This window comes from Ziziphus jujuba, chromosome 10, assembly GCF_031755915.1.
Source record: "Ziziphus jujuba cultivar Dongzao chromosome 10, ASM3175591v1".
Classification (NCBI taxonomy): Eukaryota; Viridiplantae; Streptophyta; class Magnoliopsida; order Rosales; family Rhamnaceae; genus Ziziphus; species Ziziphus jujuba.
Genome location: NC_083388.1, coordinates 3,221,348 through 3,362,378, shown reverse-complemented (window position 1 = coordinate 3,362,378; position 141,031 = coordinate 3,221,348). Strand labels below are relative to the sequence as shown.

Genomic DNA, 141,031 nt, shown 5'->3' with positions numbered 1-141,031 from the left:
AACTTTTTTCTTCTATATTTTTAAATTTATCAAATCTAACTTTTTTGATTTAACTCCAAAAAGGGTGAGACATGGCCATGAGCCAGCCATGGTAACATCAAGATGCTAGTTCTTGGCTGCTTGGCATCCATGGATCTCTTTTGGATTTTTTGCACTTCAAAAATCGCCTAGTTACTCAAGAGACTGAATATACTGGACAAAGAAATGAAGAAAGAAAGCAATATTTCTCAATCAGATAAAAAAGTGAAGAAAGCAAGAAATATTAATCCTATATTTATTTTCTTTAGGTTAAGAAGAATCTCGAGCTGGGGATGAAGAAAAAAGCACCATACAAAATAGTTTTCCCTGTCTTATTTTTAGTTATTATTATTATTATTATCATTTAGCATTCCAACAGTTCTGCTCTGAAGATTGACCAAAGCGCTTACTACTGCATTTAAATAAAAAAAATTTAGCCGCTTTGTTTGAAAGGTGCAACGGAGCGCCAGTAATAAATTAAATCTACAGATATAGCAATAATAATCCAACTGAAACTTCAGTTTTGTGAGGCAGATTTGTTCTATTTCAATTCCAATCTTTTAATTTTTCAATATTTTAACCATAGTTTTTATTTTAAACAGATATTTATTTATGGTCAAAGAAGATTCTATCTGACAATTTCAATTATATTTATATATTTTGATTTAAATATTAATTTTAAAAAAATTACTTTTCACTTTATTAAATATTAATTTTATATAATTAAATTAATAAAATCTAAGATAAAATCAATAAAACCCAAAAATAAAGCAACAAAAGTTTAAATTTAAAATATGAATTTTACAAGAAAATTAATAATATTTGCATCTATTCTATAAATTATAAATAAAATTAATAAAGGAGACAGAAAAAATTATATGATAAAATTTATAAATAAGCTTATTCAGTTTTTAAAATTTATAAATTTATAAATAAACTTATCTAGTGTCTATCATGATCTTTTATAGAGCTTCTTAGATCTCATTGTAGAAATTTTTAAATCTGCTTCTCCATCCTCAAGGGTTTTACATAGAATTAACTTTTTAAACCACTAATTTAGCATTTGAAGACCACAATATATATCCACTAGTTTATAATTAACTTTTTAAATAACAATATATATCCATGTTTCCAACGAAAACCACTAAAAATGGGAAAAAAAAAATACATATATGTATGTATATATATATATATATATATATGGGATAGCCATAATAGAGAAAGGGAAGAAGAGAAGAAAAAAATTGCATATTTTTCAAAAAAATAATTTGTGTATATATATATTTTTTAAATGTGCAATTATATATTTTTAACCTTCTTCATAAACTTTTTTATGTTTTATATACTGTTATTTATTGTTTTATTTGTTTAATGTGTTTTTTTCTTTTTTTAAGATCAAAAAATAAAGAAAAAAAGATTTTAAATAATCTTGTAATTATCAAATTAGGCTTGAGGGAAGAGAAAATATTTTTAAATATTTCATTTTATTATATGATTTTCAAAAATTATATTTTTGTATTAAAAATGTAAAATGATTGATTTACCTTTGATAATTAACTTTAATAGAAAAAAATAAACGATAGAGGTTATAATTGAAGTACCTAAAAGCTAGATTATAGTTAAAATTATCTTAAAAAGAAAAAATGAAAAAACTCACTTCTAATAGTTTACTTCATTTTATTTGAACAGCTGGCCAAAAACTGGAAGGATGAGAATTGAGATGCAATGTATGTATTCTTGGCTTTCTTGCTTTTATTCACTTCTTAACAATATGTAAAGGATTTTTTTTTTGTTTTTCCTGAAAATGAAATAGCAAAAGAATTAGGAATTTGCAGTGGTTCAAATACTGGACTAGATATATATATATAATAGATATATATATATATATATATATACAGTCCATCTATAATGCGGATGGTTCTCATGCAGACCATAGTATTGGTGACGATTTTCATATTATTGGTGACGATTTTCTAAGAAACCGTCGTTAATACTATGAAAAACCGTCACTAATACTGCAGTCCTCATGCGGACCGTTCTCAGCATAGAATTTCCGTAATATATATATATATATATATATAGAGGAGTTCTACGATGTTAACCGCATAAAAAATTGATATTTTTTTTAAAAAAAAAATTATCTATTTTGCTGTGTACGCTGGGTACACATACACAGCAAAACCGATGTTTTTTTTTTTAAAAAAAACATCAATTTTTTATAGGACCGCATACGGTTCACATCCTAGAATATTCCTATATATATATATATATATATGTATATAATACAAAACCACAACGAGGCCATACAGACAAGAAGATAAAACATAATTAAAGAAGTAGGATTTCTTGAACATAATTTGGAGTTTAGACCCTGTTTTGGTTGGCCAGATTTCAAACTCCAATTGCTCTTCTTACGTTAATCAAGGCCCTAAGGCACAAAGCTACAAAATAATCCACACTACATTTCCAATCTTAAAACTATATATAGAAATAAAAAAGGTAACATGATGCTAGTTACTCTAATTAAGGAAAATAGATCTTTACTTCACCCAAAAAAAAAAACAGAAAAAAAAAATCTAAAAGCATCTCCAATGGTTATTTCTATTGGAGTTTATGTGGCATTGATTTTGGAAAGTGTTCATGCTTATATGGCATTCTTTCTATTTCATAGATAATGTTTTAAGCAATTTCTCTCCAATGGGTTCTGTTTAAAATGTCGTTAAATGCTAATGTGTAATTTTTTATTTTAAAATTATATCTAATTAAAAAAATCAAAAACTCACGCAGGAGTTTTTTTCTTTTAACAAAAATCAATAAAAATAAATAAAATACTAACTCAGCATGTCTAACAGAACTTCTAGAAATAGACAGTATCCTTCAGAGCATCTCCAATGGTTCTCTATCTATTTAAAAATCGTTTGCCACATCAGATAAATAGATAAGATTTTAAAAAAATCTTCTCTAATGGTTCTGTGCATTAGTTCTGTTAAGCTGATGTGGCAACAAAATAAATAGAAACTGTGAAGGACACTGTCTACTTCTGGAAGTTCTGTTAGACATGCTGAATCAGTATTTTATTTATTTTTATTGATTTTTGTTAAAAAAAAAAAAAAACTCCTGCGTGAGTTTTTGATTTTTTTAATTAGATATACTTTTAAAATAAAAAAAATTACACATTAGCATTTAACAGAACCCATTGGAAAGAAATTGCCTAAAACATTATTTATTAAATAGAAAGAATGCCATATAAGCATGAACACTTTACAAAATTAATGTCACATTCCATTAGAAATAACCATTGGAGATTCTCTCACAGTTTCTATTTTTTTTGTTGCCACATCAGCTTAACAGAACTAATGCACAGAACCATTGGAGAAGATTTTTTTAAAATCTTATCTATTTATCTAATGTGGCAAACGATTTTTAACTATACAGAGAACCATTGGAAATCCTCTAATCTTGTCTTGTTCCTTAATGGATTCTTATGGGCATGAAGAATAGTAAAACAGGAAGCATAACCATTGCAAGTAAAGAACAATTCATTTTGATAACTTTGATATCTAATTTATCATTTTATTAACTTTGAATCTTAAATAGTTTGCACAATAATACAAGAAAAATGCGGCACTGCAAAACAAACTTTATAAGTTTTAAACATAATATCCGGAATTCAATTTTTCTCTCTTTTTTTTTTTTTTAATTCAAATTTTCTAATCTTTTTGGATTTTAAAAAGTCAAAAGTCAATCAGTGCCAAAAGTGAAAAATTCGCCATGTCATCACTACCAAAGTTTGTTTTTCATAGTCCAGTGTTCTTTTTTATCCAGTAAATCTTGTCGTCTTCTCTGTGTACTGGATGTTAGGCTTTCATTCTGGAGAAAGCGTGAAAAAAAAAATTAAAAATTAAAAATTTTAATCCTCTGGTATTTTCAAACTATATCGTGAGAAGGTACGGGAATCTGGGTGAGAAACTGAAGGCTATTCGGTGGAAGAAAAATGAATAAGGGTTATTGGAAAGCTAATAGAAATGGGCAAAAACTGAAGATAAAATTAGGTGATCCAAAAGCCATATATTTCTGTATGATCCTTCAATAAATTTGTTCATACGTGATCAAAATAAAATATTAAATTACATTAATCATTTTAAAACTATATCAATCATTTTTTTTGTTTTCACATATCAAGAATTTGTGGAAAAATCATCAATAAATATATGGTCCAATGATCACATGATTTGGAAATTGAGAGAAAAAAGAGGAAGTGTGAGTCTCTTTATTGACCGAAGAAACAATGTGAGTCTCTTGTAAAGAAGAACAACTAACAGAAAAATTCTCGGCCCTTGAAAGAGTTTCAGATTTTTTATTTTATTTTATTTTTAGAAAATGAGAAATTCATTACTCAAACAGAATGAGTTAGCCAAAGTGGCCTCGCTTAGCTAACAGATGAGCCACTTTACTTGCAGCTCTACAAGCATAAGAACAACAAAAACCAGAATACATGGATAACAAAGACTTGATTCCCTCCACTAAATAGCAATTGATGACATCCAGTGAAGAAATTGGATCAGAACCAAGAAGCAATCTAAGTGCAACCTGCGAATCTGAAACAATTTCTCCATTGGAGAATCCACTTGGATCGAAAATTTAGTAGCTTCTCTAATGGCCAAAAGGTCAACAGTAAGTGAATCCCTCTAATTGAAGCTAGACTTGCAAGGGCAGCCATTAAATCACTATTAGAGAAAGAGCTTCAGATATTGAAAACTATTAATTTTTCCCACTATAAGTAAAGGATATATAAATAAATAAACTGAAAAATGAAATAGTTTGAAAAAAATAAATATGGATATTTTGATGATTCAAATGATTATGGAAATATAGAGTTGTTTTTATAAACAGAAACACTTATTATAGAAATGATTCAAATGTTTATAGAAATGTAGAATCATTTTTACATTGCGAAAAAAAACATACATTTTATAAATATAGTTGCAGATTCTTATTCATAATAAAATAAATATATATCTTTTAACATTTATTTTTAAAATATCATTTATTTTGACCTTTTAAAATTAACAAGAAATGTACTAAAAAATATAATTTTATTCACTCTCCATGAAAAAATAGAAAAATTATAATGACCCAACATGTCTTTCACATTCTTCATTTTTATCTTTTATTACAAAATTACATCCATTCAATCACTAAAGACCAGGTAGCTTATTTGAGCTTGAAATTCCTTCCATGGCCCTTTTCTATAAAGGATGAGCTAATTCTTCTCTAACAAATTTAGGTTTAGCAGATTTGCAATATGTGAGAAAAGCTTTTGGCTTTAGAGTACCTACTCTTTGCATTATTTAAAAGAGAAAAAAAATGAGAATCAGTAACATAGGATGTGAATCATGTGAATCAGTAACAATTGAAGCTGAAGAAGCAGCATTATCAATTACCAAATGTATATGAGACAACGACAGACTGAAAACTTGCTTTGGTGATTCAAAGACATAGTAGTAGAACATGCTGAAATTAATAAATAGGTTGTGCTGATGAACCAGATACCAAAACAGGGATGTTATACTCATTACTAAAACAGTGTATTATGAGAACAAGGCTGAAGTGACATTGTAGCCCAAAAGAAGAAGTAGAAGCAAAGGGAAATAAAAATTCATCAAATTCCACATTCCACAGGAGAAAGAATACAAGGATGTCCTGGCCTGAGGCTTTTTCAACGAAAAGAATAGAAAAAAACATAGTTAATTACCAAGTTATAATTCTCATGATGACTCTATCTTTCATGCCGCACATTAAATTCTGAATCACTGATAGAGTCCTACAAAGAAATATTAGGATTTTTATTGATGCAAAGCTACAACTATGATACTATTTACTTGCAGAAACAAAAGTTGTCTACTTTTGAAACTGTCCTCATTACTAACAAGCTATCTTCGAAGACAAAATTCCTTGAAGCTGAATATAAAATGAGTGAAATCCATGTTTAAGTCTTCCTTGAAGGACTACCATCACCTTAGCTCGTTCCTTTATGCATGTGACATTTATACATGATACACTGGGGTGATATTCAAAGTAAGCATATATGCTATGTTTCAATCCCTCTTAATTTTTTTATCAGGACCATCATCGAACATTTTGCTTTACACATTTCAAGAATAGTGTTAATGTCTCACATGAGCTTGTTAGACAATAAGAACTACCATCATGAAAAACAAATCATAAACTGGACTTTCTAGCATTCCATTCATGGGCCATTAAAGGCTTGACAGGGGTATTCACTCAATTATGAATTGAATTAGAACTATAGATAGATAGTGAAAAAAACTAGTAAAGGCTCTGACGCATCAAATATTGAGAGCATAACATAACACACACAAACATAGTTACTACAGAAATTACGCTAGTATAACACCCAAGCAAGTATCCCCCACCCCAACCCACCCACAAAAAAAAAAAAAAAAAAAAGATGGAAAATTCAAATTGCAATACATATCAAACAGTTAACTTACTATTAATTTTCCCTTTTTCCCATGAGTCTGACCATTTATTCCATCACGAGCATTCTTTCAATGGTTGTTATCCTTCATAGAAGCCGAGCTCTGTATTATCTTCCTCTGTGCAACAAAAAGTATCCCATAACCATACCAGACACAATCCCTCATGCGTATCCCACCGATATGGCTTTCCAGTTTAACAAACTTTCATGCTCCATTTCATCATCTTGGTGAGAGCTTGTCGATGGAGGTGGTTGTGATCCCTCTTCATCACTGCATTTTTTCATCAATGGAACTCCACATAGTCTCAAATTACCTTTGTACGAATCATTTCCAAAATTACCTTTGTATGCATCCAATAAGATTATTCCATGAAAGGTTAAAAAAGGAAATAAATGTTAAATTTGCCATTTCTTCAGGAATTTGTCAGTAAAATTGTTTGAAGAAAGATCCAACCCTTCAAGATTAGTCAATAGACCAATAGATGCTAGGATTCGACCTGTCAAGTTGTTGTGAGATAAATTCAAGCTCTTGAGCGATTTAAGCTCTCCAATTACCTTCGGTATCTCCCCTTCAAACTTGTTTTCGGATAAATCAATGAGGAACAACATGGATAACACTTTCACCAGTTCCATTTCTTGTCCTTTGATTGTCAACTCCAAAGTGTCATCATAAATGGAGCCTCCAATATATAGTTTGTCACTTTTTGATTCATTGACATCCATCATGGCTTTGAAAATTTTCAAATACCCAGTTGGGAGAGGACCACTGAAATTGTTCCTCGAGATGTCAAAAATTTTCAACTTGGGGAAGAGGTTGTTAGCCTTGGAACCTGATCTAACAAGACCATGGAAACTATTTGACCCCAAAACAAGAACCTGCAATTCTGGAAGAGTTTCCAACCAATTAGGAAATATGTCATGTAACTTGTTATTGTCAACATCTAAGACTTCCAACTTAGAACAGTTGAGCAAAGACCTTGGCAATAATCCTCCAAACTGATTTCCATTCAATTTGAAGCTGGTCAAGTTGGTTCCCAATGCTTCAGGTATTGTTCCTTGAAAGCTATTCATCCTTATATTAAGTTCTAATAAGTTGTTGCTAAAATTTCCAAGACAATGTGGAACCTTACCAACTAGACTGTTGTAGGACAAGTCAAGAACTATAAGTTGTTCTAGATGGCAAATTGCTTCAGGTATTGTTCCTTGAAAGCTATTCATCCTTATATTCAGTTCTATCAAGTTGTTGCTAAAATTTCCAAGACAACGTGGAACCTTACCAGCTAGACTGTTGTAGGACAAGTTAAGAACTATAAGTTGTTCTAGATTACAAATTGCATCAGGTAATGTTCCTTGAAAGCTATTCATCCTTATATTCTGTAACAGCCCAGACCACCTGCATATAATATTATCCTCTTTGGACTCAGCCCGCACGGTTTTGTTAAAACGTATTACAATGGTTAGGGATTCCACCCCTTCACCTGCCAGTCCCATTAGCCCGGGCCTCCCAGGCCCAATCACGATATTGTCCGCTTTCCCTTGCGAGACCTTTTAAAACCATGCAGGCTGGGCCCCAAGGGGGTTGAATTGTGAAGTCCCACATTGGTCGAAAAGGGGAACGAAGCACGCCTTATAAGGTGGTGTGGATACCTTTTCCGTGTGATGTATTTTGACAAAACCATGCGAGCTGGGCCCAAAGAGGACAATATCGCATGTGGGTGGTCTAGGCTATTACAGTTGGTATCAAAGCCAGACCCGGATCGATGTGCCAGCGAGGACGCTAGGCCCCAAATGGGTGGATTGTGAAGTCCTACATCGGTTGGAAAGGGGAATGAAGCATGTCTTATAAGAAGGTGTGGATACCCGTGTGACACATTTTGATAAAAGCGTATGGGCTGGACCCAAAGCAGACAATATCACATGCAAGTGATCTGGGCTGTTACAGTTGGTATCAAAACCAGTACCCAGATAGGTGTGGCTCCAAGGGGGGTGGATTGTAAAGTCCCACATCAGTTGGAAAGGGGAACAAAGCATGCCTTATAAGAGGGTGTGGATACCTTTCCCTTGTGAGGCGTTTTGACAAAACCGTGCGGGCTGGACCTAAAGCGGACAATATCGCATGCGGGTGGTCTGGGCTATTACGGTTGGTATCAGAGCCAGTACCCGGATCGGTATGCCAGCGAGGACTCTGGGTCCCAAGGGGGGTGGATTGTGAGATCTCACATCGGTTGAAAAGGGGAACGAAGCACGCCTTATGAGGTGGTGTGGATACCTTTCCCTTGAGACGCATTTTGACAAAACCGTGCGAGCTGGACCCAAAGTGGACAATATCTCATGCGGATAAACTGGGCTGTTACATATTTAGTTTTGACAAGTTGCTAAAATTTCCTGTTGGGGAAGAAAATAAATTAATTCTATTATATTAATAATTTATACAAGACAAATACATAACTACAATATAAAATATTTATACATTCAGTAGGACCCACAGACATAGTAGCATTTGAGACTCTTTTAGCACTTAAAACACCTAGCGTACGTTATTGACTCTTACATACTTTACTAACACATGAGCGCTCTCTCTTTCTAGGAGCCTACTCTACTCAATTTAGTAGCTCAGCAATCATGGAAGCCAAAGCTTCCTCCTATACTTGCTATTGTCGGTTGCTTTAGCCGACTACCTTCTAGACTTCACTATGCCTTGCTATCATTCTCAATTTTAGATATTTTTTTTCACAAATTCCAACGCTTTACTTGCCAACCAAGTATATCAAATATATTAGTTAATTCTAGATCCTTCTAAGTCAACATTGATCCTTCATTTCCAAGACAACGTGGAACCTTACTAGCTAGACTGTTGTAGGACAAGTCAAGAACCACAAGTTGTACTAGATGACAAATTGATGATGAAACTTCTCCGGTAAACTTGTTTTTGGAGGCGGAGAAGAAAACTAAATCTTAGGGAGAATGGGGAGTTTACCCTCAAGCAAGTTTCCACAAAGATCTAGCGTGATTAAGTTTTTGAGCTTTGATGGTGTGTCCATCTCCACAACTTCACTTGGGTTATTTGAGGAAAGCACCAAAGTAGTCATATCCTCGAGTTTAAAGATAGATCCAGGAATAGGTACAGATAGACTATTATTTGACAAATCAACATTAAGTAATGAAGAGTTTTGATTTCGTTGATATTACCAGTGAGGAAGTTGTTTTGGAGAAACAAATATTCTAAAAATGGCAAACTGAGAAGCCAAGGAGGTATTATCCCATTTAGCATGTTATCAGACAAGTGAAGTTTTCTAAGCTTTGAAAGCTGAGTTGCATGTTTAGGGAACCGACCTTCTAGTTGATTGGACGAAAAATCAATATAGAGGAGTTGAGTTAGATTGAATATTGATGAGGGCAACTGACCCGTTAATCTATTTCTCCCAAGATATATATGATCTAGTTTACTCAGGTTGTCAAATGCATCAAGAATTTGACCTTGGAATTTGTTATCTTCAAGCATCAAATATTCAATCTGGACAATGTTTGAGATGGAAGCTGGAATCTCACCACTTAAATTGTTAGACGCGATGTCAATGAATGTAATCTATGTGCGTTCCCTATTGACATCGGAAGCAATCCTGTGAAATGGTAGTGCCTAAGGTCTAAGATTTTGAGAGAAATACTCCAGTTAGACTCTGACAGTGACCCTGTGAGATGGTTAGCATTTCTTCACTCTGTTTTCTGCGCTTTTTTTCCCTGTTTTTCAATTAATTTTAATCTTCCAAAAGCAAAATACCTTTAAAAAAAAAATCTATTTGAGAAGTAGAGACTAGAGAAGAAGACAGTGATAATCGGAGAAGACGGAGAAGAGAAGAAGATAATAATGATTTATTGAAAAAACCGAGAAGAATTAGAAGACCTTGAGAAGAAGACGATGCACAAAGGAGAAGAAGATGAAGATGGCAGAGATGAAGAAAAGTTATTATTATTTTATTTGTTTTCTTTTTAATTTTTATTGGTTAAAGTTTTTTTTTTTGGTCTTTTTGTGAATTTATTGGTTAAAGTGTAGAAAGTTGAAATTGATATGATCGTGATTCCTGCAAGTGATTAAATTGAATAAATAAAATAATAAATAAATATTATTATTATTATTATTATTTTTTGTTTATTGGTTAAAGAGATGATCATAAATTCATAAGATGGCCCGTGAATAAAAATCTTTAGTTTTTTTATTATTTATTAAGATGTAATGGTATAATATGGCCACGTCAAAATCCAAGGTTTTAATATTTTAAATAGATATCAATGTATTTGAATTTGAAAATTGACATAAGTTATAATTTATTACTTATAATTAATTAGATTTTTTTATTATTTTATTTTTAAAAAATAGTATTCATTAAAATTTTATTTTATAGATGTAGCTATCATTTTAAAAATTAAATGTTGAATTTAAAATTAATAATTATATTTGCATTGATGAATAATAGATTGATATTATTATAATTTATTATTATTTTTAAATGTATTTTACGATTCACATTCCGAATTACGATTTGACAATATTGCTCATATTTACAAAGTGAAGAAAAGGTTGCGTTAATTAATTGGGTTAGGTTCTTAACAAGGCCTTTGAAAACAGATGCATCAAATTCTAAACCTTCGTTGGCAGTCAAATCAAGTGAAACCAATCAAGATAGATGAGACACATCAAAAGGGACCTTCCCTGAAAGCATTGAAGATGATAGGTCAAGGTGTGTGAGACTAGAAAACTTACCAAAATTGGGAGAAATTGAGACTGCATAAAGTCATTAAAAGCAAGGTTGAGCCTCCGAAGGTGAAAAAGATTGAAAAGGGAACTATTTGAATGGATGACACCTTGAAGCCAACTGCAACTGAGATCAAGTTCAATGACGTTGCCTGTGTCACCATCACAAGCGACACCGTCCCACAAGCAGTAATCCACACTCTCATTCCAATAATCTGTCTTCGGATATGACACGTCGTCACAGTATGAAGACGCAGAATGATTAGTAGAGAAAGTGTTCTTGAACCGAAGCAGAGCAAGGCTCTGATCAGGAGGGCAAAATACTACGTTTGAAGAAGACCAAGGATATGAGGAACACATAAGTTGAGGTTTTAAAAAGAAGAAGATGATAACGAATAAGCATAAGAATTTCATTGCATGCATTAAGAATCCCATCTTCACTAACATACACAGTGGTACGCTAGTGCTCATATTTTATATACTTGAACAGTTGAGGAAGATAAGGATATTTGATTAATATTTGTACAGGAATCTGCTGCTGCCCTATTTGTGATCAACCAACCCCTAACTCCTTTGAAATGTGTATTGAGATAATTGGTTAGTATCCTCCTTAAAACACGTAAGTAAAAATACACTGGAATTCTTACACATCCTGGATAAAAATTTGTTCAAAATTTTAGGTGCTTTTTGCACTTGGTATTATCTCACTTTTTTATGGATTCCTTCTTGGTAACATGAGATGATATTTATGGATTCCTTCTTGGTAAAAGAAAGTCTGCTTCGTGCTCCAAGAACAAAAGTCTGCTACTTGAATGAAATAGCCAAGAAATTTCATTTCCAATTAAACAAAGAAAAAGGAATAGCCAAGTGATTCCACCACAATACAGTTGGATGCAATTCTTAATGACTAAAAAGCTTACGTGGGACATTAACAAGTTTATAATTGGTTGAGATGAGTCCCTCCCATGTGGAGGACTAAGAATCCATGTGGTCCCAAACAAAGACTTAGACCAAAGTTAGTTTTAGTCCATTTTTTTTAGTGCATTTTTTCTTCTATAAATTGCACAGCCATGTCAAATAAGATTAGACTATTTATCAAATAAGCTCAAACTATTCAAGATTGTTTGAAATATCGGAGAAGTAGGTTGAAAGCCTTATTGATTAAAGGATTTTTAAAATTAAATTTCAATTAAGAACAATGATGAAATAAGTTAAAGTAAATTTTAAAGAAAATTTAATTAAACAATCTAATCGTTTAGTTGATATATTCATGTTCAATGAAACTTCAATTTACGCATGTATTTGAGAGTAGAAAACTCTCAACTGCTTCTGCGCTTCTGAGATGAGATTATCGCACTTTTTTTTAAAAAATTTCAATATATACATATGACAATCATGTACCTTTTTTTTATCTCTAATTAATATGAAACTAAAGTCATTTAATTAATCTTTCCAAAATGATATTTCAAAATATTAAAATATTAATTTGAAAATTTTAATGTATGACCTGACCCGAACAATTACAATATGCAAGTGAGAGTGTAGTGGAGCTTATCTCAACAATAAGAAAAAAGAGATTTGGGAGGTGAGAGTGGGTTATCTCAGTCCAACATAACAGATTTGATTTTCTCACAATCACAATTAGCTTCTCTTGGGGTCCATGGCTGCAGAAAATCATAGATGACTAGATTAGGTTTAAGGATCTTAAGAATTTCTCCGAAGGCAAGTTTTGCCCCATCGAATGCGGTTCTGAGGGGTTCATCATGAGATGGGAGGAAGGCCTTTGGTGGTGTGGTAGTGAGTAGGAAGTTGAAAGAAAAATGGGAAAATGCGATGATAGTTAATATATATGGAAATTTCCAATAACGTGTGGTCATGTCATCACTAATCTTACAACTATATAATATAGAAGAGATGATGTGATGCTAGTTAATTACCCTAATTAAGAAAAATGGATTACTCATGAAAATTGAAAATTATGTCTAAAAGAGCTTATACGCGAATTTTGTTAGTTAAAATTTTAAAAATAGTGAGAAACAAAATATCAAATATATTAATTGCCCATATTTTTATTGAAGAGAAAAAGAAATATTTTTTTAAACAAAAAATTTTTAATTAAAGAAAATACCGTCACATCACTTTGTATCCATATTCATAAAGATTTTCAAGAGAAATTATTATTATATTTCCACTCCACTGTTTTCTTATGACACAAGTTGATCAATATATACTGTTATCACATATCACGTATATGGAAGCTTGCATATCAGAGAGAGTAACTGTCATCGATGCTTAGTATTGCGTTGACTTTGGTGATTGCCTTGATGATCGGTTCCTTTACTATTAACAGCACATGTCTTGCCTTTACAGCACATGCCTTGTGTCACGATCCTACATTTTATGCAGCGGAAATAGACCGTGCAGCGCCAAGACTCTCTAGTCATGGCCAGCCTTTTCACTATCCGAGTTCATATATCGACCCATCTGATACCAATTATACGCTCTTGAGGTTCCCATAATCATCATGGCTCATGCCGCCCTGCAAGCTAGCCCGATGGCCTCACGCCCATTCGGTAGCTTGTTACTCAATCTGGTGCCAAGATCTAGCCAGCAACCCATCTCTTCACTCGGGCCTTGGTCCATGCACATCTCGAATAGCATCCGACCCTAGAGCATGCACACCAGCATCGTGCCAACATGCCCTCAGGGTAACAACACAAGATTGGAAGCCCACATACGAATGTCACCCGATGGCACGGTGTCGCCCCGTCCGTGCTTGTTTAGCTTCCGACCCTCGTGAGCGAGGCAGAACCCGAGCCCCCACTCACTGGCACATTTGCCACAACCTTGTAACAAAGGCCTACGTGTGTTCTTTGCATAGCTGATAGAAAATGGCATAGCGAATGCTACACTTAGCCTCTGGCACAGGAGTGACGCGCAATACCAGCTCGTAGCGCCTACCGGTACTGTCCTCGGGACTCCCTGTCCCTCGGAGACATAAGCCCACCTTCGTGGCACTATATGTCCGCCCCATGGCTTGCCGTCGCCCATGGGAGGCTCGCTTAGCCCAAGCTAGAAGCCGGAGCCGGGGGCCGTGGAGAGCCAAACACGGACCACCCCCCTAAAGAGCTTATTGAGCCATTTCCTTTCTGGCAGCCATAGATATCACTTTGTGCGAGGAATCATAATGGGGTTTTCTCTAGCAAACCTTCACATCTTGGCCTACCATTCGATATGTACCATCCTAGTGACATTCTTAAGAACTTCCCACGACCCGGGATCGAAGATCCCGACCTTCAAATATTTACGAAAATGCCACTAGGCCATTCTAAAGGTGCGGACCGTCACATCCTCCCCCACTTCATTATGTCGATGCCCTCATCGACGTGCCCGCTTGCTATCTTCAAGACCCCTGCACTCCGCGCAACACCTTTCATCCACATAAGCTCTTCAGGCTCAAACTCAAGATCCTGCATACTTCGTCCCTCTACCTCTGTAGAATCACCTCTGTGACGACCTTCGCGCGCCCACTCTTGGACTTGGCCAAGAACCTACTGCATGCGTTCACCCAAACTCAAGCTTTCCTCAAAACGTGCACCTCCTTGTGCATAAATTAGTGCTTCGCCCCGCACTTTTAGCTCCATATGTAGATGGTGTCCCCCTCAGACGAATTCTGCATTTTGTATATCTCGCTGGCACCCTAGCCAGACTCATGTCCCCCTTGGACAAATGCTCTCTTCACTTGTTGGCATCGCTCTAGTCAACTTCATGTCCTTTCTTGGACGATGTTCTCTTCCTTCATTGGCACCCAAGCCAATGCTTATTGTCCCTCTTGGACGAATGCTTTCTTCACTTGTTGGCATCACTCTTAGCCAACTTCATGTCCCTTCTTGGACAAATGCTTTCTTCACTTGTTGGCATCACTCTTAGCCAACTTCATGTCCCTTCTTGGATGAATAGTTTCCCGAGCTCTAAAGTAAGGCACTCTCTTGCCTTCAAGGTCCTCTCGTGGACCGAACTCTACCAAATAATCCGATGGTGACATTGACCCTCTCATCGAGCACCCCGTCTCCTCTCAGGTGGTGTCCCTACGTCAACTATCCTAACGGTACCCAAACTCGAGAGTTCTTCAGGTGGTAGTTCTTCTCTCTCTTGAACTCCACTTCATGCTTCCTCGGCACTCTGTTGCCGTGACGAGCTAAGTTTCCCTTCTTAGCTCTTGTTCCCACGCTCAAATTTCCATCCTCATGATGGTGATGTGCTAGCAATTCTCAAGCTAGCTTTGTCTTCTCCAATGGCAAATTTATGCACAACATCCCTCAAGTGTGCATTTATTCTTGTGGCTTCCAACGCCAACCCTTGCGCAAGTGGCATCCTCTTCTCGACGAGTTACCACATCTTGAATGGGGGTCCTCTCTTCTACGACCTCCTTATTTCGGCTGTTGACACCTAGTGTCACCTTGAACTAAGTCCTTTCCTTAGTTTTTTGCCTCAATCTTGCTCACTTTTGTATCTTGGCTCCTCCTCTGAGCCAGTTTTTGCCCTCTGGCAAATTTACAATGCTCCACGCATCCAAGGTTCCTTCTTGAACCCAAATCTTGCTCTCCGGCAATTTACCACACTCAAATTTGACCCTCTTGGTCATATAAGGACATTTTACTAGTCTCCGCTGAGACTTTTCCATCATAGTCCTTTCCCTTTCCATGCTTACATACGTCTTTTGGCATTTCGCTTTTGTGAGGTTCTGGGTTTCCCTGGACTCATCACTGTCTGGCCCTTATCCTTCCACAAATGGCTTTCAAACTCCACAAGGCTACTTGATCATGGGCCTACTTTTGGCTCCATCCAACTCTGGCTAAAAGATTCAAGGATAAGGTGTTGTCCCTCACGAACTTCTTCAACCAGACTTCTGCTTTAGAGCATGCTGCCTAACTCATATTTAGGCTTCCAAAACCGCCACTTCTTTATGCCCAAGGTGTAGGGTGTCAATGCAATGAACACTCCCCCACTTTATGCCTTCGACGCCTGCCTCCAATGCTCGTCTGAATTCCACCCAAGCAAACGTTTACTCTCTCACCGAACCGGCTCACTTGTGGCTTCCTTATGGACTCGTACTAGAGTCTCGTGCCCTCATGGCACTGACCACCATACCCTCAAGGCTGTTGCTTCTATTGAAGTCCTTTGCCTCCACAACCGACATTTTGTGCCCATGTGCACCAATATTTCTGAGGCTACCCAAGCTCTGTGGTCCAGTTATGCTTCCTCTGAAGCTCGTGCCTCCACGGCATTCCAACATTCGGCCTTCATGCCTTGTTGTCATCGTCTCTTGCTCTCTGCCTTTTCTTTGGCAGTCCCTTGGCCCTCTCGGCCTTATCTGCTATGTTGCTCACATTGGTGCCCTTGTGGCAACCATAATGTTGGCCCCATCGGCCTGATCTCTTGAGTTCACGCCCATCATCATGCCTTCATAGCATGCCCGATTCTTGGCCCTGTTGGCCTAATCTCCAATTCTCGCCTGTATTTGTGCCTTAGTGGCATCTAAACTTTGGCCCTGATGGCCCCATTATTCAATGATGTTCAACGGGAGTTTCACTTAGAACATACACCCCCGCACCCATTCATCTTGACTTTTCATTCGCTTCGACAAGGTTGTCTTTTCTCTTGGACAAATGTGGTCTCTACCACCCAGTCGCACTGGCTTGTTCTTTCTTCCCCACTCTTTGTGGCTGTCAAGACTCTTGGTCAAAATGGATCTATTTTTGGTATTTTCCTGTAATTCTTAAGACTAATACTCCAAAAGAAACACATGGCTAACAAGCCCTCGACTACCCAAGAGAACTGCACTACTCACGGCTTGTACTCCTCATTTAAAATTGCATGAATTCCTTTCTGAACACCAGTCACTTATTCCAAATGCTTGTCCCATTCATGAGCTTCACATTTGCCTCGCTGCTCGAGCATCCAGTTAAAGGTATTTGTATCGCACACTGGTACTCGTTTGGTGAACATCCCCACATCATAATCAAGTTGGGCATGCTGCCACAACTAACCACGCTCCATGCAAGAACGCCCCCTTCACAGTAGCATCGGGGTTCTACGGATCCAAGCATCACCAACCAATACCATCCGTTCCTCGGTTCGCCTATTGCAGGACAAACCGGGCTCTGATACCAACTGTCACGATCCTACATTTTATGCAGCGGAAATAGACCGTGCGGCGCCAAGACTCTCTAGTCATGGCCAGCCTTTTCACTATCCGAGTTCATATATCGACCCATCTGATACCAATTATACGCTCTTGAGGTTCCCATAATCATCATGGCTCATGCCGCCCTGCAAGCTAGCCCGATGGCCTCACGCCCATTCGGTAGCTTGTTACTCAATCTGGTGCCAAGATCTAGCCAGCAACCCATCTCTTCACTCGGGCCTTGGTCCATGCACATCTCGAATAGCATCCGACCCTAGAGCATGCACACCAGCATCGTGCCAACATGCCCTCAGGGCAGCAACACAAGATTGGAAGCCCACATACGAATGTCACCCGATGGCACGGTGTCGCCCCGTCCGTGCTTGTTTAGCTTCCGACCCTCGTGAGCGAGGCAGAACCCGAGCCCCCGCTCACTGGCACATTTGCCACAACCTTGTAACAAAGGCCTACGTGTGTTCTTGGCATAGCCGATAGAAAACGGCATAGCGAATGCTACACTTAGCCTCTGGCACAGGAGTGACGCGCAATACCAGCTCGTAGCGCCTACCGGTACTGTCCTCGGGACTCCCTGTCCCTCGGAGACATAAGCCCACCTTCGTGGCACTATATGCCCGCCCCATGGCTTGCCGTCGCCCATGGGAGGCTCGCTTAGCCCAAGCTAGAAGCCGGAGCCGGGGGCCGTGGAGAGCCAAACACGGACCACCCCCCTAAAGAGCTTATTGAGCCATTTCCTTTCTGGCAGCCATAGATATCACTTTGTGCGAGGAATCATAATGGGGTTTTCTCTAGCAAACCTTCACATCTTGGCCTGCCATTCGATATGCACCATCCTAGTGACATTCTTAAGAACTTCCCACGGCCCGGGATCGAAGATCTCGACCTTCAAATATTTACGAAAATGCCACTAGGCCATTCTAAATGTGCGGACCGTCACACCTTGTATGACATATGATCATCCATAAGCTTATTGCCATCTGTGCTTGATTCTTGACCATGTATAAATTTATTGCCATCTGTGCTTGACTCTGTATTACCATGTATAGACTTATTGCCATCTGTGCTTGATTCTGTATTACTAGTGCTTGATGCAATACCTTGAATATCCCCCCTCAAGCTGGTGGAGAGTGGAATAAAATGAACTCCCAGCTTGAATTTGAGGTGATTGAAACTATGTCGAGTAAGAGATTTAGTAAAAATATCAGCTGGTTGATCAGCAATAGGAACATAACGTGTAATAAGAGTACCCAAAGCAACTTTTTCACGCACAAAATGATAGTCAATTTCAAGATGCTTCATGTGGGCATGATACAGAAGATTAACTGTGAGATGTAAAGCACTGATATTATCACAAAAAAGTTGGGGAGGCTGAGATAATGGAATACCAACGTCATGAAGTAAATAAGTAATCCATGTCAGCTCAGCAGTGGCATAGGCCATAGACCGATACTCAGCTTCAGTACTAGATCGTGAGACAGTAGGCTGTTTCTTAGAGCACCAAGAAATACAATTGGCTCCAAGATAGATACAAAACCCAGTAGTGCTTCTTCTAGTGGTTGGACAGCCAGCCCAATCGGAATCAGAGAATATGGAGGAGAACTGTTTGACAAGAAACGAAGACCATGATCTTGAGTGCCTTAAGATAACATAAGATACGTTTAACAGCCTTGAGATGAAGTGTTGTAGGATTGTTGATGACTGACAAACCTTATTAACAGCAAATTGAATATCTGGCCTGGCAAAAGATAAATATTGGAGAGCTCCAACAATGCTACGGAATTGGTGGACATCGACAAGATCATTGGCAGACAAAGTATGGTTCTCTTTTTGAGTGATAGGAGTAGCAATAGAAGAACAAGAGGACATACCAACACGTTGAAGAAGATCCTTTGTGTATTTAGATTGAGACAAAATAGCTCCTCCCTGGAAGTATTTGACAGACACACCTAAAAAATAATGAAGGAGGCCGAGATCCTTGATAGCAAATTCCCGGCCAAGCTTTTGTAAAAGTGTATGAATGAGAGATGCATCATTACCAGCAACAATAATATCGTCTACATAGATGAGAAGTAATATGACAGCAGAATTATGATGATAAACAAATAAGGAGGTGTCGGCTTTGCTGCAAAAGAAGCCAAGATGAAGAAGGAATTGTGAAAGCCGATCAAACCAGGCCCGAGGTGCCTGCTTCAATCCATAGAGTGATTTTTGAAGCAAGCAAACATGATCAGGGAAACAAGAATCAGGGAATCCAGGAGGTTGCTCCATGTATACAGTTTCTATAAGATGACCATGAAGAAAAGCATTTTTCACATCCAATTGCTTTAAAATCCACTTATGAGTAAGAGCCAAAGATAGAATGAGCCGAATGGTGGTGGGTTTAACAACAGGACTGAAAGTTTCGTCACAATCATGACCAAGGACCTGGGTAAAGCCCTTCGCAACTAACCGTGCCTTAAACCTGTCAAGAGAACCATCATCCTTATATTTCAGCTTATAGACCCATTTGGAACCAACCACATTACCATGAGTCAGACGAGGAACTAGTTTCCACGTATGATTCTGCTCTAACGCATGAAGTTCTTCTTGCATTGTAGTAACCCATCGGTGGTCCTTTAAGGCTATTTTCAAAGTCTTCGGTTCAACACCATTAGAATCCTTAGTTGCCATGAGCAACATTTGAGAATTAAGAGATGGATGATCATGTGATGTTTGGGGGCTGAAGAAGAAGTCTGACTTGTGGAAATTGTTGAAGAGCTGATTGGAAACTGGACAGTTAACTGGTTTGAAATGTCATTTTGAGGAGCAGGGGAGACATGAATAGTAACTGGTGCAGTATGAATAGAAACGGGTGTAGCATCGACGGAAGAAGAGGGTGATGGACTGTCATAAGGGTCAGGAAATTGAGAGCTGCTGGATGTAGTTGTAGCAACAGTTGACTGTGAATGATTGTAGTTTTCGGGGTCCACATGAGCAGAACCAGTTGGTGTGGCACGGAGAGAAGCATTTAGACAGACTGCAGTAGAAGTAGGTGAGTGCACTTCTGGCCGAAGAAAAAGAGCTAAATCAGTGGGGCTGACTATTGAAGGAATAGTAGAATACCCTGTAGACATGTGAGAGAACTCTGAACAAGCTTTGACATGATTATCTAGATGTGACGAATTGTAATGCTGTGAAGCTTTTTCTGAAGAGTTCAGCTTTTGGAGTTGTGTGAACTGAAGGAACACACCATTCATCAAAACTCGAAAATTCAGTGAGCTCCAAACGATGTGACTGCTTATTAGGATTGGCAATGGAGGCATGTGAGGCATAAGGGAAATAAGTCTCATAAAAAACAACATGACGAGAAATGAAGACCCTGTTTGTAGGTGGATGCAAGCACCTGTAACCCTTGTGAAGAGAACTGTAGCCAATAAAAATACAAGGGTAAGTGTTTGGTTGAAATTTATTATGATTAAGATGACGAAGTGAGGGAAAACAACGACAACCGAAAACCTGCAAGCCATTATAATCTGGATGTCGTTAATATAATTTGAAAAATGGAGTGCTGTAGTTTACAGTGGTTAAAGGTAATCGGTTTATCAAGTAAACGGCAGTGAAGAATGCATCAACCCATAGTGAAAGAGAAAGATTAGCTTGAAACAATAGAGTCAAACCCATTTCCACAATATGGCGATGTTTACGCTCAGCTACTCCATTCTGTTCAGGAGTTCCAGGACAAGATACCTGTTGCTGAATACCACAGTTTTGGAGATGTAGAAGAAACTCATTCGAATTAAATTCAACTCCACCATCACATTGGAAAATTTTAATTATCCGATCAAATTGATTTTCAACAAATTTCTGAAATTTGATAAAGCACGCAAAAAATTCAGATTTCTTTCGAAGAGGATACAACCATGAGAACCTTGAATAGTCATCAATAAAGAGTGCATAAAAACGAAATTTTTGAGTAGAAGCCATTGGAGTAGGTCCCCAGAGATCACAATGAATTTTTTTCAATAGGAAATTGAGAGATTTTATTGGATGATCCAAATGGAAGTTTACAACTTTTTCCCAACTGGCAATGAACACAAACCGAAGGTTTAGAAATCCAATGAGTGACATTAATATTTTTCCTTTCCTTCAAAATGTGTAACAATTTTGAATTGGATGGCCCAATCGTTGATGCCAGAGAGTTGAAGATGCTGCACTTCCTTTTATTGCTGAGAAGACTTGATAAATTGGATAATCAAGGGCATACAGTCTGCCTTTCCTATGCCCCTTCGCTATTGTCCTTTGATTTTGATCCTTTATCAAAAAACCAGAAGCATTGAATTCAATAGTGTAAGGATTATCAGAGGTTAGTTTACTAACAGATTGCAAATTCTTGGTCAAGGCAGGAACAACAAGTACATCCTTCAACCTTACTTGGCCGTGGCTTGTGGGAACATTAACATCACCAGTATGAGAAATAGGTAAACTCTCACCATTACCAACATAAATAACATCCTTTCCATAGTAAATTTGAGGATTAGTGATTTTACCTGCATCATTGGTCATATGGGATGAAGCTCCTGAATCCACATAAAAGGTTTCATCATTTTGTTCATGTAAGGAGAGGGCAGCCAGAGCATGACTTGTTTCATCTGGTTGATATGAGTAATCATACCTCTTCCAACAAGTTGCAGCAGTGTGATAAAAGTTATGACAGATTTGACATTGAACCTTTGGACGTTCTTGCCTTTGGTTTTGCTGCGAGGAATTGTTCAAGAAGCTATAATTCCTGTTTTCCCTGAAATTATCTGAATCTCGGTTCTGTCGAGGTGAAAATGAATCTTTGAAATTTGTTCCAAGTCCAACAGCAGGTGCAAAACCTCTCCCACATGAGGTGAAACCTCTGCCACCTTTGTTGGTTCGTCCTCATCCTCTGTCCAAAAAATGCATGATGGTGATCAAGGATATGTTTTTCCTCTTCTTGTTGTGCTGATAAAGTTTGCTCATGTCCTTGGAGAGCAAGAACAAACTGGTTGAATGCGGGATATGGTGGTTTAGTGAGCATGGCAAGTCTGAAATCTTGGTATTTTGATCCTAAGCCTCTAGCCAACTGAAAAACTTGGTCTGTATCAGATACCGGCTGACCTATAGCAGCTAGATTGTCACAGATATTCTTAAACTTCCTGATGTAATCATCAAGGGTAAGAGATCCCTTTTTGAGCAGCATCAACATGTTCTTTAATTGTCCTTCCTTCTCCTTTGTGCACGGTAGAAGTTTCTCTTCTAATGATGTCGACATTTCCTTTGCTGAATCTGCTCCAACTACCAGGTTTAATACGTCTTCAGACATAACTCCACGTAGCCAAGTTGTCAACAAGTCATCATTTGTGATCCACACTTCATACAGGTTGGGATGAGCTTTAGTCTGGTTTTTCCCCATCCGTAACATGATGAAGTATTCCCAAGCTTCGAACCAAGGGAAGGACTTGAGAACGCCAGATGAGAAAGTTGGAAATAGTTAGGCGAATTGACATTAAGCTGGTACATTGGTGGAAGTTTTGAATATTGAGGACTGGTTCGGAAGAGGTTGAAGAAGACATTTTTAGGCTTGCAGGATGTGGCTCTGATACCATAAAGATTTTCAAGAGAAATTATTATTATATTTCCACTCCACTGTTTTCTTATGATACAAGTTGATCAATATATACTGTTATTACATATCACGTATATGGAAGCTTGCATATCAGAGAGAGTAACTGTCATCGATGCTTGGTATTGCGTTGACTTTGGTGATTGCCTTGATGATCGGTTCCTCTACTATTAACAGCACATGTCTTGCCTTTAACAGCACATGCCTTGTATGACATATGACCATGTATGAGCTTATTGCCATCTGTGCTTGATTCTTGACCATGTATAAGCTTATTGCCATCTGTGCTCGACTCTGTATTACCATGTATAGACTTATTGCCATCTGTGCTTGATTCTGTATTACCAGTGCTTGATGCGGTACCTTGAATAATTCATACTATTAATATTCTATTTTCAGACTTTCACAGAAAAAGAAAACAATATTCTATTTTCAGGCAAAAATTGTAAGAAAAAAATATTGAAAATATTGAGAATAACTCATGGTTGTCTTTTTAGTAGTTGAATTTTGAGAACATATGAATATATATATATATATATTTATATATATATCGCAATATTCTATTTTCACGTGATTCTCTCTTACTAGGCTAATGTAACTTGTGCGAGGTTAGAAAAGAAGGATAGAATCACGCCCCCTCGAATACTTATCTTGGAGGCTAATTTGAGTAATTTACTTAGGTTCCCCATATGCAACCCTCTGAAATAGCAGTTGCTAAGATCCAAGGATATGAGAGAATTAATTGATCCACTGATTGAATTAAAGCTATAAAAAGATTAAAAAAGCACTAAAAGCTGCTCCACATGTTAAGAACATAACAGATTTGATTTTCTGATAATCAGCTTCCTCTGGGGCCCATGGCTGCAGAAAATCATAGATGACTAGATTGGGTTTAAGGGTCCTAAGAATTTCTCCCAATGCAGGTTTTGCCCCATCGAATGCGGTTTTGAGGGTGTCCATGAGATGGGAAGGAAGGTCTTTGGTGGTGTGGCAGTGAGGAGGAAGTTCAGGGAAAAAGGGAAGATGAAGATCTACAAGTTCAATGGAATATACAACTTGGTTTCTAAGTGATTCTCTTACTTGTTTCAGATTGATGGGTGTGGAATAAATATATATATGGAATCTTCTGAGCGAGCGTTTCTTGGCCAACTCCAAAAAGGGTGAGACATGACCATGAGCCAGCCATGGTAGCATCAAGATGCTAGTTCTTGGCTGCTCGGCATCCATGAATCTCTTTTATATTTTTGCACTTGAAAGTCGCTTACTCAATAAACTAGATATATACTAGATAAGGAATACTTTAAATTTTCATAGAAAAAGAAAGCACCTGAGGAATCTGAATATCCAGTCGCTTTTGCGTTTGGTCAATCCTCAATATTCCTCAATCAGATAAAATGAAGAAAGCAAGAAATTTTAGTCTCAAATTTATTTTCTTAAGGGAGAAGAAGAATCTGGAGCCGGATTCAGGAAAGCACCATCGAAAATAGTTTTAAAAATATATAAATAAATATATAATTAAATTTGTTTTTTTTTTTTTTTTTGGATGAATGTTTTGTCTTATTCTATTTCTGTTTCCAGTAATCCAAGGACACCGTTATAGTTCTGCTCCCAAGGCTGACCAAAGCGCTTAATATAAAAAACACTCGCCTCTAATATTTTATTTCATAGAACAAATAACAAACAAGGAAAGCTGACACGCAAAGCATGCTTGTGATCTTTCTTTCTTTTCTTCATTTCCCAATAAAATATAAAAGATTTTCACTGAAAATGAAATGCGGGATTGTAAACTTCAATCACTCGTCTTCTTACGTTTACCAAGGCACAAACTACAAAAATATCCACCCTCCATTGCTAATCTTACAACTATATATATATATATATATATATGTATGTGTGTGTGTGTGTAGAAGAGATAACGTGATGCTAGTTACTCTAATTAAGAAAAAAAAAACACGATATCAAATATATTAATATACTCTGATACTGTCCATATTTTTGTGGAAATAGTTTTTAAGTAAAAAAATATTGTTACATCAGTGTATCCTTTTTCCCACTATTAGTATTCTATTTTCAGACAAAAATTGCACAGATAAATATTGACAACAATTCATGGTTGTCACTTTTAATAAGTCGAAGCTTGAGACCATGTATATATATCTATATATAGGCCGTGTTTATGGCGTGGATGGTCTATATCCATACTATAAGTATTGATGATGGTTTTTAAAAAATCTATTGTTAATATTCATCACTAATATTGATAACTATTGACGACGAACTGTCGTCAATATCCATAATTCACATCTAAACCGTCCGTATCATAATAATTTTTTATGTATATAGATATAGTGGGAAGTTTGCTACTATTTTTGTGTAATCTAAATTTTATAAAATCAGCTGATTTTGATCATGTTTGGTGCATGGAAAAAAATATAGGAGTAAAATTTCTCTCTATTCATAGGTTTAACTTTTTCTGCTATATTTTTAAATTTATCAAATCTAACTTTTTTGATTTTAACTCCAAAAAAGGTGAGATATGGCCATCAGCCATGGTAACATCAAGTTGCTAGTTCTTGGCTGCTTGGCATCCATGGATCTCTTTAGATTTTTTGCACTTCAAAAATCGCCTAATTACACAAAAGAATGAATATGCTAGACTAAGAAATGAAGAAAGCAATATTTCTCAATCAGATAAAAAATGAAGAAAGCAAGAAATATTAATCCTATATTTATTTTCTTTAGGTTAATGGGGTGTTTGGTAAGAGGGAAAGTATTAAAGAAATCTAATTCTTTGGAATCAGTTTTTTGGGATTCAGTTTCCTAAGAATGAGTTTTCTTGGGATTTTTTTTATAGTATTTGATTAATTATAAAGGAAAATAGGACTTATAGTAATTAAATAATTTATATATTAAAATTAAAAGATAAAATTGTATTTAAAAAAATACGTAATATCAGTTTTTCAGGAAATTTGAAAATGACACATTTTTAGTAGAATCCACTTTTCCTGTCAGTTTTCTATATTACAAGATTTATTTTCCACTAGGACCCACAAATTCCTTCTCTTAAAAATTATCCAAACAGGAGAAAATTTCACTTTCCTAGAGAATTTTAGATTCCCACTAACTTTACCACTACCCAAACAACCCATAAAAAAAATCTCGAGCTAGGGATGACGAGAAGTAAAGGTGGACAAAATCCAATCCAACCCGTTCAATCCGTCCGATCCAATCCATTTTTAACGGTTTGGATTGGATTTTTACATCAATTGGATTTGATTAGGTTCAAAATATTATAAATTATATGGATTAGAAATATAAATCCAATCCAATCCAATCCAATCCAAATAATATATTATATAATTAAAAAATTATATATTTTTTATTTTTTCATTTTTATATATTAATTTTAATATATTTTTTTTCATTTTTATATATCAATTTTTAACTTTTTTTTTCCCATTTTTATATATTAATTTTTACTATATATATATATATATTTTTTTTTTTTTAACCATCCCAAATCCCAAATCGAATTGTAAGTTGTAATACTAAACAAAATATTTACCTTCATTGCTGCCCACCACCAATCCATCACCATAACCATTAACCACGCCAAGCTTCGATTCAACCATTTGCTCCTTTGCTTCAACACTCATGGCTTCAAGACTCACAGCAGCTTCAGCATCTGTTCTTCTGCTTCAAGACTCACGGCAGCTTCAGCATCTATTCTTAAATTATATTTATATTTATTATTTATATTTTATATTTGGAAAATTTTTTATTTGTATTATATATTTATAAATTAGTAAGTTTCAAACCGATTAACCAATTTAAAAAAATCCGATCATAAATGGTTTGGTTTGGATTTAATGCTTTAATAATTTTGTTTGGATTTTATATTAGTAAAACCAATAAGTATGGATTGAATTGTGTTTTGGTTGAAAACCAAACCAACTCAATCCATATCCACCCCTAACAAGAAGGGACTATAGAGAATAGTTTTCCCTGTCTTGTTTTTATTTTATTTATTTATTATTATTTTTTTCAGCATTCCAACAGTGCTGAAGGTTGACCAAAGCGCCTAATAAAAAAGAAAGGGATAATTCTAACAGCATTTCAATAAAATTATCTCAGCCGCTTGGAAAGGTGCAACGGCGCGCCAGTAATAAATTAAATCTATAGATTTAGCAATAATAATCCAAATCAAACTTCAGTTTTTTGAGGTGAGATTTATTCTACTTCAATTTCAATATTTTAATGTTTCAATATTTTAACTGTATTTTTTATTTAAACAGATATTTATTTATGGTTAAAGAAGATTCATTGACAACTTCAATTACATTTATATTTTTTTATTGAAGATAAAATTAATAAAAATCAAAGATAAATCAATAAAATTTAAATTTCAAATATGAATTTTATAAGAAAATTAATAAAATTTGCGTCTATTTTATAAATTTATAAATAAAATTAATAGAGGAGATAAACAAAAAAAATTATATAATAAATTTATTCAGTTTTTAAAATTTATAAATTTATAAATAAACTTATTTAGTTTTTATCATAATTTTTGATGCAGCTTCTTAAATTTTATTGTAGAAAATCTTAAATCTGTTGCTCTATCATAGAAATCTTATATAAAATTTACTTTTTAAACCACTAATTTAACATTTGAAGACTGTAGTATATATCCACCAATTTAGAATTAACTTATTAAATAACAATAATATCCATGTTTATAGCGAAAACCAACAAGAATGGAAAGAGATGTGCAACTGCCGTAGTAGAGAAAGGGAAGAAGAAAGAAGGACTAAAGGAGAGAGGAAAAAAAATTCCATATTTTCCAAAAAAATAATATGTGTATATATATTTTTTAAAATTTGCAATTACATATTTTCAATCTTCTTCATAAACTTTTTTATGTTTTCTATTTGCTATTTATTGTTTTATTTTTTTAACGTGTTTTTAAGATCCAGAAATAAAGAAAAAAAATTAAATAATCTTGCAATTATCAAATTAAGCTTGAAGGAAAAGAAAATATTTTAAAACATTTTATTATATTATATATTTTTTAAAAATTATATTTTTATTTTAAATATATAAAATGATTCGTTTACCCTTTAACCATCAACTTTAATGGAAAAAATAAACCGTAGAAACTATAATTGAAATACCAAAAAGTTGAAAAATTAATTTCGAAGTAAAACAAATTTCAGATACTATAGTTAAAATTATCTATATAAAAAAAAAAAAAAAAAAAAAAAAACTCGCTTCCAAATTTTATTTCATTTGATTTGAACAGCTGGTCAAAAACAGGAAAGATGACAATTGAGATGCAATGCATGTATATTCTTGGCTTTCTTTCTTTTGTTCATTTCTTAACAATATATAAAGGATTTTTTTTTTTTTCTGAAAATGAAATAAACAGGTAGCAAAGGAATTAGGAATATGCAGTGGTTAAGATACTGGATGAGAAAGATACATACATATATATATATATATATATACGAAAATTCTATGGTGAGGATGGTCCGCATGAGGACCGCAATATTAGTGATGGTTTTTCATAGTATTAACGACGGTTTCTTAGAAAATCGTCACCAATACAATGAAAAACTATCACCAATACTGTGGTCCGCATGAGGACCGTTCGCACCATAGACGGACAGTATATATATATATATATATACAAAACGACAACAAGGGCATATATAGAAGAAGAGAAAGGACAGGCCACATGGCTGATGTTGATAATGACATAATTAAAGAAGTTGGATTTCTTGAACGTAGTTTGGAGTTTAGACCCCGTTTTGGTTGGCCGGATTTTGAACTCCAATTGCTCTTCTTCCGTTAATCAAGATTCAAGGCACAAAACCACAAAATAATCCACACTACATTACCAATCTTAAAACTATATACAGAAATAGAAAAGGTAACATGATGCTAGTTAATCTAATTAAGAAAAATAGATTATTACTTCACAAAAAAAAAAAAAAGGAAAAAAAATTCTGATCTTGTCTTGTTCCTTAATGGATTCTTATGGGCATGAAGAGTAGTAAAAAAGGAAAGTGCTTTTTGCTCTGCAAAACACACTTTGTAAGTTTAAAATTTTCAAAATATCTAAAATTCAATTTCTTTTTTTCTTTTTTTAATACAAATTTTCTAATCTTTTGATATTTTAAAAAGTCAAAAGTCAATCAATGCCATAAGTGAAAAATTCGCCTATCATCACCACAAAAGTTTGTTTTTCGCAGTCCAATGTTCATTTTTCTCCAGTAAATCTTCTCGTCTTCTCTGTCTACTGGGTGTTAGGCTTCTATTGTTGACCAAGCTTGAAAAACAAAAAAAAAATTAAAATTTTAACCCTCTGGTATTTTCAAACTACATGGTGAGAAAGTGTGGGAATCTGGGTGAGAAACTGAAGGTTAATCAGTGGAAGAAAATTGAACAAGGGTTATTGGAAAGCCAATAGAAATGGACAAAATCTGGAGATAAAATTAGGTGGTCCAAAGACCACATATTTCTACACGATCCTTCAATGAATTTTTTGACACCTCACAAAAATAAAATTAAAAAAATAAAATATTAAATCATATTAATTATTTTAAAATTATATCAATTATTCTTTTGTCACATATCAAGAATTTATGAAAAAATCATATATAAATAAATGATTCAATGATCACATAATTTGAAATTGAGAGAAAAGTGGGCAAAATGTGAGTCTCTCTATCGACCCAAAAAACAATGTGAGTTTCTTGTAAAGAAGAAAAATTAACAGAAAAATTCTCAGCCCTTGAAAGGGTTTCAGATTTTTTTATTTTATTTTTTTATTTTTTCTTTTCAGAAAATGAGAAATTCATTACTCAAAGAGAATGAGTTAGCCAAAGTGGCCACGCTTAGCTAACGGATGAGCCACTTTATTGGCAGCTCTACAAGCATAAGAACAACAAAAACCAGAATACATAGATAACAAAGACTTGATTTCCTCCACTAAATAGCAATCGACATGAAGTCACAACAAAAAAAAAAGGGGGCAACACTTACGCTGCATTTTTGTCACTATATGTTCATTTTTTGTCACAGTTTCATATATAGTTACAATGATCCGGTATCACAGCGTTGTTATAAAAATGTGACGCTAATGCATTTATCCATATAACTAATGTGGTTGTAACTGAAAGTATATGTATTTGTGACAGAAAATACATTGTCAGAGTTTTATATTTCATTAGCTACATTAAAAATGTCACTATATGGACCTTAAGAATTGTCACAGTAAATGGTATATTGTCACTAATTGTAATTTACAATCTTGTCAAACCTAATAATTTAGTTACATAGTGTCGTCACTATTGCTTTTGTGACCATTTTGATATTTGACACAACAAATTTATCTGTGACAACTAGTGTCTCGACGCAATTTATTCCTGTTACATAATGAAATTGACACTGTTGGATTTGTGACATTTACATGATATGCCACAATTTTCACATTGTTACTTTTATGATTGGCACTGTAAGATTTTCTTTTAAAAATCTGAAATAATGCAATTTACATACAAAAAATAATCTATTATTACCACCAAATATCTTTTACATTAAAATTGCACCACTAAGTACACCAAACAAAATGCCTGAGTAAAATAAGCTTAAACTAAAATGAGAAAAAAAGAAAAAAGAAAAAAAAAAAAAAGGAGATGGTGCTTGGTTAGCCTCTAAACCTTCTTGATGTTGCAATGCTGCAGCATTCTCCTTGAATGCCTTCTATCCTCTGAAAGTACCACATAAGCTTCTTTTAACACACAAAGAGCCCTACATCCCAAATATGCAGTAGATAAATACCTAAATGATTAGAATGAATAATAATAATAAACAAAAAAGACAATGCGAAATGGTTATGTGAAATTGGGCAACTACCATAAAGTGATATCTTATAGATTTCCAATGGATAGAAAAGGAAATGGGAGTATATATCATAGTCTCAGCCAAAAAGTTTAACCTGAAGTAAGGGAAAAAAAATTGAAAAATGTGCTCCAATAATATTATGTCCTAGAACTCATAAAAATTGTAGTATTAGTAGCACAACAAGCTAATCTTCACTCTATTAAGGATTGGAGGCTCCACATAAATATAGTGCTCATCAACAATGTAGTGTGTCATCTTTGGTGGTTGGACTAGTAGCAAAACTGTAAGATAACAAAGATACATAAGGACCCCAATAAAACAATCATTGTAAAGTAAAAGTCATCTAACAAGGATCAATGAAGTTAGAAAGTAACAAGAATAAACAAATATAGAAAATCTTTTATCTTACTAAAGTTAAGTGCATATCACTAGCAATCCTTAAAATATCCCCATCAATATAGTAATAGAGTTCCAGATTGTGATCCACAAAAGGGCATATAGATTTCCATGGAAAGAAGTATTAGAAAGCAAAGTAGTATAGGACCCATTAATCATCCAATAAAGCAAAATAAAAATTTAATTACAATTACATAACAAATGCAAACTGAAACTTTCTCATCTCTAATGACTATCATGTCAGGAATGATCTGCAGATTTGCATCACAAATGCAAATGTAAAACATGGAAATAATGAATATGCAAACAAAAAGTCTTCAAAATAATAGAAAATAGAAAGGAGACAAGTGTTGCCGAATTTATTCTTACCTACCAATATCCATGTTCACCTCTGCAAAGCATGCTATTAGATAAATCTGCATCATAGAATGATCTAGCATCCACATATGCATACATCGTGTGGTACTTTGAATATTAAAAGTGAAATAAGATAGAAGATAGCAGCGTGGTGGGTTGGCCAGCAGTACCACTACTGCCTTGTGTCTTTCATCCTTTGGCCTTCAATGCTCATGCAGTTTTTGGGGTTAACCTCATCACTTCCACACCTCACCTGCATTATTATATATTTTATGCTTATATACCTTGGCCAATACAACATTTCAATTTCAATTTCCTATTTATATATACATATTGTCAAATAAAACTGCTTCTGCAGCTAGACTATATATATAGATAGATAAATAAAATATATTAAATCAATTCAATCCTGGCTTACTCCTATTATTTCAGGAAGACCAAATGAATAAAAGTTTGAAAACTACAAGCTTGACAATGTTCTCCAGACGTACACACACACACACACACATACATATATATGTACATATTTTCCTTGCCAACAATGAAACAGTTCCACAATTCATACAAAAAATAAATAAATAAATAACAAAGCAATGCAAATTATATATTTGAAGATTTTGATCCCGCTAGGATGACAACTAGACTTTTCTTATAATTGAGGTAGGAACTCTATATGAATAAATGCACATCAATATAAATCAATTTCATTAATCTAATAAAGCTTATAAGAATTCAGAAAACCAGAAATAGCAGCAATATACAAATCCATTAACAAGTGGAATTTCAATTACTAGAAAATTTTCATCTACTAGCAATATGCAAATCAGAAAAAATTTGCATATATCAGGACTCGTCCAAGATCCCTCACCGGAACCCTAGACAAATCCTAATCCCAGGAAAACCCTACCTGACCCTCCAATGGAAAATCCGACAGAACCTCCCCTAAGGGTTGGACTTACCACAAATTTCCTGTACTGAAAGCACACTTCTATATACACCACCTTATTCTTCCTACCTTACTACAATTTAGTTCCACAAATTTGCAGCACTTCAAATGAATAACAGGGAATCAGTGCATATTCAATTAAATAATACATCCATCATAGTATACAGAGCATTAATAAAGTTCTAAGTATGATAATTAATACAACAGAATATAAAGAAAATTACATAATAAAAAATGAAGAAAAGAAGACTTTTTGGATTTCCAAGAACGATCAAACTGTCGAGCTCGCCCTGATCAAACAATGTCTACCATCTGAGCCTAAGGGAACGAAATTTAAAAATATGATATGCTAATTATCTCAGTGAGCGACCCAGTCTACTAACTACTAATAATTAAGTAATTTAATAATAAGTAAATAAACAAATAATAATTAAATAAATAAATACATAAATGGCTTAGTAATAATAGTTGAAAATTATTTTTCTCTCAAAACCCACACAGTCACTCAGTTGAAATGTTCCCTTTTTAAAACGATTTTACAAAACCCGATATTTTATGCCCCAAGATTCAGAAAATAATTAATCAAATAATTTACAAATAAAACACAAAAAATTAAGAATCCACAATCAGAATGGAAATAATAATAATAGAAATGAAAATAAACTTTTATAACAATTACTAAAAGATTAACAACATATCATAAACCAATAATACAAAGATATCAATGAAACTCGTATTAAGACAATTCAGGAAATAATCAAATAATTAGAATAAATCAATTAATTGAACAATTAAGTAAATGAATAATTTACTCAAAAGAAAACACCCATTTAAAATAAATGGTAAGAATAAAATAAAATGAAAGAAAATATAATATATTAGAATTGATTTCAAAATACCAAAACAATTTGAATAATAAATTTGTAAAAATATTTTCGTAAAAATTGTGTAATTTTTAAATTTAAATAATTAATAAAACACTGTTAAATACATTTTTATTAAAATAGATTTTAAAATATTTCATATTTGAAATCATGTCGTGAAACCAGCGTCCCGAGCACCGCCAGACAGGAGGTTAAAGAGAGAAACCGGCATACGGTCGCATGGCGTCCCACCGCGCCGCTGCAAACAGGCGTCCTAGCTATGGCGGGGGGTGGCTACGGCCGATATCAACTTGCCGACCCTCTGTCTGATGGCAACCACAGGACAACATAAATCACCTGCGCACTACTCACACCCACCTACGTGCTAATCATATCCATGTATGCACTAATCATATCCACATATATAGAACACCAGTACGTGTGTGGTGCATCTAAAAACTCGTAAATCATAAAATTAATGTTTGTATAAAGTACCACCGGATTTATTTTATCCATTTAAACCCATAATTTTTTCACATTCCTTTCTAAAACCATCATCATAAATCCATCGCTTTAAAATCCACAAATTTCAAATCCATCAACTCTCAATTCCATCAATTCAAATATACGAATTTTCCAATGGCATAAAGTCAAATCTTTAATATTCCAATGCATAAATATTTTTGAAACATAATAATTTAAACCCATATTTGTCTCAAATTCTCAAAAATCAATTTAAATCAACATATCCTTAAAACCACTTAAACATCATATATAATTAAATCTCATAATTCATCAATATATAATAAATTTAAATTAAATAATTTCCTTTAAATCCATACAATCAATCCATACCAAAATAATAGTAAATTACATAAATTCATAATTAAATTCAACAACAATTCAAATAAAATTAAATTCATAATTTCTTTAAAATTGAATTTCATAAAAATAAAACCTCTATAATTTAGCAAAATCAGAATATGCTTTAATGCACATATACATTTCAATTTATTCAAACTGTACCATCAAAATTTCAAATATAATTTTGCTAAATATTTAACACATAAAATATTAAATCCAAACATTTAATTATCACAAAATAAATATAATTTGACACCTAAAAATTAAGTTGAAGGTGAGTCATTCACCTCAAGCACGCGTATCAATCAAGATCCTCCATAGGATCAACTCCACTACCCACACATGCACCGAATCGAAGCTTGCGAAGTGAGGATTATGGATCTGGTCTTACTTTCCAGAGATCGGACCCGAGGTGGCCGGAATCTGCCGAAAAGCTCTTAGATTTTAGACCCTTGATTCTCACAATCTATTAAGAATTGGGGAAAGTGGACACCGGATTTGGATTCAAGGGGTCGGAATTAGTGGGAGAAGATGGGTGGTGCAATTGGGAACTCGCCGAAAATCAGTTTCCCGATGAGCCGCCATGGTCATTGGAAACCGTCACTTTCGGCGGCGCGTTCGATGGCCACTGACAATGATTTTTGGAGGAAATGTAGATCGGAGGGTGGCCAAACAGATGGGACCGACGGTGAGGCAAACAGAGGCCGAATCGGGGAGAAATCTGGGTTTGAAGTAATCGGTACCGCTGCAGGAAAAACCTCATATCCGGGCATGTCGGCGATCGGTTGGCCGTGATTTTTGGCTGGCCGGCCAGTTTTCAGGTGGATGTCAAGGTGGGGTGGCACGTGTAGGTGGAAATTGACCAGACGGCAATCAACGGTGGTGGTCGATGGGGGTGGTCTCTCTTCTCTCTCTCTCCTCCCCTCTTTCTCTCTCCTCCCCCCCCCCACGCGACCCACATGTGCTTTGGCCAAAATAAAAGCCACTCGTGGGTGACACTATTCACTCACAGGATTGGTTGAAAACACGACATGTGGCACACACTGTTCACTCAAGTAAAAATATATTAAAATATCACAATATTCGAAAAACGTTGCAGGTCCGTAACTTTCAAGCCACATGTCCAAATCGGGCGTGCCGCTAATCTATGAACCCGTATCGATAAGTACTTCACAACCATGCATGAGTCAAAGCTCAACTTTGCACGAACAAAAAGTCAACTCTGACACCCCTTAGACAGTTTGGTCCTCAACTTGTCTTACTTGTAACTTTCAAACGGTAGCTCCATTTTTGATGTGCTACTAGTCTACGAACTCGGGACGATACATACTTTGAAATGGTGCCTCAGTCAATGCAAAATTCCATCCATAACAAAAAGTCAAAATTTTGACCCTTTCGGTCAACAGTCAACCTCGATCAACGTGCATAAATTTTAACGTACTTTGGGATGGGGTGTTACAGTATAACACACAGAAAATTGAAACTCCATTTAGAAAATATCAAAAATGTGTGGAATTTCAATTACCCAATACCTCCCAGGTAGGGTTAGGCAATTCATCTTCTCACCCCGTACATCTTGTGAATTCGCACTACTAGTCAAAGAAATGATTCCATTAACGGGTTCCATTGAAAACCCATTAAAGTCTACTTTTCTATCCTTATTCTCCCCTAAAGAAGGCCCTACCCCAGATCAACGAATTTTTCCTCCTCTCCCAATTAAGCAAGCTTCGGGACATGAAGCATTACCCTTCTCTTTTGGTGTTTCACCAAGCTAGCTGGGTATCGAATTCATATCAATAAGGTTAGTACTGGCAATGGTTGTAAAGGTTGAAGAAAAGAAGGAGCAGATACAAGTGGAATGGTGAATTTGAAATCCTTCAGAGAGCTTCGAGTGTTTGGCATAAGCCATCAATGAGGAACGTTTGGTACTCCTTTGTATACACTGTGAAAGACTCGATTGAGGGCAGGGGCAAAGATTTTGAGAGACTGAAAAGAAAAAGATATTCCCTAGTTAGATTGACGTTCATGTCGGAGCGATAATGCTTAAGAGTTTGGAGATCTTCTTCAAGGTTCTGGACTTCCAATGTAGTTGCGAAGACGATTCTGCCGTTGTTTTTTATTGCACATCAGACTGAGGGGGTTAGCTACTTGAGTATGGAAGCTGATTTTGATCTTTGGCGTTTTATACAGAGGCTTTGGGGGAAGGAAATCAGAGAAGGTTTATGTTTGTGTGGGGGGGCCTTGTGCAGTGAACCCCCTATGGGCGGTCATCTGTCGCCGTAAAGCAGCACCCGCGAAGCTTTCGGGAAGAGGGGTAGTGTTGTGTGTAAGCATAGCATTTCTGGTCGAACCCGCCCAACCCAACTAAGAAGAAATGAACCTGACAGATACATCTTTTTCCTTTCGGGAGGTATTTCGAGTAGTGGGTACCTCGTAGGACCTTGACCCGCCTACTCGGGTCTTACATGGATATGCAGGAAGGGGTGCCCCTATGTGTGTGTATAAGTGAAGAGGGCAATGACACAAAAAAAATTCTTGGATCCTACATTACTCAAAAACACACTATTTTGGACTCAAATGATGTTATGGATGTGAAAATGCTGTGTTTTGGCGTTAATACACATACTGACAATTTTTTTCTTGTAACTAAAGTTGGTCAACTTTAGCATTTTAAGTGACAAAGTAAAAAATTTATCATAATTTTTTTGAAAATAAAGGAGGAAACTTGGCGCCATAATTTTTTAGGCCTACAGTGACAAGATGAAAATTGTCACTAAAGAGGAAAATATTGTGACAGAAAATATTTTTATCATACTGTGACAATAAACAAATTGTCACAATAATTGTCACAGTTGCTAGGCCTTCAGTGACAATTTTTTTAGTCACGTTAAGAAAATTGTAAGCATTGCTTGTTTTATTTGTAGTGAGTGCAGAAATTGAATCAGAACCAAAAAGCAATCTAATTGCAGCCTGCGAATCTGAAACAACTTCTCCACTAAAGAATCCGACTTGGATAAAAAATTACTGGCCTAAAGGTCAGCAGTAAGCGAATGCCTCTGATTGAAGCTAGACTTGCAAGGGCAGCCATTAAATCACTATTAGAGAAAGAGTTTCAGATATCGAAAACTATTAATTTTTCCCATTATAAGTAAAAGACATATAAATAAATAAACTGAAAAATGAAATAGTTTGAAAATTAATTATATTGGAAAAAATAAATATGGACATTTTGATGATTCAAATGTTTATGGAAATATAGAGTTATTTTTACATTGCAAAAAGAAACACTCATTGTATAAATATAGCTGTAGATTCTTATTCATAATAAAACAAGTATATACCTTTCAACATTTATTTTTAAAATACCCTTCATTTTGACCTTTTAAAATTAAAGAGGGATGTACTAAAATATAATTTTAATCACTCTCCATGAAAAAATAGAAAAATTATAATGACCCAACATGTCTTTAACGATATTCATTTTTATCTTTTATTACAAAATTACATCCATTCAATTTCTAAAATCTTATATTGCACACTAAAGACCAGGTAGCTTCTTTGAGCTTGAAATTCCTTTCCATGGCCCTTTTCTATAAAGGATGAGCTAATTCTTCTCTAACAAATTTAGGTTTAGAAGATTTGCAATCTATGAGAAAAGCTTTTGGCTTTAGAATACCTAGTCTTTGCATTATTTAAAAAAAAAAAAATGTGAATCAGTAACATAGGATGTGAATCATGTGAATCAGTAACTATTGAAGCTGAAGAAGCGGCATTATCAACTACCAATGTATATGAGACAAAGACAGACTGAAAACTTGCTTTGCTGATTCAAAGACATAGTAGTAGAACATGCTGAAATTAATAAATAAGTTGTGCTGATGAACCAGATACCAAAACAGAGACGTTATACTCATTACTAAAACAGTGTATTATGAGAACAAGGCTGGAGTAAAGTGACATTGTAGCCCAAAAGAAGAAGTAGAAGCATAGGGAAACAAAAACTCATCAAATTCCACATTCCACAGGAGAAAGAATACAAGGATGTCCTGGCCTGAGGCTTTTTCAACGAAAAGAATAGAAAAAAGCAGAGTTAATTACCAAGTTATAATTCTCATGATGACTCTATCTTTCATGCCACGCAATAAATTCTGAATCACTGATAGTCCTACAAAGAAATATTAGGTTTTTTATTCATGCAAAGCTACAACTATGATACTATTTACTTGCAGAAACAAAATTTGCCTTCCTTTAAAACTATCCTTATTCCTAACAAGCTATCTTCGAAGACAGATTTCCTTGAAGCTGAATATAAAATGAGTGAAATCCATTTTTAAGTCTTCCTTGAAGGACTGCCATCACCTTAGCTCGTTCCTTTATGCATGTGACATTTATACATGAGACACTGGGGTGATATTCAAAGTAAACCTAACAGAAAATCTATATGCTCTGTTTCAATCTCTCTCAATTTTTTGATCAGGACCATCATGGAACACTTTGCTTTATGCATTTCAAGAACAGTGTTAATGTCTCACATGAGCTTGTTAGACAAAAAGAACTACCATCATGAAAAACAACTCATGAACTGGACTTTCTAGCATTCCATTCATGTGACATTAGAGGCTTGACAAGGGTATTCACTCAATTATGAATTGAATTAGAACTACAGATATATAGTAAAAAAACCACTAAAGGCTCTGACGCATCAAATATTAAGAGCATAACATAACACACACAAACATATTTATTATTGAAATTAGGCTAGTATAACACCCAAAAAAGTACACCACCCCCCCCCCCCCCCCCCCCCCCCCCCAAAACACCAAAAAAAAAAAAAAAAAGGAAAATTCAAACTGCAATACATATCAAACAGTTAATTTACTATTAATTTTCCCTTTATCCCATAAGTCTGACCATTTATTCCATCACAATCATTCTTTCAATGGTTGTTATCCTTCAAAAATACAAACATACAAGCCGAGCTCTGTATCTTCCTCTGTGCAACAGAAAGTATCCCATAACCCCACCATACACAATCCCACATGCGTATCCCAACGATATGGCTCTCCAGTTTAACAAACTTTCATGCTCCATTTCATCATCTTGTTGAAGGCTTGTCGATGGAGGTGGTTGTGATCCCTCTTCATCACTACATTTTTTTGTCAATGGAACTCCACACAGTCTCAAATTACCTTTGTACGAATCATTTCCAAAAGTATCAAGTTGGTGGCCTTGGGGTATGCGTCCAATAAGATTATTCCGTGAAAGGTTTAAGAAGGAAAGAAATGTTAAATTTGCCATTTCTTCAGGAATTTGTCCAGTAAAATTGTTTGAAGAAAGATCCAACCCTTCAAGATTAGTCAATAGACAAATAGATGCTGGGATTCGACCTGTCAAGTTGTTGTGAGATAAATTCAAGCTCTTGAGCGATTTGAGCTCTCCAATTACCTTCGGTATCTCCCCTTCAAACCTGTTTTCGGATAAATCAATGACGACCAACATGGATAACACTTTCACCAGTTCCATTTCTTGTCATTTTATTGTCAACTCCAAAGAGTCGTTATAAAAGTCGCCTCCAATATATAGTTTGCCACTTTTTGATTCATTGACATCCATCATGGCTTTGAAATTTTTGAAATACCCAGTTGGGAGTGGACCACTAAAATTGTTCCTTGAGATGTCAAAAATTTTCAGCTTGGGGAAGAGGTTGTTAGCCTGGGAACCTGATGTAACAAGACCATGGAAACTATTTGACTGCAAAACAAGAACCTGCAATTCTGGAAGAGTTTCCAACCAATTACGAAATATGTCATGTAACTTGTTATTGCCAACGTCTAAGACTTCCAACTTAGAACAGTTGAGCAAAGACCTTGGCAATGATCCTCCAAACTGATTTCCATTCAATTTGAAGCTTCTCAAGTTGGTTCCCAATTCTTCAGGTATTGTTCCTTGAAAGCTATTCATCCTTATATTCAGTTCTAACAAGTTGTTGCTAAAATTTCCAAGACAACGTGGAACCTTACCAGCTAGACTGTTGTGGGACAAGTCAAGAACCCTAAGTTGTTCTAGATGACAAATCGATGATGAAACTCCTCCGGTAAAATTGTTTTTGGAGGCGAAGAAGAAAGCTAAAGTCTTAGGGGAAATAGGGAGTCTACCCTCAAGCAAGTTTTCTTCAAGACCTAGCATGATTAAGCTTTTGAGCTTTGATGGCGTGTCCATCTCCACAACTCCACTTAGGCTATTTGAGGAAAGCAGCAAAGTAGTCAATTTCTCGAGTTTGAAGATAGAACTAGGAATAGGTCCAGATAGATTATTATTTGACAAATCAATGTGAAGTAATGAAGAAGTTTTGATTTCGCTGATATTACCAGCGAGGAAGTTGTTTCGGAGAAACAAATATTCTAAAAATGGCAAACTGAGAAGCCAAGGAGGTATTACCCCATTTAGCATGTTATCAGACAGGTGAAGTCTACTTAGCTTTGAAAGCTGAGTTGCATATTCAGGGAACGGACCTTCAAGCTGATTGGAAGAAAAATCAATATAGAGGAGTTGAGTTAGATTGAATATTGATGAGGGCAACTTACCAGTTAATTTATTTCTGCCGAGATCTATATGATTTAGTTTACTCAGGTTGTCAAATGCATCAGGAATTTGGCCTTGGAATGTGTTATCTTCAAGCGTCAAATGCTCAAGCTGGACAAGGTTTGAGATGGAGGCTGGAATCTCACCACTTAAATTGTTAGACGGGATGTCAATGAATGTGATCTGTGTGAGGTTCCCTATTGACATCGGAAGCGACCCTGTGAAATGACAGTCTCTAAGCTGTAAGGTTTTGAGAGAAGTACTCCAGTTAGACTCTGGAAGTGACCCTGTGAGATGGTTAGCATTTAGTTCGAGATACTGGAGGTTTGGTAGACGGAAAACGTAACCAGCTGGGAAGTTCCCAAGCATTCCAGTAAAGCCGAGTTTGAGAGTTGTCAAAGAAGAGGAAATGTTCATCAACAAATTAGGAGGGACAGAACTCATGTTTACAGAGTTAAGACAAAGTTGTGTTAATTGGGTTAGGTTCTTAACAAGGCCTTTGAAAACAGATGTATCAAATTCTAAACCTTCGTTGGCAGTCAGATCAAGTGAAACCAATCGAGATAGATGAGACAAATCAAATGGGAGTTTCCCTGAAAGCATTGAAAATGATAGGTTAAGGTGTGTGAGACTAGAAAACCTACCAAAATCGGGAGAAACCTGAGACTGCACAAAGTCATTATAAGCAAGGTTGAGCCTCCGAAGGTGAAAAAGATTGAAAAGAGAGCTATTTGAATGGATGACACCTTGAAGCCAACTGCAACTGAGATCAAGTTCAATGACATTGCCTGTGTCACCATCACAAGCGACACCGTCCCACAAGCAGCAATCCACGCTCTCATTCCAATAATCTGTCTTCGGATATGACACGTCGTCACAGTATGAAGACGCAGAATGATTAGTAGAGAAAGTGTTCTTGAACCGAAGCAGAGCAAGGCTCTGATCAGGAGGGCAAAACACTACGTTTGAAGAAGACAAAGGATATGAGGAACACGTAAGTCGAGGTTTGAAAAAGAAGAAGATGATAAGGAATAAGCTCAAGAATTTCATTGCATGCATTAAGAACCCCATCTTCACTAACATACACAGTAGTACACTGGTAATGAGGATATTTGATTAGTATTTATACAAGAATCTGCTGCTGCCCTATTGTGATCAACCAATCCCTAACTCCTTTGAAATGTGTATTGAGGTAATTCGTTAGTATCCTCCTTAAAACACGTAAATAAAAATACACAGTAGTTCTTACACATCCTGGATAAAAATTTGTCCGAAATTATCGCGATGGAGAAAAATTATAACATGAGATGAAATTTATGGTATTACCTCGCTTTTTTATTTTTTTATTTTTTCTTTTCTTTTCTTTTTCTCCTAGAAGGCTTCTTTCTTGGTAAAAGAAAGTCTGCTTCGTGGTCCAAAAACAAAAGTCCGCTACTTGAATTAAATAGCCAAGAAATTTCATTTCCAATCAATCAAAGAAAAAGATTTAGCCAAGAAATTCCACCATAATATAAGACAAAATTTATGGCGTTACCTCACATTTTTCCTTTTTCCTTCTAAACGGATTCCTTCTTGCTACGAGAAAGTCTGCTCCGTGGTCCAAGAATAAAGTCTGCTTTTGAATAAAATAGCCTAGAAATTCCATTTCCAATCAAAAAAAGAGAAGAAATAGCCAAGTAATTCCACCATAATACAGTTGGATGCAATTCTTAATGACTAAAAAGCTTACGTGGGACATTAACAAGGTTATAATTGGTTGAGATGAGTCCCTCCCATGTGGAGGACTAAGAACCCACACAGGGCGTGTTTGTTACGCCGGACTGGGCAGGTCAGGACAGGACCCAGTCCCAGTCCGGTGTTTGGAAAGTGAAAATGGGAGGGGGACAGCTTTGTCCCGTAGATCATTTTATCCCAAATGAGGGGGATAAATCTGACCCATCCGGAGACTGGGTCACTTTTGTCCCACCGAGCTCTCTTCAAAGCATCTCTGGCCGCCCCCTTCGAAGCATCGTCGATCTCGCATCACCATCCCCTTCGAAGCATCTGGCCGGTGAGCATGTCTTCTTCTTCTATTTCGGCAATCTTCCATCATCATCATCTTGTTATTTTTCTTTGTTTTTTACCTTAATTTTTAGCTAAAAAATTATGAAATATTTTTAGGAAATGTCATTTGTTGATCTGCGAAATAAGCTTCGATCTATTTATGTTAGGGCTTGATTTGATATTCAGGAGGAAGAAGCTTCGGTGTGATGAGTGTATCCTTTCTGCAGAAGTGCAACAGATTGTGCAATTATTCTGGATGCTATTAGGGGAAAAGATCCAGATGATCTTTCATCAAAAGACATTTCCCTTGATGATCCATTCTCGATTGACATTACAAAACTTAGTGTTGGTTATCTTGATGATGCTGATATGGAGGTAATAATTCTATTTTTTTTTAAAATCCAAGATATATTATTTTTCTGTTACTCCACTATGTGGATCTCAAAAATATACTAATTCGGAAATACATTCCAGGTTGTACATGTTCTTGCATCAAAAGGTGTTAAGATGGTCCCTTTCGAGCTGAAGTATGCGGTTGACTCTGTTCAAGGCATTGTGAACTTTACTATGGACGTTGATATGTTGGCTCATTTTGATGAGTGGCAGCGGTTGGGACAGGATGATGATTATGAAAGCCAAGATCAATGGCCTACTGAACTGCGACGTGCCCGTGTATTCCCAGCAGTAGACTATGTGCAGGTTTTTTTAATGTCTACTTTTTAATCAGCTTTTAGTGTTTAGGAGCTTATTTTTTGAAAATTGCTTTCTAATTGATTCACGTAAGTCTCTTCTCATGTTTTATCATATAAACATGTTAAAAATATTGGATAACTTTCATGACAGTGGATTTTCTCTGCATATGCTTACAGTCACTGATCACCATAGGCAGCGACCACCTGTTGATGATCTTGGTCTGAATGATTCCATCCCGAACCCGCCCACAGTTACCTACCCTCCAAGGCTGTTGCATCTTTAAAGAAATGTATCTGCATGCTCAGCACTTCTTACAACAGCTCCACCATTGTTTTAACGAGTAATCAGTCATATGAATGTATTAGTACCACCATTAAAGAGATGTGTGTTGCAGCATAGGACAATTCATAATGCTTTATTAGCTTATTGTTGAAACTGATTTTGGTAGCTGATAGTGCAGAATGCTTTTATTTAATCACCTTAAATGTATGACTTTTATTATCACAACTGAATTTCAAGATTAAACTTTTCCTTTCTTGTAAGTTTGCCATGAAAAACAACAGAAAATATTGAGTCAGAGCAATGGTTTGTCCTTTAAGATTGTCTATGATATATATTTTTTTTGGGTAAATAGATTGTCTTTGATTTGGGGCATTAAAATTCTATGTTTTTCCAATGAAAATAAATTCATCACCATCTGCTCTTCTCTTTTACTCAATAAAATATCAATTCAACTCTTTTGAAGAAAACACTTGAATTAGTTAATGAATTTTCATATCTTTTAATCCAAAGGAACTGAAGAACTTGGTGCATCACCAAAAAACCTGAATTATTTTATTTAATTTTATGTTGTGCATGTATATGTCTGGCTAGAACCAATAATCAGTTTCATTGATCAATTCAGACCCAGAGAGATTAAAAAAAAAAAAAAAAAAGTTTTCCCCCAACAACTAATGTTGAATCAGTGTGATCAATCAGTATATATAACAAAATAAATACTATAATTATAAAATAATAACATGGGCCAACTAGTCCAACATTCAGTCCAGAACTATACCAAACACAGTACTGCACTATTCGATCCTGTCCGATCCTGTCCGATCCGAACTTATTCTGTCCGATCCCGTCCGATCCGGACCTATCCTGTGTACCAAACGCCCCCACAGATAATGTGTGGTCCCAAACAAAGACTTAGACAAAGTTAACACAGAACGAGCAAATTTGGGACCAAGTTTTAGTCCATTTTTTCTTCTATAAATTGCATAGCCATGTCAAATAAGATTAGACTATTTATCAAATAAGATCAAACTATTCATGATTGTTTGAATTATCGGAGAAATAGGTTCAAACCTTAATGATTAAAGGATTTTTAAAATTAAATTTTTAACTAAGAACAATAATAAACAATTAAAGAAAGTAAATTAAATTTTAAAGAAAATTTAATTAAATAATTTAATTATCTAGTTGATATGTTGATGTTTGAGGATCATCTTCAATGTCAATGAAGCTTTAATATATGCATGTGGAAAACTCTTAATTACTTTACGCTCTTTCGAAGTGAGATTATTGCATATTTTATTTTTAAATTTCAATTTATACATGTAACAATCACATACATTTTTCATCTCTAATTAATATAAGATTAAAGTCATTTAATTAATCTTTCAGAAATAACATTTCAAAAATTAAAATATTAATTTAAAAAACTTAATATATGGTCCAAACAATTACAATATGCAAGTGAGAGTGTAGCGGAGCTTGTCTCAACTGTGAGAAGAATGAGATTCAGGAGGAGAGAGAGTGGGTTTTCCCAGTCCAACATAACAGATTTGATTTTCTGACAATGAGCTTCTCTTGGGGCCCATGGCTGCAGAAAAAAATCATAGATGACTAAATTAGGTTTAAGGATTTAAGAATTTCTCCAAGGGCAGGGTTTTGCCCCATCGAATGCGGTTTTGAGGGTGTTCATCATGGGATGGGAGGAAGGTCTATGGTGGTGTGGTAGTGAGGAGGTGGTTGAACGAAAAATGGGATAATGTGATGCCAGTTAATATATATATATATATATATACATATGGAAATTTCCAATAATGTGTGGTCATGTCATTGCTAATCTTACAACTATATGATATAGAAGAGATAATGTGATGCTAGTTAATTACACTAATTAACAAAAATGGATTACTCATGAAAATTGAAAAATATGTCTAAAAGAGCTTATACGTGAATTTTGCTAGTTCAAATTTTAAAATAGTGAGAAACAAAATATTAAATATATTAATTGCCCATATTTTTATTGAAAGGAAAAAGAAATATTTTTTTAAAGCAAAAATTTTAATTAAAGAAAATGCTGTCATATCACTTTGCATCCATATTCATACTGTTAATATTTTATTTTCAGACTTTCACAGAAAAAAGAAAATAATATTCTATTTTCAGACCAAAATTGTAAGGAAAAATATTGAGAACAATTCACGGTTGAAGTTTGAGACCATATCTATATATATATATATATATATTGGGAACTTTACTATTATTTTTAAAAGGATAGATAGGCATGTAATCTGTATTTCATAAAATCAATTGGCTTAATTAAAAGTATATGTATATATATATATATATATATTTATACAGAGTTTATACGGTGCAAGCCGTCCGCATGTGGATTTGTATCAAAATTGATTTTTTTAAAAAAAGTATCGGCTTTGCTGTATAAAAAAAAATCGACTTTAATGCAAATCTACATGCGAACGGCCCACACCATAGAATTACTATATATATATATAAATATTTTTTTTATTAATCTTTAAATCACATTAAAATAAGAATTTTAAATTCAAAAAGTGATCAAATATAGGTTTTGTGCTGTACTAAAACCTTATATAGGGAAAATAAACCTTGTCAAATTCGGTGATTAATAAATATAATTTTAAATTTAAACTCTTAATATGATCTAATGATTAAAAAAAAAGTCATAACATTCATTCTAATATTGAAAACCTAATTTGAATTTGATTATTTACATATATATATATATATATATATATATATTCTCCTTATTAAGAATGATAATTCTAACCCAAATCTTTCTACTTAGAACCAAAGTTTGTGATATATATTTTATCATTTTATTATATTAAATGTTTTGTGCAATTATTCATAATAAATAAAATAAGCGCATACATTTTAATATTTATTTTTTTTAAAAAAATATTATTTATTATCATTGGTGACCATGACAAGTGGATCCAAATTTGACCATTTAAGTGGCTGCTCAAAATGTTCGTCTTCTCTAATTAGCTTCTTAAATAAAAAAAATATCAATCTATAATTAATTATTGTCAATTAGCAATTATTATGTTCCATTGATGATATCACCATTGATAACAATGACAAATAGCAAAACTTTTTTTAAATAGTCAAATACAAGAGACAATAATAATCTTTTATTTTGACCTTTTGAAATAAAAATTGTAGTAAAATTTATTTTTAATCTGTTAATTACTCTCTGAGTTAAACTAGGAAAATTACAATGACCCAAAATGTGTTTAACTTTCTTTCATTTTCTATCTTTTTATTACGTTATATTTAGTTCTACATAAAGCATGAAGAAGTGGTATCACTTTATATGAGGTAAAATTCCTCATTCTAGCCTCACTGTTATGGCCTTGTTATGTATCCTGAATACTGCTATGGCCTTGTTATGTATCCTGAATAAATTCTTTCCTTTTTTAGTCGTTTAAATTTTCTATTCATTGGCTGCCGCAGAAAGAATACAGGGATTCCGTGGCCGTGAGGCTGTCAATGAAAAGAACAGGGCAAAAGCAGAGTTGATTGCCAAGTTGGTGGATGTGAGTTTCGTTCTTGATGAAAAATACTGTAAGCAATTTATATTAACTCCATATATACGCTGTGAAATTCTATCCTAATCAAGATTTTATTCTTTTCCTTGTATGAAGTATCGGTCAGCTTGTTACTGCAAGAGAAAGATCGCGGAGGAAGAGGCTGGAGAACTTGGCAACGATAGAGAAATCCTTGCAATGAGATGTGCCAATAAGTAGACATAAGAAAATGCGTTGGTAATTTTGTTAATAAAGCGAATATAAACACATGTATGCATAATTCACCCTTTTTTTTTTTAAAAAAAAAAAAATTCAATTTTTAATATATATTTTTACAAAAATATTTTTTTGTTACCATAGATGATAATCACTATCCTATTTAACAATTTAAATCACAGTTTAAAAGGATTTACTTTTCTAAATTAAATTATTAGATAATTGAAAATAACCAATGAATAATAGTTATATTATAAAATATCCCACCAGTAACCATCGTTACCGGTAACAAATGGTAAAAATTATATTTTTAACATATACATACAAATTGGGTTTGCAATTGCGTATGCTATTTTTATCTCTAATATTGTATTAAATAATCTTCCTTTTGGTTTTCCCCATCCATTTCTCAAATTTAAGTCCTCACACACACTGTATATTGGGAAATATGGTGGGACTTGACCCTACGAGAAGATTTCTGGCTGTATAATTATCATAGTAGAATATTTATTGGCTAGTCAGAAGATTTAATTTCTTCGGTATTTCTCCACCTTTTTTTTTTTTTTTTTTTTTTTGTGTGTAATACTAGCATTAAAAAGTCTTGCTATAAATAAAGAACGACAAAGTAAGTGAACTTGTTGTAGACTTGGGCCAAGCAACTTTTCTTTCTGACCACAAGCCCAAGACTTATCTCTTCATCTGATCCAGCCCAGGCCATTTAGTTTATTTTTCCAGATTAAATAAATTGTATTTTCTTTGATTGTTTTTGTTTTGTAATTCCAAACGATGACGTCACCCTTGCAACGGTCATGAGAGAAACATGTTAAAAACTTTGCTGGCTGGCATACTGATATATTCCAGAAATTTCTTTCAAGTTTTTTCCTTTTCTATATTATATATATATATATATAGAATATATAGAAATCGTTGATTGAAGATCAGAATTTCTTCTAGCAAAGGGTTTCTACACCAGAACTAAAAATTGAACAAAAGCAGGACAATTTTCAAAGAAAATTATTAAAATTTTTCTATATATTAAATTATTAAAAAAAAGACGTAGATGACTTATAGAAATGTTGTTTCTAATGTTACTATTGAATTTGAGACCATATTGACAACTTTTATTATTTATCATTGATAATTGAAACTTCTTAACGTTCCCCCCAAAAAGAAAAAAAAAAAAATTTGATAATGGTACAAACAACACAAATGTACACATTAACCAACAGAAAAAATTTACCCACCAAAAAAAAAAAAAAAAAAAAAAAGAGAACAAAACACAACAAAATGCCCCAATAGAATTGAAGCAAGGTTATAAAACGAAAAAGGGCAAAAAAAAAAAAAAAAAAAAAGGATAATTATACAGCCCAATTTCCTCTTTTCCCATTGCAGGTAGGAGAATTAATTTTTCATCATAGATATATATATATATATATATATATATATATATATTTTTTACTTTTCAATGATTATTCTCCTTCAACGATACAAGCACAGAAGCCATCTCTGTCTTCTTCTATACAAAAGAAAGTATCCCATGACCACACCATACACAACCCCACATGCATAACCTGACGATATTGCAACCCAATTAAATACACTTTCATGCTTCATTTCATCTTCTTCTTGGAAACCCGTTAATGAAGGTGGTTGTGATCCCTCATCATCATCATCATCAGCGCATTTTCTTGTCAACGGAAATCCACATAATCCCAAGTTACCTTGGAACCAATCATTTTCAAATGTATTAAATTGTTTGCCCTGTGGTATTTCTCCAATAAGCCTATTCCATGAAAGGTTTAAGAAGGAGAGGAATGTTAAACTCGCCAATTCTCTCGGAATCTCTCCACTAAGATTGTTTGAAGAAAGATCCAATCCTTCAAGATTTTCCAGTAGACCTATAGATGCTGGGATTTGACCTGTCAAGTTGTTATGAGATAAATTCAAGCTCTTTAGAGATTTGAGCTCCCCGATTGCCTTCGGTATCTCCCCTTGGAACTTATTATCTGATAAATCAATGGTTGTCAATATAGTTAAGACTCTCACCAGTTCAATATCTTTTCCTTTGATTGCCAACACCAGAGAGTCATTATAAGAGAAGCCCGCCTGATCTCCAATGTATTGCCTGCCACCTTCTGATTCATCCATATTCATCATGGCCTTAAAATGTTGAATATAACCAGTTGGGAATGGACCACTGAAATTGTTCCTGGAGATGTCGAAAATTTTCAACTGGGGGAAAATATTGTTAGTCTTGAAGGAACCTCTAACAGGACCATGGAAACTATTTGAACGCAAAACAAAAACCTTTAAATCTGGAAGAGTTTCCACCCAATGAGGAAATATGCCATGTAACCTGTTATTGCCAACATCAAAGACTTCCAACCCAGAACAGTTGAGCAAAGACGTAGGCAATGATCCTTCCAACTGATTTCCATTCAAGTTGAGGCTTCTAAAGCCGGATTCGAAATCTGCAGGTATTGTGCAGCTTGTTCCCAAATCTGAAGGTATTGTGCCTTGAAATCTATTCATTCTCAGATCCAGTACAGATAGGCTTATATTTCCTAGACAAGGTGGAATCTTTCCAGCTAGGTTGTTATGAGACAAGTCGAGAATTTTGAGGTCTTTTAGACGACAAATTGATAATGAAACCTGTCCAGTAAGATTGTTTTTGGAGGCAGACAAGAATTGTGTACTGTTAGGTGGAATAGGAAGTTCCCCCTCAAGCAAGTTATCTTGAAGATCTAGTTGTAGTGTGTTCTTCCAAGGAATTTTCTCAATTTTCGTAAAAGAGTTTCTTGAAAGGCTCAAAAATAATAATGAATCATTGCCCATTTCATAAAACCATTGGGGTATTGGGCCATAAATTTGATTATTGGAAAGATCTAGACTATGAATCTTTTTGGAACCCTTTAAAAGAGGAGGGAATTCTTTTATGCTGCATGAAGAAAGAGACACGTCGGTAAGGTTGGGAAGTGTAAAGTTGACGTTGTTGATGGTGCTCAACGATAAAAATCTGTTAACAGAAAGGTCAAGGACTTGCAGATTTTTGAGCTTTGAAAACATGTCTGTGTCCACGACTCCACTTAGATTATTTGAATCAAGCAGCAAGTTATTCAGATTCTCAAGTTGGAAGATAGATTTTGGAACAGGTCCATATAGCTTATTATCACTCAAACCAATGGTTTTCAATGAAAACGATGAGATTTTGCCAATATTACCTGTGAATAAGTTGTTTTCGAGATTTAAAATCTCCAAAGATGGAAAACCGAAAATCCAAGGAGGTATTGTTCCATTGAGGGAGTTTCCAGACAAGTCAAGCCGTTGAAGGTGAGAAAGGAGGGATGCATTATAATTGGAATGAAGGGTACCTTGAAGGAAACTGCAACTGAGAAAAAGGCCATTGACGTTGCCTGTCTCATAATCACACGTGACACCACTCCAAGAGCAGCAATCCACCCCCTCCTTCCAATTCTCTGTGCTTGGAGATGGCCTAATGCGCCTTCCCTCACATTCAGGAGTCGTAGAATTAGAAATAGACAACATATTCTTGAATTGAAGCAAAGAAAGGCTCTGATCACGAGGGCACGGTTGGACACTTGGAGTAACAGAAGAAGATGAGGAAGGTTTGCACAAGAAGAAGAAGAAGATGAGGAAGCACAAGAGTTTCATTGCATGCATTACGAAAAATCCCATCTTCACTAATCTATCTAAAAATTAATGTTGCTTACTGTGTATATTATTATTCTTTATGAAATTGAGGAAGATGTGAGGAAGATGAGGATTTGGATTGGAAGAGATGAATCTTATATAATGTGGATCCTGCTGCTATTTGATTGAAAAGTAAAGGAATGCATATTCCTTGTAATTACATATAAGGTCAGTCAATTATAATTGGATGGATGGCTTCGAGACTTTGTAACAATTTGGTCATTTCAACGACTTAATAGTCGAAGGAAAAGTCTACAATACACGGTAAAGGAAAAAGAAGCCAAACGGGCAGCATGGAAACGGTCCAAGCAGCACCTGACACATGGCACTTATTTTGACTTTCAACAACTTGGGAGCCCTTCTAGATGACAAATCAGTGATGAAACCTGTCCTGTAAGATTGTTTTTGGAGACACAGAAGAAAGTTGTACCATAAGAGGTGAAACGTAACTGCATGCGTTCAAAGTAAATTAAACAGAAAGTCTATATGCCCTTTGCTCTCCTTCAATCTCTCTCAATGTCTTGGTTTTGTTATATTATGCATGAACTAACATGTCTAGGAAATTAAAGTCCTACATGTCAAGAACACAATAGATTTGATATTCTGATTATCAGCTTTTGCTGGGGCCCATATCTGCAGGGTTTAAGATTCTAAAGAATTTCTCCTAAGGCAGGCTTTTGCCCCATTGAATGAAGTTTTTAAGGGTGTTCATGAGATGGGGAGGAAGGCCTTTGGTGGTGCGGTTGGTAGGATGGTTTTCACGTGCTTCTCTTACTGGAAGATGTACAAGTTCAACAGAACGTACAGTTTGGTTTTCACGTGATTCTCTTACTGGTTTCAGATTGATGGATGTTGAACAATAATATATATGGCAATTTCCTCGAGAGTGTTTCTTGGCTAGTTCCAATACGAGTGAGAAATGTGTCAGTTTGCTAAAAAATCCAAACATATTTGGATTTTGACCTTCAAAATTATTTACTCCAAAGAAACAAAACCAAAAGCTGGGAAAGGTTAGAAAAAGAGGATGGAAGCTCACCTCTAAAAATGTTATATTCTGGGCTAATGTAACTTGTGCGAGGTCAGAAAAGAAGGATAGAATCTCACCCCCTCAAATAGTTATCTTAGAAGTTAATGTGAGTGATTTACTTAGGTTCCCCATAAGCAACCCTCTGAAATAGCAGTTGCTAAGATCCAAGAATCTGAGAGAATTAATTAATCCGGTTAGACTGTGGCAGATAACCTGTTAGATGAAGGTTAAACTCTAAGTCCATATGTAGAGATTTGCTAAGCGAACGTAAGCAAATTGGAAGTTGCCTATCATTTGAGGCCATAACCAAGTTGGAGAGAGGTCAAAGAAGAGGATAAGTTCATCAGCAAATTAGGAGGGGACTGTCAGCATATTTACATGGCCGCGACAAAGCGTCTCAATTAGTGTGAAGATATAATCCACAAATGCATCTTGCAAAGGTCTGGTGTATGCATGAAGTCAACATTTGGAGAAGACTCGAGTTGATTAAATTGATGAGTCTCAGAAGAGCAAAACGCATCGTTTATGAGTCTCAGAAGAGCAAAACGCATCGTTTCATTTACTTGGAAATAAAGAAGGGCAAAGCAGTCATTTCCAGCATATTGTAACAGAATAACGGTATAAGTTGGACGACGTCGTTTTGAAGCTGGGGTGTGTAATATATATGCACAGAACTCTTTCCTTTCAATAGAAGAAACTGAAATAACAGAAATCAGTCTTTCTTCAAGCTTGTGAACGAGAGAGGAGCTCCAAGATTCTTCATTACCTTTTCTTTAATTGTATTCTTTTCTGAGTGAGAAATAATCTCTAAGTGAGATTGAGTGATTGTTGAAAGGGTGTATACTGGGGCTTTAGATTTGGTGTGTATGTTTTCTATGTGAAAACCTGTGTGTATACCAAAGGTGTTAGTTTGTGTAACTACTGCAAGATCAATAAGAAACCAGAAGCTCTCACCGGAGCAACGAAGACGTAGATCATCTTGACCGAACCTCGATAAGTCCTGTTGTGTTTTTGTGTTCTGATTTTCTAACAATTAGGTTCTTAACAAGACCTTCGAAAATAGATGATTCAATTTCTATAAAACTGAAAGAGAGATCAAGGGAAACTTTTAAGGCTTGGCAGCATATTTACTGTGCTTATTCAATAGATGAAGACTAAGAATGAATGAGAAGCAGATAAGATGTTCTTGAAATATTGAAGCAGAGCAAGGCTCTGATCAGGAGGGCACAGTACCACATCTGAAGAAGAAGAAAAAGATGGTGATGAGGAACATGTAACTTGATCGAGTTTGAAGAAGAAGATGAGGAATAAGCACAACAATTTCAATGCATGCCTAGAGAATAATCTCGTCTTCACTAATACTGGTGCTTCGTATATTAGTATTGTAGAGAAGATGAGGATATTTGATTAGTATTTATACACGAATGCACTGCTGCCTCTCTGTCTTTGAAATATGCATCGAGTTATTGGTTTGGTGATTGGTCCTATAAGTTTAGACCCCCTTTGGTTTTTGAATGTTTAATTGTACAAGATCAGACCAATTTTTGATTGCGAAATACTATTGAATTCCAACTCTACTACATATTAATGAAGAGCCTACATATTGTGGAAAACAAAAAAAAAAAAAAAAAAAAAAAAAAAAAAAAAAAAAGAAGGTGAGATAAGGAGACCATAATATTTCCTTACCTATTAAAGTTGATGAATGGCGCGGAAAGTGCCACGAAATTTACGCCATTGGTAAATCTTAATCTGATTTACACTTTTAGTACAATTAAAAGGACAAACAGTTTGCATTTATTTACCAAATCATTTGCTTCTTAGTTCCTATTATCTTCTCGTGTCACAAGTCACTACTAATAGTACCTCCAACAGTAAATTAACTACGAAACTTTAACCTCTTAAATTTATAGTCCCCAAAGGGACATGCCAATGATTGAGTTTAGAATCACTCCAACCAAGAAAATATATTAAAAGATAATAAAAAGGAAAATGAAAACTAAAGAGCGTCTCTGATGTATTCCTCGGATGGTGATTGGTGAGCTGCGTGAGCAAAACCATTGCCTTTAGGTCTTAGGAAGCAAACATTTAAATCATCGCCCTTGCTGAGTTAATAGGAAGTTATGATGATGCCTCAGCGGAAGGAAAGCGAACCCGCCGGCCATCACCGATGAAATTAGCATTTGGTTCCAGTGCTGCCGTTGATACGCCGGCGGTAGTGGTGACTGGTAGGTAAGAGATGGCAATGGGAATGAAATGAATGCGCGTTTTCTCCTAATTCTTTTCGTTGCGAGGTTGCACCCCTAAATTTTACAACTTTTCTATATTTACCTTCCTATTTATCAAAAATTGCAGTTACACCCCTAGTTAGCTTCCCTCTCAGGCCTCAGCGTTTTTTCACTTTTTACTTTTTACTTTTCCAATTTTTTTCTTCTTAAATTCGTTTAGCCATTTACTGTGATCTACCCAAAGAAGTAATTTCTTCTCCATCATCTCTTATCTGTACAGGTCTCAATCTTTTTTAATAGAATTAATAATATTTCAATAGTTTCTTTTTTTATATATATAAAATGTTATTTTTACTAGCATAACTTTTGACTAATAAATTTATACATTTATATATATATAATGTGTTGTAATCAACAAATTTAAATGGCAAATGGCCTTTCAACAACTCAAGTTTTGGTCCTATGTTCAGACCCTTGTTTTTGAATCTTCAATTTTTAAATAATTTGTTTAAGATTATTGCTGCATGGTCAGTTAATTGATTATTATGTTAATATCCTACCAGACCTTTGGTCATTATAGTGGAATTTCTTTGGCTATTAATTCTATTAAAAAAGATTGAGACCTCTACAGATGAGAGACGATGGAGAAGAAATTTATTGGTTGGAAAATATTAATCTGCTTTACACTTTTAATACGATATTAAAAAGGTCAAAGATGGAAAAGAAAATGTAATTTCAAGTCATATCTGCTATTAAAAAATCTTCCTTTAAATAAAGAAACAAAACATAAAGCATAGCAATTGGAAAGTTACTTTAAAAAAAGTTAGATTTAATGCGCACAACTGGGGCTAATAATATAAAATAACCACGCTTTAGATTCACTTACCATGAAGTAAATTAAAGATGTGAATTGCTTGGCTTTCAAAACAGCTACTTAAGGAATTAAATTATATAGCACATGTTTTTCACTCTGTTATACCTCCTCTGTTTTGTATGTTTGTATATCTGATTGTACAACCCATGCAATACATGAAATGATGAGAGATGGCTGAAAGACTTATTTTATGTTAATATCTCACAGGATGGTCTTTCTCAGTATGAATTACTTCCCAACTGTCTCACAATTCAATTAGGGGCCGAATAATGATTGAAACTAGTCAATAATACAAATGCAAAAAACAAAAACAGAACAAAACCATATACAGAATAAAATAAAGATACACCAAAAACAAAAAAACAAAAAAACAGAAAAACAAAAAAACAAAAAACAGGAAAAACGAAAAAAAAAAAAAAAAAAAACATTTTGGAATACATAACATATATCATATAGTAGACTTGATAATTTCACCTTTCACCGCACTCTGAGAATTTCTTGACTTTTTCTTCCACCTCCTTCAACAATGCATGCATAAAAGCCATCAAGGTGTTCTTCTATAAAGCAGAAAATATCCCATAACTAGTCCAAAAACAATCCCACATGCGTATCCGGATGATATGGCTTTCCAGTTAAATATGCTTTCATGCTTTAAGTCATCTTCTTGTTGGAAGTTTGTCAACGGAGTTGGTTCTAATTCCCCATCACCTCTGCATCTTTTTGTCAATGGAAATCCACATAGTCCCATATTGCCTTCATATGATTCTTTTCTAAATGTATTGAATTGTTGGCCTTGTGGAATACGTCCAGTAAGATTATTCCATGAAATATTTAAGTAGGAAAGAAATGTTAAACTTACCAGTTCAATAGGAATCTCTCCACTGAGATTGTTTGAAGAAAGATCCAACCCTTCAAGATTGGTCAACAGTCCTATAGATGCTGGAATTTGACCTGTAAAGCTGTTATGAGACAAATTCAAGCTCTTGAGAGATTTCAGCTCTCCGATTACCTTTGGTATCTCTCCTTCAAAGTTGTTGTGCGCTAAATCAATGGTTGTCAATGCTTTGAATATTCTCACAAATTCCATAGTTGATCCTTTTATCGTCAGCACCAAAGAGTCACGATAAGAACCTTCCACACCTATGTATTTCTCATCACTCTGTAAACCACTCACATTCCTCATAGCTTTAAAATTTTTTATATATGTAGTTGGGAAAGGACCGCTGAAATTGTTCCTTGACAGATCAAAAATTTTCAACCTGGAGAAGAGGTTCTTATTTGTCTTGGAACCTCTGACATCACCATGAAAATTGTTGGATCTCAGAACAAGAACCTGCAATTCTGGAAGACTTTCCAACCAGTGAGGAAATATTCCATGTATCTTGTTGTTACCAAAATCTAGGACTTGCAACTTCGAACATTTGAGCAAGGACCTTGGCAATGATCCTCCAAACTGGTTTCCATTCAAGTTGAGGCTTCTCAAGTTGGATCCAAATGTCTCAGGTATTGTGCCTTCAAACCTATTCATCCTCAGATTCAGTGTTGACAGGCTGCTGAGAGTTCCAAGACAACGTGGAATCTTGCCAGTTAGGTTGTTGTGTGACAGGTCAAGAACTTCAAGATCTTTTACAAGGCAAATCGTAGGTGGAATATCTCCGGTGAGTTTGTTTTTGGAAATAGAGAAGAAAGTTGTGGTAAGAGGTGGAATAGGAAGTTCTCCCTCAAGCGAGTTGTTTGAAAGATCAAGTTTTAGCAAGCTCCTCCAAGGAATCTGCTGAATTTTTGTCAGATTATTGCTTGAAAGGCTCAAGCTTTGCAACGAATCCATGCCCACTTCAAAAAACCAATGGGGGACTTCCCCATGAATCTTGTTTTTGGAAAGGTCTAGAAATTGAATATTCATGAAAGACTTTAATACATGGGGGAATTCTTTTATGTTGCATGAGGACAGATATAGTGTGGCAAGATTGGAGGGCACAAAGTTGACACTGTTATTGGTGATCAATGAAAGATTGTTGCCAGAAAGATCAAGCAACTCTAGATTTTTAAGCTTTGAAAACAATATGTCTATCTCCACAACCCCACTCAGGTCATTTGATGAAAGCCTCAAATCAGTCATATTCTCAAGTTCAAAGATTAATGTGGGGATAGACCCGGATAGGCTATTACCACTTAAATCAATGCTTTGTAATGAGTTGCTTGTGATTTCGCTAATATGACCAGTAAGATGGTTATTTTGGAGGTATAAAGATTGTAAAGATGGCAAACCGAAAAGCCAAGGAGGTATTGTTCCATTGAGGGAGCTAGAAGACAAGTCAAGAGAAGATAGTTTTGAAAGACCACTTTTAAATTCAGGAAAAGAACCTTCAAAATGATTACGCTGAAACGCCAAAGATAAAAGTTGAGGTAGATTGAATATTGAGGAGGGCAACTGACCTGTGAATCTGTTATTCCCAAGAAATAGTTCAGTAAGTTTACTCATTTTCTCAAACACATCTGGAATTTGACCTTTGAAATTGTTACCATCAAGAGACAAATATTCAAGCTGTGTAAGGTTTGAGACGGATGATGGAATCTCACCACCAAAATTGTTAGATGAGAGATCAACATGAGTGATTTGTGTGAGGTTCCCAACCGATGTTGGAAGCAACCCTTCAAAATGGCAAATACTAAGATCCAAGTATTTGAGGGAACTACTCCAATTAGACTCTGGTAGAAAACCTTTGAGATCAATATTACCAATAAGTTTCAGAATTTGGAGGTTTGGCAGACTAAAAATGTAAGCAACTGGGAAGCTCCCCATTATTCCAGTAGAACCAAGATTGAGAGATGTCAAAGATGATGATATGTTCAATAGAAAATCAGGAGAGACGGAACCCATATTTGTTCCTTGGAGAAAAAGTTCTCTCAAGTGGGTCAGGTTCTGAGCTAGAATTTTCATCATAGATGTTTCAAGTTCTAGACCAGGATTTTCAGAGAGATCAAGGGAAACCAATCTGGATAGATGAGACAGCTCAAATGGGAGCTCACCAGCCATCATAGATGATGAAAGGTTGAGATGTGTGAGATTAGGAAACATACCAAACTTGGGTGAAATTTGAGAAGGCTCAAAGTCGTTGTAAGCAAGGTTGAGCCTCTGAAGGTGAGAAAGTTTGAAAATGCTACTGTTTGAAGGAATGGTGCCTTGAAGCCCACTGCAACTGAGTTGAAGAGCAATCACATTTCCTGTCTCATCCTCACACGTCACACCACCCCACAAGCAGCAGTCCACATCCTCATTCCAAGAAGCAATATTGTCTTCTGGTTGATCACAAAGTGAAGCAGCATCAGTGGGAAACATGTCCTTGAACTGAAGCAGAGCAATGCTCTGATCATGAGGACAGAGTACTGGTTTTGAAGAAGACAAAGAAGTAATAAACTGGGTATGTAAATAGAAAAAGAAGAAGAAGTAAATGCAGAGGGATTGCAATGGATCATGCTTTAGCAATATCCTCATCTCGCTGTTTGAGGAAAGATGATGATATGAGATGTTGATATAATGGAGTAGAATTATTCATATATATATGGTGTTCGGTATATTGATCAATAATTCTATCTTTGGATTAATTTCTGTAAATTTCTTGGATGTTGATTTGTTTTGAAACTTCAATCTGCAAGTATAGGGGTTGTTGATTTCATTAAATGTGTTGGATTATTCTTTCTGAATTAATAGAAGGAAAGGAGGAGATTTTTTGTCAAATGGCTTAGACTTATTCAACAAGATGATCTTTTGTCATTGACAACTACCTTCACCTGTCTGAGAATTGAATGAGGGGACCTATTGCAGGAAATTCTCAGTTTGATTAATTTCTTAGCGAAAAAGTTAAGATTTTAAAAATTAAAGAAAAATCTAATGCCTGGATGAATATACATAGTTTTGTTATAAACTCATGCGGGCGTATGCAATTGAAAGTGTGCACACCGAATTTACTATTTGATTACATGTAAAATATAATGAATTAATCGTGCATACACACATTTGATAGCATACACTGGCATATATTTTATAACAAAATTATATATACGTGTGTATGTATCAAACGAAAAAACAAATAGTAAGATCAAAATCCCACATATTTGATTTCATAACGTGGTGAATGGATAAAGAAAAAAGTCAAATAATGTCACATCCAATGGGTAATAGAGTCGAAGTATGCATTTAATGAAAGAAGACAATTAATTAACTAGAAAACTACCGTTAATGAAAGTAGGTTGACCCCTTAAAATTCTCCATACATATATTCCAAGTCATAACCCTATGCCAACGTTCTACCAAAAAAAAAAAAAAAAAAAAAAAAAAACCTATGCCAACGTCAGTGGCTCTTGTTCTTAGACTTCTATAATATCCTTTAATATGACTCGGAGTATATAAGAGCAAAAAAAAAATATATATTTTATAAATTTATTTTCAGAAATTATACAAATTATAAACAAAATTATTTAATTTGTTTTATCAATAAAAATAACCAAAAAAAAAAAAAGCAAAAGGAACTCTGATATATCGTATGTTCTATTAATTTTATATTGTGTTTTTTTTTTTTTTTTAAACTTTGATATATCATATGTTTTATTAATTTATGTTGTGTTATTTATTTTTGTTTTTACAATTTTTATAATCAATTTCATCATAAATAATATTCATGATATAAATATTGAAATATATACCTAACAAATTCTATAAGATTCAACTTATAGTCCTCCCCCCACCCCAACAAAAAAATAAAATAAAATAATTCAAAAGGTGTTTCCTTGCAAAAAATAAAAAAAATAAAAAAAAAAGATAAAAACTTCAAAAGGTATTTGAGATTAGTGTTCGAATTAAGTGCTTGATCTTCTGTCAAGCGTTAAAAAAATTAAAAAAAATTTAAAAATAAAAAAGCCTTTCCAATTTAAATCAAGTACTAAGTTTCGAACTCAACTCATTTAGTAAATGCTATAATGGGTAAACATTTCAGGTGGCACTCAAAATACGTAGATTTGGTGGCTCTAGTGGTGGTCTATACCAAAGTTGGAATGTAATATGACCTTGTTCTATTTCTTACTTTTTTTTTTTTTTTTTTAAATATGGTCTGTTTCTTACTTGAGTTATTAGATCATGGATAAAATATGTCCACCCAACATTTTGTCTCATTTTGGAAGAATTCAGAATAAAACCGAAAAAAAACCAAAAAAAAAAAATAATAATAATAATAATAACAAAATCAGTGTGGTCACAGGTGAAGAGCATTTCTATCTTTTAAATCTTAAATTTTCTGAATCGAATATGATAAATAAATTAATTAATTAAATAGTTGTCAGTACGCAAATGTGCATGATATGCTGATATCGTCAAACGGTAAGTCAACTTTCATCGGATATGCATGTCAAATGTCAATGTCCCCACACTTAATAATGCCTTGGCATCCCCGATATTAACTGGTTTTCAAAAATTTTTTTTTTTTTCTCTCTTTAATATATGTGGTTCAACTTTTTAATAATTTTTTTTCTTCAGATATTTATTAATTTGTCCCCCACAACTTTGACAATTCAAAAACAAAATTGTTTCGTCAAGTTTGTTAACTTTTCTTACAGTCTTTTAACCTTTTTTAAAAACACATTTCACTGCAAGGAAACATTTATAAAAAAATCAAGTAGAGAGAGGACACTATAAATATAAACTTGGAAAGAGAAGAACATTGAGAAATAAATAGAGAGAAAGTATTGGACTTTTGACTTTTGAGGGAGTGAAGTAAGAAAAAAGACAAACAAAACACTCCCTTTTAAAGAAGAGTTCCAGCATGAAGGGTTATGGTCCGTAATGTTAATGGCTGGCCGCTGATTATGGGTCCCACAGGTTCCGGGAAGTCGAAGATGGCAGCTGATTCCATGTATGAACATTGAGATCCCTACAATATCCCGTAGCATGGATGTTCTTGAATTGAAGCAAAGCAAGATTTTGATCACAAGCACACAGCACAATATGATTTGAAGAAAACAGAGAAGATGAAGAACAAGTAAGTTGAGGCTGGAAAACAAAGAAGAGGAAACCGATCAATTTCAGTGCATGCATTAAGAATCCCATCTTCCTGGTCTAAGTAATACTATGCTTGGCATGGTATTAGCTGAGAAAGAGGGATATGTATGAGTAGCATAGGACTCTCAATTTAATATAAATGTAGCCATGTTATTAATTAAGAATTAATCCTTTATTAGCAAAAAGTAAAAATAAATTAACACTTATCCTCTGCTAAGTATATTCCTTTAAAATAAATTCAGTGAATGTTTAAGATTCCTATCTTCCTAATCTATATATGCAACTTAGCTTCTCGGCAATTTGAATTTTGATCCTGTGTTCAGACCTTCGACTTCGAATTTTCAATGTGTAATTGTATAGCATTGACCCTTGACTTGCGCTCGTGTTCATTGGATGACTCGAAGACTTTATCTACTAGATTTTAACAATGTTATGTCCCACATAACATACAACCAATTTATTTATTTATTTTTGTAGAATGCATACAATTTTAGCACTTAGTTGATAAAATATTCGATTCATACATAGTTCCAATTAGTTCCTCATCTCACCATTAATACTAAATCATTTGCTTCATATATACTTCCAAAACTGCTACTTAATTATGGAATAAAATGGTGCACACGCAGCCATTACCAAAGACCGTATGGGTTTTTTTTCTTTTTTTTTTTTTTAATTTCATTGTTGAAATGAGAATTCAAACTCAGGCCCTTGTACTTAACTTCTTGCTTTCTAATTTATAGACTTTTAGAAGTAGAAGATCCTGAATCTGGTTGAGGGGATGAACCATATGGCATGAAAAATATTACAACCTTAATCTACTATAGGCTTTCAAAAAAATAAAAATGAAGAAAAGAACTAAAGAAGGTGTCTGTCTATTGTTAATAAGTTGCTTTTTAGTTTTAGTTTTTTAATTTTTTATCTAACTATATATAATTTGTTTATTTCAATTATGCATAAATAATAATTAGAATTTGTTACATCTAATTAATTGAAAAAAATTACTAAATAGAATAAAATTTCAAATTATGTTGATGTTTTACTATTTTTTTTAAAATGTTATAATATTTTAAAATATCTAATAAACTATTATAGCCGATAACTAACATTTAAAATAAAAGCAAATTACACACGATAAATAAAAACAAAAAACACAAAAAATAATAATAAAAAAAATTATATATTACTTTCTTAAATTCTATCTCGCACTCAATATCAGATAAAGAAAGTGGAAAAATTAATTTAAAAAATAATAATAAAATACAAATTGAAGTTGGGCAAACAAAGTGAAAGGCAGTCAGCCAGATGTTCGTACCATAATCAAGAACCATCTGATGTATTCCTCGGATGGGTGATTGGTGAGCTGCTTTAGCAAAACCGTCACCTTTAGGTCTTAGGAAGTGAATATTTAAATAATCGCCCTCGCTGAATAAATAGGAAGTTAAAATTATGACTCACCGGAAAGAAAGCGAACCCGCTGGCCACCGCAGGTGAAATAAACAGTTGGTTCCAGTGGAGTGGGCCGGTGCTTCGCCGGCGGTAGTGGTAACTGGAAGGAAATGAACGAGCATTTTCTCCTAATTCTTTCCGTTGCGAGTCTGCACCCCTAAATTTTACAACTTTTCTATATTTACCTTCGTATTTATCAAAAATTGCAGTTACACCCCAAATTAGGTTCCCTACCAGCGTCTTTTTACCTTCTACTTTTCAATTTTTTGTTTGTTTCTTTCTTTCTTTTTTCTTTTTTTTTAAATTTGTTTAGCCATTTCCTGTTATCTACCCAAAGATATAATTTCTTCTCCATCGTCTCTTATCCGTACAGGTATCAATCTTTTTGAATAGAATTAATAATATTTCAATTTTTTTTTTATATATATAAAATGTTATTTTCCTAATATAACATTTACATATAATGTGTTGTAGTCAACATATTTAAATAGCAAATGGCTTTTCAACAACTCAAGTTTTGGTCCTATGTTCAGACCCTTGTTTTTGAATCTTCAATTTTTAAATAATTTGTTTTAAGATTGTCGCTGCATGGTCAGTTAATTGATTTTTATGTTAGTATCCTACCAGAGCTTTTGTCATTATAGTGGAATTTCTTTGGCTATTACTTCTATTCAAAAAGATTGAGACCTGTACAGATAAGAGACGATGGAGAAGAAATTTATTGCTTGGAAAATATTAATCTGCTTTACACTTTTAATACGATATTAAAAAGGACAAAGATGGAAAGAGAATGTAATTTCAAATCATATCCGGTATTAAAAGATCTTCCTTTAAATAAAGAAATAAAACATAATGCATAGCAATTGGAAACTTACTTTTAAAAAATTTGAGTTTAATGCGCACAAGTTGGGCTAATAATTAAAATAACCACACTTTAAATTCACTCACTATGAAGTAAGTTAAAGATGTGAATTGCTTGACTTTCAAAACTGCTGCTTATAGAATTAAATTATATTGCACATGTTTTTCACTCTCATTGTTTTTCACCTTGTTATGCCTCCTCTGTTTTATATATTTGTATATCTGAGTGTAAAACCCATGCAACACATGAAATGATGAGAGATGGCTGGAAGATTTATCCTATGTTAATGTCACACAGGATGGTCTTTTCTCAGTATGAACTACTTCCCAACTGTCTCATAATCCAATTAGGGGCATAGTAACGATTGAACTAGTCAATAACACAAATGCAAAAAACAAAAACAGAACAAAACCATAAACAGAAATAAAATAAAGATACACAAAAAAAAAAAAAAAAAAAAAACATTTTGGAATACATAACATATATCATACAGTAGACTTGATAATTTCACCTTTCACCGCACTCTGAGAATTCCTTGACTTTTTCTTCTACCTATTTCAACAATGCGTGCATATAAGCCATCAAGGTGTTCTTGTATAAAGCAGAAAATATCCCATAACTAGTCCATAAACAATCCCACTTGCGTATCCGAATGATATGGCTGTCCAGTTAAATATGCTTTCACGCTTTAAGTCATCTTGTTGTCGGAAGTTTGTCGATGGAGTTGGTTCTAATTCCTCATCACCTCTGCATCTTTTTGTCAATGGAAATCCACGTAGTCCCACATTGCCTTCATATGATTCATTTCCAAATGTATTAAATTGTTGGAAATGAATATATATGTTGTTCGGTATATTGATCAATAATTCTGACTTTGGATTCATTTCTGTAAATTTCTTAGATGTTGATTTGTTTTGAAACTTCAATCTGTCAGTATAGGAGTTGTTGATTTCATTAAATGTGTTGGATTTTTCTTTTGGAATTAACAGAAGGAATGGAGGAGATCCTTTGTCAAATGGCTAAGACTTATTCGACGTGATGATCTTTCCTCATTGACAACTACCTTCAACTGTCTAAGAATTGAATGAGGGGACCTATTGCAGGAAATTCTCAGTTTGATTAATTTCTTAGCAAAAAAGTGAGATTTAAAAGTCAAAGAAAAATCTAATGCCTGATGAATATACATGCTTTTGTTATAAACTGCATGTAAGAATATGCTATTGAAAGTGTGCACACCGGGTTTACTATTTGATTTCATGTAAAATATAATGAATTAATCATGCATACAGACATTCGTTAGCTTGCATATCTTTTATAGTAAAATTATATATATATATATATATATATATATTAATCTGTTTCAAAACGAAAAACAAGTATAAGGTTACAATCCCACATATTTTATCCACATTCCATAATGTGGTGAATGGATAAGGAAGAAAATCAAATAATATCACATCCAATTGGTAATAGAGTGGGAGTATGCATTTAATGAAAGAAGACAAGTAATAGACTATCGAAACTACCATCAACGAAAGTAGGTTGACCCATTAAAATTCTCCATACATATATTGGTAGTCATAACCCTCTGCCAACGTCAGTGGCTCTTGTTCTTAGACTTTTATAATATCCTTCGATACGTGTGTATATATATATATATATATTGATAAAATAATCTCCTTTAATATGACTCGTAGTATATAAGAGCAAATAAATAAATACAATAGTTTATAAATTTATTTTCAGAAATTATGCCAATTATAAACAAAATTATTTATTTTATTTTATCAATAAAAAGAAAAAAAAAAGCAAAAGGAACTTTGATATATCGTATGTTTTATTAATTTATATTTTGTTTTTTTTTTAAACTTTGATATATCATATGTTTTATTAATTTATGTTGTGTTATTTATTTTTTGTTTTTACAATTTCGATAATCAATTTCATAATAAATCATGTTCATGGTATAAATATTGAAATATATACCTAACAAAGTCTAACCAGAGTTGAAATGTAATATGACCTTGGTCTATTTCTTACTTTTCTTTTTCTTTTCTTTTTTTCTTTTTTTTTTTGGGTTGATATATGATCTATTTCTTACTTGAGTTACTTGATTATGCAAAAGATGTGTCCATCCAACATTTTAAGTGAAAAAATAATAACAAAATCAGCGTGTTGAGAGGTGAAAAGCATTTCTATCTTTTTAATCTTAAATTTTCTGAATCCAATATGATAAATAAAGTAATTAATTAATTAATTAATTAATCAATCAATCAAACAGTTTTCAATACGTAAATGTGCATGATATGCTGATATCGTCAAACGGTAAGTCAACTTTCAATGGATGCATGTCAGTGTCCCCACGCTAAGTGCCTTGATATTCCCGAAATTAACTGGTTTTCAAAATGTTTTTTATTTTTCTTTTATATATATAGTTTTTAATAATTAATTTCTTTCTTCAGATATTTATTAATTTGTCCCCACGACTTTGACAATTCAAAAACAAAATTGTTCGTCAAGTTCTTTAACATTTTTACAGTGTTTTAACCTTTTTTAAAGACAATTTACAATTTAAAAAAAATCAAGCAGAAAGAAGAAACTATAAATGCAAACTTGGAAAGAGAATAACATTGAGAAATAAATAGGCTGTCCTCCATGTATGGTCAACAAGTGGCATCGTACGACCACGTATCGATACCGGTGGAGGAAAGAGGGAAAGTATTGGACATTTGACTTTTTGAGGGAGTGAAGAAAGCAAAAAGACAAACAAAACCCTCCCTTCCCTTTTAAGAGGAAGAAGAGTTCCAGCATGATGGGGTATGGTCCGTAATTTTGATGGCTGGCCGCTATGGATCCCACAGGTTCCAGAAAGTCCAAGATGGCCACTGATTCCATGCAGGTCTGCCAAGGCCTGGAGATGTTCCCCTCACTGAACAAAAAGGGTTCCTACTTCTTTATATTTTTAACTTTTGGAACTTTTTGTTTTCTTGCTGTTTTTTTATTATTGGTGTATGTAGGGAGGGAGTGCCTCATCATCTAAAAGTGGAATTCACTTCTAAAGAGCTTCTGGATTCTGCTATTCCCGTAAGTTTTAAACCCACTGGTTTGTTTCTTTCCCTTATGAAATTTGTGTCTTTGTGGGGTATATGATTTAGTAATGGCATAGTTACGTTATGAGTCTCTTTACCCTTATTTTACTCTCACCCATATCTCAAATGTAGATGAAAATGGTTTAAATTTTTGGTATTTAAAGTAAAAATATTGCGTTTGCCTATAGAAATTTAGACGTTTCCAAATTCTAATACCTGCAGGTTGTTCTGGCTGTTTATGATCTGTGTTACTAGTTTGAAGTTTGAGGCTTTCTTGAGTTTCAGCGAAGGAAGACGTTGGTGTTGTTTTCCTTGTATTAATCTTTGAATTGCTCCCACTAAGATTAGGAAAGGGGTAAAAGGTATTTTCAGGGGTAGAATTTCCCTTTTAGGATTTAAGAAACCAGATACTGACCTCCTTTTTCTTTTCTTGGGGGGTGTCATGGAGCAGGTCTGTTTTGTGTATAGGTAGTGTTTGCTGTGTTGGACATAATGATGTCATATATTGTAGTTGAGAAAGTTGAACCAGTGCAATCAGCAGGCATGGCTTATTTTAACTGCTTAAAGATAGATATCATCTTTTGTTCTTGTTATGTTGTCCCTGTTGTAATCCTTTAATTACGAAAAAGATGCAAAACTAATAAAAAACAAAGAGAAACAAAAAGTACGAAAATTGAGAAGAAAAATATGTATTATTTATTCTAAAATTGATACATAATAAAAACTTCTCTAAAATTCTCTCTTAGAGTATTGTCTCTAATATGTGTTATGTATTACAAGATTGAAATTAAGCATATATTTATAATGCTCTCTGGGGTTGAAAACTCTAATGGATCAGGCTTTAGAAGAAAAGGCTAGACCTCTATAGTTCCGGCTTGATTTCAACAGTTATGGATTTTACAGTTTGTGAAAGCTAATATTTTTTTCACTGTGTTTTTGTTTTTCCATGCAACCTTTTATTTTTTTTATTTTCATTTTTTCTTTCTAATTCCTATTGTAAATCTATTTATGCTACCATTTAATTAAGTTGCTTTTGTAATTAACTCAATATATGGATTTTCAGCTCATAAACGACATCTTGTCTCACAACTGCTTGCCACTCATATAGGTGATTCTATAAATTCGGCAATCTCATTGTTGCTTTTTATTATGCTGGAAAGTGTTAGACTGGATTCTACATTTTCACTCTGTACTAAATAATGAATTGACATGAAGTTGTGATCTTCTAGCTTTTTTATGAATTAGAAAAAAGAGCAAGAAGTTAGATACAACCTGGTTTCAAGTATTTTCAGGCATTGCATGGCTATATTTCAGTACTCCAGCCAAGCATACCCCTTACTAGATTTTCCATGTGAAAAGGTGTCTTTCTTTTTGCATGGTTGTTATATTTTTCTGGTTTTACATCTGAGGCTACTATCAAGTATCAATATTCTCTCTCTCAGACACAAAGCATGATGGCTATTTTAAAATAAATACATGTTTTATTGAACTTCTTAATCATGCATAGGCTAGTTCTCAGTGATCGTGTGGAATTTCTATGGGCAGTTATGGTTTTCCAGTTATACTTAAAGTTTGTATGTTTCCATATATGATTGCATTTATTCATTTTGTCTGTCTATTTGATTGCTTCTTGTTGTATATGTTCACTTTATTCAGGCTCTTGCAAGTTTATTTCTTCTAGAAGATTATAGCCAGAAACTATGAAGATTACTCAAGTAACCCTACAGGTAAATTGATTCGTTATTTTCAAATTTTTGTATATGACTGTTTGTTTAGATACTTTAACCATCACCATGTCTTATAGGAAATAAAGAACCACGCCATTGGCTGGAGTTCGAAAGCAATGAGACAAGTCATAGCTATGGCCATCTTAAAGGCACTGATCTAGTAGCTACAAAAGGAATCCATCCAAACAATCATAGAAAAGTAGGTCACCAACATATTATCTATAGTCGTCATTGAAATCTGTGATAGTAAATTAATAAACCTAAAAACAAAGTGTGTGCATATATATATGTATATATATAAATATCTCTATGTATATTAAATATATAAACAATATATAAATAATTATAGTGAGATAAAGAAGAAGCACTCACAAGTATTTTGTTTGTATTATAATTTCAAATAAAATTGATCTTTATATAATGATCAAGGCTAGAGTTGAACTCTCTTTCCTTAAAACAATATTTGCTCTGCTACGGTGCTCACAGTTTACAGCGATTGTCTCACAGGACACAACGATCTTTTCTCTGAATAGTAGCACTCCAAATTCAAAGAACTACGAACCAAACAAAGTTTCAATTCTCTCTACTTACACGTTTGTTAATTATTTTCATGTTCCTTCAACAATAGTCCCATATGGTATTTATAGATTTCAGAAGGATATTAGGAAGGGATATGATGTTTCAGATAGATATATTGTTTCAAGAAAAGACATATTATTTTAAGAGAGGACACACTGTTTCAAGAAGACACATTATTTTAAAAGGAGAAAACACATTGATTGGGAAAAGACACAACTCTTACAGATGAAACGATGTAAGTTGCAACTTTCTGTCAAAAGTCATAATGTTTCAGAAATAATTTTTTATTCATTATAAATTTCTAACAATCCCCCACATGAATAAAAATTAACACATTTAGAGACAATTCACTCGAAAAGAAATTGCTTTAGGAAAGATAGCTTTTGGCTTTGAATCTTCCTTAGTAACAACCTATCTGATTTACAAGCTAATAAGTGAACATGATGTTTTGAACTTTTAGCCGTTGTTGTAAACCAAGACAACAAAATTCAGACAATCACTCTCCTAAATATTGTTGGTTCTTTCGGTTGTGTTCATTTTAGCCCTGAACATTCTTGATTTTTCATGAGTGCTTTTAAGATTTCAAGCCTATAAAAATTCTCATAGAAGCGGCCCCTTCACACTCATATAGGTGACTTCCTATTAAGAGTTTCATGTAAAAATTCCATTTGAATTTCCAAAGTATAGGAGTCATTAAAAGCAATGCTAATCCTAACACACATTACAGGCAACACTAATTATCATAGAAATGGGTAAAGTTATATAACTCTTAGTGTTCTTGTAGAGTCAGTCAAGATTCGGTTGTCCCTTTGAATCTAGATCTTAGGATCTCTAGTCAACGAGGTAGGGTTGCCATCAAGACAACTCAAAATTAATGGTTTTAGTCTCATTCCCCTCGATGAATAGTAAACTTACTCCTTTATTAAACCTTTAGTAAGCGGATCCGCAAGATTATCTTTAGATTTCACATAATCTATAGATATTATTCCATTTGAGAGCAACTATTTTATAGTATTATGTCTTCAACGTATATATCGAGATTTACCATTATAATTTTGGCTTTGTACTCTTCCAATAGCAGATTGACTATCGCAATGTATGGAAATAGTAAGTAGAGGTTTTGACCATCTTGGAATGTCCTCTAGAAAATTCGAAGCCATTCCGCTTCTTCTCCAGCTTTATATAAAGCAATAAATTCATATTCTATTGTGGACCTTGCAATACAAATCTGCTTGGAAGATTTCCAAGATATTGCTCCACCTCCAAGCATAAAAATATATCCACTAGTGGATCTTGAATCATTTGAGTCAGATATCCAATTAGCATCATTGTATCACTTAAGTACAGCAAGATATATTGTATAATGTAATCCATAATCCATGGTAGTCTTAGATGTCTAAGAACTCTAATTGTTGCCGTCCAATGATCTTTACTCGGATTTCTTGTGTACCTACTTAATTTGCTAACTGAGTAAGCTATATCTGGTCTTGTGTAACTCATAACATACATTAGACTACCAATGATTTGAGAATATTCTAATTGTGATACACCATTGTCATGATTTTTATATAATGGAAAGTTTGGATCTATTGGTGTTTTTGAAATTCGAGCGCTGTCTTTGTCATATATATTAAGCAACTTTTCACTATAATGCTTTTAAGGCAGAACAAAATCATCTTGTGTTCTAAAAATTTTAATTTCTAGAATAACATCTGTGATACCTAAATCTTTCATCTCAAATTTACTAATCAAAATTTTCTTAGTAGCTTGAATTATTTCTTTAGTGCTACCAATAATGAGCATATCATCTACATAAAGACATATAATGACATAACCATATTTAGTGTCTTTCTCATAAACACATTTATCACATTCATTTATTCTAAATCCGTTTGACTTCATTACATTGTCAAACTTTTGATGCCATTGTTTTGGAGCATGTTTTAAACCATACAATATTTTACAAGTCTACAAACTTTATTTCTATTTCTAGGAGCTACAAATCCTTCAGGTTGTTCCACGTAAATCTCCTCATCTAATTCACCATTTAAAAATGCCATTTTTTACATCCATTTGATGTATTTCTAAATTTTTTAATGCGGCAATAGCAATTAACATTCGAATAGATGTAATTCTCGTAACTGGTGAATATGTATCAAAATAATCTACACCTTCTTTTTGTTTGTAGCCCTTTGCCACTAATCTGGCCTTATATTTATCAATTGATCCAGCAACTTTCATCTTTTTCTTAAAGATCCACTTGCAACCTAAAGATTTGCTTCCAGGTGGAAGATCTACTAATTCCTATGTATGGTTTTGCATGATGGACTCAATTTCATTATTAATTGCTTCTTTCCAATAAGGAGCTTCGAGTGTAGACATTGCTTCTCTAAAATTCTTTGATTCAGTTTCTAACATGTAAGTTAAAAATTCCATACCAAAAGATTTTGAAATTTTCATTCTTTTACTACGTCTTGGCTCACTGTCTATTTCTTCTTGATTTTCATTCTCACCATAAGTTCTTTTTGAAGAACTTGGATTATGTGTCATTTTACAAAGAAATACATTTTCATAAAAGTATGCATTTCTAGATTCAATAATTGTATTAACATGCATGTTAGAAATTTTAGATTTATACACAAGGAATCTATAAGCATTACTATTAATTGCATATCCAATAAATATACAATCAACAGTTTTAGGTCTTATATTAATTCTCTTAGGATCAAGTATTATTACTTTAGCAAGACACCTCCACACTTTCAAGTATTTATAGGAAGACTTTCTTCCTTTTTATAACTCATCAGGCATCAAATTATATTTCTTATGAGGTATTTTATTAAGAAGCAAATTTGTAAAAAGTAAAGCTTCCTCCCATATATTTTAAGGTAAACCAGAACTTATTAACATAGCATTCATCATCTCTTTTAAAGTTCTAATTTTGTGTTCTGCAACACCATTGGATTGGGGTGAATATGGAGCAGTGGTTTGATGAATAATTCCATGTTCAAAACAAAATAAATCAAAAGGAGGATCATATTCACCACCTCTATCGCTTCTTAACACTTTAATCTTTTTACTAAGTTGATTTTCAACTTCATTTTTATAAAGTTTAAATGCTTCCAAAGCCTCATCTTTGGATCTTAATAAGTACACATAACAATAACGTGTACAATCATCAATAAATGTGATAAAATATTTTTTACCACCTCTTGTTTGCACAAATTTTAAATCACATATATCAGTCTAAATTAAATCTAAAGATTGAGTATTTATATTAATAGTATGAAAATGTGTCTTTGTTAATTTAGATTCAACACACGTTTCACATTTATAATCTAAATCAATATCAAAATTTTGTATTAAATTTAAATTAATTAATCTTTTCATAGTAATAACTAACATGTCCTAATCTACCATGCCAAATATTAGAAGACTCAATCAAATAAGCAGAATTATTAATATTATTATTAATAGTAGGCATCACAGCCATTATATTAAGTTTAAAGAGCCCATCGCTCAAATAATCTTTACCCACGTACATACCCCATTTTGAAAGTACAAATTAATCGGACTCAAAGACCAACTTAAAACCATTTTTAATAAGTAATGATCCAGACACAAGATTTTTACTAATATCAGGAACATGTAACACATTTGTAAGGGTAACTTCTTTTCCGGCTATCATCTTAAGTATAACCTTTCATTTTCCTTCAACTTTAGAAGTAGAAGAATTTCCCATGAATAGTTGTTTCTCCTCATGATTTGGATTTTGATAAATGGTGAACATATTCTTGTCAGAACATATATGGCGAGTAGCCCCAGTGTCCAATCACCATGACCTCGGATTCCCTATCAAGTTTGCTTCAGAAACAACAGCAGATAGATTCATCTCATTAACATCATTGGAAAGATTTTCAATTACAGTGACATTGGCATGAAAGGTCTTTCTCTTTTTGTTTTCTTGAACTTTACGGTTACAACAATCTTTAGCGCGATGCCCCGGCTTGTCACATACAAAACATTTGCCATTGAACCTTTTAGATTCACCGCCATTAGACCCTCCATTGGAACTTTGATTTTCAAATTTCCTTTTCTTGTTCTTGTTGATCTTATGTCTTTGTTCCACTACATTTGCCTTGCTCTCCATCGAATTTCTATTTTTATTTTCAGAAAATCGATTATCTTCTTCTATTCTCAATCTCATAATTAAATCCTCAAGCCTCATCTCTTTACGTTTATGTTTCAGATAATTTTTGAAATCCTTCCAAGATGGTGGCAATTTTTCAATCACCGCAGCCATTTGGAAAGACTCACTAATTTCTATTTTTTCAACATGTATTTCATGAAAAATGAGTTGGAGCTATTGGAATTGATTTATGACACTCTTTGAATCAATCATTTGAAAATCCAAAAATTTACCAACAATGAATTTCTTCGTGCCGGCATCTTCCATTTTATATTTTTTCTCCAAAGATTGCCATAAATCTTTTGCAGTTTTAACACTACTATATACACTATATAGTGTGTCACTTAAACCATTGAAAATATAATTTTTACATAGAAAATCCGAATGGTGCCATGCATACACCACTGCTACCGTTTGAGTATTAGACTCATTTTCATTAAGAACGGGAGCAACCTCAATGAGAAATTTAGCTAGGTTCAAAGTAGTAAGATAAAATAACATTTTTTGTTGCCATTTTTTAAAATCAAAACCACCAAATTTCTCTGGTTTCTCAGCATGCCTCAAATATGTAGGCAAAGTAGTGAGAGGTAAAGATGCACTAGATGCCATTTCTATAAAATAGAATATATTACCAAATAATTACTAATTAAGCAAGAAATAAACTAAACAAATAATTTATCTATGAGACAAAATTAAAATATGGAACAATGTATGTACAAAATAAATATTTGCAAATATAAATATTTAACTTTCACTGTAGTACTTAAAAAATAAACTTTATATATAAATACTTGATAAAATATGTGAATATATATATGTAATATAACAAACAAAGAACACGTAAATATACATATTAGATGTATATAAACACAGAACATGTAACTAAACACAGGCACTGCACGCAAGTATAAATTAAATGAATATTAAATATAATATATGTTTAATATATCTATTAATATATAATATATATTAAATATTATCTAATACCTACAACCGGACAAAAAATATGGATATATAAAAACAAGTACGCAAACAAGTGAAATAGAAATAAGAGTAGGAGTTATAATTAGACTAGAATTGTATGTGTGTTATTATATCAAGTAATAATATATATATATATCAAAAAAGTGATAAAGAAGATATTCATGTAAATATGGATAAACTTTCTTTAACTTCACTAAATAATTAAACGTATATATAAACAACGCATAAAACCTAACGTTTGAAAGAGATTATTTTACTAATATAATATTGTCTTAAGATTGTTAGTAAATTAATAAACCTAAAAACAAAGTGTGTATATATATATATATATATATATAAATATCTCTATGTATATTAAATATATAAACAATATATAAATAATTATAGTGAGATAAAGAATAAGCACTCACAGGTATTGTGTTTGTATTATAATTCCAAATAAAATTGATCTTTATATAACTATTGAGGTAAGAGTTGAACTCTTTTTTCTTAAAATAATATTCACTCTGCTACGATGCTCACAGTTTACATTGATTGTCTCCAGGATACAACAATCTCTTCTGTGAGTAGTAGCCCTCCAAATTCAAAGAACCACGAACCAGACAAAGTTTCAATTCTCTCTACTCACACGTTCGTTAATTATTTTCCTGTTCCTTCAACAATAGTCCCATATGGTATTTGTAGACTTCAGAAGGATATTAGAAAGGGATATGATGTTTCAGACAGATATATTATTTCAAAAAAAGACATATTATTTTAAGAGAGGATACACTATTTCAAAAAAAGACATACTGTTTCAAGAAAACACATTGTTTCAAAAAGAGAAAACACATTGATTGGGAAAACACACAACTCTAACAGATGAAAAGATGTAAGTTGCAACTTTCTGTCAAAAGTCATAATGTTTCAGAAATAATTTTAATTTTTATTCATTATAAATTTCTAACAATCTGTAGTAAAGAATAATTTTATAGTGTACTTTATATTCTGAGATATTTTATTTTTCCTTCTTGCACCATTGTGCCTTGATTCAATAAAATCCTTGACAAATAGACTGTAGGGTGGTTTGGATAGAGGTTTGCATAGTTTGTGTAAATATATCATAATCATATATACCAGGAGAAGCTATTGAAAATGTAAAACTAAGTGAAGAGTCGTCGCTCATCAGGTAGGAATTTTGCTAAAGACATAACAATTATTTCGAAGTTATTTTCTAAAAATAAAACCCTGTTGACTATCATTAATACAAATTACATTGTTAGGGAATTGTGAAAACAAAGTATATTTTGCTCTGAAAAGTCTAATTATTTTGTTTGCATGAAATTAATCTGGCAGCAATTCTATGACTAGACTACATGAATGTGAAGTGTCAAGGCAGATGTAAAAATTTATTGCTAGCAGAAACGAAGTTTATTTCGGTTGCCAACATTATTTGGATGGGACATAAATTTTGTTGGTGCAAAAGAATCCATACTAAGTACAGCCTTATTGCTGTTTATATTTATATTTTCTGAATTTTCTTCCTGTTCTGTGTTTGCTTTTGTCTATTCAACTACTTTTTGCATGCAAACGTATTATTAACCTATCACCTCGTTCACATTGATCATCAAACATAACGGGCAAATCAGATGATGTATGGTCCAAACAGGTGGTTGAACCAGCTGTGAAAATTGTGAGATCTTTGCTTAATCATGATTCTAATTCAGTGCCTGACGAGGCTCCAAATGCCATTGGAATGGAAGTTCTCAGAAAAGACTTGTGGACTCGGTGTGTATGTGAGGTCAGCAATGCTTATCAATTTTTACTTGTCTTTATTTTGGAGTAAATGGTTTTGAAGATGATGATACTGTTGAATTAAATTAATATTTGTGGACTTGACATAATCAATTACTCACTTACAGGGCATATTTATGCCATTAATGAGACTGGCTTATTTTATTATTTTGTAGTAGGGCCCTTGGTCACACACTCTCTATAAGACTCTAGTTGGCCCATTGGACTGGAGGACCAACTCTCTTAATAAGCCCAATGACTTATCCATATTTTTCCTAGTATAATTATATTATCAAATTATTATGATTTTATGTGTGTCAAAATTAATGGATAAGTCTGACTTGCAGAGACTATTTAAAGGTCTAGGGCAAGCAAACAATTGATGCCATACGGTATTTTGATATTAGGGTTTTCAGAGATCTGAGAGTGGTTTGAGAGTAGTGTGTCCATAGGCACTACTTTACATTATTTTCTATTTTGCAGGATTAAAGATCTAATTTATCAATGGCTGCGTTTGGAGGTTAGTAAATTATGACTTATGGAATTTATTATGTATATTTAGATCCATAAAAATCTAACAGATACTGTATAAAGTAGGCATGCTTATTAGTTTCCTGTTAAGCAAATGAATGGGAACAACACATACAAGGTCAAGTTGCGTTGAAAACGAGTGTCTCATCTACGAAAATCTAAAGGATTCTCAAGAACAGGTTAGCAAGAGCAACACCAGCATTGTCTAGCCCAGGTTAGAGATTTGTTTTCAATATCATATAACACTTCAGTTTTTGCTAAAGCGGGTAGAAAAATCAAAGAGAGATAACTCATGTTTTGATATGAATTTACTTTTGGCATGTAACAGGGATGGTTCCAACAATGCGTATGAACCAATGGAAGTTCAATAGAAATTTATCAAATATTTCAACATATATCTTAATTTCATTGGAATTACATGATGCGTTGGCGCCTTGGTCTTTAAGACCTCAAGGAACTTGAAGATACAGTAAAACAGTGTATGAAGATATACTTTAACAATTGAAAATCTTAATTTCTTTTTTGATGAATTGTAGATATATTTGAATATATTTCAATGTGATCAACATTTAACAATTCCTTCTATGAAATGAACTTTGGTCTTAAATTTTAAGACCCTCCATTTTGAATTTTCAATATGTAACTGATAAGATTGGTATACATGGTCAGTCAATTTGAAATTAGAATAAAAAAAACGAAAATTGAGGTATTTTGTAGTTGAACAGTCAGAAATAACATGGACTTCATGCCATTGGAAAGTCTTAAATCTGCTTTTTAAATCAAAAGAAAGGAAAGGGAGTATTTTCTTAAATCATGTCTCTGGTATTGGAAATTCTTTCTATAAATTATGAAGAACAAATTAAAACATTATAAAGCAAATGAAGAGTACTTTAAGAACAATAATTATAAGTGCAATTTGGGCTGAAAATTTTCCACTCATTAAATTATCTAACCTCAAATAAAGGGCTTTATAGCTAATAGGAAAAACTTAATGTGCGTACCTCCTCTGTTTTGTATATTTGTATTCTAAGTATACAACCCATGCAACACATGGGGTGATGGTCTATATAACGTTAATTAACTTATGTCCCATCCAAAGAAATTAGGCTTTACCAAAAATAGATTTAGAAGATGGCTGAAAGATGGCCTCTTGAGTATGAACTACTTCCCAACAGTGTCACAATTCAATGAGATCCCTAATTTTGAAAATTAAGCTTGTCTTTAATGTTAATCTTGAATTTGAGTCTATAATATTCAATTTTTTTTTTTTTTTTTTTGGTCAACCATGTATGGAAACTAGTCAAATAGTACAAATGAAAAACAAAACGAAACCAAAAACAGAAAGTAAGAGAAAGACACGCTTTGCTTCTTGTTGGAAGTTTATCAGTGGAGGTGGTTCTAATCCCTCATCATCTCTGCATCTGTTTGTCAATGGAAATCCACAAAGACCCATATTGCCTTCATATGATTCATTTCCAAATGTACCAAATTGTCTGCGTTTTGGTATAGGTCCGGTAAGATTATTCCATGAAAGGTCTAAGTATGAAAGAAATGTTAAATTTTCCAGTTCAATAGGAATCTCTCCACTGAGATGGTTGTAAGAAAGATCCAACCATTCAAGACCGGTCAGTTGACCTGTAGATGCTGGGATTTGACCTGTAAAACTGTTATGAGATAAACTCAAGCTACTGAGAGATTTGAGCTCTCCAATTACCTTTGGTATCTCTCCTTCAAACTTGTTGTATGATAAATCAATGGCTGCAAATGGTGTGAACATTTTCACCATTTCAATATCTGATCCCTTCATGGTCGAAGAACCATCAAGACTCGAGTATTTCTCATCACTTTGTGATCCACTGACATTCATCATGGCTTTGAAATTTTCAATATATCTAGTTGGAGGACCATTGAAATTGTTCCTTGACAGATCAAAAATTTTCAACTTGGAGAAGAGATTCTTATTTGCATTGGAACCTCTGACATCACCATGAAACTTATTGGAGCGCAGAACAAGAAGCTGCAATTCTGCAAGACTTTCCAACCACTGAGGAAATATATCATCTAACTTGTTACTGCCAACGTCTAAGACTTGCAATTTAGAGCAGTTGAGCAAAGACAATGGTAATGATCCTCCAATCTTGTTTCCATTCAAGCTGAGCCTTCTCAAGTTGGATCCAAATGCTTCAGGTATTGTGTCTTCAAATCTATTCATCCTTAGATTCAGTATTAACAATTTGCTTAAATTTCCAAGACAATGTGGAATCTTGCCGGCTAGGTTGTTGTGCGACAAGTCAAGAACTTGAAGATCTTTTACATGGCAAATAGCAGTTGGAATCTCTCCGGTGAGATTGTTTTCGGAAACATGGAAGAAAGTTATAGTAAGAGGTGGAATAGGAAGTTCTCCCTCAAGCAAGTTGTATGAAAGTTCAAGTTTCAGCAAGTTCCTCCAAGGAATTCGCTGAATTTTTGTGAAATTGTTGTTTGAAAGGTTCAAAGTTTTCAATGAATCAATGCCCACTTCAAAAAACCATTGGGGGACTTCCCCATGAATTTTTGTTGTGGGAAAGGTCTAGAATTTGAATATTCACAAAAGCCTTTAAAACATGGGGGAATTCTTTTATGTTGCATGAAGACAGAGAAAGTGTGGAAAGAGTGGGGAGTGCAAAGTTGACACTGTTGTTGATGATCAATGAAAAATTGTTGCCAGAAAGATCAAGCAACTCTAGACTTCTAAGCTTTGAAAACAATAGGTCTATCTCCACAACACCATTCAGGGTATTTGATGAAAGCCTCAAATCAGTCATTTTCTGAAGATCATAGAATGATCTTGGAATAGACCCAGATAGGCTATTACCACCTAAATCAATGCTTTGTAATGATTTGCTTGGGGCTTCACTAATATTACCACTAAGATGGTTGTTTTGGAGGTACAAAAATTGTAAAGATGGCAAACCGAAAATCCAAGGAGGTATTGTTCCATTGAGGAAGCAAGAAGAGAAGTCAAGGTAAGATAGTTTTGGAAGCCCATTTTTAAATTCTGGAAGAGAACCTTCAAAATTATTATGCTGAAAAGCCAATGATAAAACTTGAGGAAGATTGAATATCGACGAGGGCAACTGCCCTGTGAATCTGTTTCTCCCAAGAGATAGAGCAGAAAGCTTACTCATTTTCTCAAATACATCTGGAATTTGACCTTTGAAATTGTTATCGTGAAGAGACAAATATTCAAGCTGTGCAAGGTTTGAGAAGGATGATGGAACCTCACCACTAAAATTGTTAGATAAAAGATCAACATATGTGATTTGTGTAAAGTTCCCAATCGATGTTGGAAGCAACCCTTCAAAATGGCAAATACTAAGATCCAAGATTTTGAGTGAACTACTCCAATTAGACTCTGGTAGAAAACCTCTTAGATCAATATTACCTCTAAGGTTCAGAATTTGGAGGTTTGGTAGACTGAAAATGTAAGAAGCTGGGAAGTTCCCCGTTATTCCAGAATAAGCAAAGATTGAGAGAGGTCAAAGATGATGGTAGATTCAACATGAAATCAGGAGAGACAGAATCCATTCTTGTTCCCTGGAGAAAAAGTTCTCTCGAGTGGGTTAGGTTCTGAGCTAGACTTTTCATCATAGATGTTTCAAGTTCTAGACCAGGATTGTCAGAGAGATCAAGGGAAACCAATTTGGATAGATGAGACAACTCAAATGGGAGTTCACCAGAAATCACAGAAGATGAAAGGTTGAGATGTGTCAGATTTAGAAACTCACCAAACTTTGGAGAAATTTGAGAGCGCTCAAAGTCATTGTAAGCAAGGTTGAGCCTCTGAAGGTGAGAAAGGAGAAAAAGGCTACTATTGGAATGAATGGTGCATTGAAGCCCACCGCAACTGAGTTGAAGGCCAATCACATTGCCTGTCTCATCCTCACAAGTCACACCACTCCAAGAGCAGCAATCCACATCCTCATTCCACGAAGCAATATTGGTTTCTGGATGATCACAAACAGAAACTACATCAGTGGAAAACATGTTCTTGAATTGAAGCAGAGCAATGCTTTGATCATGAGGACAGAGTCCTGTTTCTGAAGAAGACAAAGAAGTAATAAACTGAGCATGTAAGAAGAAGAAAAAGAAGAAGGAAATGCAGAGGAATTGCCATAGGCCATGCCTAAACAGTATTCTCATCTTCCTCAAATCTAGAAATTCATCAACTTAAATGTGTTGCTATTGTTGAGGAAAGATGCTGATATGGGAAGTTTATATAATACAAACACAGACACACACACGCACACGCACACACAAATATATATATATACGGTGTTTTACATATTAATGAAGGATTCTAACTTTGGAATAATTTCCAATAAATCTCTCGGAATGGGGGGACTTAATGCAGGAAATTCTCAGTTTAAAAAATTTCTTGGCAAAAAAGTTAGAAATAAAAAATCAAAGAAAAGTAAGTGCCTGGATGAATATTCAAACAAAAAAATAAGTAGCAGGATTAAAATCCCACAAAATATACAAGTTACTCTCTCTCCATAGAAGAAACAGAGAAAATTCTGAAGTTATAACCCCTTGACCTAAGTCAAGCTCGTGCTCCTCATAGCCACTCTTTTAGACATCTTTTAACACCATTCTACAAGCAGCAATCTTTACCCTCAGTTCCAAGAAGCTGTCCTTGGAATTCAAAAGGCATTGCCTACTCCACTCAAAACTTCAAAGACATTAAAAAAAATATATGGAACTGTAAAAAAAAGCGTTCTTGAATTGAAGCCAAACAACACTTTTGGTCACCATCAATCAGGGCTTGACTAGTGGAGTTAAGACGGGAAGCATTTGACTTTTCTATGCGTCAGTCAAAGAGAGGAAAAAGACAAATAAACCCTCATACGCAGAGTCCAACATGGTTGGGGGTATGATCCGTAATTTTCATACATCTCTACCTTCTTTTCCACTGTTGGGGTATAATTTTTGCGAACAACAAAGTCAGCAAAGCCCTTAAAAATTATTCAAAAGTTGGCAACTTGAAGCCTTTGGTCTTTTCTTGATTATGGAGAGAGATAATCTCAGTGACACTGGAACACAGAGAACCCAATTCAATGAAATTGGGGAAGAGAAGCCGAAAATAGTGGTAATTATGGGTCCCACAGGTTCGGGGAAGTCGAAGCTGGCCGTTGACTTGGGCTCCCACTTCCCCATCGAGGTCGTAAACGCTGATTCCATGCAGGTCTACCATGGCCTGGATGTTCTCACCAACAAAGTTCCCCTCCCTGAACAAAAGGGTCCGTACTCCTTTAAGAAAAAATTTCTTCTGATTTATTTATTATTTATTTATTTTTGAGGTTTTTGATTGTGTATATTGGATTTACTTGGTGTGTGTAGGAGTGCCTCATCATCTCTTAGGGACAGTGAGTCCAAATGTCGAATTCACTGCTAAAGAGTTTAGGGACTCTGCTATTCCTGTAAGCTTTAACCCCACTATTCCGCTTTTTGAATTTGTGTGTCTGAGTCAACAATGGTTTAGTTATGTTATGAGTACCTTTACCCTTTTTTCCTCTCACCCATATCTCAAAAATGTAGATGAAAATGGTAGTAAAAATATTGAGTTTTTGAGTTTTTGGTATGCAAAGTGAAAATATTGTTTTTTGCATATTGAGTTTTAAGGCATTTCCAAATTCTAATATCTTGGGTGCTAGTTTAGAGTTTGAAGCTTTCTTTTGTTTCAGTAAAGGAAGAAGTTGGTATGATTTTCCATGTTTAAATTACCATCTTATTTGTTAGTTTAATGAAGGCATCATGCATTAGATTTGTAACTTGAGATTGACACGAGTTGTCAGTATGTCATATTAGGATTGGAAAGAAGAATTTCCGGTTAAGGTTATGAGAAATCAGATACTGGCCTCCTTGATTTTCGAGTTACGGGAAGTTATTTGTTGCTCATAGATTGTGTGTTTGCTATCTTGGACATAATGAGGGCGTCTATTGTAGTTGAGAAAGTTGAATATGTGCAATCTGTAGGCATGGCTTTATTCAAACGCCCTGAAGAGAGAAGTAATCTTTCCGTTTTTGTTATATTCTTCCTACCATTCTACAATTTCTGCAAATGTGGAGTTCTAGTGTGTGAAAACTACAATTTGTTTCGCTTTGTTATAGTTTTTCATTGCGCCCTTTTATGTTTTTTCTTTTCATTTTTCATTCTAATTTCTGTTGCAAATCCCTTCATGTTCTACCTTTTTAAAAAACATTTTTTGAATTGATTCAATCAATGGATTTCAGATCATCAATGACATCTTGTCTCGCAATTGCTTGCCAGTCATAGTTGGGGGTACAAATTATTATATACAGGTAGGCAGCTATTAATTATTTATTTCATAGAAGCAGAGCTTAAAAATTTAGATTCAAACAGCAGTAAAATTGATTTATATATTGACGTTCCTTTATCTTTTTTGTGTGTGTTTTATTATTCCTCTTTCCAGAGTGACTTTTTGGTGATTTGTTTAATTTAGCAATCTCATTGATGCTTTTCATTATACTGGAATTGTATTTTCGATATGTACTGTACTGAAAAATGGATTGATGTGAGGTTGAGATCTTCTAGTTTTACATGAATTAGAAAAACCAGCTAGTGGTTAGGTCTGAACCTGGTTTCCCGTCTTTTTTGGGCATTACACGGCTATATTTCTACAAGTCCTAGTGAGCATACCCCTGACTAGATTTCCCATGTAAAAAGAAGTGTCTTTCCTCTTGCATGGTTGTAACAATTTTCAGGATTCACATATGATGCAGCTATCAAGTATAAACGCTTTGTCTTTCTGACAAAGTATGATGGCTATTTAAAACAGATACATGTTTTATTGCACTTCTCAATCATGCATGGGCCAGTTCTCAGTGATAACATGGAATTTCGTGGGCAGCTATGGTTTTCAAATTGAACATATAGTTTGCATGTTGTCGTCTATCGTTGCATTTATTTGTTTTGCCTGTGTATTTGATTGCTTCTTGTTGTACATTCACTCTATTCAGGCCCTTGTAAGTCCATTTCTTCTAGATGACACAGCAGAAAATACCGATGAAGATTACTCAAGTAACCCTTCGGGTAAATAGATTCTTTAGCCTCCAATTTTTGTATATGACCTCTTAGATACTGTAATAATCAGTGTGTCTTATAGGAGATGGAGATCCATGCCATGGGATGGAGTTTGAAGATGGCAAGACAAGTCATAGCTATGAGCATCTTAAAGACATTGATCCAGTAGCAGCAAACAGAGTCCACCCGAACAATCATAGAAAAGTAGGTTACCAACTCATTATCTGTAGTCTTATTATTGAAATGTAATAGAAAAGGATTATTTTATAATAGTGCTTATTTTCTTTAAGATTATTTCATAATAGTACTTATTTTCTTTAAGATATAGATCTTGGGTACATTTTGAGGCATTTTATTTTTTATTCTTGCCCCATTGTTCCTTGATTCAAATAAAACCATTGACAAATAGGGTTTAGGGCTGTTTACGGGTTTGGATGAGCACTTGCATCAGATTATATTTGTTTATTCTCTGTTCACACTAATTATTAATTTTATCTGACTAGGAAATATCTATTGTTATTTTCTAGTTTAATTGGGTGTTTCTGGTTCATTATCTTCTTATCATATATCAAATCCACTATGGCATTGTTCGTATAAATTTTCTTTTTCAACTTTTTGCAGATCAGACAGTACCTTAGTTTGTACACTCATACTGGTGTACTCCCTAGCAAACTTCTTCAGGGAAAGGCTGCAGAGGTTTGTAATAGCCTATAGTTTATATGCATATGCTCATAACATTATTTTGATAAAGTTGGGCTTTCTAAATTCCATTTCATAAAGGTTTGTTCTGATTTGGAGAGTAATTATTTCAATTTGGAACTTCTATCTTCTTCACTTTTTTTTTTTTTTTTTCCCCAGAATCCTAAAATTTTAGGTTTTGTTTTCTCTTAAAGGTCTAGTTTTAAAGCCCTAGGCTCATTTATAGATTATCTCAGTTTTCCTATATTATTGTCTATGACTGATCTTCCTATTTGGGCTACAAATTACCTCGTATGATCTAAATCCTTTCTGTTGTTTTCTCCAATCTTTACCAACATTGCTTGGAAATTTTTGAATGTTGTTCATTCCCAAATTTCTGGTGGTCTGTGGTTTAGTTTCTCTGATTTACTTGGTTTTCTCATTTGTACTCTTGGAATTTGAATGCAAAATACACCAGCATCTTTAATATTTTCCTAATTACAAAAGAAGAAACTGTAATATTTTCCTTTCAATCCGAAAACAAAGGTTAAACCAATATGACCTACAATCTTGCATGCGGCAGGGCAGAACTGGGGTCAAGTTGATAATTTCAGATATGATTGCTGTTTTGTAAGCATGGATGCTTCTCTCCCAGTGCTGGATAGATATGTAGAGGAAAGAGTGGATTGCATGGTAGGTTCTGGATTGCTTAACGAAGTCTATGACATTTTCAATCCAAATGCGGATTACACTCGAGGCTTGCGGCAGGCTATTGGCGTTCGGGAATTTGAGAGTTTTTTGACAACTATTGATGCCCCAAGTGGGACCACAGATGGTTCTGCCTCCTTGAAGACAGTAAACTCGGGTGATAAGATCTTGAAAGAGCATACGAGGGAAATGTTGAACTCCTCTGATGACAACCAGCATAAAATTCTGCTAAGCGAAGCCATTGAAAATGTAAAACTAAACACTCGAAGACTAGTCCGTCGTCAGGTAGGAATTTTGCCAAAGTACATAACATAACATTTGTTTTGAAAGATTGAATTGAAAAATGTTATCTTCAAATATAAAACCCTGCTTACTATCAAAGATACGTTGTTGGGGTATTGTGAAAACAAAGTATATTTTGCTGTGGAAAAGTCTTTATTTTGTTTGCATGAAATTAATCTGGCAATTCTGTGACTAGATTAGATGAATGAGAAGCGCTAATGCAGATGTACAATTTTATTGCTTGCAGAAACGGAGGCTACTTCGGTTGCATACATTATTTGGATGGGACATACATTTTGTTGATGCAACAGAATCCATACAAAGTACAGCCTTTTTTCTCCTTTCCCTTCTATTTTTATATTCTCTGAATTCTCTCTCTGTTCTGCGAATGCTTTTGTCTGTTCAACTACGTTTTGCATGGAAAAAAACTTATTACGACCCTATCACCATGTTCACATTGCTCATCAAATATTACAGGCAAATCAGATGATATATGGTCCAAACAGGTGGTTGAACCAGCAGTGAAAATTATAAGATCTTTCCTTAGTCATGATGCTAATTCAGTTTCCGATGATGTTCCGAGTGACACTGGAACGAAAATCCTCGCAAGGGATTTATGGACTCAGTATGTATGCGAGGTCAGCAATACTTTGTCATTTTTCCTTTTATCTTTATTTTGAGTTGGTTGGTTTTGAAGATGATGGTAGTGTCTAAAAAGTTGGCATGCTTATTAATTTTTTTCTATCAAGCAGGCTTGTGGAAATAGAGTACTTAGAGGAGCACATGAATGGGAACAACATATACAGGGTCGAGGACATCGAAAACGAATGTCTCATTTACGAAAATCTAGAGGATTCTCAAGAACAGATCAGCAAGGACAGCAGCAAACATTGTCCAGCCTAGGTTAGACATTTGTTTTCAACATCATACAACCCTTTAAATTTTGTGGAGGGTAGAGGAATGAAAGATAAAAAGTTCTTGGTATGAATTTTGGCATGCAACATGGATGACTCTTAACAATGCATATGAAACCCATGAAAGTTGAATAGAAACCTATTAATATTTCAACTATTATTTTAATTTCCCTGGAATTACAACACATCACACTGCTACTGTCTTGTTCTTTAGGACCCCGAGAAATTTGGAGACGAAGTTATAAAAAGTTTGATTTGCTTTAACAATTGAAAATCTTTAGACTAAATTACATTGAACTCCATCTCTCAGATTAGTTTTTATAGATTTTTCTTCTTCTTCTTCTCCTTGTTCGTCTTTTATTTTATTATGATAATTTTTTATTTTATGGGGGATGGATTCCAGATACATCTTGATATTCTCAAAAAGAAGATATCATTTGTTCTTTAGATTTTTTCCTTTCATTTTTGTTTTCGTTAATTATATTTATCTACGAAATAAATATTTGAAAGTAAAATGACCCAATAAAATTTACACAGAAATACAAGAAGAAGATATAATATACAAAACATAGAGCAATCATGAGAAGGAGACGTAACACCAGTACAAAGCAAATGGTGAAAGAAAAGGGTCATTACCAGCATGATGTCACTAACTGTAATCCATGTCCTTAGGTTTTCAAATTTCTATCTCAATCTCAGTCCAAATATTGACTAAAATGGAAAAAGAAAATGAAAAAAAAAATTAAAACAGTACATTCAGTAAAAGTAAATTCTTCCAGTTTCCGGCAACATGAAAAAGTACATAAGTAAGGCAATTCTTTGAGTGTATTATAAGCATAGGGGCAAAACCTAAGCTTGCAGGTTTGTGATGGTAATGGGGGGGGTGTCGGTGGTGCATTGATTATGTCAGTTGTTGGTTTGCCTCCCAAAGCAATCAGCTAAATTCATGAACTGAAACTTGTACTCTGGCTCCTACCTATGCACGAGGGGCCTACTTTACAATTGTTTTCTTGTTTTTTTTTTTTATTTTTATTTTTTTCCATTTGGAAAGAACTTAAAAAGTGGAATAATTTGGGTGGTAGGTGAGGGAGGCGTGTTGTTGTCCCTGTTCTTCTGCAAAAGTCAGTAGTAGGAGGATTGGACGAAAACAAGGTGGGGTAGATAATGAAAAAGAATAGTACCATTCCAGTATATATATATATAACACCATTCCAGTAAATTCAGCGATTTGTTTTCTTTGTTTGAAATTACTGACCCGTTTTTATACTTACAAGATTTATATAATGTAAAATTTAGCCAATTTAAATGAAGAGATTAAAATTGTGTTTATCCCAAAGTCATCCCAAAAATTTTATATTGGCAGTGTGTGAAAAGTAGGCATGTCGGGAGGTGAGTTTTTAAAATCTCATCCCCTACTCTATGAGGAATTTTTTATTCCGTTTTTGCAGTAGTCGAACGGGACAATTTTTCTCTTTTTTTTATAATTAATATATTTTTTTTTTTTGAAAAATTTATATAAAAAAAAATTTTATGAATAAAATATAAATAAAATAACTAAAATATAACAAAAATATAATAAAATATATCAAAATAATATTACTGATCTATATCAATAATAAAAATATATTTAAAAATAATTAAATATTTATAATTTCATTAAATATAAATATTTTATTGACAGTCATAAAATTATTTAGTCACAACTAAAAAAAATAATAAATATTTTATTTATATACAAAGAGTAATACAATGAAATTATAAAAAATAATAAATAAATAAATATTTCCTATTCAGAGCTCGTCCCGCAATCACTATTTTTGGGAGAAAAATTGCCGACGGCGCACCGCAAAGAACGGGTTGGTCGGGACAAATTGCAATTGCTACTCAAAAGAAGCGTTGAGAACAGTCTGGTTTTTACTGTGAATTGAACATGTCTAGCTACTTTTCCACAGTATTCAAACTTCGTACAGTTGAGGTAAACACATAAATTTCTTTCACTTTTTTTTTTTTCTCTTTTGATTTGAAAACTCATTAATCTAATATAAGATTTTGAAGACAAGTTTTGTTTAAAAGTAAAGTGGTTGATATTCCTGCCATATTGCTTGCCATGAAAAAGTCAGAAAAAGTTGAGAAGTAGTCTTCATGATTTGGTAGGCATTTGCCTTTAATTTGATTCAATGTATGGAAGATTCATGACCATTATTTCTAAATCTTATCTGAGGTTGACGTAATGATGACATTTCACGTAGAAATCGCTAAAATTATGTTAAACCTTGTTTAAAGTCCCCCTCAATTATTAGTAGACATAAAAATTATTTGATTAGAAAAGTTTTTGTAAGGATATGCCTGGTTTTTACCAAATCATGCATTAATTGGATCTATTATAACATATCTTAGTCTAAATGAAAATACATTGACATGAAATTTCAACATCTTATCTTAAATTCCCATGATACAATTCAAGTAACAAAAAAATTGTGTTCCTCATAAATAAAAAATAAGGAATTAATAACTCGCTCATCTACTAGACTTTTCCTCTACTTTTTTCCATGCATCACAAATTAAACAATGTGCTATCTTTTCTGTAGAAGGCCCTGTTCATGATTGCTTAAAGATTAGGATTGGATATGCAATTCATGTATTAAACTCCAAACAACTTATATACCTTGGAGCACATGGGTAGTAGCCAGGCTAAGGCCATTGAGAAAAAGTCCATCAATAATAATCACCAAGCTTTTCCACTTCACATTTCAAAATGCCATAAAAGAAATGAAATCAAATCAAAAGGAAAATTTTAAAAGTAATTATGTCATGTGATGATAACCTTTTTTACAAATGATGCCATTTCAGGACCCAAACTTCAAGAAAGTTGGAAGCCAGTCAGCTACAAGGGACCCCCCATTCATATGCAAAACCGAAAAGGCTAAAGGCACAGTTCCACACCGTGAGGTAGAGAGAAAGAGGCTAACTGGGCTAGTGGGAACTGTACCACCATCAAAGTTGTACCCTTTTTATTTTTGCAAATATTGAGTTAGAGATACTGTCCAAGAAAGTGTATGCCAACTGTTTGATGAAATTGATTATGGCCAATACTGATGTGGTGACATGGGTCATGGGGGTTTGTGACAGTAGACAGATAGGACTGTGGAAATTGACATCCAGATAATAATGTGTGCAAAAAAATTTGGATATAAATTCTTGGGTTCGGAGGGTTTGGTTTGAGCAACAGAAAAAAAAAACATGGGGGATTTCAAGCACTTGGTTATTGTTAAGTTCAAAGATGATGTGGTGGCGGATGAGATTATAAAGGGGATGGAAAAATTGGTCTCTGATATCGATTCTGTTAAGTCCTTTGAATGGTTAGTCTTTCAATCTTGCTTTTTGCTCAACTCTTTCTGCTATAAGTAAGCTAAGAGCTTCCATTTCATGTACATGTTATGCGATATCAATTTGTTGTGCCTTTTTTTTGTTTTTGATAAATCAATTTGTTAGTGTCTTTGGAGATTGAAGACTTCATATATACGTATATATTATATAAATAGTGGGGTCAAAATATATACATGATTTCAACTTGACCAAAAAGTTTAGGTCTCTATTCGATTATATTTCTTTATATATGTATATATATATATATATATTTCTCTAGTGGAACATCCAATCCAAACTCTTGTTTCTTAATAGTTGTAAGGCTTATTAATTAAAAGTAAAATTTTAAGTTCTCCATGCAAGTGATATGTTATTCTATGGTTGCGTCTGTGTATATATATATATACATATATCTTTTTTCCTTCCAGGGGACATGATATTGAGAGCCAGGAGACGCTTCGACAAGGCTTCACTCATGCTTTCTCGATGACATTCAACAAGAAGGAAGACTTCGCTGCATTTGCCAGCCACCCTAAACATCTGGAATTTTCTGCAACATTCTCAACAGCCATTGAGAAGTTTGTTGTGCTTGATTTCCCTTCTCTCCTTGTCAAGCCACCAGCATGATCTTATAAGAAGTCATTTTCAACACATCCAAAAAAAAAAAAAAAAAATTGGGGAACTATCCATGAAAATAGTATTAATTAATTCTATGCCACTTGTTTGTATTGTATGCCTACTGATATCTGTTTGTTTGTAAACCTTGCTTTAAGTGTTTTATGGAGATCATAAGTTGAAGGAAATTTGATGCAAGTTCCAAATTTTCCAAAACATTTATACATTTGCGTTTGAAGAATTAATGGAAGTGAGATTTGGTAGGCCAAGAAATATGTGTATATTCTCTTTAATAATGTAAATACGGTATAAAAACATGGGGACCTCCAACGGCTAGCAAACAACATACTTTTTTGAGTATTGTTTTTTTGCTTCACCTTATCGTCTCTATCGATTTCAAATAAAAAGAACATCCAACTTTGCTAAAATCAACAAGGGCCCAAGTTTACAGTCTTTGTCTGCCACAATATCTTCTTCAATCATACCACAAATTCAAACTCAAAAAATATAAAATAAATAAATACACGATCAAAACCCTTTTTCATTCTTAATGTTTGCATCTCATAATTCCAATTTTTCTTCACTTTTCTTTCTTTTTATGGGTCTGTGAATATTAACATGAATTTGTGTTGTCCAGAAGAGTCTGTCAGGTTAATATAATTGTCTGGTAACCTACTAGCTAGAAATCATACAGCGTGTATGGCCAAGATTAATTAGTTTGAAAAAAGATAAGAAAGAATATCTCTGAGTATACATAAAAAGCAGGGAAAAAGTGAAATATTCTATATTCCAATAAAAAGGAAGTTCCTGCAAATATGTCCCTAAATCCAAAAGAGAATGATGGGAAATTAGATGGTTAAAAAGGTCATCAATGTCCTAAATTTGATTCCAATTCATGTTGGTTTTTTTTTTTTTTAAGCTTCACTGTTTAAAAGACCAAACAAGGAAAACAGAGGAAAATTACAAAAAACATGAAACCATTCAAGAAACCCCACCTTCTAAACGCTTTCCTTATTTTACTACTCAACATCAATTACTTATCAAGTTCTACTGCTCGTGAAGATGTTCAGTTTATCAAATTCTGTGGAAAACATCAAATTCAAACACCATTTGTTCAAAAAAGCTCAAATCTTTCTTCATCCCCGATAAAAGATTTGGTCCTTTGCATATCTCAGAAGCTCTACTACAGAACCTCCATTGGCCTTTTCCCGATCTCCTCCATTAATTACACAACAAAAACTCTCACCATCTCTCACCCTTCTTCTTGTTCAAGTTCACTCCACTATGTTTCTCCTTCAATTCTCTCGGCTGGATTTCCTTCACCTCCAAGCCCCAACTCACTTTTGGTCTTCAACTGCTCAAACTCAAAACACCATTTTCCACCGTATATAAGAAACCACACCTGTTTAAATGCATGCGGCGGGTCAACTTCTTCTTTTTCTTCTTGTTTAGTTATTGAAGATCTTGGAAAGCTGCCCATGGGTTTTCATCCAAGAGATTTGAACTGCACACATTACAGCAGAGTGTACAAGAAATCTTCAGATGATGGATACGAATTGGGGACAAGGATTTCTTTTGATATCCCTGATCATGTTCCAGTTCCTGATATCTGTTCTGAGTGTCAGAAGCCTAATGGAAATTGTGGTGTTGGGTTGAAGTGCATGTGCCACTTGAAAGATTGTAGTGAGTCCCTTTTTAATCTGAAAAGTTTTTTCAGATCAATTTGGCTTTTTTACTTCTTTCTCTTTCAGTGTTCTTGATGGGTTTTCATTTTATTATAATTATTATTATTATTTTTTGGGTGCAGAAGACAAGGTTGTTTCAAAGGGAAAATCCATGAAGAACTCTGTTGGTAATATGTTGGTTACTTTGCTGTCTTTTGTAGCTGTGATAGTATTAAGAAGTTGAAATGATTGATCATGCAAAAGCTTTAGACTTTCCTGCCTTGTTGATGTTATAATCTAGATGTTTTATATGAATAACATTGAGCAAATTTTGGTGGCTCTTCCCAAATATATTCATTTGTCAATAAACTACCAAGCTCAAAATTATGTATTCGAAGAAAGTTTTGTCTTTTAAAAATGATTTCACTCATTTGAGCTTTTTTCTGGTCGTTTCCTGACTAGAAAAACAATGAAAAGATGATGATGAGAGACGAAAAGGTAAACTATAAATCAACAGAAATCAAATAGCATATTCATGTCGGATTTGTATACCCATGATTGACAAGCCCAAATATTTATTTTGGACTAAAGCCCATATTAATTTGACCCAATACTTATTTTGGGCTACAAGCTCAAGATTCTGTGGACCTTAAAATCAATTTATTTTTTCAAAGCGCACTCTTAATTTTGATTCAATTTTTTCAGCTAAGCTGAGTTGCTTTTGTGAACATATCCTTTTTTTCTTTTTTTCTTTTTTTTATTTTGGCCGAATGCTTTTGTGAATATATGACAGCTTGCTTTTGGGACATTGCACGTCCTTTTTTCTCAACATATCTTTGATTTTCTATTCTGCTTACCAATTAACAAATAAGAAGTGGAAATCGGAAAAGGCACAATTTTTTGTCTTTTAAAAAAAAAAATAACATTAAATATTCATATTCGTTGTTGAACTTACTTTTTGCATATATATATATATATATATTCGAACTTTGAAATTTGAGGGTCCCATACTGTATTTAATTAAAATATCAGAAAATGATATATTCACCTTAATTTTGTGAAGAAATTCATTGCATATATTGGAATCATGTAAATGTTTGAATATAGTAGGAAATGCATTCAAGGGTTCGTATACCAAATAGCAAAATATCCCCAATATTCTAACAGATTAGAACCATATCTTATTTGATCCAATCTTAGATAACAACATTAAAATAAAATGAAACAACTTTCAATCCAGCAAAATAAATAACAAAGGGGTCCACAATTTTTCATGGTATTCCTCAATTTGCAAACTCTCAATTCCTTCTCTCGCTCTCTTTTTTTTTTTTTTTTTTTTTTGAAGATAATAATTAGTGTTACTGTTTGTCAACCTGCCCAACTTATTTTAGAGTGGGCCGGTAAGCTCCCACCAATTCTAGGAAATAAAAGTTAGAAATGGACTTGTAATCATTTTTCAAGACAAGCAATAGAAATGGACAATCAGATTCAGAACTGAAAGGGAGACAAACTATACATATATAGTTTAAGATCATCAAATCAAATTTGGTGGGCAAATTAGTTTAGATTTGTAATGTTAGGTAAAGAAAAATGAAGAAAAAGACAGGTAACAAAAGGTCAAAACGTCATAAGCGAAGTTGGAAGAAGTTTGATTTCTAGTTCCAGCTTTATAATTATATTATAATGGGATATTATAGATCTATTATACTACTGCCAAATGATTAGGGCATTTTAATTAATTCAAAAAAAAAAAAAAAAGCTATTTAATTCACATGAATAACACCAAATACCTAGAGGTTCAATATTCACCAATACTTTTGCTTCCTGATTAAACACCTGAGTTTGTCCCTTTTCTATTTTCATGATCTCCCAAGCTAACATTTGAGAATTTAAAAGGTGGAGTTGGAGGGTAGTTAAAGGTAGAGCCCTAGCTAGGTGTTTTGAAATTCTTAAAGTTCACAAGAAGAGCAAGGAAAGTAATAATGGTTTTTGAAAGCAAAGGAAGGCATATAGGTGTATTCGATATATATATATATATATATATATATCTGTTTTTGTGTGTGTGTGTGTGTGTGGGTGGCTGGGTGGGTGGATGTGGGGTCCAAGGAAGATAGAAAACTTAAGGAATCCAACGAAGACATATAGGTGTCCCCTGACTTCTAATTTTGGTTAGGCCACAGGCAGAATTATATGGTTGCCATCAAACTTTAAGCAATGGCTTTAGATTATCAGAATATTAATTTGGTGCAATAACACCAAACTTACTATTCTGAGAAGGATGTTCCTGCTATTTTTTCTTTTTACCCCAACTAAAAAGTAGTAACAATTCAAACTCTCCGTTGAACAAGTAATATAATCTTTATGGGAATAGGGACTGTCAATAAGGTGATTGAAAATGAAAGGATCTTTGTATTGAACCCTCGGAATTAGTGGAAGGCATAATACTTTGACCTCCTACAAAGATTGGACTTGGAATATGAATTTGGAACAATTTTTCAAGCTCAAATGCTTAACAACTCAAATTATGCAAAAATCACTTTCATCATCTCAGCAAAAATTTTGGCTTTCCTGATATATTAATTCATGTAATATTGTTTCCTTATTTTGTAATGGCGCAATGGTATAATCTAGAATTGTCAACATTAGTCTGACATTATTTTGTCACTTTCCTAAGTTTTTCTTTACTTTAACATTTGCAGTATTTGGTTCTAAAAACTATATATTATTTATATATACGTGACACAGTTGGATGTTACATGCACTATGGTTCTTTTTATTTTTTTTTTAGGTAAATACATGCACTAAGGTTCAACCAGTTTGAAAGAGTCACTTGTCGTATAAAAGATCAACAAAGTTGATGTCTCTAGAGAAATTTTGCAAATATCCCAACCTAAAAAATCAAACATCAACTTCTATGCCAATAGTTTCAATATGTGCAAGAGACTAAATAATCAGCAAATGTACTTTCTACGGCATTATAAGGACTTTCTTTTTTTGGTGAATAGCATTATAAGGACTTTAGACTAAATGAAGACCAGCATGCGCATTCGACCACCAAGTTTTTCAACCAATTACACTTCTTTATTAATCAATTTTTCTTTCTGAGCAGAAAAGCCTAAAAGCCAAAAAAATAGGATCAATAAAAGGACCATGAATAAGGTCCATATTGAAGGAATTAATTGAATAGTCTCTATTCTGTAGCCTGCAGGGCTATTGTGTCCTAATTAAGGTGCCTTGGAGCGGGGCTTAAGTGGGCAATAATGATTGGTTTTTGTTTCTCGTGGGCCAATTTCAAGGTTTCTAAGGCTTAGGTGACCATAGACTTGTATATATGGTACATGATTTTGAAATATGCTTTTTTTTTTCCCTACCATAATCTTTGCTGGTTTGTTCTAAATTTAATGGATTTTCATTTTTGGTTTTTGCTTTTTAAGTTAATGCTTTAACAAACCAAGTTGGATTTGAGATTGGTTTCCAAGAACCCAAACTTAGCATTTCTTTAACAAATTTAGTTTGCTCAAAGTTGAAATGGTTCTGACAATGATCAACAACAAGATTTATTTTGTTTTATTTTTTGGAGTCAAGTATCATAATTAGGTGGGTAACTTGCTAAATGAAGATACGAAATGTTGATTGTGATATTAATGGAAGAACCGGTGCAATTGTTTCCTAAGTAGACCATGATGTTCAGTACTCATAATAATATTGTTGCAGACTTGCAGGGAATAACATCACATATTAATTGTATGGGAATTTTTATGTTCTTGGAAATTCACTAAGATGCATGGTGAAAAATAAGAGAAATCTTGTCCTTTTGTCTTTACATTATATTAACAAAAAAAATCCAGCATATACTTACACACACACACACACAAAAAAAAAAAAAAGAGAGAGAAAACAAAATCAGGCATGCATCTGGAATAGAGAGAAAACAAATCAGGCACGCATCTGGAATTGAGTTTCAAAATTAAGTGAAATATAGAAATAAACCATCTGCTGTATTTTAGAAAATAAAAAACGAAACTTTTTAATAGTCATATCAAACACAGTAAAAAGGAAAATGGAATAACAGCTTGATTTGAGCATGAGATTCTCAGCTTCTTTTTTTTCTGTCCAATCTTCATTGTTATCTTGGAATCCACAAACCTCACTTTCAGCAAATCTTCATTGATATCTTTCAAAATTCCCAAAAGTTTGTTTGCTGTCCATTTTAATTACTTGAAAACCGTACAAAAATCTATGTGCTTCACTTTAATTTTTCTTGTTTCAGTTCCATTTGAGGAAGAAAAACAGAGAGAAAGAAAGTGATGAAAACTTGCTAAACGGATCCATCTACATTTTCTACAACTATACTTTTTTCTTTTCTCATACATATATATATATATATATATATATGATCAAAAATGAATTAGTATCCACTCCTTTCAATAAGAAAGGAGAATTTAAAACTATAACACAAGAATAAAATAAAAATAATAAAAAAGGAAAACCAAAAAAAAAAAAAAAAAATAGGGTTAATTTTATTATGAGCTCTTACAGGCATAGATCAACAAAGAGAATTCAACTCTGTCAGGCTCTTTCTGCTGTACCATTTTCTCTTCCAACCACAACCTGCTATCCATTCCGCTTCTTGTCCTGAACATGAAAACTGCATACCCAGAAGCAGGATTGAAAAACCAGTCATGAACATCCCAAAGCAGATCAACCAGCAAACCATCAACAAAAATTGTCTGATTTCCCCTGAAATTCCACTGCAATCTCTTCACACGGATCACCATCTTCTTATCAATACAAACTGACAGAACCGGATGCTTCAATCCCTCTTTCTCTCCACTGCATCTGATCAGAATCTCATGTACAATGCCCTTATCACAGAATTGTGCTTTTGTGGAATAAAGGGTATTTCCTGAACAATGTTCCTGCCTTGCAATCAGAGAGACTTTCGCTGCTGGTGTGCTGGTTTTGAACTTCTTTGTTACAGCTTCTTCAGCCATGTTGCCTAGGATCAGACCAATTTCTGAATCAACCATGACCAAGACATAAAACCCATCAACAGGTTCAGGCCCTGAATCATACTTGGCATTGCACAGATCCCAGAAAATTTCCACCTTTCCAAGTTCTGATTCAAGAATTCTGCTCCCTTTTTTCTTCCTGAACAAACGCGAATTCATGTTGAGCTTGAAGGATAGTGATGGGTCATCTCCAAAATTTATGCTTAGGCCTTGGGCTGTGTTGTTTTTGCACCAATTGACGGTGACCAAAAGCTGCTTCTGAGATGAGAGAATGAGTCTGTAGAGACAAGTCACTGCATTTTGGACTGAAGGGGTTAAAGTTGGAGTTATACAAGCAGTGTTTGAATGGTTAGAACATGAAGGATGTGATACATTTACAGCGTGCTCGCTAAAGCAAGAAACTACGTCTCTCATTATTTTGTACAGAAAAATAGCTCTTCTTGATAACCAAACAGAACGAAGAAGAAAAAGCAAAAAAGAAAAAACTGTAGAGCAAGCAGGAAAATGGAGGGGTATTGAAGAAATGGTTTGGTTTTTTTTTTTTTTTTTTTTTCTAAGAAAAAAATTTAATGAGCATGAATGGCCAGACAAGATGGGTGAATTGTAACTGTCTAGGCTAGTCGTTTAAGATTTTTCTAAATGAGGAACATTGAGAGGAAGATAAATTAGGAGGGAGGCAAAGAAATCCAGGTTCTCTCTGACAGGCCCCTATGTATTTAATATTATGTGATTCTATTTCTCTATCTCACACCTTAAAATCAGCATCTTATAAGTAAGAAAATTAAAGAATAGAAGATTGAGAGAGAGAGAGAGAGAGAGAGAGAGAGAGGGGGGCAAAAAAAACCTTCAAGTTTGCCTTGTTTAAGCTCTTTTTGCCAGTTCATATCAGACATAAAGATACATGAAAAGAAAATCGCCCCCAAAAAAAAAAAAAAAAACAGTTGGACTTGGTCAGAAAATCATCACTATTTGTGACATGATCATGGGTGCTTTCAATTCGATACATTGGCTTTTGTAATTAATATATTTATATAGAAAGAAAGATAAGAGAAACTTTAATAACCCATTTTATTATTATTATTATTATTATTAAAATTCTGTTTAATTTCTTGACAATTTCTCAGTACCATATTCAAAGTTGACAAAGAAGAAATCATAAAATCCTATCATTTGACAAGAACATAGAATGGCGGTATTTGAGTTGCATAATATCAAACACGTTAAAGAAAATTTTTTCATGTCAGTTAATAATTCTAGTGGAAATCTGATGGTAGAAAATTTGTTTGAATTGTTTCAGTAAAAAAAAAAAAAAAAAAAAAAAAAAAAAAAAAGGTAGTGGAGGAGGATTATGATGGAGGAATGTTGACCCCACAAAATAAATTAAGCCCGTAGCCCCACTAACTCCTACTCCCAACACACCTATGATTAAAAGCAAGGGCAAAATGAGGTACAATATTTTCCCTTTTTTTTTTTTTTTTTTCTCTGTAATCCTTTTTATTGAGGTTTGGTCCGAATATATATATATATATATATATACACAATTCATATAACAATAAAAGTGCAGACAGAAAAATATGTAATATAATAATATAAAAGTGTATGAGTAATTTAATAAATAGCCGCTGCTCTAATTTATCAAAAAAATAAACAAATAAAACTGCAGGTTTATTTGTTTAATCCTTCGTTTAATATATTATATATATAGAAAATACGATGCGAGGTTGCAGTTGGAACAAACTAATATTAAAAACGATAGAATTTCAGACTTTGTAAATTTAACGCTAACTTTTTAAAGATAGGAGATTTTGATAAATTTATGTTTAATGTCATATTTGTTGGACTTCGTAGTCCAACTTCCGTTAAAATGTAACTTGCTTTTTGTCATAATGACCCTGAAGATTTTATTGAAATCGCAAGGGAATGATTTTAATGGTTAAGAAAAGGGTCAAAAGCAAATTAACTACTGGTATATAGAAAACTGTAATAAGTGTTATACCATTCTTAGTTTTGGTTAATACTATGGAAGTGTTAAAAATTGGTCATGCTCAACTTTTATAAAGCCTACCAATTACAAAGTTTGAACATATTACATTTTAACCATGTGAGCCTCTTTATCAAAGTTTTCATCGATTGTACTATTATTTTAATGTAATTATATTCCAATTCAAAACGTACAAATTTGAATTCAAGATTTCTTACATACATCGTGTGTTTTGGTTTATTGGCAGAGATGTTCTTTCTTCTTGTTCAAAGTCTTATGTAATGACTTTTTTTCTTCTTTTTTTCTTCTTTTTTTTAATTTTTGGGTCGATGCAATACTTGAGAAATCAACCTAAAATATGGAAACATGCATCTAATCCTTTTTGCCTTAAAAGCAAAACCAGCCTTTTTTACAGGAACAACCTAATGGTAATAATTATACTTTTTCATTTATAAAATTATGAATTTGACTAATCCAGAACTAGCTTTTTAAACTATAAAATAACTTTTAAGAAGATAGTTGGGTTTTTCTTTTTGTTATTTTCATGATGATATACTTGTATGAATCAACGTTTAAAATAAAACCCTGAAAAGCTTATGAATTGAATTAAGAGAGAAGACGTGTGATAAGAGCATATACAAGTGGTGTGTTATGATTATGCGTTAATGAGACGTCCTTATTAAAGATTTTAAGGAGAAAAGGAAAGAAAGATTGCTTAGAATTGATGGACAAGAAATGAGATATCCTCCATGAAAAGAGACAATACAAAAAAATTCACAAGAGGCATTATTACTTGGTGTTTGTGTCCAATATGAGAGCCACACTTCTAGCCAAATGGACCCACCTTGATGGTCTATGGTCCTAGGGGATGTTCCCATGATGGCCAAGTACATAATCTTCAATGCCATGAAATATATGTTGTAAAAGGGCATGATTCTCTACAATACAGACTATTGCATATGTTACTCTCATTAACTTATATCTCATCAATATTTAAGTTTATGCTCAACTTATAATTTGTTTTTTTTTTTTTTTTTTAGATACTAAAGTGTGAAGATTTAAAATTAGAATCATTGCTATTGAATTAGTTTTCATAGGGAAAATTTGTAGATATTGATTCGAAATACTACACATATAGTTAGGTTATTATGTTATAGATATTGATTTGAAATACTACACATGTTGTTAGATTATTATGTTGAAAGGCAGCTTAATTCCACTAGCAAAAAGTTGATGCTACCTTCAAAAATAATCATATAGAATTAATTGTAGAGCTGATCTGCCATCGATCGTTAACTACTACGGTCCATGACTTGCTCATATTTTGTATCTGGTGAATAGTACTGTTAGACACGCGTAATCTTTAATCTTAACTCGATATGTATTGGATTCCAATTAAGCTTTCTCTTCTTTTGTTTGGTGGAAAAATAATAAAAGTAATATATACAATTACAAAGTTAAAGTAAAGCTGTGTAGATTTATCAAAAGAGGTATGCAATTCATGTACGTTCAAACTTTACAGATATAATGTCTGAGCAAGACTAGCAAAAGAGAATATGGAATCCCATTGAAAGGGAATTTGTTACTTTATTGGAATTTTGTTACTTATCCAACCAATGACCAATGTAATGAAGCAAGAAATTACCGCCAATTTGGCATCTTAGCTTTCTCAGATATATAGATATCGTGAAAGTGACCCACTAGCTTGTTATGAAACTTCAAGGAAGCCAATGGAGGAAACATTGAAAAAAAAAGGAAGAAGAAAAACCCACTTAGCCATTTCTATGTATCTATCTCTAGCTTTCATTGTATATATATATATATATATGTAGACTTGATTGGAAAGCAATATATATTATATATTATATCATATATTCTGCAATGCATGTTGCAGACAGCAGCTAGGGGGTACCATAATTAATGAGCCAACTGGTTTTCTATATCAAACGGCCGGGAATTAGTTGCAAGGCCAAAGAGAATAAATTAGACTTGAAAGTTCTGACCAAGACGAAGCTGATAAATATAATATAAATAAACAAATAATAGAAAAAAATGTTTTTTTTTTTGGTTTAAACATATTATATATATAATGATTATTCTGCTAGCTATCTCAACGCATGTACAATATCCACTGAGAGAGAGAGAGAGCAAAGGGAGATTGAAGCCCAGGCATGGAAGTCTGTATGTGTGTGTGTGTCCTCGCATGCACGCTTGCACGTGTGAGAGATGAATGCAGAAAAAAAAGCAGGTCTAGTTCTACACACGCACCGACAGGGAAAGTAAGAGTGAGCGACGACATACGTTATTAGGAATCACTTTTCCAACATCAATGAACTGGCACATTTGCTTATTTATACCTACCTTAGCATTTACCTTGTGACCTTTTTTCTCACTTTCATTTTTAATTAATTATTTCTTATAATATATTATCGTTACATACCATAGTATATATATATATATATATATAAAATGTTCCTCTCTCTCTCTCTCTCTCTCCCTCTCTCTCTGGTTCTTATTTCTTAGGACTGCTGAATAGATTTTGAAGAGACGTGGGCAGGGGACCAACAACGTGGAGATGAGGTTTCATTAAATGAGATTCCATTTTCTTAATTAATCTCCAAATACATATATATGTATCCATGGCCTTGGACTTAAAATATTAAATGCTAACAATTTCATAAATTTTGGGATTAAAACTACACAATTTTGTGAGTATTATTAGTCTCATAAACTAAAATTGGCATTGATATATTAATATTGTGGATAAAAGTTTTGACGCTAAACAGTGTATTTTTCTTAATGGAAAACACTGTTTATAGTATCGATACTGTTTTTCGATTTCTTTTTTGTTTTTATAAACAAAAAAGATTAGAAGGATAAAGGATGGCGTGCCCCAGCAATGGTTGATATTTAATGGTTTCGGACTGCGTTAATGGTTGATATTTACATTACATTTAAATTATCAATTTTCGATAGATTTGAATTTTTTTTTAAATATAACCTATATTTGATTATTTTTTAAATTTTAATTTTAATATAATTTAATAATTTTAATTTAATAAAGTATAATAAACTTTATTTGAGATTAACTATATATATATATATGAAAAATCACAACATTTATTTAATCATTTATCCCTATACATTTTGTTTATTTAGTAATATTATTTTATTTTATAGAAAACTCTAAACTAAAAAATCGCATTTTGTAATAAATGGTTTATAAAATGATACATTGCTTTGGCTGTAATGGTTGTTAGAAATCTAAATAATTTTCTAACACCGCGAATGGCAAGATGAGAAACTATATATGTTGCTTTAAATTAATAATATAAAATGCAGTCAGAACTAACAATCAAATAAAAATGTAGTAAAACTTGTACGGCTTCATTTTGTGTATAATATAATATAACATTGTACTGAGTAATCCCAACAATGTCCTTAAACCAAGGGTGTGTCTGGTAATAACAATCACTTGTACGCAATTTGCTTGGAATTAACTTCTATAATATATGAATTAATAGACAGCTAACCTACAAATTAGTATATATATATATATATATATATTCTGTGGGTCAAATTATTTGTTTGATCCCAAACACTACTAGTACTAGACACGACAAAGAAACTAAAATGAATTAATTACTTCCACTTTCTTTCTTCCTCTTCATTCTTCGAACACCCAATAGCCTCATACACTGAATTATATATTTTTTTCCAATAATAATTTATTAGTAAAATCTAAAATTATATCCCATCTGCCAAAGCCATGTGGACATGTGTAGTCTTCCAAGCTAACCCATATCAAATTGTGAGTAAAATAATGGAGTATCCTACATGCCCCATATAAATCTCCCTAGCTATGCCAAGTCAAAGATTAATATTTATATAATATATATATATATATATATATATATATATATATGCATATATACATAGACATATGTATATTTATAAATATGTCAAGTAGAAATTAAATACTTCTGTGGTTGCCCAAAAAAAAGAAAAATTAAATTAAGTACTTAAAATTCGTGATGGGATCGTTGCTTCTAGGAAGTTATTGCAAACCCAATTTTATTGTTGAAAGAAAACAAAGTTTAATCAGTACATGAAATTGACACTTCAAATTCGACAGCCCTATTTTATTTCTTATTGGTTTTCTAACGTCATAATCTAACACTTGCAATGTACGTCAATTTGGCATCTGTATTTTTCATATGAAATGCAGTATGTAGTATTAATACAATCATGGACATGGATAGGTATATATAAAGGTTGAAATGAGCTCATTAAACCATATGTATAAGATTTTTTTTGGTTTGTAAAGGTTGGACAATCTAAAAGGGAAATTGTGTAAGGTATAAACAACATTGTCTAGTCTTAATCTTTGGTACCTAATATGTTGTTGCTAAACAAAGTTTTCCACATAAAAGCAGGCACGTATTATGTTTCAATGCATGTGCCCCACCATAGTCATTAAAAGCATCTAGGAACCCAAGCGTTTAATTAAGTTGCACCCGTTTGCACATGCACAATATATAAGTCAAATTGTTTGTTTGTTTGTTTGTTTTTTTTTTTTTTTTTTTTTTTTTTTCTGTGGATCTCATAATTAAGCTCTTAGTGAATTCCATACATGTTACTAATTTTCTACATCAATAGGACCACAGTGAAAATAATAAAATAAAGATCTTGTACCAATTCACATAACAGCTGAATTCACTCCTAATAGAAAATATATTGATCTTTATTATTTTTAACAGTGGTTTTCTAACTCTTATCACTCTTAATTTGAGAAGCGAGAACCACCATTATATGCAGAGTCACAGCCTTTAGAATTCATTTTACGAATTTGTGGCTTTATTGAACTAACTAAAGACGACACACATTTTCTTGTGCTCAGAAAGTATGTGAGTTTGAGAATTACAATCATGAATTCTACCAAATTGCAATATAAAAAGTTGAATTGGAAAACATGGCCTCCATGTCTCTAGATTTTCAATGAGGTCATGAAAGTGTTTCTTAATTACCTGTAAAGCAGTCTCCGTATTTCTTGCATGTAAAGTAAACATCTTCAACTGCAGATGTTACCAAAAACTAAAAAACTATTCATAATAATAAAACAATAAAACATTCAAATATGAATGCAGAATGAAACCTGGCCTTCCATCAATATCAATTTAAAGAGCACTCGGTGGTCCATAAGCCGAAATGAAAGACTCAGGACAAAACACCTCTTTCAATCAAAAATTTTAGGAATGAATATTTAATGATTCTGCGTGGAGTGAGTTTATAAGGGGGACATATTCTACTTTCATTTTCGATTCCTTCAGCACCGTTGAGGAAGGTGGAGAGAATCAATTATCTACAGCAATGACGAAAAACGTTTTGCTCATTGATTTAATGCCCACTTGCTTGATATAATTCTAGTTCTCCCATGAGCAGATGAATTGGGAAAATAATAATAATAATAATAATAATAATAATTAAAGAAAATTAAGAATAAAATTGTTATCAGCACCTGATTCATGTAATTTCTCACCCAGAAAATGATTGCTACACAAAAAGGTTTTGACACCCAAGTTTTAACGGAGTGTTTTTTATAAATGACTTTCATTGTTATGGTTTGAAATGTTGAGATTTTAAATATGCTACTAATGAACTAACAGAGCAATCTTCCAAAGCCAGCCAATTTCACAGAATTTTTCAAATTACAGGCAAGAAACAAAAGTGTTTGTCCATTACAAGAATAAATCCAAGGAACTTAGTTTCTGGATAAACATGTGAAACGCTCCGTTAACTTCTTTTCCAAGAAAAAAAAAATGTAAAAACAAAATTGCTAATTAACACATATCCCTTTCATTATTATGCATTAACTCAATACAATCATTTCAGATGATTTACTATAAAACATACAGATATCCTGTTAACCATCATAGCTGAATCAGATTCATTAAACAAACTAAGTAGGAAAATTTCAGGATGTAGCAATGACTTGCTACTCAACCTAAACAAACGTTTTCAATAATAAATCCTTGGAAGATATGGATTCTGACTTCTTAAAGGAAAATTCATCAAAAGGAGAAGAGAACTTTGAAACTCCACAAACCTCACTGTTAGATGGGACTGATATAGTTGGCAAATCTACCTGCATCAAGTGAAAAAACGAAAAATTAGAATCACTTGTCCATTTTCCACAACATGGTAATACCAGGAAACAAATTTCTTAAGTAATCCAAAAAATCGCAGACAAATAAAAGGTAAAGAAGTTATAGTTGGATAAATAAGACATGCTACTTCATCCTTTTATGATAATAAGAAATCCTTTTTCACTCTTTTTCCCTTTCCTTCTCGTATTATATTTTACCTTTCTCAGATTTCTCATACTCATCAACATTGGACCTCTTCAACTTTTACCTTTGCTAGAAATCATTAATGCAGCCAGGCAAATGGAAAAGATGATTTTCAATTTATCCTCATATGCAAAAAAACTTAACCTTGGGTTGGTCTAAACAACCTAATATTACACATTTGTCATGACACATCATCATCCACGTTAGAAATTGTCAACTTCACATAACGTTTCAAAGGGAGAATGAGGATTCTAAAAACAGATTCAGAGCATAAAAATTGTCAAGTCTATCATAGGCTTCATGTTATCTCTTAGAAATCTATTATTTAAACAAAAGTACTTGAGACTTCCTACAAGGCAGAAGGAAAAAGCTTACAGATTATACAGGTGCTAGGGGCAGGGAGCGGGAGGCGGGAGGCGGGAGGCGGGAGGCAGGTGAAGGAGTAAATATAGCATTATCATTCAAGAAAAACTAAGGTCTTCACTACACTCTTAAGGCTATTTAAACTGCGTTCCCTAAAATCTTATGTAAACAGCGAATTAAACCTTATAGTGCCCACCAAAATAAATAAATCCAGTTCAGATCCGTAAGATTTACAAATACAACAATGCTATATTTGATGAGAATAATTTCCAATTGAGATGGTATTCTTTTTTAACGAAAAATAAAATTTCTTTAGCAATGCCAGAATGGGAATGGTTATTTATCTAGTTCATGAGTTAAATATATATTACTACTATAACTTCCTAAAGCCCAAGTGCAGTGTCAAACTACCCCAGAGCCATGAACCAAAATGGGAAAGTTAAAAGCAACAGATTCAAGGTTGAGGAATATCTAAGTTCCTAGCAAAGATTTCAACTTGAATTTGCGCATGGTCACAAAGACAAGGATCATAGTTATAATTTTTCATATTCACTAATATATCAGAACAAGGAGTAGAAAATGCGCAGCAATTTGTATTCAAAAGCAAAAGTTGGACATTGTGTAAAAAGAGGGAGAAAGACCTTCGATACAGATGGTGGGATCGGCGGGGAGCTTGGAGACAAGGCAAGCCGATGCAATGGCGGTGTGGATGGGTCTAAGAGAAGCCAATTCTCGTCGTACCAACCTTCCAAATTCAAATCATAATTCATAAAGCCAACAAAAAAAATCATATATAGATAGAGATATATAATCATCGAAGAAGAATGAGAAGTACCTGGAAGAAGGAGGGGAAGAGAGTCGAGATTGAAGAGGCCTGAAAGCTGAGCGTACCGAAGAGAGAGGCGACGATGAAAGTCTGCTCGCCGACGCTGTTGGATTGGTAGTTGTTGCTCTGAACAGCGTACGCACCACCACCGTCGATCTTCCGGCAATTGGAGCTGCCATTGTTTCTCTCACTTCCAACCCTAAAACCCAGTAAAACCCCACCACCACTATACTGGACTCTGCCCTATCTTGAAATTGTTGATCTCTTAGTCGACCGGGTTGGGCCGCCTATTTCCATGCTTTTGGCCCATGAAATTTGTTGATTCTCATTTGGTTCAAAACCCAACGTCCCACAAACGAAAAATGAAAAGCATGTTTCAAAGCCTTATTTAGAATAAAAAATTAAAATTTAAACGGTTTGTGCAATATTTGTGACAATCTTAAATTTTAGCACTATATTAATATAGCTAATAGATTATCCATGCCCTACATAAGACAAAAAACCAATTACATAATATCATATCATTCTTCATCAAAATGTTGGTAAAGTGTAGAATTACTGCTTCTTTTTAATATTTGGTCCGATGGTCTGGTCTAATGAGGGTTATAGATAAATTACATTTTTTTTTTTTTTTACAATAATCAAAGCCCATCCCTAACAAATATATAAAAATTTACTTCATTTTGTCAAACTCGGTATATATAAAATCCAAATTGACTTATATGATTACAAAATATTCACATCAAAACTAAAACTCTTCATCATCGACGGTTGATCTTGTGATGGGTATCGACCACCTCCCCAAATGTGCTGTATAATTTATACACCTGATGACACCTCTTCCAGTAGGACCATCAGGAAAATCAATGACGCTGATGCTTCCTGCATCAAGATGAAATGATCCCATCCATTCCTTTGTCAAATTCAGACAATGCCCCATCAGTGCTATATGAATAGCAGGATCACCAACTGCAACAACCACCTTTTCTGGCTCTCCTTCATTATCTAGTTCATTCAACAGATACTGCCAAGCCTTCTCTGATTGATCCCATACTGCTGAAGTGACTGTATCCTCAAACCCATTGAACCAACCAGGCTGAAGAGATGAAAACTCTGTTGCATTCTGCTAAGAAAGAAGAAGATAAAGCTAGATCGATAAGCCTGTCAAGAACAATGGATGAGTAAAAACTAGGCTCATACTATGAATGGCTTTTGATGCTAAGGTGTGATAACATTTTCTTTCTCAAGCCCTAATGGCATCTTAGGTTAGCAATGATAGGTACTCCTGGGACAATTTTTGTTATGGATTAGTCGTAACTTATAGCATTTTCTATCTCAAGCCCCATTGGTATCTCAGCTTAGTAATGATAATTACTCCTGGGACAATTTTTGTTACCAATTAGTCGTAACTTATAAGATCCTAAAGCTTCTATCTCTCCCATCATAAGCAACCGACAAGAAACATATTGAGATCCTGAGATTCAAGTTTAGGTATCTAGCCTTCTTTGTCTGCTGAAGGATATTTTCAACATCAAGTTTCTCCGTCTGCTTCATTTCCACATAGCGAGGCACACAGTCAGCACCCAAGCAATCTGCAGCTTCTTGCACCTGCAATCAATTAAAGTAGTAATGATGAACTTCAGACTTGAATACTCTTTGACATGAAAATTTGAATTTTCAAACTCAAGCATCACAAAGAGACTTAAGAAATAAAGGATCAGCTTACTCTGGAGATGGCTGTTGCTGTCTCAATACAAGCTTTCTTAGCACTACTAACCATAGTGCTAACTTTCAAATCAAGAAGTAGTTCAGCAGTCTTCTGGGACTGTCATGCATCCATTAAAGAAAATCAAATTCTGATCAACGCACTCATAGAAAGGAAGACCCAGACATCGTTATCTATGCATATAGATGCCTCACCTGTATGGTACCAAGCATGTTCATTGTTTGATCCCCAGCAAAAGGAAGGCCGGTCTGTCCAACATTTTAGCTAATAAATTAAAGATTCTTTATATCTATAATTCAGCATGCATAGATTTGTGGTTTTCATCTTAAGTATGCAAATTTTGAGGTCATAGAATTAATTATCTTGCAAGTCCAAATGCCATAAATGTCCCTTTCTAAAATATTCTTGTTTGTTCATTTGCACTGCATTATAATATCCAAATCTGAAATTGAGTCAACATGGATATGAATTGGAAACGTTTACAAGAAAGAGACATTTCAACCCCAGAAAGTGTTCAAGTCACATGTTCTGAGTAATATGAGCACAAATATATGGAAACTTCATTTAAACACTGTATTGTTGGAAAACAAATTAGATTCTTTCTCCACAACCTTGTTATCTGTTATGACAAAGCCCAGACAGAATGAACAACTTAGGAGTTCACAACTTTTTCATCAATTGCAAAGAAAGATAACAGAAACACACAGCTTGATACTTTTCTTTGAGAATTAAATCAGGTTCTTTTGTCAAACCTTTGAATCAAAAAGGTGAAGTTAATATCAACAAAATCTTAGAATGCACTATTACTTCAAGTGATTGCTTCATACGTCAGTATTGGTCTCTGTGAATCCATGACAGACAAGTATTATTCTCTTACTGGTTTTCCTTCCTCCAGAACTTCCAACTGGTGAACTTGGGGTCTGCATCATATATTTTAGTACCATTTAGAGGACAGCATAACCCATTTCACAACCTACATAATAGTGAAAACTTGTTGAAACAAATAAGTAAATTCAAAAATAAGAAAGAGCATGCGTCACTATGAAAATTATCTTATGCTGTCAGCCATTTAAAAGGAAATAATAATAATAACCCGATGGCTTCATCCTCCATTTCTAAAGTTCAAGCCCTATGCAAAAAAGAATTAAGATATGGAAACTAATTAAAAGGACCAAAGACACTCTCAATATCCTTCTCAATCATGGAAACCAAACAAAACCTTAACACCAAGAAAGAAAAGTCATGTTAGCATCAGTAACTATGCTAAGTCGTTTCCCTAAGATTTTCAATTATAAATTGTTTTGCTTATCTCATAAACAGCTATGTCATTATAATTTCCTAAATACATACTTCCACATGATGATACCAGAACATAAAGTAATAGAGAAAACATAGTAGCTTATATTTATCAGCATTGATGCCACATACCTGATTTAGACGATTAAGACAAATAAATGGTGATCCACCCTCAACTCTTGGTGTGAAATCCAGCACGCTCACACCGCAATTACTCTGAAGTAGTATCCTGAAATACTCTGTTCCTAATCCTGATTTTCGACAAGGGAAATGAATATGAATACAAAGAAGATAAAAAAATAAAAATCATAAAAAATAAAATAAAAAAAAGTAAAACAATATATTTTATGCATAATTTGAAACATACTAGAGCTGGAAAAAAGAATATTACCGATAGCCGTTGCAACAAGAGCCTGATTAACAGCATTATGAGCAACCACAAGAACAGACCTACCCTCATGTTCGAGTATTTTGGTCCAACATGTTCTAGCACGAGTCCACAACTCCCTCACTGGATAATGACCATCAATGTTAAAATTTGCAGCATCTACCTGCCATTGGCGAAAAGCAGCACCATATTTTGCTTTTCCCTCGTGCTTCAAGAGTCCCTAAATCAAATCCACCAAGGACTTTCTATCAATATACGAAATTCATCTCTTTTTTCCTTTTATGCCATGTTTGGATAAGAAAAATAATATCAAATGGAGGGAGAAAATAAAATGAACTATTTTTGTTACTTAAAAGCGCCAAAAAAACAAAAAACAAAAAAAAGTAGATACTTTATTTTTGAAGTGTGGAATTCCCCCAGTCCAAACAAATAATTAGACAACAAGAAAAAATTTCCCATAAACTTACTTGAAAAGAATACAAATCGATTTCTCTCAAATCCAATTCTGTAATTATCTCTTCGTTCCGATTACCCCATATAATTTCAGCTGTTTTCTTCGATCGTGTAAGGGGACTGAATTAACAATCAAAACAATCAAACCCAATATAGACTGAAAATCAAAAATCAAAAATTTTATAAGAAGAAAAATTAAGTGGAAAAGAACCTGCTGAAACAGACGTCAAAGGAATCGTCCATGAGCATCTGGCGGGAAGTCTCGGCCTGAGCCTCACCTTTCTTGGTGAGAACGGAGAAATTGGAGCTGCCTTGAATCCTACCCTCCTCGTTCCACGTGCTCTGACCGTGCCTCACCAGTACCACCCGCTTCGCCGCCTTGATCTCCGGGAACGGCACCGACGCGTAGAGCTCCGAGCCCAGCTCTCTCCCATCCGAAGGCGTCGATGGAGACTTGTCGATCTCTTGGACGCTGGAAGACGACGACCGTACAGTGAAAGCTCCGCAAGGGTTTGGTCGGCCATTGTTGGGGCAGAAGAAGAAGCTCGGTGTTTTGAGCAGAACCAGAGTGGGCGTCACTGAAATCATCTACAACCTCTTTCTTCTTCTTCCACTTTGATTTTCTGGTGATTCACGTTGATTTTCGCGCTCGTTTCTCGACTTTTTTTTCTTTTTTTTTATATTTATTTATTATTTTTAAAAATGCGTTTTGTATGGTTACCGTAGCTTCTATCAGCTAAACGAGAGAGAGCCACCTGGTCCTTTATTATCTTTTCTTTTTTTTCTTTTTTTTTTCCTTTTCTTTTCTTTTCTTTTCTTTTCTTTTCTTCGCATTTTCAGAAAAATAAATAGGGACATTGCAAAAAAATAAATAAATAAATAAACTCTTATCTTTTACTTAAAACTGTATAAATCAAAATTAAGGTCAACTATATTTTTGAACCCTCTAATTTGTTCCAATTACAATTGAGTGTCTTAGATTTTAAAATTTTCCGTTGAGTGCCTTTGTTTTTATTTTGGTTTTAACTTACTCTTCATTTTCAATTTTAATTTTTCTTTTAAAAAATATAAAAAATTTGCTATAAAAAATGTCTTATTATAAATAAAAATATATTATTAACTTAGCATATTATAAATTAAATAAAATTCTTATTAACGATTTTAATTGAAAAAAATTTGAAGTCAAAATGAAAATTCAAGCACTAATTGAAAAAAATTAAAATTTGGACCACTCAATTGAAATTGGAAGCAAATTAGAAGACTTAAATCTATATTTAATCCTTAAAAATATTTTTGTCATATTCCTTTTATAATGGATAAATATGTTACTCGTTTGGTAATATAACTCAAAACTTAATTTCTTGATTTGTGAAACGATGATGCCATAATTATTAAAATATTTATCAAATTTATTAAATAAATGATATAATAATATTTAATTGAATTAATTTTTTTATTTTTTTATTTAAAAATTTATTCATCTATATTTAAATTATATTAATATTTAAATATTAATTTGTCTATAATAATATTTTAACATATGTTATTTAATAAATAAATTTAACAAATAATTTAATATTTCTAGAAATACTGTTGGTAAAAACAAAATTTTTATTTACCTCCAGATTTATTTTAATTAATCAGGTATAGAGTTCATTAAAACATATACATTAAAAAATTTCCAAAGCTAAATAACTCAAATCTTTTTTTTAATTGGATACAATTAGACATTTAATTGCATTTAACATGATGAAAAGGGACAATTAGAATACATCATCATTTTTTCTTTTTTTTAAAACAGAATACACCATCATAAACTTGCTTATCATTTCCCTTGAAGAAAAAGAAAAAAAGAAAAAAAACACTTTGCCTATCATTCATTATTGTGCTATGTCATATTAATTATTATATGCGTTGACATGAAATGTACATTAAATCCATCACAAAAAAGTGGTATAAGAATTTGGTATAAGAAATTGTTACACTTACCAGCTTAACTTATGGAGAAATGCGTGACCATCATACATATATATATTCTAATAAACTTGCACCTTATGGGATGTTTGGTAAAAAAAAAAAAAGTATTAGAGGAAACTGATTCTTGTAAATCAGTTTTTTGGAATTCAGTTTTATGATAATGAATTTTTTTGAAATTTTTTTTACAGTGTTTGATTAATTATAAATGAAAATAAAACTTACAATTAATTAAATAAATTTATATATTAAAATTAAAGAATAAATTTATATTTAAAAAATACATAATACCAGTTTCTCAATAAATTTTAAAATAACACATTTTTAGTATGATTCATTTTCTCTGTCAATTTTCCACATTATGAAATTTATTTTCCACTGGAACGTATAAATTCATTTTCTTAAAAATTATACAAACATGAGAAAATTTTACTTTTTTAGTAAATTTTAAATGGCACCTCTTTAGTATGAGTTACTTTCCCTGTCAGTTTCCATATTATGAGATTTATTTTCCATTAGATTCATAAATTTATTTTTTTTAAATTATCAAAATATGAAAAAATTTTACTTTTTTATAAAATTTTAAATTCCTCTTTAAATTTACCACTATCCAAACATCCCATTAAAAAAAAGTATGGTTTAACAATTTAAGCATCATATTAATTAAAGTTTGTCCTGATGAGGGAACAAATAAGACATTCAAACAAATTTAGAGCCCAATTATTTGTATAATTTTACTCCCTAAGGTAGTATAGGTAGTATGTATTTTATTTTTATACGTCTTCTAATATTCATTTTATAGGTAGTATGTATTTTATTTTTATGTGTCTTCTAAGATTCTTTTTACCTTAATAGGGAATTCATTGAGAATCTAAGCAAAATGAAATTAACAAGTTGATTTTCTTTTATTATTCTTGGTGAATTGATTTTCTTTTATTGGTGTACTTAAATTATGTCCATTTCCCAAAGCCTTAAGTTATGCACATACATATATACTTTTTTTTTTTTTTGGGTTTCTGTGAACCTGTTTTATGTACACAAGTGTCATTATGTCAATATGCTTACATTCAATTTTTCACATCCTTATACCATTACAGGCTTGTCCAAAGCTTACTAATTTTATTATTACCAAAAAAAAAAAAAACAAAAAAAAAGCTTACTAATTTAATTGAAATTGAATTGAACAAGCAGAGAACTCCTAAGTTGACTTTTACTATAATTTATCAAAAAAAAAAAAAAAAAAAGGTTGGCTTTTAGTAGATCTTAATCTTGTGCATGTCTTTTTCAACTAACAAAATTTAGTTTAGGGGTCATCTATTCTAGCATTAGTTTGAGTTAATTAATAACAAATAAAAATTATTATGATTAATTTCATCACCCGAGGCCTATTAGCTCAGTTGGTTAGAGCGTCGTGCTAATAACGCGAAGGTCGCAGGTTCGAGACCTGCATGGGCCATTTGCCTTTTTTTTTTCACTTTACCTATTTTAAAACAAAAGAAACCTTTAAAATGTTATCATTTGAAAAAGGAAGTAGATTACATGTCAATATTTTGAATATTTTTTTTTATTCATTAAAAAATTGATTGTTTGTTGTTTTTCGTTAAAATAAATTAAGTTATAAAACTTGGATCGTTGCGAACAATTGTCACAATTCTAAGGAGACAAAATTAAAACAGAATTTGTTTTAACCTAAAATTTAATAATCGCATCGACCAAAATTTATGATACCAAATTGACACTAGAATCAACATTGAGAATATTAAAAAAATAATAATAATAATTACAAAAAATAGGACTTGAAATTATTAAAACCAAAAAGACAAAAAAAACATCACATTAAAAAAAAAAGAAAAAAGAAAAAGAAAAATTCCACCGTGGAAACAACAATAAGCAAGCATGGGGGCTAGTTCATTGGATATGGTGGGGTCGTGTTAGAAGAGGACCCACGTATCACAATCAAAGTGCAACGGCTAGCTAGAAACTAGCTGGTTATAATTTGGTAGACGCATTGACTGAGCGGGGTTTTTGTGTTAAGGCCAAAAAGTAGCCGTTGCTTTCTCCAGTTTGGGGGATTTGGGGCCCTCTTTTGCTGTCCTGCACCAACCAAGTATCATATGCAGCTGGCTCTTTTTTCTTTGCTCGACTAATTTTATCCCATTATTATTATTATTGTTATCTTTTTTTTCTTTTTTATCTATTGTGGTCAGTTGAGAATTTTTAATATTAATTTCAGCATAAAACTATGAGAAAATTAATAAGTTTACCTCTCAGATTTTCCCTTCACTCTTTTTTTGAATATATATTTGATCGGGTTTATAATACTTTTGTTTCCCTTAATTATTCCACCTTTTGCTCTTTCATTTTCCAAATTATAAAAACCAAAATATCGTCTATATTGTATCAATGAACAATGTGAAAAATTTATAATTCAACAGAAAAAATAAAAATAAAAAATACATAGTGTCGTTGACTCTCTTTTTTGGTCAATCAACTTTTGTTTTATGACACCAACATTAGTTTTCTACTATTAGTGGTCAAATTTTATTTTACAAAAGAAAAAAAAAATTATATATATTTATTTTACAAAAGAAAAAAAAATTATATATATATATATATATATCTTGTCGTCAAATTGAAGAAGAAGAAGAAGAATCATATTGTATTGATTCGTCACAAAATAGACACTACATTTTTGTAATGACTTAGCAACATGCAATGAATGAAAATTAAGCCAAATACAAAATAACAAAAATGTGTATATATAAAAAAAAATAATAATGATAATAAATAAATAAAGAAGATAACCTATTGATGATATTTTGTCATACCAAACTGATATATCAAGCAAAAGCACCGCCGATATGGATCAATTTCTTCGGCAATGTACAGACCACGCTCTCCCACATGTCTCTATCTCTTTCTCTCTTTATATGACTTTGCAGTTTTTGCAGAGCAAGAATATTAGAGAAGAATTTTAAAGCCATTCACGTGCCCTTTTTTCTCATGATTATCATTATTTCCTTTTGTCGTGGATCTCACAAAATCAAAAAACTAAAAACACCCAATAAAAATGTCAAATTTTTACCAAAATCAAAAACCCATTTCACCAAAAAAGGTAGATTACAAAGACTTGTCTTAGATTATGACCTTGAAAATTAATCAAACGATATCATTTCATTAATGGCTCCTTTGAAGCTATTTGCTTGATTACCAATCAATATTTTTTAATGGGATGAGTGGAAAGTGAGAGTGAAAGGGTGTTTCATGGTGTTTTACCATATGGAAGAAAGAGATATATATTGTATTGAATAAAATGTCATTTTCAAGTGCGAGTGAAAAGTCAGGCTTTCACATTTATTATTAATTTTATGATAAAGTGGATAATGCAAAAGGCTTAATGAGAAATCCTATTGGCCTATTCTTTCTTTCGAATGTTATATATTGAATATTGTTATTGTACGTCAATTTTTCTTTGATACTTAAAGAGCCTTGCTTTATCAAAACAGACAACGAGGTTGATCTTTTACACCCCACAAATTATGGCACTCCTTCTTCAACGAATATTCTTAAATCCTTTTCTTGTTATTATTATTATTATTTTGTTCTCCTTGATTTTTCTTTTATTTGAAAATGTGGTTGGGAAATTTCAATCAATTTTCGCCAATATTATTTTTTATTTGTATTTTACAAATGACATGACATGTGCTTCCGCATATTTATCGGAAAATAAATGCCAATTTTTTTTTAAATTTTTTTTTGGGTAGAAAAATGCCAAATTTGTTTGATGTGATTAAAGCTAAGCAAATGTTGAATACTCACATACACTTTCAACATATATTAAAAAAAATATTGGAATTTTAACTTTGATCTCTATCACATTCATTTTTTAACATTTGTCTATCTGTTGAGTGTCATATGATAAACATGAAGATGGTTTTGGGCTACTAATGATAGAATAATGTAGTGATGTTGGATTTTAAGTTACAAATTCAAATAGAAATGGGTTTGGGCATAACTTTCATAATAAATAGTTCTGTGCCTAGCAAAATTACATATATTGTAATATGTAAACAAAAAGAAAAATGTGTTGTTTTTAACAAAGCCAAACGCGAATCCCATTCCAGAAGTAATGAAGAGTTGGTGTGATCCATGAGAAATTAAACCTTGTTTTAATTGCTAAATTATGTGCATGGAGGGGGAAAAAAATTACTAGCAAATAACTCATGTTCAATCCACCAATCGCTCAGAGAAAACCCAAAAAATAAAAAATAAATAAATAATATCAATTATAAATTTATATTACTTCTTTCATTCTCCAAATTATTATCTCATTTATATCATATTAATTGACTAAGCACATAATGTTTTTTTTTAAAATAATTTTGATATGTTGAGAACTATAAATATAGTAAGCATGTCAAAAATTTAATTATATATCATTATTTTTTTAAAAATATTTTTATCAATTAATTAAGATGTTATTTTTAACATTTAACATTGTTTAATAAATCAAAACTACATATGTGTACGCATATATATATCTTTTATGTATAATTACTACAGAATCTCCTAATCTTCTAAAAAGAGAAGAATACTCGATGCTACATACATCCGATTTCAATCCATTAACGATTATTTACTCAGATACCATAAATTAAATGAAGCTTAAAAAATAAAAAACATAAATAGTATAATATGATTTAGATTAATTTACCATAATAGCGAATTACCCGTGATAAACAACATATAGACAAACTCAATATCCACTCAATGTTCGCGTTCACTGCATCGTGCTTGTATTTCGGGCAAAAAGATACAAATCCATAAATCCCTTTTTTTTGGTTATAAAAAAACATAGAAAGAAATAATGATAATAAAAGATTTTTTTAAAAAAAAAAAAAACAAAACAAAAACAAACGCGGTTTTAAAGGGACTTTTAAGCTTCATCAACACCATTATCCTAGTTGTCTGTTTTTTGGCATTTCTTTTTCTCACTCGCTTCTGACACTTCCTACTTTCTCTCTCTAAGGCTGTTTTCTTCTCATATCTGTAACTCTCTTTCTCTGACTCTCTAGGTTCTACTCAAACCCTACCTTCAAAACGCCATTCTTTTCCCCCCAGCTTTTCTTCCATTTTTGCTTAAAGGTCCAATCTTTCTCACAATTTCCAGATCTGCACCTCCTTTCTTTCCAAGCTATGCACCACTACTAGTTCACCGCCACATGTCAAACTCCGACCCCAAGACCCGTCCACGTCCCGGACCATGGCCGCCAGCGCCGGAGGGTTCCGCAATGCCGGCTTCATCTTGGGCCAAGCGGACGGGTTTCAGGCCCAAGTTCTCCGGAGAGACTAATGCTAGCGATTCAGGGCAGATATCCTTGCCGCCGAGGCAAAGGGAGCCGGATGCACAGCCGGATCTTGAAGCCGGAAGGGTTAGACAGGTGCCGGCGGTGAATGGTGAGCCGGAGGGTGAGAAGGCTCTGCCGCCTCCGCCGCAGCCTTCGGATAAGGATCAGTCTGTGAAGAAGAGGAGGGACTCGGATGGAGTCCCGAAGAGTTCGGGACACGGTGCTAACGGTCAGGCTCCGGCATCGGCGTTGCCGGCTGACCCGCCACCACAGTCGCGGCGGCCGGTGAGGAACGAAGAGGTTGTTGATGTTTTGCCGCAGAATGTTGACGATGATGGGCTTGTGAATAGGCACTCGCATATGAAGTATGAGCTCAGAGACACGCCTGGACTCGGTGAGTTCTTTTACTTCACTTTTTTACTGATAAGAGAGTGATCTTTACTTTAAATTGAAAGAGCCTTTTCAATTTGATCGTATTAACATTTCAAAAATAGTTTACTTTTTTTTTTTTCTATTTTTTTTTTAAGTTATAAAAACGTAAATGTCCTTTGTTTTATTGATATTTAAAAATAGATTATGTTAATTGCTGATTTTTTTTTTTTTGAAGGTTTAATCGTCTATTAGTGATAATAAGACATCTACTTGTTTATTCAAAGAAAAAAAGACACAAACTGTCTTAACAAATGCATGATTTTTTTTTTTTTAAATATTTGATTATTTTGATGTGATTTAATAAACGGCGTGTTTGGTTATACGAAATTTCAGTTCCAATTGGTCTATATGGGTTCCAGCACTATCTATCAATGTTGGGTTCGTTAATCCTCATTCCGCTTGTCATAGTTCCCGCAATGGGCGGTACTCATGTGAGTCATACAATTCTTACAATTATATAAATATAAATACAATTATATATATTATGTATATATATATATATATATATATATATATATATATATATATATATATGGATATGTAATATTTAGATTATATGGTTTAATTTGAAATATACCATGGATACATTGGATAGATTGATCTGACATAATTTGGTGGATGTAGGAAGATACAGCAAATGTGCTGTCAACGGTGCTGTTTGTGTCCGGAGTGACCACGCTTTTGCATACATCTTTTGGGTCAAGGTTACCATTGATACAGGGTCCATCATTCATTTACCTAGCACCTGCATTAGCGATAATCAATTCCCCAGAATTTCGAGGGCTCAATGGAAATGTATGTTTCTACTCTTGTGCTTTTGCTTGGTCTGATATACAATTATGTTTTCTATTTATCCTTGGCATAGTTCAATCATTTTAAACAGTTGACTGTGCACCTTAACGCTATTGAAATTCTACCATTGTAGATGAATTTACAAGATAGTTAAATATGTAATTGAGTACCTCAATGAAAATGCTGGCTTTAGGTATACTAAACTCTTCTGTTTAGGATTCTCTCACTGTTGTTTATGTAGCCTACTTTATAGTTTTTGGAAGAATCTGAAAAATTATGCTAGCCACTGTTATTAAAGATAATCCATTTAAGTTATTGTGATTTGTATTGATAGTGCTATTAAAAATATGAGAAGTGATGGTAGCAACTGTTCTTTAATAGTCTATTTTAATTTCATATAACAACCATTAACTCCTCCAACTCTGTTTATCAATTGAGTTTCATTAATTATTTGTTAAATTTCTTACCTTGGCAGAATTTCAAGCATATCATGAAGGAGCTACAGGGGGCTATAATCATAGGTTCAGCTTTTCAAGCAATACTGGGATATAGTGGATTGATGTCACTTATTTCGAGGTATGATTGGGCATCTATCCAACCTTCCTTGTCTAATATTTATTGCATTAGCATTGTTGATCTGCTGATTAATATTCTCCTGTGTAATGCTGGTCTTATCTTAAGCTTGTGACGTCACTGGTAGGACATTGCATGTCTTGGATAGGTGTTGGTAGCCTTGTTTATTCGCATTGTTACTACTGGAAGCTACACTTATCATTTGATTATTTATTTTGTCACCAATATATCATTTTACTGAATGAGCTCAAATGAGAAGGAAAACTCATCAAAGAATATTTATGGTGCGTAATGGTTTCATATATTTGGTTATATATTATAGATATGCTTACAATGGTGGATTTGTTTAATTTTTGTAAAAGTGTCTGGTGGTTTAGGATGTATATGCATCTCTTGATGGTCTAGCACCCTTTATGGGAATCAGATTTCATTTTCAAACACAAGAATATATGGCTGACTGATTTTACGTCGTCTTATGGGTGGGTGATTCAATACTTTTCTTTTGTGAGTGACTGATTTGGTATATCTTCCTTTTCTTTCTTGAAGTTATTCTGCACCTAAAGAGCTCAAGTCGTCATGTAGCTGAAACAATAAGCCAAAATTTGGACTAATGTATGATGTACTAATTTCTTATCCATCTAGAGGCCTTTCCTATTTTATTATTTTCAATGCATTTATAAATAAAGTAGGTATAGAGAGTTGATTTAGTTATTGGCTGTGGATTGGTTGGTTTTAATGTATAGTTATTGAAAAAAGAAGCTTTAACATTTCAAGTGAATGCTACCTGATTATTGTCTCTTCTGAATTAATGTGTTACTACATAATAGCATGTAACCCTTTTACTTCTGTTTACACATAGCACCCTAGATTTTGTTAGTGAAGTATGAAGATTTATTTTCTATATTGGCTAGTTGATTGAATACCAGGAATTTTATCCACCCCAGCCAATAACTCAACATCATTCATTTTCCTTTCCTTTTCAGGTTGATCAATCCAGTTGTTGTATCACCAACGATTGCTGCTGTTGGACTTTCTTTTTACAGTTATGGTTTCCCACTAGTTGGTACCTGTCTTGAGATTGGGGCAGTGCAGATATTATTAGTTGTTACTTTTTCTCTTGTAAGTAAAGTGAAGCTATGCAAGATTTCCTTTTTCATGGGAGTTTTTGGTTCTTTGCAATAATTTTCTTAGGTTATCATGTCTGTTGAATATTATTTTTCTTGGTAAGCAGAATATTGCCAAAGCTTCTTACTCATTGTTACCTTACTTTCTGCAGTACCTCCGTAAGATATCTATTTTTGGTCATCGTGTGTTTCTAATATATGCGGTGAGTTAAAATCTACTGAGTTATAATGTACCCTGTATCCAATCTGTTTGCCCATATTGGTTTCTTTCATATATTAGGAAACTTGTTGCAATTTATTCTGTGAGATTGATGTTGTGGTTCTACCTAATTGTTAGGTTCCATTGGGTTTGGCAATCACATGGGCAGCTGCTTTTTTGTTGACTGAAGCTGGAGCGTATAGCTACAAAGGTTGTGATATACATGTACCTGCCTCAAATATAATATCTGAACATTGCAGAAAGCATGTTTCGAGGATGAAGCACTGTCGAGTTGATACTTCTCATGCATTAAAATCTTCCCCATGGTTTAGGTTTCCATATCCATTGCAATGGGGTACTCCAGTCTTCACCTGGAAAATGGCCATTGTTATGTGCGTGGTGTCCATAATAGCATCAGTTGATTCGGTTAGTTTCCTCTCATTTGTCATAAAGCATACTTTTCATAATATTCTTTTTTTCTTTATATTTTCTTTTCTAGTTTCTCTTTTAATGATACCCACAGAATTCACGATAACTTTTTTAATATTCGATGAGCATTTTGAAATAATAAATTGTAATAACTTATGTAGTGTTCTTAATGCGAATTGTGAGAATCAAAACAACCTGTGTAATGGAATTTCTCTAATTTTAGTGAACAATTTTGGTATTGGAGTCTTAATTGTTATCTTGGAAATACCTGGTTTATTTTATTATTTATTTCTTAGAAACCCCTAGATTATTGATATGTAGAGGTTACTCCTACGGATCTCTTTGCTCTTTTGCCTTACTTCAGCTAATGTTATTAATCCATAGGCAGGTAAAATTAATCATTAACATTGTGTGTTGTTCAAAAATGGTTTTGGATTTCGACTTATTTTATATGTTGTTTACCTTATGATTTCTCTCCTGAAATTGTAGTGGTCTAAGGAATAAATTCACCTAAAACTGTAAACATTTGTTGTTAATACTGGTATTCTTCCTTTTATTTTTTAGTTATTCACGTTGTTGTGTGAAGATGCTTATTTGATGTGTCCTGCTAACTTGTTTGGTTACTTCGTTTTGCTTTTGTTTTGTATTTGAACCTCTAGGTTGGCTCATATCATGCATCTTCATTATTGGTGGCATCCAGACCTCCAACCCCAGGTGTTCTTAGTCGAGGGATTGGTCTGGAAGGTCTTTCAAGTGTCTTGGCTGGTCTGTGGGGAACAGGGACAGGGTCTACAACTTTGACAGAAAATGTGCATACCATTGCTGTGACTAAAATGGGAAGCCGCAGAGCAGTTGAATTAGGTGCATGCATTTTCATAGTATTATCTCTTGTTGGTAAGTGTTCATTAAGCTTCTATTTTCAAATTTTATTGATGAGAGACTGTTACTGCTAAAGCATGGAATTCGTTTTTCATTCATAATCTGACATTGTCGATATTGATTGTAACATATTATTTTTAAAATTATTGTTGTCGTTGATATTCTTCTCTTTGGTTGGGTAATGTTGAAAGTCAAACCTTGATATTTGTCTTCCATCAAATGGTTTCTTTACCAGTGAACAGTTGAGCCTAACTGTGTAGATACTTAGGAAGATGGGGTCCTGGAGAATAAAGACATGAGTAGTTTTGGTGAAATCTTATAGGGGATACAATTGGTAGCCTCCCCTAGAGGGCTGTTTAGTGTAACTAGGTTTATACTGAAGTGGCTTTATTTGCATGAAAATCAGCGTAATGGAGGAGTTCGACAATTGAAAATTTGTGGAAGGATGACATGATACTGGTGAAATTGGGTGCTGTCTTTTTAGTATTGGGAGTGTGGGATGTTGAAGAGAGTTAATTTTATGCATCACCGTAGACGACAACACTACCACATGGGCAACTCAGAGATCTAGGGTTATATAGAATTTAGGGCACCGTGTTTATCTTACACCACAAATTTTCTTGTACTATTTTAATGTTTCTACTATATACGCAGGCAAAGTTGGAGGCTTTATTGCATCAATACCTGAAGTAATGGTTGCTGCTCTCCTTTGTTTTATGTGGGCAATGCTTGCAGCATTAGGCCTTTCGAATTTACGATACAGTGAGGCTGGAAGCTCTCGGAATATTATTATAGTTGGGTTATCTCTGTTCTTCTCACTTTCTGTTCCCGCCTACTTTCAACAATATGGCATCTCTCCGAACTCCAACTTGTCTGTTCCTAGTTATTTTCAGCCATACATTGTGGCTTCTCATGGACCATTCCGTAGTAGTTATGGAGGGGTAAGTTTTTAAGCAACCTTAATTTGATGATGAATATAATTTAACTGTAGGGAGCAGAAAACTATGTTGCCCATATTTAGATTCAACTAATTAAAAATAAGCCCCTCTTCTCTCTTCCTTTTTTGTTCTTAGTATGGTTCAAGTGAAATTTATGGGTTAATTATTATTATTATTATCTGCTAATCAAACATGGTGAAATCCACAATGTCACCCCACTTTCTCCTCACTATATTGCGCCCTGAAACCTATCTCATAGATGAAACTTGTTAGGGTGCTAGGACAGTAGGTTTAAGACTAATAGATGAAACCTATCTCATAGATGAAACTTGTTAGGGTGCTAGGACAGTAGGTTTAAGACTAATAGATGAAACCTATCTCATAGATGAAACTTGTTAGGGTGCTAGGACGGTAGGTTTAAGACTAATAGCAACAATGTTTTCTTTTCAGTTGAACTATGTGTTGAATACACTACTTTCGTTACACATGGTGGTTGCATTTCTTGTGGCTGTTATTCTGGACAATACTGTACCAGGCAGTCGCGGAGAACGTGGGGTGTATGTGTGGTCTAATCCTGAGGTTGCAAGGAGGGAGCCTGCCATTGCTAAGGATTATGGGTTGCCCTTCAGAATTAGTCGGGTTTTCAGATGGGTGAAATGGGTTGGACTATGAGCCTGATTTCCAACACGAAGGAACGTCTACTTAGGATTTATAGGTCTTACAGAGATATTTGTGTACATTTGAGGAACAAGAGAATCTGTTTGTTGTTGTAATTTTAGATTTTTGAACAATGTATCTGATTAGTAATTGGAAATGTCTATATATGGACATCTTTCATGTGGTTGGGAGAGCTTCCGTAGTGTATATGATTTTTTATTTTTTATTTTTTGGTTTTTCTGGGTCAGTTTCTTTCAGCAGTTGTGGATTCTTTATGGAAACAGGAAAGGAAGATTCATTGTGCAAATGATATTTTTCTATTGTGGAATGTTGTAATTTTTGTATTTCCACTTCAAATAGCAAATGAAACAGTAAAACTAGAGACACCGGATTTATTTACAAAATGTTAGATATTAATTTAAAAACTTTTGTATGTATTATTTCTTTCTTATTCGCTATTTTTAAATTGTCTGGGGTATTTAAAAGTCAAATGGTCATCTTAATTAATTCTTAAAATTGAGAAAAAAACGAGAAAAATAATAAAAGAAAGTGACCTATAGGACGTAATGTACTGCTATTACTTGGATTTTTGAATGTCTTACTAATGAAGTCCAACCCCTTTGTATAAAAGAGTTGGTTTGCATCACAAGGATTTATAATGTTATAGATATGTATATATGGTATACATCTTGTTAAAGTTTTAGTTTATTTTAGGAATCTGGGTCTTGTTTTCCACATCTTTATTTCTTTTATTAATATACACAAACTATCTTGTTTTCCACATCTTTATTTCTTTTATTAATATATACAAACTATCTTGCTATTTCTTCTTTTTTATCTCATGTATCATATAACATATAATAATAAAAGACATACTGTATACGTATTAAATAGAGATAAAATCCATTGTAAAGTAAAAAAAAAAAAAAATGAAATTTTTTTTGAATTCTCTAGTAATATCTATTAGATATTTAGATGGACTATTTTAAAAAAATTCCTTTCTATTAGGTTTTTTTTTAAGTTCTCTAAAATATTCCAATGTTCTTTTGATTTCTCATGAAAAGTATAAAACCTTCCAACTAAGCTTTAAATATTCCACTCCTTATGCGGGGTGCGAAGTAAGGTTAATTTAGTGATAAGTTTCTAAAACCCAAATCATGAGCTTATGAATTTGAAACAGGTCTTCCTAAAAGGTAGAAATTATTGTATTTCCATAAAATTAAAAAAAAGGGGTTTTTTGGTGGAGGGGGTTGGTTAAAACTTATAATTGAGGATTGTGAATGTATCATTGGTGCAATTTTATTGAAAAAGGAAAAATTGTATATATTTTTATATATGGAAATATATATAAACAGAAATTATGTGATACGTACATAGCTTGTGTACTAATTTTTTTAGGTGTCTTTGCCAGCACGGCTAGAAAAATATTATAGTCCACAGTAAAAATCCAACAGGCCGGTGTCCCTTCGTTTGTTTTGTTTTGTTTATTTTATTTTATTTTTTGTTATATATATATATATATATATATATATATATATATATATATATATATATATATATATATATATTTGAGCCAGGAATTTAAAATGGGAATCATTGACCAAGAAAAAGTTTTACTACTTGGCTTTCTTCAATGGATGCCTTTGACTTATTAAACATCAACAATTATTTTTAATTTTTTAAAGATATTTATTTTGTTACTTGAAACTTATTGTTCTTTTGTTTAGTTGATATTCTGTTTTCTCTTGAAAAGTTCTACATAACTTGCGTTGATCAACGGAGATCCATGTCAAAAACACCCTAATTGACATAAAATATTGAGGACCTATTACTTCAATCTTTCCACGACTAAACCCCCATTTGCTCTTGTTATCCTATAGATCTCGATATCATTAACAGTACAATTCATATATATATATATATATATGGATAGCTAGAGAGAGAGAGAGAGAGAGAGAGAGAGAGAGAGAATTTTATTCTATTTGAGTGTCGTAGGTCAATATAAAATGGATGGCAACGTGCCTATTCAGATGTGAAAAGGTTTATAAATGTGTAAATATATTTACACATCTTCTAATGATATATATTGACGTCCAGCTCTACATCACCTAATAGAAAATTTTATTTTATATATATATATATATATATATATGCAAATTTACATAAGATTCTTCTATCATGTGAATATTTGAATGTTAAGAAGTTATAGATATCCATATATGACAATTTTTTTTAGAAGGAGATTGATAATTTCTTCTGAAGAAAATTTATCATGAATGTGTATTCAAAAGTTAAAAACTTACAAATATCACACAATAGAATTCATTTTACATAATATATATATATATATATATATATAAAGTAAACAATGCTTTGTGCAATAAAATTTTTTAAATTGTCTTCTCTGCTTGTTCAGATTCTTTTATAACACACCCTTGTTCAACAACAAAAAGTATATATAATCACCAACTATATATGATGAAATATTAGTGACCATGTAATATTTAATATAGCTGTAAATCACATTCACACATTCAAAATAAAACAAACAAACAAAAATTGAAAATACATGGTAAATATAATGTCATAACATGCACGAACAATACATAAATACCAGATTTCCTTTTTGTTCATCCTTAAAATATCCATATTTTGAATAATACATTAATGTTTACAAGAGAAACAACTAGTTTTGCTCTTTATTTAATTTTTACTCACATGCACCAATCTCTCTCTCTAATGTTAGGTAAGTATAAAGTTAGAACCCATATGATAATTTCTGTGAGCAGATTAGATGTAGCACATGAGTTGGTGGTCCAAGTCTTTCTCAAGTAACCACATTTCAAGTATCGATCAATTCAACTACATATTCATGTATGTAAATATATATATATATATATATATATATATATATATATATATATATATATATATATATATATATATATATATATATATATATATATATATAATATACAATTTTAATATGATAGGTTTATATGTTCACCTTATATATGATAACCACTTCACATCCTACCATCAAATAAAAAATTAATATATATATATATATATATGTATATTCCCATATATAGTGGGATGGGAGACACACACTAGAAAATAAACATGCAAATCTACTATACAATAAAAATATATATTAAATACCAATATCAAATTTTGTAGAACAATTTTAAGTCTTTGAAATGTGATCAGCTGACAGATAGCAGCATGCTAACGCATGCAGCTGCTCAACTTAACAATCAAACTTTGAGAGTTTGGAAAGAACATGAAAAGAACGTAAATTAATCAACCAACACCTACAAATCCAAAGAGATTAATTAATATGCTCTTCAGAGCATATTTTGCATCAGAGCTTTAACATCATAAAAATTTGTGTGTTTGATTAGAAGGTTTTAGTTGACAAAATTACAACCTACCTACCCACCTATAAATAAATACACACACCTATAATACATATATATATATATATATATATATATATATATTTAATAATTTCCCTATTAAAATGTTCTAAAATAATTATCGTACAAATTTAACCTAATAAAAGATACGAATATATTTCCAAACAAGTTTATATTTTTTTAAAAATATATTTAATTTCATATGATAATTTCATTAGAATATCAAAATAAAAGAGAGACTATATATATGTGTATATATATATATATATATATATATATATATATAGAGAGAGAGAGAGAGAGAGAGAGAGAGAGAGAGAGAGAGAATTTGATATTAGATTCTACGACTATAACATATGTAGGCTAGATTGAGTACTCTACACCACCTTTAATAATTAATGCATTGGGAAAACTAGTGTTACATCTTTGATGAGTTAATCATATGTTATTTCTTCTGTGTTTATGTTGATTAAAAATTTCCCTGAACAATATTTAGCAATTTAGACAACAATTTATTGGAATAAAAAAGCACTATGATTAACATTTCTTTGCCACATATTCTTGATCCATCGAGCGCTTGGGAAAGTATTAAATTCAACATACCCATAGATATATATACATATATATTTTGGTTACACATCTTTTGGGTATTTATATAGTTTCTATTATTAACTATATATATATATATGTATATATATTTCCTTATGAACAGGCAATTGAATAATAATTCGTATCTTAGCCCAACATATGCTATAAGGGTAAAAAATAAAAAAATAAAAAAAAATCTTCTAAGCAATGTACAGCATATTGTTGCATTTGATAATAATGAGAAATAACAAAACTCTTCCTATTTTCTTTTTAATTTTAAGCAACTGAAATCATCACAAAAAGCAACTCAAATAGTATTTCACTATACCTGCCTCAGAAAGGAAAAAAATAAAATAAAAATAAAAAATAAAAAAGGGGACAAGTCAAAAGATTTGAATTCACATATTATATAATAGATGAAAAATATTTATGGTCATGTCATGTTACAAATAATGAAATAGATTTGCATGCTAATCAAACTTTATAGATCAAACATACTGATTGCTTATAAGCTTCCCAGGATCTTATGAGACATAGCTTAATTGAAGGATTCACAAAGGAGAACCTCGATTTAAGCAATTTTTTTATTTATTTATTAAAATCCTTTGTTAACTTGTAATCTTTCTAGCTATTTGATGGTTTCTTGTCTCTCTTTTCTTCCTTTGCCTATATTTTATGTATTCTCCTTAAGAAAAAGCAACAAAACTCCCACTCTTTAATTCTTTTTCGTACAACGACTTTAATTTTAAATCAATCAATTTTAATCAATTCAACAATAAAAGCTTCAAAGATTTTAGGTTAATTTCACTATCGATCTATGAATTTATATGCATCACCTTCACTATGTTACAATAAAAAATTAGCATCCGAAAGACATTCTTCAAAAAATCTCATATGTATATATATATATATATATAATATGACCTCTCTATGTATTATCTGTCGCTTTAGCTGTAATCAAACAAAACAAAACTAAAAAAAACTTTTTTCTTCTTCGCAGTAAACATTTCATCTTAACTGCACGTGTAGTGCAAGTGTGATAAAAAGTTTGAAAATATCATGAATGCAAAACGTGTTATACAACTCTACGTATATACACAATATATTTTTATGTGTTACGGAGGAGAAGGAATTGACGTGGTAGTTGAGCAAGAAATTTCTTAAAGCTCTTCTCACCTACTTCCACATTACTGCCTTGTAACCTAATCTTCATGAAAACAACTTGGACTACGTCATAGTTTCAAAATCTAAAACATATTTTTACCAAAAAAAAAAAATTTCAAAATCTAAAATATATTATTATTATTATTATTTTATTTTTTGGCAGGATTGAAAAACGAGTTTGGCTTACCAACTATAAAATAACAATGAAAGAACCAAAAAGTAAAATATTTATAAAACTAAAAGAAGAGGATCATGATGACCAGCCCTGCAGCCCCTTAATTGGAAGCTTCTAGCTTAGCCTTACTAGAAGTCAAGTCAAATATTTTGCTTAGAAGTTCAGAATTACATAATATTGGAGCTTGCTAGCTTAAATTGATTTCATGAGGTGATGCACCAAATAAATGCTCAACTTGAGGCATTAATATAATATTACTTGAAAAGGACTTGATCAATATTGTCAAACCCATCTTCATTATGTTTACTTTATAATATGTTTAGCATTATATGCCTTTTTTATTAATTTTTTAATAGGTTAACTTATTTTCGATCACCCTGGTGCTCATTATATATATGTAGTTCGTGAAACGGGACTTGGAATTTTAATTAAGTATCAAAAAAATAAAGCCTTGGCTTTTATTTTTATTTTATGTGGTTTGATAAAATTTGTTTATATACAAAAAGTCCTATAGTGGAATTCTTCGAGATAAAAAGCAATATATATATATATATATATATATATATATATATATATAATGAGCATATGTCAAACTAAGTGTGAATGGAGAGTTTAATTTGTTAATTACTGGAAAATTACCCTATTCATGTTATGGGTTTTTTTGGACTTTCTAATATGTTATATCTATATATATATATATATATACACGAATATGAAACTTTGTTTAATAGGATATATATATATATATATATATATACACGAATATGAAACTTTGTTTTTCATACTTCTCTTATGCAGAACACCAGGTCAAAAAGAGATTCTATAACGGGTCCAAAAAGTAAGATCCATTGAACCGAGTCTTGAACGGCTGCACGCTTTAAGTCTCTCTCTCTCTCTCTCTCTCTCTCTCTCTGTACATATATATATATATAGTTAGATTTTTAACAAGTGTATTCATATATATATATATATATACTTAGGAGCATTACCAAACATCGATCCAAGCCTCCAAGCTCAAGATTAAACACCATATACAGCGCCTAGATTAGCAAGAGAGAGCAATCAAGCGACCTTGTTTTTTTCTTTAAAAAAAAAGAAAAAAAAAAAGGTAACCTTGTTTAATTAATTGTATATACATAGGGCAAGAGATACGGAATACTCGCTTTCCAATTTTGGCTATGTATAGTATATATATTAATTGGGTGAAAAGCAAAACTCCAAGAAAGAAACAGGGACAATGTGCATGGAGCTTATTTTATGCTAGAAATACGAGCTATATATAAGCTAAATTAATGGAAAAAATTTCCTATTTCAGGTTTCTTTATACATTTGGCTCTAGAGAGAGTTTAGGGTCTTTATCTCCACCGTATTAAACTCATATACAAAGTCTATGAGTTAGCTAACTTGGAATAAGAGAACTAATTTCCTTCGGCAAAATTCCGTGTATGGGTTTGGGACGTTGGATATGGTGGCTAGATACTTTTTTTCTGTTTTTTGGATGAATTAGATATAGCAGATACTTAAAAGATTTATATGTGCTCCCTGCAATATATATATATATATATATATATATAGGAAGAGATTTCGGTGCGATCAATCAACATGTAAATCTACACCAAAATCGATATTTTTTTAAAAAAAGATATCGATATTACTGTATATGTATACACAGCAAAACTGATATTTTTTTTCAAAAAACGTTAATTTTGATGTTAGATCCACAATGGACGAACCACATCATAATATATATATATATATATATATATATATATATATATATATATTAGACTATGATAACAAATAACAATTTTATTTGGACAAATATATTTATTTGAATTGCTTTTAAAAAAACAAGAGCCCAATAAAGGGTAAACTATTAATGGCTAATGCATAATGTTGTAATTTTCCAACCAAATGTAGATCGATCCAAGTCTAGCTAGTAAGAGAGAGGAACCAAAAACAAGTTATTCAGAAAATTAAGGTATTCAGAAAATTAAGTGTGTGGCTCTGAAACGCACACGAGTCATAGCTAGCTTTCTTCAGCTTTGAGCTTTCCTTTTTTGGTGAATGCAATGTTGAGCTTTTTGTTTGGGAGATGAGGGAGACTCAAATTTCGTCATTTTTGTGCTTTCTTTGTTAGATTTCTTGGTGAATGCTTTATTTGTTAGATCATTAAACACTGACCCCTCACCACATAAAGACAAATTCTGTTACAATCTTGGGAAAAATATATCACTGATATAAACTCCAATTTGTATAAATTGCAAAAATTTTCATCATTCAATACAACTTTCTTAGCGTTAAACTTCGGCTCAATTAGTCTAGTTTATGTGTTTACAAGAAAGCGGCCCTGGTGTAGCGCGTGACATGGCCTACTTAATTTTTGTTGTTCCTGCCTACATTAGTGGGATGCAAAAGAAACAGTGGAGATGCGTACACCGTACCATATGATGGGTGACATCTTTCATCATGGCAAAATTGTATGTGAAAATATTCAACTTGATATTTAGGTTGCTAGTTGTATGTAATATATATATATATATATATAAATTTTATAGCGAGGGAAGTTACCATATGGAAAGGAATAGTCATCAATACAATAGCTATTAGATTGTGCAGATTGTATATATATATATATATATAACTTTGATCCGTGGGAAATATTATTTCATTTTATATTGGATATCTAATATTATAACAAAGGTTATCAACTGATATTTTAATAATAATTTACTAATTAAGGTGATATCTTTTTAATATATTATTAAATATTTATTTTATGTTGAAAATATGTTCCCAACATTTAGCAATTCTAATACACATATATATATATATATATATATATATATATATGTGTGTGTGTAAATCTTTAAAATGCTTGAATATTATACTTTACTTACTAACCTTGTTAATTACAGTGGAATTTTTGGGTCTGATCGATGTAGATTTGCAAATTAATTATTTTGTATATTTTTTTCAAACATGAGGTTGTGATTACCATTCTTTCTTTTCAGGAAACTTATTGATGAATTTTCATCATGGGATACAACGTGTGTAAAATTTTTTTTTAAAAAAAAAAAAAAAAACAAGTTGGCCATTAAGGTAAATATTTAAACATAAAAGCACATTCGAAAGGTAACTAATTAAATATATATATATATATATATACACATAATAATTATACTGTTAGGATATAGGGTGTATATATATATATATCAATGCAAATATATTAAAATAAAGTTCAAATAACCAATTTGTCCTGATTGATTGTAGATATAGTTTAGAGAGTGATCCATTTGTATGTTGTATGTACTATATATTTATTTAATAGCATTATAGTGAAGAAAGAGTAAAAGTAAAATTATTAAATCTAAATGATAAGTTAATAAGGCATTTTGAAGTACCATCATAGTCATTATCTGAGTCGGAGAATAATTGTTATACCTGTGTTTGTCATGGTCAGATACTCCAACTTCTATCCTTCTAATTTTTTTTTTAAAGTATAAAATTTGAGTAATTATTTGGTGATGGACATGGTATGTGTTCGTCATTTTAATAAAGTAAATTCTTTATGGGTAAAAATTTATTGACCGACAGACGAGCAGGTGAAACCAAAAACAATTTTAGAATAAAATGATATTAATTTTTTTTAAAATATAAAAATATACATTATTAAAAAAAAAAAAATGCAAACTAGAATATAAAAAGTGTGGTTTGCGTTTTCAGTTTATTGTTGGCATTCCTTCTGAAATTTTGGCATTCAACTTTTGTCTTCCAAGATTTTTTTCATTTTAGATACTTTTCTTATCAATTTTACCAAAAGAGAAAAAAAATATTTATGGTTATATCAAATTTCTATCATTTAATTCATTTGCCCAATATAGAAATATATTCAACCAATTTTATAATATGCTGACAACAATTTTTGTGTACCTTTTAATAATCTACTGTAATTGAAACCTTTTTTTTTTTTTTTTAAAAAAATTCCCATCTATTCTTAATTTGTGAAGAAACTAGATATTATTCTTTTGAATACTTTAATATTTTGTGTACCTTCTAATAATCTACTGAAAATGATACCTTGTTTAAAAATTCCCATCTATTCTTAATTTTTGATAGATGATCCACTATAGAAAAGTGACACTTACATTTTAAGGATATAAACATTTTAGTTCTATCTTTATATTTTGATAAATTTTAAAATTAATGAAAAAAAAAAAGTAAAAAAGAACAAGCTGTTTTCCAATGACTGAAATTCTATCACATCTTGAAAAAATAGTAACATATAAATTAATTATGAAACATATTATTGAATTTATGCGAACAGGCAAGTAACAAATAGGCAGACGACACATGTTGTTAAACATAGGACTGAAAACTTTTTTTTTTTCGGTTTGTCTTTGTTGGTGATAGGTAAGGACACTGTATTATTGGGACCTGTGGGAAAATTCGAAAACAAAATATAAACTTATTTTAGGGTCAGATTGGTCAATTAATTTTAAAATAGATTTTTGTTATATAAAATAAAAGATTATTTTCAAAATAAAAATAAGTTCGTTTTACTACAAATTTAAAATAATTTTAAAAAATAATTTAAAAATAATAATAAATAAATAGTTTTTCTCTAAGTTTTTTTTTTTTTTTAATGTTTTTGAAGGAGAGAGAGAGAGAGAAAAAAAAAAAAAAAAAAAGGGCCACGTGAAAAATGTAGGATAAAAGAAAGAGTAGGGGCTTGAGGAAACGCCATTTGGAGTTGGACCATCCCATGTGCTTTTTAAATGTGTGGACCTCAAATTGTCTGCATCCATGGCTATTGCCCGCCTGCCTCTCTTTCTTTTCCCTTTCCCTGGCTAGCTGCCAAGCAGCTCTCTTCAGAATTCAATAATTTTCTTCACACCACTTTTCCTTTGAACTTTTAATTTATAATTCCTTTTACAATATTAAAAATGAAAATTTGAACTCAAAATTTCTATCCTAACAATTAGTAGGTTTTGCTGTTAAACTGTTTTTAAAACTTCTACTAATAAAATTAGTATATTTTACTGTTAAGATTATTATCCAAACTTCAATTAATAGATTTTACCGTTAAACAGTTACTAAATTATAATCGATAGATTTTATCATTAGATATTTATATAATGGATTAATTTGGAATAACATATGATTAGTTTTTATCATTTTTTCTGTATAATCTATCCAAACTTCAATTAATAGAATTTACCGTTAAACAGTTATTAAATTAGGATCGATAGATTTTGTCATTAGTTATTTATATAACGAACTAATTCGGAACTACATATGATCATTTTTTGTCCTTTTTTTTGTAAATCCAACATTTATGTAAAGTGTTTGTGTTTGTATTTTTTATTTTTTCTGTTTTGTTTTTCAAATGATTGGAATTCAAAATGATAAAAAATTTTAAGATATAAAAATAATTAATTAATTTATATTTTAAATTTGAAGATTGAATTATCTTTCAGTAAAATATATAAAACTAGTTTAGACAGTTTTTGAACGATTTACTTTTTATTATATATATACATACATATATATATATATATATATTCATATTGTGAGATTTAATTTTGCTTAAGATCCACAAATTTTTTTTTCTAAAAATTATCTAAATAAAAAAAAATTTATTTCCTTAAAAAATTTCAAATTTCCACATATTTTAACACTTTTGAAAGGGGCCTTACATCAAAATTGTGAATACATTTTTCTCAGTGCAATCATTAATGGAAAACTATATATTATTATTGTTGGGTCAATGATACTTTAATAGGAAAAAAAAAAAGTAACGGAAAAACACTTATTGTTGGTCACATAAAAATATAAAATGAGGGTCCATTCCAAGTCTTCCACCATGTGTGTTTCTTTTATTTTGGCTTCCCAAGTAATAGGTTATAAATTCGATAAAACCGTATTCAATTCAGCTCCAATACATATACGTATATATATATATATATACCTATTAATAAAATAAATTAGCATACTTTCTCTGTTTGTTTTAATTTTATTTTATTACCATAACATCTTCATTCAATTAAATACATGATGAGTAAAGTAATGAGTCCAGCTTAGAAGACGAATATTTCATAGTTGGGATAACCATACTATTAAAAACCAAATGCAAGTGGGAAAACAAAAAAAAAAAAAAATTAATAATAATAATAATTGAAGCAGGTTCAGTCCCAATAAATGCAAACAAAAACTTTATGTATTTATTTATTGGTGAAAAAAAAGAAAAGCGCAAAACAAAACTTGGTTTGTTGGGGTCTTGAGAGTTGGGAGTTTGGTCTCCACTCGTTTTAAGCCTCGTGCTAACTTTTGTTAGTGCAATCCAAAATGATTTATTAGTGGCTATATTCCTTCCCCAATTATCTACTCCTTTTCACTTTTCAATTCCCCTTTTTTTTTTTTTTTTTTTTTCATTTTTTTAAAATAAAAATGAAAAATAAAAATACAAGCGGGGGTAGGTGTGAGATTGACCGAATCGAACCACCTTGCGCACACACCTTCCTCCAAAGACTTGTCTACTACTCTCTCTCTCTCTCTCTCTCTCTCAAATATAAAACCCCATCCTAACCTTCATTTCTTTTCTCAGCTTGACGTTCCCTTTCTCAAAGAGAACTGCCAAGCTTAAAAAGCCATCCCAACCCCACCCTTAAAAAAAAAAAAAAGAAAAAAATCAAAAAATAAATTATTTAGAACCAAAATAAAAAAAAAAAGAAATCGAAATTTCTATCCTTTTAGTTTTATTTCCGCTTTTAATTGAATTGTTTTTGTTTAATTCCGTCGGCGTCCTCGTCTTTTTTTCACCGGGAATTCATCGGTAACGGTAAGCATGCAGGCTATTTCGCCACCCTCACCTAACAATCTCAAGACTCTTGTCCGTACAACGACGACGACGACTCCTCGTCCGTTACTCCTCCGAGTCAGTCCCCCCCGACTTGTCGTCCAATGTGCATACCGAGCCGACTCCTCCTCCGTCAACTTTCCCAACGGCGTCGGAACCAGCCGAGCCGACTGGCAGAGCTCCTGTGCTATTCTAGCTAGCAAGGTTGTTTCTCAGGAACAGCCGACAGAGAAGACTGGCGGAGCTGACCATGTTGCTGCGGTCAACGGCCACAAGACCACCATCGACCTCAATCTCATTCCCATTCAGAAGGTGCCGGACAATAATAAGCCTCATCAGCCGCCGAAGCCGCTCACTGTCACCGACTTGTCGCCGGCTCCGATGCATGGCTCTCAGCTCCGTGTGGCTTACCAGGGCGTTCCCGGTGCTTACTCCGAAGCTGCCGCCGGAAAAGCCTATCCGAACTGCGAAGCTATTCCTTGCGATCAATTCGAGGTAGCTTTCCAAGCTGTGGAGCTTTGGATCGCAGACCGAGCCGTACTTCCGATTGAGAACTCCCTCGGTGGATCTATTCACCGGAATTACGACCTTCTTCTCCGGCACCGACTCCACATCGTCGGCGAGGTTCAACTTCCCGTCCACCACTGCCTCCTCGCCTTGCCGGGAGTCCGGAAGGAGTACTTGACCCGAGTCATTTCGCATCCTCAAGCTCTGGCTCAGTGCGAACTCACTCTGACAAAACTCGGCCTGAACGTTGTTCGCGAAGCCGTCGACGATACCGCCGGAGCGGCGGAATTCGTGGCCGCCAACAACCTACGCGACACGGCTGCAATTGCAAGCGCACGCGCCGCCAATCTCTACGGGCTGAACATCCTGGCGGACGGGATCCAGGACGATTCGAGCAACGTGACGCGGTTCGTGATGCTGGCACGGGAACCGATAATTCCGAGGACGGACCGGCCGTTCAAGACGAGCATCGTGTTCGCGCACGACAAGGGAACGTCGGTGCTGTTCAAGGTTCTGTCGGCGTTCGCGTTCAGGAACATAAGCTTGACGAAGATCGAGTCGAGGCCACACCGGAACCGTCCGATCAGGCTCGTCGACGACGCAAATGTGGGGACGGCGAAGCATTTCGAGTACATGTTCTACGTGGATTTCGAGGCGTCCATGGCTGATGTTCGAGCTCAGAACGCTTTGGCGGAGGTTCAGGAATTCACGTCGTTCTTGAGGGTGTTGGGAAGCTATCCTATGGACATGACCCCTTGGTGCCCCTCTGGGGGAGATTAGCAAAACCCAACCCTCCCACCTTTTTTTTTTTTTCAAGTTATAAAAAAGATGGAAAAAGAAATTGTCTTTATTATTTTCTGAACACCTTGAGAAAATTGTAATTGGAATTTTCTCGCTCACCTGTTTTTTTTTTTTTTTTTCTTTGTTAATTTGGAAATTTTTAATTCTTGGTTGGAAAAAAAAATGCTGAAAAATCATGGTTGGGTATATATTATGTGAAATTGTAGTTGAAAATGTCCATGAAAAAGAAAAAAAGCTTTTTTTATGGGGAATGTGTGTGTGTATACTATACACTGAGAACGCCATCTTCTTTTAAGTTCCAACCCATTTTCTGTGTATGTGAAAAGTTCAACCACAAAAAAAAAAAAAAAAAAAAGAAAAAGAAAAAGGGAAATTCAGAAATATATTTATCAAATTTGATCATGAGGTTTTTCTGATCAACTCATTGTTTCATTATTGTTTCTACTTTAATTAATTTATGTGTGTGTATATATATATATATATATATGTATATATACATATTAAGAGTGTTTCTTTGATAAGGAGACAATGTGACGTATTGGGTTTGCTTCCTCTCCAAAGATTGCATTGTTTGTATGGAATTGTGGCTGGAGGCTAAGCCAATGTTGAGGGGTATCTACTCCGAGAACTCTCAAGTCTTGTCTTATGACGAGGATAGTTCTCAACAGAGTTAAGAAATTTATCATATTAAAGCAATTAGTTTTGGGAATAATTTTTCTGAAATTAAACCTTCAAAATCTAATTTAGATTATGAGAAGATTGAATTAAAAAACACACACACACACACACAAAAAAAAGATTATGAGACGATTTGTTTCAATGAGAAAATGCCTGATTCGTCTGTATTTGCAAAAATTAGGTTTGTGTTTGATTCGGAAAGTAAAATGTTTTCTATTGGTTTTTCCAGCGTTTTCTTTTGCTTTTTGTACTTGGTGAGTTTCTTGCATTTAATTAGGCCAGGTTTAGAACCTACTTTTGATAGATTCTCTTTGGCAGTTTTTGAAAATGGGGTGGTGTTTGGTTATGGTTTTCAAAATCAATATTTCATAATTTTGGATTGAACTGGGAACTTATTTGTCTTGTAAGGAGAATGAGAATGTTTTTGTTTCTAGCCGCTTCAGATGTCCCATTCAAACTCTACATCAACTTTGAAAACCATCAAAACCAAGGATTGAATTGTACTTAAATTCAATTTGAGGAGATGGGAGATAATATTAACTTCAGAATTTATTTTACTCTCAGAATAGGATTTCTTTCTCTAGTACACTCACTGGTGATCCCACTTTGGACCATCAATATAATTTAGTGGAGGAGGGAGTACAATGATAATGCCCCCAAACATGGTTTTATAGAACTATATTTTCCAAAAAAAAAAAAAAAAAAAAAAAAAAAAATCTACATGTAAGATCTGATTCTAAAAAGTATTAAGATAATGGTATTTATTATTTATAATTTACATATTAATAAATTTAAATTTAATTTTTGCTTAAGTTCCATGCTCTAGTCTCTTCCTTGCAAATAAAATTATAAAAGTCCTCAACAGTTTACTGTGTTCCTTTTTGTGTGTTTCGTATGATAAAATAATGTCTCTACAACCGAATAATAAAGGAAATTTTTTTTTTAATTTTTTGTATATAAGTCTAATTTTAGATTTGACCCAAACAAATATAGTTAAATTTTCTTGCTTCCCAAACTAATTAGCATTTTCTTTATAGAAATTTTGTTAAATTTATATATAAACCAAATCATATTGTCCTGCTTCTTAAGCTTCTCCGAATAGTCGAAACAAACAATTAAATTTATTATGAACTTATTTAGAACAAAATGGTTATGATATTATATATTAAGATAAATTTGTAAATAATTATAGATGCATCAACTAGTTAATTCTTAAATAAGGAAAAATTTATAACCGCACTGAAATAAGCAAAACTCATCGATTGTAATAGCAAAATGCCATGGTTACAACAACTAATTAATGATGATGTATCCTAGGGTTTGGTGGTAAATTTTGAGTTATTTTCAATGAATATGATTATAAAAGTAGATATTTCATTGGATGAAGAGTGATATGATACATTTTTAGACGAGAGGGCACAACATTAAAAATAACAAAGGAATTTCCAACGGAAGCAAATAAAAAATTAATAACAAAGGGAAAGGATGTTGGAGCAGCAAGTAATAAAAGGAGAGGGAAGGGGGTTGTTGGGAGAGATTGAGAAAAAGCTATATTGAAAGAGATGGGTAGCTATGATGCTGAGAGAGGGGCAATAAACTATATATATGAGGTTGGAATTGAAAAGCAGTATAGCAAGTTGTAAGACTGTGTAAGACCTTGTGGGAGAAGAATTGAGAGTGTCCATAGAATGTCAACAAATTAAGGGAGAAGAATTGAGGGTATCCATGGACTGTCAACAAACTAAGGGCAATTGTAAAATTGATGTTGAAAATTAGTTTATGAGATATCTGGCTAAAACAATTTCTGTAGTTGTTTTCAAACATTTTGGACAATTCTTTCATTTACTGAACCAAAGATTTGCCCAAATTAATGATAAATATGATTATTAAGAATTTTATAATCAATTACAAATGTGGCCTACATGTATATATATAAAACAATATCAATCTGAGTGACAAATGCTTTAAAGATATTGCATGTATAGAGAAAGGGTCTCTTTATTTCAGCAGAAAAAAAAAAAGGAAAAAGAAAAAGAAAAAGAAAAAGAAAAGAGGTCTCTTTAGGATAATGTCATAATTAATTTTGGTGCTAGTACCAAATTTAGTAGGACAAAAAAGATAATTATGAAAGGTGGAGAAATCCTTTTTTTTTTTTTTTAATTGTTCTTATCAATTGGATTTTGGATTCATGGAGGAAAATAAAATATGTATTGTTTTTATGCCATATAATATTCCTTACCAAATAAAAAACCCTCTTATTTTCCTCGTGACTCTAGGAAACTAGAAAACAAAGAAAGAGAAATTTGTGGCGTTCATGGAAAATGCGTAAAAATTGATCCTAGAGTGTCTGTGTTGTGGGTAAAGCCAAGTATTTCGTGAATTGAATATCATGGCATTGGATAGCATATTTGGTTGTTAAGAAGGCTATTTTAAACTTTTTGCTCACCAACCAAACCGAGTGAAAGTTTAGTCTAAGTTTTTACGAATTCAAGCTCAAGCTTGCGTAGCCAAACAGGTCAAGCCCCAAACCATACATACACATATTAAGCTTTTTGCTTCTTGCATCAATCCCTCTTACTTTTCGCTTCTACACCAACCAACCAAAGTTTGAAAACCATGTTATAGATTTATATAGTTTGTTTTGATTATGTTTATTTCGAATCTGTAGAAGTTTGTGTCTTTCTCATTTTGATAAAAAAAAGTTCTTAACTAGAAGTTCATTTAGAGCCTTAAAAAACAAAAAAAATTTCTTACATATTGTTATTTTTCCCCAATTGAGATTCAACAAATGGGAATAAGATTAGTCATGATATCAAAAAAGAAAAAAAATGTTCTAGCGGATGACTTGAAAATAAGGTATAAAATGACCAGGAAAATATGTATCAGATGGAATTCCAAAAACAAAA

At 33.0% G+C, this 141,031-nt stretch overlaps 16 protein-coding genes, 2 long non-coding RNA genes and 1 other non-coding gene across 25 annotated transcripts; 7 read left to right on the top strand and 12 right to left on the bottom strand.

Moving 5' to 3' along the window:
* Window positions 1-6,916: 6,916 nt before the first annotated feature.
* On the bottom strand, window positions 6,917-7,885 carry LOC107410488 (receptor-like protein 35). Its single transcript, XM_016017920.3, has one exon. It carries the CDS (start codon window positions 7,883-7,885, stop codon window positions 6,917-6,919), a length of 969 nt encoding a protein of 322 aa, XP_015873406.3.
* Window positions 7,886-23,063: 15,178 nt separating this feature from the next.
* On the bottom strand, window positions 23,064-24,556 carry LOC132799789 (uncharacterized). The gene is made up of 2 exons (XR_009634667.1): window positions 24,429-24,556; window positions 23,064-23,464 (listed from the first exon to the last, which is right to left on the bottom strand). It is a non-coding gene; the product is annotated as an uncharacterized LOC132799789 (long non-coding RNA).
* Window positions 24,557-39,388: 14,832 nt separating this feature from the next.
* On the bottom strand, window positions 39,389-39,958 carry LOC132799137 (receptor-like protein 9DC3). Its single transcript, XM_048468246.2, has one exon. It carries the CDS (start codon window positions 39,956-39,958, stop codon window positions 39,389-39,391), a length of 570 nt encoding a protein of 189 aa, XP_048324203.2.
* Window positions 39,959-39,964: 6 nt separating this feature from the next.
* LOC125420899 (receptor-like protein 9DC3) lies at window positions 39,965-42,088 on the bottom strand. Its single transcript, XM_016017688.3, has one exon. It carries the CDS (start codon window positions 42,086-42,088, stop codon window positions 39,965-39,967), a length of 2,124 nt encoding a protein of 707 aa, XP_015873174.3.
* Window positions 42,089-49,290: 7,202 nt separating this feature from the next.
* On the bottom strand, window positions 49,291-51,507 carry LOC107410275 (receptor-like protein 34). The gene has a single exon (XM_060811930.1). The coding sequence runs from the start codon at window positions 51,505-51,507 to the stop codon at window positions 49,291-49,293; it is 2,217 nt and encodes a 738-aa protein (XP_060667913.1).
* Window positions 51,508-56,192: 4,685 nt separating this feature from the next.
* LOC107410273 (receptor-like protein 7) lies at window positions 56,193-59,144 on the bottom strand. Its single transcript, XM_048467924.2, has one exon. It carries the CDS (start codon window positions 59,142-59,144, stop codon window positions 56,193-56,195), a length of 2,952 nt encoding a protein of 983 aa, XP_048323881.2.
* A 7,521-nt stretch (window positions 59,145-66,665) lies between these two features.
* On the top strand, window positions 66,666-69,204 carry LOC112490708 (uncharacterized). 3 transcript variants are annotated; one of them, XR_003054892.3, is made up of 5 exons: window positions 66,666-66,953; window positions 67,029-67,095; window positions 68,164-68,208; window positions 68,757-68,827; window positions 68,905-69,204. It is a non-coding gene; the product is annotated as an uncharacterized LOC112490708 (long non-coding RNA). The 3 variants fall into 3 exon arrangements; XR_003054891.3 differs by having other exon boundaries at window positions 66,670-67,095; XR_007239284.2 differs by lacking the exon at window positions 68,164-68,208 and having other exon boundaries at window positions 66,676-67,095.
* Window positions 69,205-78,183: 8,979 nt separating this feature from the next.
* On the bottom strand, window positions 78,184-79,095 carry LOC107410272 (receptor-like protein 9DC3). Its single transcript, XM_048468244.2, has one exon. It carries the CDS (start codon window positions 79,093-79,095, stop codon window positions 78,184-78,186), a length of 912 nt encoding a protein of 303 aa, XP_048324201.2.
* Window positions 79,096-79,381: 286 nt separating this feature from the next.
* On the bottom strand, window positions 79,382-80,379 carry LOC132799652 (receptor like protein 28-like). Its single transcript, XM_060812068.1, has one exon. It carries the CDS (start codon window positions 80,048-80,050, stop codon window positions 79,403-79,405), a length of 648 nt encoding a protein of 215 aa, XP_060668051.1. The 5' UTR covers window positions 80,051-80,379; the 3' UTR covers window positions 79,382-79,402.
* LOC132799651 (receptor-like protein Cf-9) lies at window positions 80,310-81,688 on the bottom strand. Its single transcript, XM_060812067.1, has one exon. The coding sequence runs from the start codon at window positions 81,063-81,065 to the stop codon at window positions 80,310-80,312; it is 756 nt and encodes a 251-aa protein (XP_060668050.1). The 5' UTR covers window positions 81,066-81,688.
* A 147-nt stretch (window positions 81,689-81,835) lies between these two features.
* On the top strand, window positions 81,836-86,717 carry LOC107410279 (tRNA dimethylallyltransferase 2). 3 transcript variants are annotated; one of them, XM_016017691.4, is made up of 10 exons: window positions 81,837-82,162; window positions 82,263-82,342; window positions 83,157-83,225; window positions 83,904-83,976; window positions 84,050-84,171; window positions 84,589-84,663; window positions 85,234-85,638; window positions 85,883-85,958; window positions 86,113-86,273; window positions 86,388-86,717. In XM_016017691.4, exons 1-10 carry the CDS (start codon window positions 81,931-81,933, stop codon window positions 86,541-86,543), a joined length of 1,449 nt encoding a protein of 482 aa, XP_015873177.3. In that variant the 5' UTR covers window positions 81,837-81,930; the 3' UTR covers window positions 86,544-86,717. The 3 variants fall into 3 exon arrangements, with proteins under 3 accessions (XP_048325234.2, XP_015873177.3, XP_024926777.3); XM_025071009.3 differs by lacking the exon at window positions 82,263-82,342 and having other exon boundaries at window positions 81,969-82,162; XM_048469277.2 differs by lacking the exons at window positions 83,904-83,976; window positions 84,050-84,171 and having other exon boundaries at window positions 81,836-82,162.
* A 3,032-nt stretch (window positions 86,718-89,749) lies between these two features.
* LOC107410286 (stress-response A/B barrel domain-containing protein At5g22580) lies at window positions 89,750-90,718 on the top strand. Its single transcript, XM_016017700.4, has 2 exons — window positions 89,750-89,908; window positions 90,344-90,718. The coding sequence occupies exons 1-2, from the start codon at window positions 89,790-89,792 to the stop codon at window positions 90,540-90,542; spliced, it is 318 nt and encodes a 105-aa protein (XP_015873186.2). The 5' UTR covers window positions 89,750-89,789; the 3' UTR covers window positions 90,543-90,718.
* Window positions 90,719-91,103: 385 nt separating this feature from the next.
* Window positions 91,104-92,612, top strand: LOC107410285 (uncharacterized). Of its 2 annotated transcripts, none has more exons than XM_016017699.4 (2): window positions 91,104-92,213; window positions 92,341-92,612. In XM_016017699.4, the coding sequence occupies exons 1-2, from the start codon at window positions 91,502-91,504 to the stop codon at window positions 92,436-92,438; spliced, it is 810 nt and encodes a 269-aa protein (XP_015873185.2). In that variant the 5' UTR covers window positions 91,104-91,501; the 3' UTR covers window positions 92,439-92,612. The 2 variants fall into 2 exon arrangements, with proteins under 2 accessions (XP_015873185.2, XP_015873184.2); XM_016017698.4 differs by having other exon boundaries at window positions 91,125-92,213; window positions 92,338-92,612.
* A 3,523-nt stretch (window positions 92,613-96,135) lies between these two features.
* On the bottom strand, window positions 96,136-98,196 carry LOC107410281 (uncharacterized). The gene has a single exon (XM_016017694.4). The coding sequence runs from the start codon at window positions 97,618-97,620 to the stop codon at window positions 96,718-96,720; it is 903 nt and encodes a 300-aa protein (XP_015873180.2). The 5' UTR covers window positions 97,621-98,196; the 3' UTR covers window positions 96,136-96,717.
* A 6,813-nt stretch (window positions 98,197-105,009) lies between these two features.
* Window positions 105,010-106,968, bottom strand: LOC107410282 (uncharacterized). Its single transcript, XM_016017695.4, has 3 exons — window positions 106,736-106,968; window positions 106,542-106,645; window positions 105,010-105,332 (listed from the first exon to the last, which is right to left on the bottom strand). Exons 1-3 carry the CDS (start codon window positions 106,903-106,905, stop codon window positions 105,301-105,303), a joined length of 306 nt encoding a protein of 101 aa, XP_015873181.2. The 5' UTR covers window positions 106,906-106,968; the 3' UTR covers window positions 105,010-105,300.
* A 264-nt stretch (window positions 106,969-107,232) lies between these two features.
* Window positions 107,233-111,312, bottom strand: LOC107410278 (probable 2-carboxy-D-arabinitol-1-phosphatase). The gene is made up of 9 exons (XM_016017690.4): window positions 110,801-111,312; window positions 110,604-110,709; window positions 110,140-110,356; window positions 109,881-109,999; window positions 109,280-109,372; window positions 108,647-108,700; window positions 108,453-108,551; window positions 108,227-108,334; window positions 107,233-107,849 (listed from the first exon to the last, which is right to left on the bottom strand). Exons 1-9 carry the CDS (start codon window positions 111,175-111,177, stop codon window positions 107,475-107,477), a joined length of 1,548 nt encoding a protein of 515 aa, XP_015873176.3. The 5' UTR covers window positions 111,178-111,312; the 3' UTR covers window positions 107,233-107,474.
* Window positions 111,313-113,945: 2,633 nt separating this feature from the next.
* TRNAI-AAU (transfer RNA isoleucine (anticodon AAU)) lies at window positions 113,946-114,019 on the top strand. The gene has a single exon. It is a non-coding gene; the product is annotated as a tRNA-Ile (tRNA).
* Window positions 114,020-117,506: 3,487 nt separating this feature from the next.
* LOC107410288 (nucleobase-ascorbate transporter 12) lies at window positions 117,507-124,262 on the top strand. Of its 2 annotated transcripts, none has more exons than XM_060812086.1 (10): window positions 117,507-118,305; window positions 118,677-118,774; window positions 118,968-119,138; window positions 119,611-119,711; window positions 120,692-120,827; window positions 120,940-121,035; window positions 121,170-121,457; window positions 122,120-122,354; window positions 122,994-123,280; window positions 123,728-124,262. In XM_060812086.1, the coding sequence occupies exons 1-10, from the start codon at window positions 117,786-117,788 to the stop codon at window positions 123,947-123,949; spliced, it is 2,154 nt and encodes a 717-aa protein (XP_060668069.1). In that variant the 5' UTR covers window positions 117,507-117,785; the 3' UTR covers window positions 123,950-124,262. The 2 variants fall into 2 exon arrangements, with proteins under 2 accessions (XP_060668069.1, XP_015873187.1); XM_016017701.4 differs by having other exon boundaries at window positions 117,510-118,305; window positions 120,985-121,035.
* Window positions 124,263-135,875: 11,613 nt separating this feature from the next.
* LOC107410289 (arogenate dehydratase 3) lies at window positions 135,876-137,698 on the top strand. Its single transcript, XM_016017702.3, has one exon. It carries the CDS (start codon window positions 136,128-136,130, stop codon window positions 137,424-137,426), a length of 1,299 nt encoding a protein of 432 aa, XP_015873188.1. The 5' UTR covers window positions 135,876-136,127; the 3' UTR covers window positions 137,427-137,698.
* The last annotated feature ends 3,333 nt before the right edge of the window (window positions 137,699-141,031 follow it).

Bases quoted from the DNA above. Each gene is read 5' to 3' on its own strand.
- LOC107410488 (XM_016017920.3), bottom strand. From the start codon at position 7,885: ATGAATAGCTTTCAAGGAACATTACCTGATGCAATTTGTAATCTAGAA.
- LOC132799137 (XM_048468246.2), bottom strand. From the start codon at position 39,958: ATGGAACTGGTGAAAGTGTTATCCATGTTGGTCGTCATTGATTTATCC.
- LOC125420899 (XM_016017688.3), bottom strand. From the start codon at position 42,088: ATGGGGTTCTTAATGCATGCAATGAAATTCTTGAGCTTATTCCTTATC.
- LOC107410275 (XM_060811930.1), bottom strand. From the start codon at position 51,507: ATGGGATTTTTCGTAATGCATGCAATGAAACTCTTGTGCTTCCTCATC.
- LOC107410273 (XM_048467924.2), bottom strand. From the start codon at position 59,144: ATGAGGATATTGCTAAAGCATGATCCATTGCAATCCCTCTGCATTTAC.
- LOC107410272 (XM_048468244.2), bottom strand. From the start codon at position 79,095: ATGAATAGATTTGAAGACACAATACCTGAAGCATTTGGATCCAACTTG.
- LOC132799652 (XM_060812068.1), bottom strand. From the start codon at position 80,050: ATGAGTAAGCTTTCTGCTCTATCTCTTGGGAGAAACAGATTCACAGGG.
- LOC132799651 (XM_060812067.1), bottom strand. From the start codon at position 81,065: ATGAGAATACTGTTTAGGCATGGCCTATGGCAATTCCTCTGCATTTCC.
- LOC107410279 (XM_016017691.4), top strand. From the start codon at position 81,931: ATGGAGAGAGATAATCTCAGTGACACTGGAACACAGAGAACCCAATTC. The intron at 82,343-83,156 runs GTAAGCTTTAAC...AATGGATTTCAG, and splicing joins TTAGGGACTCTGCTATTCCT to ATCATCAATGACATCTTGTC. The intron at 84,664-85,233 runs GTTTGTAATAGC...GCGGCAGGGCAG, and splicing joins TTCAGGGAAAGGCTGCAGAG to AACTGGGGTCAAGTTGATAA.
- LOC107410286 (XM_016017700.4), top strand. From the start codon at position 89,790: ATGGGGGATTTCAAGCACTTGGTTATTGTTAAGTTCAAAGATGATGTG. The intron at 89,909-90,343 runs GTTAGTCTTTCA...TTTTCCTTCCAG, and splicing joins TCTGTTAAGTCCTTTGAATG to GGGACATGATATTGAGAGCC.
- LOC107410285 (XM_016017698.4), top strand. From the start codon at position 91,502: ATGAAACCATTCAAGAAACCCCACCTTCTAAACGCTTTCCTTATTTTA. The intron at 92,214-92,337 runs GTGAGTCCCTTT...TTTTGGGTGCAG, and splicing joins GTGCCACTTGAAAGATTGTA to AAGACAAGGTTGTTTCAAAG.
- LOC107410281 (XM_016017694.4), bottom strand. From the start codon at position 97,620: ATGAGAGACGTAGTTTCTTGCTTTAGCGAGCACGCTGTAAATGTATCA.
- LOC107410282 (XM_016017695.4), bottom strand. From the start codon at position 106,905: ATGGCAGCTCCAATTGCCGGAAGATCGACGGTGGTGGTGCGTACGCTG. The intron at 106,646-106,735 runs GTACTTCTCATT...TGAATTTGGAAG, and splicing joins TCTTCCCCTCCTTCTTCCAG to GTTGGTACGACGAGAATTGG. The intron at 105,333-106,541 runs GTCTTTCTCCCT...CACTTGATGCAG, and splicing joins TCCCACCATCTGTATCGAAG to GTAGATTTGCCAACTATATC.
- LOC107410278 (XM_016017690.4), bottom strand. From the start codon at position 111,177: ATGATTTCAGTGACGCCCACTCTGGTTCTGCTCAAAACACCGAGCTTC. The intron at 110,357-110,603 runs GTAAGTTTATGG...GATTTGATTTAG, and splicing joins TCGATTTGTATTCTTTTCAA to GGACTCTTGAAGCACGAGGG. The intron at 110,000-110,139 runs GTAATATTCTTT...GTCGAAAATCAG, and splicing joins TCTTGTTGCAACGGCTATCG to GATTAGGAACAGAGTATTTC.
- LOC107410288 (XM_060812086.1), top strand. From the start codon at position 117,786: ATGTCAAACTCCGACCCCAAGACCCGTCCACGTCCCGGACCATGGCCG. The intron at 118,775-118,967 runs GTGAGTCATACA...TGGTGGATGTAG, and splicing joins CCGCAATGGGCGGTACTCAT to GAAGATACAGCAAATGTGCT. The intron at 121,458-122,119 runs GTTAGTTTCCTC...TTGAACCTCTAG, and splicing joins TAATAGCATCAGTTGATTCG to GTTGGCTCATATCATGCATC.
- LOC107410289 (XM_016017702.3), top strand. From the start codon at position 136,128: ATGCAGGCTATTTCGCCACCCTCACCTAACAATCTCAAGACTCTTGTC.